Source organism: Rhipicephalus microplus, chromosome 5, assembly GCF_043290135.1.
Source record: "Rhipicephalus microplus isolate Deutch F79 chromosome 5, USDA_Rmic, whole genome shotgun sequence".
In the NCBI taxonomy this organism is placed as follows: domain Eukaryota; kingdom Metazoa; phylum Arthropoda; class Arachnida; order Ixodida; family Ixodidae; genus Rhipicephalus; species Rhipicephalus microplus.
Genome location: NC_134704.1, coordinates 50,161,750 through 50,288,103, shown reverse-complemented (window position 1 = coordinate 50,288,103; position 126,354 = coordinate 50,161,750). Strand labels below are relative to the sequence as shown.

The 126,354-nt window shown below is 45.6% G+C and overlaps 3 protein-coding genes across 4 annotated transcripts in view; 1 reads left to right on the top strand and 2 right to left on the bottom strand.

The window, feature by feature from the left end:
* Positions 1 to 7,663: 7,663 nt before the first annotated feature.
* LOC119174579 (uncharacterized) lies at positions 7,664 to 61,196 on the bottom strand. The gene is made up of 7 exons (XM_037425556.2): positions 60,241 to 61,196; positions 54,509 to 54,702; positions 52,456 to 52,679; positions 50,557 to 50,813; positions 49,150 to 49,446; positions 18,399 to 22,979; positions 7,664 to 10,654 (listed from the first exon to the last, which is right to left on the bottom strand). Exons 1-7 carry the CDS (start codon positions 60,325 to 60,327, stop codon positions 8,933 to 8,935), a joined length of 7,362 nt encoding a protein of 2,453 aa, XP_037281453.2. The 5' UTR covers positions 60,328 to 61,196; the 3' UTR covers positions 7,664 to 8,932.
* A 9,249-nt stretch (positions 61,197 to 70,445) lies between these two features.
* Positions 70,446 to 106,291, bottom strand: LOC119174580 (histone lysine demethylase PHF8). Of its 2 annotated transcripts, none has more exons than XM_037425557.2 (19): positions 106,073 to 106,291; positions 105,338 to 105,423; positions 104,532 to 104,590; positions 104,399 to 104,457; positions 101,748 to 101,908; positions 100,764 to 100,905; positions 99,706 to 99,904; positions 97,424 to 97,674; positions 87,807 to 87,913; positions 86,698 to 86,786; positions 86,272 to 86,358; positions 85,494 to 85,759; positions 83,653 to 83,969; positions 80,530 to 80,725; positions 79,912 to 80,222; positions 78,293 to 78,382; positions 76,157 to 76,269; positions 72,544 to 72,685; positions 70,446 to 70,633 (listed from the first exon to the last, which is right to left on the bottom strand). In XM_037425557.2, exons 1-19 carry the CDS (start codon positions 106,168 to 106,170, stop codon positions 70,554 to 70,556), a joined length of 2,853 nt encoding a protein of 950 aa, XP_037281454.2. In that variant the 5' UTR covers positions 106,171 to 106,291; the 3' UTR covers positions 70,446 to 70,553. The 2 variants fall into 2 exon arrangements, with proteins under 2 accessions (XP_037281454.2, XP_037281455.2); XM_037425558.2 differs by having other exon boundaries at positions 83,677 to 83,969.
* A 14,868-nt stretch (positions 106,292 to 121,159) lies between these two features.
* LOC119174581 (GRAM domain-containing protein 4) overlaps positions 121,160 to 126,354 on the top strand; it is a 121,604-nt gene continuing 116,409 nt past the window's right edge. The window contains exon 1 of the mRNA XM_037425561.2: positions 121,160 to 121,454. Within this exon, the coding sequence (XP_037281458.2) occupies positions 121,371 to 121,454 (84 nt within the window). The 5' untranslated portion in view covers positions 121,160 to 121,370. The remainder of the gene's footprint in view (positions 121,455 to 126,354) is intronic.

Below are 126,354 nucleotides of genomic sequence, written 5' to 3'. Positions count from 1 at the left end.
TGTTACCGAGTGTTTCAGAGATCTGGTTGCCAGCTTTCACGCACTAGCCGCAAGCGAAGAACGCCACGCTAAATGAATACCAAAAACTTGCCGTGTACGCACGCACCTACATGCTTGGACATGATGTACACGAATTTCCAACGTTGACTTGCCATGCGTAGCAGCTCTATATTCTGCAAAATTAACCCGATTGATGCGATACGAATACATTTTGAAGAAAGAAGGAACATTTATTTGTAAGTACCTCTATTTTCGGTAGCCTCACAGTTTTGCATATTCTTTTGACAGGGGCTTTTTCGCGAAGTACTTTAAAGCATCATGCTTGTCACTGACAGTGAATGCATAGTTCACCAACAGGGGCCTCAAAAACCAAACAGATATCAGCTCCATGAGCTTAGTTCTGTGAGTGTCATCCATCTCCTTGCACTTGAGCAGGTTTGAAGCACACAGTGCTAGCACAGCATACTTAACCAGGGTAGACAATGGATTTTTTTAGAGTCGGATTGTCCTTCAGAGCACGATCCGCAAGTGCCCTTAGCACGTCAACGGCAAACAGCAACTGGTCTGACGGCTAAAGTAGCGCACCTCGGTCCTGGCTGCGGGTGAACTGCAAGATAGGTTGATTGCTCACTGGCTTTGTGCAGACTACAGTGAAACTTCCACAACACATGTGCTGGTTTATGACGCGGGCAATATAGCCCCCAACATAAACAGTTGCAGAAACCTCAAGTGACGGCAAGTGCTGAGGCAAGACTGTTGCATTGAGCCGTTGCAAAACACATGCAGCTCTCTGTAGCTGAGGCAGCTGCTGCGTTAGCAAAGGAGAAGCTTCAGTGAGCAGTGTGCCTGTTGACATTTGGGCACATTCTCTCTGTGCAACGTTTGATGCCATGCTGGATGCGGCAAGTCCAGTTTTTAAAACCTTCTCCAGCCCTTGCAAAACAGAACGAACATTCAGCATGCCATTGCAGCCAGAGGACATCCGCAGTGTTCCAAACAGCGACTCGATGGGGTCACTATTAAACTTACGCGTGAGCACAAACAAGAACTTCTCCTCTGTGAGCAGGTACTTGATACAGGCAACTGTGGAATATGTGGTCAGGAGGAATGCTTCATACGTTTCTTTCGTCAAAAATTCCTTTTGACTTCGGCAGCTTTTTTCCAGTTCATCCAAGTACATGGGTAGCGTGACCTCGAGCCACTCCAGTCTTGCATCTTCAGCATCGTCAAACTGCTGAGTGTCAGGCCACTTTTTGTGGATGTGCTGGGTCGTATTGCTTGTATCATGCAGCACGAACCATCGATAGATGTTTTGCATGAAAATGATGGTCTGGCCTGCAGCTGCGAATGATACACTCGATGTATGCCCAGCTTAGTCTCTGAGATGCTCCAGGGCTGCAGTAACATCAGGCGAGAAGACCTGAATTGCCCTTGCGACATTCATTTTTTCTATGTTATTTGGATAGACATGTTTTCGGCTGAGGTAGCGGACAGGATTTACAACCAGGTTCTTCTGTAGGTCGTAGAGCTTCTTGATGTAGCAGGATGAGACCTCTCCTTTCGGACCAATGTCGTGGGACAGAAACTGCGAGCGCACGTTTTTTAAAACATGTCATGCATCAAAACTTAAAAAGAGGAGCCTGTCGTGGTCACAGGGATGTTCTATCCGGTACGTAAGAAGACCATCGCCCAAACGTGTCATGGCATTGACGTTCACTCTGTGGTTATCACTCACTAAGCGAACTACCCTGAAACCGCAGGCTTCTACTTTTTCAAGCACAAAAATCAACAACTTGTGATGCTGTGGGCCTGTTAAACCCTTGGTAAAATAGTAGGTCACTGGAATACGATACGACGTCGAGAGTCCTGTAATTAGGAAGCAGAGAAGAGAGTTTGCTAAGGTGAGGTCCCCACCATGTTGTTCCAAAGAGACATTGGCGTGCCCCACAAAGCAGTCCTGCTGTTTGTTGTATTGCAAACTTTTCCCTGATCTTCATTTCGTCGACTATGAGTGAACACACCCTTGACTGTAGTACAGTCAAGCTTTCGGCTTCTACTCTGAGGCGAACTTCGGCGAGTTTGCTGAAGCCCGTTTCTCCACTGGTGGTTCCCAAGTAGTTGCTCAGAGTCTTTCTGCAAGGAAGCCTCAAAAGCATTTCACCGCGGATGTGTTCGTACGCCCTTGTCGACAAATGCCTTAAATCTACACAACGTCAGGTTGTCTCCTCAGACCAGCTCGGCCTCTTCTTCTTGAAGTTCTCAATCTGATCAATCAAGAATAAAGCTGCAGGTTCCTTTTCTTTCGCCCTTTCCTTGATGAAAGAAATATCCGCAACCAGGGCGTCCTCGTGCAGCTTTTTCAATTCTATTTTTTACTTGTCGACGGTCTGTTGCAGTCGAAGCAGCTGGCTCCTCAACTCCTTTTCTTTTCTTCTCCACTTCGCTTTCTCAGCGACAAGCACACTTGAAGTTGACCTGTGGTCTACCTGGACGCCTTGATCACGCAAGTTGGCGTCCGTCGATGTGTACAACGCGCAACAATCCGACATATCCGCCACTGCTGAAGCAACGTTGACACTCGCGGAGTCGCTGCGCGCCATTGTAGCACTCACTCGTTTGTCGATACTTGCTGTATTTCTCGCGGGAGTTGATTTCGGCTGGAGATGGGGCGGGTATTCTTCAAAAACTGACGGCACAGCCCCTTTCTTTAGGCGTCGCCGCTTGCCTTCGATGAAGTCCTCTTCTTTGAAGTGGCGACTGCATACTTTGGTGTAGCATGAGGTGGTCTTCGGCGACCACTTGTCTTGTCGTATTGCGGCAAGCCAGTGCCCTCGAGCGTCTGTGTCAGCGGGTAGTTCATGAAAGGAAAGCCCTGCCGGTTTCTTTTTCTCATCCGATTTACACAGCGGAACACAGCAGTAGGCCATCGTAAAGCATTCTACGCATGTACTTGCCGAAAACTGTCCCACAAAACGAAGTTGCGCACCACTGAACGGGCTGCACGCAACACCCGGACAGAATGGCAACAGCGGCACTCTGTTTACCCAGCGCCCCTAGCGGGAGCGGAGAAAAGTGGCGTTCGACGGCCGCCCGATGGCGGCCGTCGAACGCCACTTTTGTATTGGTGGCAGAAAATTAGAGAGAAAGGACAAAAATAAATATTGGAAAAATAAAATATGGACAGTGTGCCGTAAATGGCAGAGAACTTAAGCTGAAAATTTACCTTTTTTTCCATTAAGATAGAATTTATCGAAGTAGAGGCATTAGGCCAACATAAAAAAAAAAAAGGTTTTTTTTTATTTTTTTTTTTTGTCGAGCCTGGTGGCATACTTGTCACCACCCCGTTATAAAGGGGACGCTCATAGCATCCATCCATCCATCCATCCATGGCGGTGTGCCCGGCACAGATTTTTATACAGGAGGCACTGCTCTTGGTCTGGGCCAGTCACGGAGGAAGGAAAAAGGTCCTCCGTGGGGCCAGTCAACCGTCGGCTTCTTCCCGCGCTGGCATGTCCGGGCACGCTACGCTGGTGCGCTGCGCGGGTCTACGTCACAACGCAGCGCCGTTTCCCATTGGGCGCGCGTGACATCCTCCTCTCCTACGAGCTGTCTTGCGCCCGACGATTCGCTCGTCGCGGCAGATGCTCTCAGGCCTTCACGAGGGATTGACGCGCTGCTATTCAGTCAGTTTTTTACGCGCACATTGTTGCTGATGCCTTATTTGGGGGGAGACAAGAGCCCCCCCCCACTCCCTTGTACCCCCCCCCCCCGCCCCCCCCCCAGACTCAAGGCCTCTTTCATACCTCCGGACATGCACTTACTGTGTACGAAAGCAGCATTGTTTCAGGCGACAAAAAAGAAATAATACCTACAGTTGTACAGCGCTAAGTCGCTACTTGTTCCCACCGCTTGTTGAGAAGACCTACCGCCACGCATGATTAAGCCTGCTGGAGCACCACGCGCTGTACAGTAAATAGAGGGGTACATTCCCCCACATACATTGTACCTCGGTAGTGGTGCTTTCCTGATTGTACATGCACCCTTTGTAGTCGTGAAGCTCGATGTTTTTGTCATGTACTTTATCCTTGGTTGGAAGTCAATAAACTTCTCTTTGTTGCTAAGCAGGCGGCTTCTCGTTCGTGCGTTCGACTTCGGCCCTTGTGCGGGAGTCGTCGCGCCCTAGGCAAGCGTACTTGCTCGGTATTGCGGAGTTCCCTACACGGCCTTCAAGCCCGTGAGTGTCGCATCCCTACACGGTTGCGCATAGCAGGAAAGCCTAGTGCAAACCTATCTCCACAATATATATATATATATATATATATATATATATATATATATATATATATATATAAATATATATATATATATATATATCTGATCCACCGTATTTTGCTTGAACTATTCCACTGTGCTTTCTCTCAATCGTAAAAACAGTGCAAGAACAACAGATGAACGAATATTAGCCTGAACAACCAACTTGTCTGACTTACTAACGTTATTAGATTTCTCTGCAACTGAAATGTAAAAACTACTGAGTTGAAAAGTACTCTTGTTTGTAAGCCACCATAATCGGATCTCAACGTTCAGGTGTTGAGCAGCTAAATATGCTGCACAAATACGCTGGCAACAATGTAATGGTTGATAGAGAGGTTTGCTTGAACAAATAAAGTAATGCAGAAAGAAGCATACCAAGCAGGATTTGGCAGCAAGCTGTCTTCTAAAGCGACACCTAACCAAATGCAACTTAAAGCAACCTTATTCGAAAGCACGTTTCTTCATTCTCTTGACCGTGTCTGGCAAGCTAACCTCACCAAACTTTTCCCAACGTGTTTTTCGTAAAAGCAACAAAACACAACACTTGCAGAGAGAGGCGACATGCTGCATAAATTGATCCAGCGAAAAAAATTACACAAATGAATTTTAGAGCTAAAAAATTTGAATGATTTAGATTCGCACGTCTGTTTGTCATTAGAGGATTGTGTCCTGAAAGTCTCAGGAGTTTGAGACAGTAGCTGTTCTGTGTTTGAGAAAGTCTCCTCGCCCAACTTCCCTAAACCGTCAAAAAAGTGTATTAGGTATCCTTTTTTTTTCTTTTTCAAACTCTTCTGCGCACCTTTCTCAGCGCCAGCCACGAAAAGCAGTTAAGCAAAAGCTTCTTAATTATATACTGTCACGGTACCATCAAAATTATATTTGAATTAAACGAAAGCTAAATTACCGTAAGTACAAAGAACACAACAAACAAACAACTACAAATTGCGTTTTCATTTCCTTGATGAACACGTAAATCGAGTGCCTATGCTTAGTGTAAGAGCAGTGTCAAAAGCTGCCACTTTCGTCATTCGCAACATTTATTACTCGAGTGTAGAGTTGCTGTAGCATATACAGCAACTCTACTCGAGTGCGGCTGTGTTCAGCCAAAACGTGGTGCAACCACCACCACAATCAAGCGGATGAAACCTTTTCTGGCCGCAGTAACGGCTGCACATTGATTACGCATCCAACTAAATTCCCTACAACAACAGAGAACACCTACAACTTGACAACAGCCGAAGAGTCTGCGGAGAGCGACGATATCGCGAGGCTGGCTTCTCTAGCACGACACCGAAACGTACGGGCCCACGAACCACCTGCAGGTGGTACCCGTTTCGACGCATCGTAAATACCGGGCCGCAAGTTTGCAGGATACGAACTTACCTCTGAATCCGCTCTGAGACCTATCAGAGTTATTGACGTCCACGGTATCGCTGTAAAAAAATCCCTTCACTTTATACCACGGGGCTGGTAGCTGTTCTGCGACTAGCTTCACTCGCGCGCACACAGCACCGAACAACTACCAGTTCTACCCGGCCGACACAGCTGCTTAAAATAAAAAAAAGGCGAAACACTATGGCAAATTATTCTGCTAAAATTTAGTAAATGCGAAGTTCATGTGTTGTATACAACAACAAAAATTTCACGAGTTATTTACTGAAAGCAAGTAACATTTATATTGTTTTTGCATTGTTTCAGGTTTTCAAGGACTTATGATATGGCGAGATGTTTAAACAAACCTTTCCTTCCTCCGTGAAACAAAGTTCATCGGAATTTTGGTCATTCACTAGCGCGCACAGCTTTCCCGTTTAGACGTGAAATTTCAATGAAATACGTAATACGTATGTTAAACATATATTTCATCGTTCATGTTTATTCATTTTACCGGTATTTATACTTTGCTTTACTTCACTCGACGATTATAAGCGGAGCGAAATGTAGGTAATTTAATTTTGTGCGCATTGGGCGCCAAGCCAAAGTAGCTTGGGAACACAAAATGTATACAAAATGTGTATGTAACTATGTTTTTTACAAACGTCCGAGACAGGCTTCCTTTAGGATATTTCTTGTGGCACATATTTAACTCGAATCGTAAGGAATGCCCCTTTGCTTTCCCTCACAGGTACGTTGATGTCTGCGGATGTTCAGAGTTGTTTCGGATAGTTTTAATTGGGCAGTGCATTCATTATTACCTTTTCAAAATTGCACATACATTGCTAATGTATACCGATTGCTGAACTGCAAGCTACGGCAATTATGACTTTCAGACTGATGTAATTTTACTCACTACGCAGAGGTTCATGCACAATCACCAGAACTAAGAAGTATTCCTATTGGTCGGATGACATCCTCATTGGAATGCTAAAGCCTAGCAGTTCCTATGTTTTCTTTTTCTTTTCTATCAACAAGAAATGAAAAGGTCAGGGCCTGCAAAAGCTTGTTTGTAAACACAAGACTGCTTGTGGAATAAGCAGCCTAGTTATCAGATAGGTGTATAACAGTTAACGCTAGTATCAATATTCTGGGACACCAGTGTCAGATGTGTTTAGACCAGCGTTAAGTGGGCGGAAATGCAAGATCATATGCTTGCACGTGCACACAGAAGATAGACTTAAAATTATTGCATTATCTCCATCATCCCCCCAACAATGTGCTATTTTTGATTGTAATAACATTATGTGGCTTTCACAAGCAGAACATAAACTGTATTGCCAAATCAAGAACATGAAAGTCCAGAGTCTTAGTAGGCCTGGGCAACCCACCGCGGCCGCGGTTTCGAGTCTTCTCGAATCCGCATGGTGGACGGCCCAGAGTTGTGCCGTCACGTTCGAGCCAAGCAGTGCGGCCTTCCAGTGCGAGCGGAGGCTGGCAGTGGAAAAGATGAATTTATCGGCACCAAGTTGTCTATTGGGCCCCGACACTCCCACACCATGCGACTAAGAGAGGCAACCTCACCACACGACATGCATCAGTTTGTAATCGTCTGTAGAGTACAGCTTGTGTCCTGTTTAGCCTACTGTGAAAGGGTGGGTATGTGCATCTCTGTAACTGGTAGTGTGTGGCGATATCGTGAAACCTGGTCATACGATCGCTATCATTCCACACTCAAAACGCACAGTGAGCGAGGCCTCGAACAACGCAAAAAGAGGCCACACGAGGTTTTGTTCGACTTACCCATTATGATTCGGGAAGTGTCACACACAGTCATTATTTGTAGTGATGCAACAAAGCAGAATGTGAACATTCCTATTAGTTTTACACAATGCAGGATACATGCAAAAGAAGCCTGTAACAGAACATGTACTTGCAAGAGATGTAGTACACATCCACGTGAATATAGAACTGTCACTAAGCCACAGAGCAAGATCAAATTTATTTGTGAAGAAGTTCCCAACTGTTACCGTGCAAACAAGTGAGTGTACAGCAGCCACACAGCAGGTGCCTGCATACAGCAGAACAGGTTAAAAAGTTTTATTGTATAGTGAAAGTATATTACAACTGAATTTTCAAAAGAAAAAAAAAAGAAAGAGCTTGTTTTCGAGCAGGGATATTTACAGGTGCAGACTATTGTCCATGTGCGAAAACAAAAGGTACGTCTTTATGTACAAGAGTCTTAAAATACAGAGGAGTGCCTTCTGGCCACACCAGTCTGCACTAACTGCAACATAACCTATTAAACTTTTATCAACGCACAGGGCAGGGCACAATTTTCAGCTTTCCCAGGATTGTTGAGTGCTACCCGCACGCGGACACGACTAGAACATGCCTGTTCACACAAGACAGCCGCATAACTTGATTTTTTTTGTGTATGTATTTGAAAGCCGCGCCCTCCTTCCACATCCACGCCGAAATGCCCCTAAAGAGCGCTAGTGCCAAGTCTTTTGCTCTAACAACTGGCCATGAACGGGAAATGAACTGGTCGACAGCCAAATGCTACAGCACGGCCAATTGTGCCGACGTTGGGATTGGAGGTGTTGAGTAAGGTCAAATAAGTTACAAGCACAGCATCTCATAAATTAGCTTTAGAAAAATCTCAGTAAAATATATGTCAAAGATGAAACATGACTGCACTTTCGCACTCTCTGACAAACACTTTGTACACTTTGCAGCCAGCCCGCAGCAAAAATAACGAACTTCAGATTTCACAATTCTCTTACACGTGAAAGAATGATGTATAAGGCTACGATCAACCAAACAACAAATAAACATCTCAAAACAACCCATAAAAACAACAATGCTTGATGAAAGGGGGAACGAAAAGAAAAAGAGGACACAATGAAGTTGGCACCTGTTCTGGTGCAATAAGCCCACCTAACAGAAGAAAAAGAAAAGGAACAAAACAATGGCTAGGGTTGATGACATGATGAACGCACATGCTTTCTGTTGCAATGCAAACAGGTCCAACAGAACATGCACACAAACACAGGCAGGCCTCAAATGGCAAGAAAGTTTTGGCGCTGCATGTTCCCCCAAAATCCAATGCCCATTGCACTCGAGTACAGTTATCACAGGCAGAGACGCAAAGCAACTCTTGAGCTTCTCAATGGGCCAGGCCACAGACAACGGTACGGAGGGCCACGTACATTCTTCCACCTCACACCAGAGATTCAGCCGTGGATCACCTCGTCCTGACTTTTTTCGTGGCTGAGCGCGTCTTACCACCGCTCGATGACGAACTTCGTGTGAGGCGCTTCCTGGGAGACGAGTCCTCGCAGCACGGGCAGCTACGCTTGACAGATGCCTCCCGAGAGCGTGTACGACAGTGGCTGGTACATGGCTTTGTATCCTCTTCTTCCGCACGGGGCTCCACAAGCTTCTCGTTGGCCAGGGCAGTGGTGGCACCTGTCCCGTCCGACTCCTCGCTCACGTCGCCCGCCTCCTCCTCCTCGTCTATGTTCGGAGAGCCATCCGCAAAGCTAAGCAGGCCCTCCTGGTCCTGTATGGACATTACGTTACGGGGTGCAACGAAAAAATCCAGAGTGTCCGTCCCATATTCGCCGAGCGACTCGACCGCTTTAATGTCTTCCAGCAGCGCTGCCTGGTCGGCCGCGTTCCAGGGCTCTTGCGAACCTTGGCACTCTTCATCATCATCCTTAATGTCATCGGTCATTCCCATGTGCTGCACCGTGGGCTGAATGTCGTCAATGTCGTCCTGTGCGTCACTGCCATGGTTGACTCCTGCCTCCTTTCCGAGCAGGCTCTCCAGGCCAGCTCCGGCTTCCAGTGCCTCGTTAACCTCATCATCGTCGCAGTCCATCGGCCCCGTAACGGGACCCTCATCCCTGTTAACCAGCGGCCCTCCCGTCGACGTCCAGGCGGACATCTTTGCCACTTCCAGGGACTCCAGAATGTCTGCCGGATCTAGGTTCTTTGAAAGCTCTGGCGAGCCATGGCTTTTGACCTGCTTGGAAACAAGACTTCTCGGAGCCTGTTGCTTCGCACTTTCCGTGACCACGTCTGACAGAGACAGCTCGAGTGGATTGTTCTCTTTTCTTGAGAAGAAGTCTCGTGGAGTTTGAGGAATAACGTTGAAAGATGCATTGTCGCAAATGAGTGAAGAGATGCCAGGATCCGAGGGTTCGTCCTTGATTCCATACAAAGCACTCTCCTCCAAATCAGAGGGAAGGCCAGGACTCTCGAAGGACAGCCTCTGGTCTTCGTCGGTGGTCTGAGCGCAAAACACCTTCTCAGGACTCAAGCTCTCATCGTCCTCGGCCACATCGAACAACATGCGTTTCAGAGGCTGGGGTGAATGCTTTGGTGTTTTGTAGGGCTGGGGAGTCAGCGCATCTCTTGACGGCTGCTTCGTCACCGCGACTCGCTGCTGTGGAGAGGGGGTATCCCTTGAGCCGTGTGACGGCACGTGCAACGACTTAAACACCATCTTGTGCACGTTCTTTTGATGGCGGCGCAGGTTGTAAGCGGAGAAGAACCCTCGGTTGCATCGGTCGCACGTGAACTTCGAAGGCGACTGAAGTCCATTCTCCTGGCAAGAGCCACCGGCAGAAGCTACCTTAGCCTTCATGGCGAGCTTTTTGGAAAGACTGGAGCCACTTTCGAAGATACTCTCTCCGACTGAGGATGGTGTCATGGCGTCCCTCGCATCGCCGTCGGAGTTCAACTGTTCAAGCAGCAGTGATGACTGACTAGACCACTGGTAAGGATCACAATCTGGCTCGGAGGGGACAGAGTCGGAAACATACAGGATGCTGTTTAACTCGTCTTCGTGCTGTAGACGCCGCAGAAGAGCGTTCTCTTCATAGAGGTCTTGCACGTCACAATCTGATGAGTCATCACTAGAGTAGTCCAGCTCATATTGTTGGCATTCTTTAATAATTGCCTGTGCAAATGAACAAAGGAAAAGATGTAAATGTAAAAGTAAGCATGCAAAGAGTTCCCAAATATAGCATCTATAATAAAACACAGATCCACTAGCATACAAATATAAATTCAACCTGCCTACAGGTAAATGCAGAACTGCAATTTCACTTCACAAATATTTGTCAAGATGCACATTTCTAAGCAGGCTGTACATACAATGTGGATATTTCCACACAGCGTCAAGTTTATCTGGGCATGTGCAATTGGTTCAGGACGTAGAGCCCCGTACATATGAGAACACCACAAGTAAGAATGGAACAGATGATCACCAATCGTGCCCGACTGGCAGTTTGTACAGAGAAAGCTCTTGAAGGACAAGACTGCATGATAAACCCCTCAGTTATATAACCTTACTCAAGGCAGTGCTTTTATTTCATTATCACCTATACCATAGCAATAGCATACATAACAGTCATCGCTTTTGTTACTCATTGTATCATCTTGATAAAAAAATTAGCAAAGCGTTCAGACTGTTCACCAAGCATTTCAACGATCATAAAATTGAGCATTAACGCGAGGAGTCTGCAACAAAAGTGAAACACTTCAGTTTGTATTTTTCATGAAACACGAATAAAGTATTTTTTTTTCCTTTGCACGCCATCCACAGAGAAATGTTTATTCATAATGCAAGGGTATGAAAAAATCCTAGTGACGCACACAACCTAATCTTCGGACGAGAAACAAACGTTATGCCTATCATTTCAGCAGTTCTTTTAAGACACAGCATTAAGGCAGATACAAAACATGCTGTTCTGCCGTGTTGCCAACGGAAGTATGGTAGCCCTGTTGGGGTAATTTCAAATCCGTGCACAGTGCTCTTAAGATGAAGCTACAGATCAAAATTTTAAGTCTTCCAGCTGATGCTTGTAACATCACAACATAACAGCCCACAACAAAACACTATCCCTGGGGGTGCTGCATACCGATAAGACAAACTCAGGGCAACATTGTTTCACAATTTTGGAGCATGCAATGTTGGGTGAGTTGTTACTTTTTTTTGAGTTCCCCATTTTGGCACTCACTTTTTTTTAAAATGATTTCACCACGTGCACATGTTTCTGGGAACACTACTGGTTAAACTAGCAGTACTTATTATCCCATTTGCCCATTTCGTCAAAAACTTTTCTTTTGATACTTAAAATGATTCTATGTATTGTGCCAGCAGCGAGTCGCGCTGCTGGCACAGCACACGAGGTATTGCATTGCACTGAAATTGAGAATCTTAGTTTTTTTTTGTGGGGGTTTGCAATAGATACGAAATTTCAAACATTTTTCTAATAGTGTTTGCTTTTTATTGCTTCACACAAAATTTTACTAATGGAACTTGTTTAAGACCGATATAGTTAACAAAATTAACGCCAAGTAGTGCTTTCAAATTTTAGATATGCTTCACCACATGACATTCTTGTATTGCAAAAGGGGCTTTTCAGGCTCTGCTTCAGTGTTAAATGTATTGACTAAAAAAAAGCACTGGTTCCAACATGGAGATGATAGATGTGGCAGTGGTGTGGGCTCAATGCTGTTTTGGAATTGAAATTCGGGCTGGAATTCCGAAAAGTAGGACATGAAAGATCGTTAGCGTCCAAAATTTCAGATGTTCTTATATATTGACGTCTACAAGGCAGATTTGCAACTTCAGACTCAAACGAAGCACACCCTCGACTGCAACATCAGTTGGGCACAGAAGTTGAAAGAGGAAGAGAGGCTGCTGAAGAAATAGCACCTTTACCTTTCACATGTAAAGTGTTGTAGGCAGCCCTCTGGTTACATCAAATCGTGTACATATATACAATTCAACCTCTGCATTGTCTCATTGATAAGACAACTATGAGACACCGACACGCCAGCGCTTCACCAACCAAGCTGAAAAAACACTTTCATGTTGCTGTTTCATAAAAGAATCCTCTTCAGCATATTTTTTTTGCAATGTCACTCCGAAGCATGAGAAAATTATGCAATTCGATTTGCACTCACTCTTCAACATTGGATTTCGCTTAGCACCCAAAATTTTGCTACTTTTGCTATGTAATTTCTGTACTTTTGCAATGTAATTTTCCATTTCTTGTTACTAGCATTGCCATTAACCCCTTATCACTGACTCCTGCTTAGGCTCTAACAGAGCCTGAAGCATTTGTATATGAACAAATCACACAAGTGAACCTTTACTGCTCTGTGTGATGACAGCAGAATAGAGAGTCAAACGTTAGCATATAATTCAGTTTTGGCTTGAGTTCCTGCATAAAAAGAACTGCAAGATGTTCAGCGACAAGTTGCCAACAGATACACAAGGTCTGCAAGTGTTCTTGAACACAGAAATTGAACACTTGTGGTAAAGCCTTTGAACAGTGGGTCATCCTCTTCAGCGCCTTCTAGTGGGTCGCCCTTTTCTTAAGAAGAAGAGCAGCTCGTGCAGAGAGTCGATCCCCGCATTGACTGTCGCTGTCGTGAATCATCCCTGAGTGTCCGTCAATAAACCGCTTAACAATTTGGTGGAGAGTGCTGTGCCCTTCCAACACCTTCGGTCAGCATTCGATGCCCTTGGAGCTTCGATCCCGTACCGTGCCTCCAACCATGTACCAAGACGCCGCCCAGCAAACGCTTCCTCCTACACCGACGCCATGTCCCGGTGTCCCCCGCATCCGCGACCCTCCTGTCTTCACCGGCGCGGATGGCACTGACGTCGAGGACTGGCTTGCCATGTACGAACGTGTGAGCGTCCCCAATCATTGGGATGAGGCAGCTAAACTCGGCAACCTGTTCTTCTACCTTGCGGGGGTGGCCGGAATGTGGTACAATAACCACGCATCTGATTTCCCGACTTGGTCCGCTTTTAAAACCGCTGTCGTCGACGTGTTCGGCCGCCCTGCCGTTCGTAAGCTGCAAGCTGAACAGCGTTTACGTGAACGAGCCCAGCAGACCGGTGAGTCCTTCACAAGTTATATCGAGGACATCCTTGACTTGTGCAAAAAGGTCGACCTGAACATGTCAGAGGCTGACAAAATCACGCATGTTCTAAAAGGCATCGCCGACGATGCCTTCACCATGCTCCTGGCAAAGAACCCCCGCACTGTGGCAGAAGTCATCATGTTATGCCAAAGTTACGACGAGCTGCGGCGGCAGCGCTTGATGACCCGTCGCCCGCCACCACGTGATGCTGATCTCTCAACCTTGTCAGCAGTTCCAGACCACGCAACCTTGCTCGCCGAAATCAAGTCGTTCGTGCGTGAGGAAGTTGCCCGCCAGGTCTCTCTACTGGCTTTTGCTTCCCCACAACAAGCTCAACAGCCATCAAGTACACTTCCACCTCCGCTCCGCCGAGCCATTCAGCAGGAAATCGCGGAGGTCGTCCCTGAATACCACCAGCCACCTCCTGCATCTGTGCCACTCAGCTACGCCCAAGTTGTTGCCAGGCCGCCCCCACCGATTTCTGTCACTGTCCCGCTAAATTACACCGAAACCGTCGCGAGGCCCCAGGCCTTTGGAGAACCTGTCTCGCCTACATACGCCGGCGTCACCCACGTGCCCCGAGTGCCGCCTACCATGCACTCATATGAGCAGCCGGCTCGCCAATCGCGTTCTGCGACATGGATGCGACCAGCAAACCAATGGCGCACTGCTGATAATCGCCCCATCTGCTTTGCTTGCGGTTGCGTCGGTCATGTGGCACGATATTGCAATCGTGTGCAGCAACCGCAGGTCGCCTCCAACTTTCCCAGCCAGTCAAGCCGCTCTTACGACCAACCGCCGCCTATGTCACCGTCGTCCCACCCCATTGCGTCTACCCGCCGTTCACCATCTCCACGACGTCGCTCACTGTCACCGATGCGGCCACGTCCACTCGAGGGCGACCAGGAAAACTAGTCGTCGCAGTCCACGAGGCAAGGGCTGCGACGCTGTCGAACTGCGGAAGCCCTCAGGAAAGCCCGTCGAACGTGATAGACGTGCTTGTGGATGGCGTTCGTGCATCTGCCCTTGTAGATACTGGAGCCGCCGTATCCGTGATGGACGAAAAACTTTGCCGATTACTGCGCAAAGTGACCACGCCGCTTTGCGGGCTCTCCCTCCGTACAGCCAGCGCCCAAAGCATTCACCCTACAGCGATGTGCACAGCCCGCCTTATGATTCAGGACGTGATGTATGCGGTCGAATTCATCATAATTTCTTCATGTTCTCATGACGTTATCCTAGGATGGGATTTTCTCTCCCGCCACGACGCCGTCATTCATTGCGCACCAGCAGAAATAGAACTCGCGCCATTCTCTTCTTTGACGCCGGCCGACAGTCCATCCGCTGCAAGCAAGTTACTCGTCAGAGACGACACTCAAGTGCCTGCAAACTCGTCTGTTGCGGTGTCGCTCTACTGCGCAAGCCTTTCTGACACCGCTGCACTCCTCTCGCCATCTCATCGAGTTTTCATAAGAAAAAGCTTGCTGGTTCCTTTCGCGGCCGTGCAACTCACTCACGGCAGCACCACTATTTTTGTTGTGAACTCATCTCCGTACAGCGTTACGTTGGTGCGAGGAGAATGTCTCGGCAGCGTGGAACCCATCGAAGACGCGCAAGTTATGGATGAACCCGATGACAAGCACTGCCCAAGTTCCTGTACGCTTGGTGCTGTTTCGACATCTGCTTCATCATCCGATGATATATTCGGTCCCTGCATACCCGACGACCTTACGCAGGGCCAGCGTTCCCAGCTTTTGGGCCTGTTGGAAGAATTCCGCTCTTCTTTCGATGTCGCTCAACCTTCTCTCGGCCGCACATCCACCGTTACGCATCGCATCGACACAGGCGCACAGCCACCGCTGCGGCAACGTCCATATCGCGTATCTCCCACAGAACGCCGTGTAATCAACGAGCAAGTCGACGACATGCTTCGCCGCGATGTTATTCGCCCCTCTAGCAGCCCCTGGGCATCTCCTGTCGTTCTCGTCACGAAGAAGGACGGTTCTGTGCGGTTCTGTGTGGACTACCGACGCCTCAACAAGATCACTCGTAAGGACGTGTATCCACTACCGCGGGTAGATGACGCGATTGACAGCCTGCAAGGAGCAGAATTCTTTTCATCCCTCGATTTGCGCTCAGGGTACTGGCAAGTACCTATGGCTGAGGACGCTCGACCAAAGACCGCTTTTGTCACCCCTGACAACTTGTACGAGTTTAACGTTATGCCGTTTGGGCTGTGCAATGCGCCCGCCACCTTTGAGCGCATGATGGATACAGTTCTGCGTGACCTGAAATGGCACACGTGCCTGTGCTACCTCGATGACGTCGTCGTTTTCGCTCCTGACTTCTCGATGCACCTTCAACGCCTTCGGCATGTTTTAACGCGTCTGAGAAACGCCAGTCTGCAACTGAACCTAAAGAAGTGCCAATTTGCAGCTCGGCAGCTGACAATACTCGGCTACGTCGTGTCCAAGGACGGAATTCTCCCTGATCCAACCAAGCTTCGGGCCGTGACCGAGTTCCCCAAGCCGACATCCGTGAAGGAACTGCGCAGTTTCGTAGGACTGTGTTCCTACTTTCGGCGCTTCATTCGAAACTTCGCGACTATCATATCGCCGCTGACGAAGCTTCTCGGAAGTAACGGGCCTCTCCATTCGTGGTCATCACAGTGCGACGACGCTTTCAGAACACTTCGTCGTTTGTTGACGTCGCCTCCCATACTCCGTCACTACGACCCTACGGCCCCTACAGAGGTACACACGGATGCCAGTGGTGTCGGCCTCGGCGCTGTCCTTGCGCAGTGCAAACCAGGCTTCCCGGAATATGTCGTGGCGTACGCGAGCCGTATGCTTACTAAAGCCGAGACTAATTACACAGTCACCGAGAAAGAATGTTTGGCAATCGTCTGGGCCCTTGCAAAGTTCCGACCTTATTTGTATGGTCGCCCATTTGATGTTGTCACCGACCACCACGCACTATGCTGGTTGTCGTCATTGAAAGATCCCTCAGGCCGTCTCGCCCGGTGGGCACTTCGCCTGCAAGACTATGACATCCGCGTGCTGTACCGCAATGGAAGGCAACATGCTGACGCCGACGCCCTGTCGCGCTCTCCCTTGCCTGACGACAATGCCAACAACTCAGTGTCTCACCTTGCCATTTCTTCGATTAGCATTCATGTCATTGCTACTGAACAGCGCAAGGATCAATGGATTGCCTCACTGATAGACTTGCTGACTGATCCATCCACTCCATCCACTCGCGCGTTGCGTCGTCAAGCCCACCATTTCACCGTTCGCGACGACCTCCTCCATCGACGCAATTACAATGGTGACGGCCGCCAGTGGCTACTAGTCATACCTCGCAGTCTGCGCTCTGACATATGCGAATTCTTTCATTCTGATCCGCAGTGTGCGCACTCCGGGGTATCGAAGACTTACCACCGCATTCGCCAACGGTACTTTTGGCGTGGCATGTACCGCTACGTGCAGAAATTCGTTCTCTCCTGCATAGAATGTCAGCGCCGCAAAACTTCAACGCACCTGTCGCCGGTAGGTCTGCAACCTCTACCTTGCCCTGCCAGGCCGTTTGGGCGCGTTGGCATCGATTTGTATGGGCCACTTCCACTAACGTCGGCTGGTAACCGCTGGGCCATTGTTGCTGTAGACCACCTCACGCGATACGCCGAAACAGCCGCTCTTCCCGCGGCTACAGCGAGTGATGTGGCTTCCTTTTTGCTCCAACGATTCATTCTGCGACACGGCCCACCCCAGGAACTGCTCAGTCACCGAGGCCGTGTCTTCCTGTCTGAAGTCGTTCAAGCCATTCTCAAAGAGTGCAACGTTGTTCACCGCAAAACTGCTGCTTACCACCCGCAGACGAATGGCCTCACAGAACGCTTCAACCGTACGCTGGGCGACATGCTCTCCAAATACGTCGCCGCCGATCACACACATTGGGATTCCATTTTACCCTTCGTCACCTACGCATATAATACCGCCCCTTAGAGCACTACTGGCTTTTCACCTTTCTTTTTATTATATGGAAGGCACCCGTCACACACCATCGACACGATACTTCCGTACAGGCCAGATCCGTTTGAGTGGGCACCTATTTCTGCTACAGCCAAGCTTGCTGAAGAATGTAGAGAACTTGCAAAGACCTTTACTGCGCATGATCAAGAGCGGCAAAAAAGCATTCGCGCTGACGCCAGTACTACTGCGCCCACATTCCTCCCTGGAGCGCTTGTCTGGCTCTCGATCCCTACTACTGCAACTGGCCTATCTTCAAAACTATTGCCTAAATACGAAGGCCCCTACCGTGTCGTCAAATGCACTTCTCCAGTCAACTACTTGATTGAACCCATCGAACAATCTTCGGACATGCGTCGTCGAGGACGCGACATTGTTAACGTGGAGCGCCTCAAGGCCTACCATGATCCGCTCATTGTAACCAGCTGTTAGGTCGCCAGGCGGCTCCCTTTTCGTACCCGGGGTAGTTGTGGTAAAGCCTTTGAACAGTGGGTCATCCTCTTCAGCGCCTTCTAGTGGGTCGCCCTTTTCTTAAGAAGAAGAGCAGCTCGTGCAGAGAGTCGATCCCCGCATTGACTGTCGCTGTCGTGAATCATCCCTGAGTGTCCGTCAATAAACCGCTTAACACACTATCTACTTTGAAAAAAAAAAAAAAAAAGGTGAAAGACTGAGAAAGGAGATATGCATAGCACACAAATGGCAAACTGGGAGGAAGTTGCTTTTGCTTACCTCAGCGTCTAGTTTATTCTTTTCTTCATCAGCAATGGAGAGGCTGTATCGAAGAGCATCCCACATGGCTGTGAGAGACTTCGACACAGACTGAGAAAGGGGCTGCTGTTTTGGCTGCGCAGCCAGCCGCGCCTTTTGGGCTATGGCAGCTTTCTTGCGACGATAATAAGCCTTGACAGACTCCTCGTCTTCTTTCGGCCTCTCATTCCGGCCCGTTGGCACGAGCTCAGCACTGTTCACAGGGACGTACGTGGCGCCACTGGGGCTTGGATCCACCAAGTCTTCCGGAAACGGCAAGTGTATCCCAGTGCGCTGGTTCACAACACCTGCAGCCACAGCAGTAGTAGCTTTGGCCACGGGAATGGCCACTGGCTGGCTTTTGCTCACAGCGACGGGAACTGCTGACTTCTGAATGTCTTCCTCAGCTGGGACAACTGGCACGTTTGCTTGGGTTGTCGCTACACAAGGAGTTGCCGAAGCTGCATTCTGAGCAGAGGCCGGGACAGTCTGAGCTGTTGATGCCACCTGCGGTGTCTGTGCAATGGAGACGATGACGTTTTGTTGTTGCTGGAGGGCCGAAGCTGCCACCTCAGCGGGTTTGCACATGTTTGGCGCGGGCTTCTGAAGCAGTCTCGCAAGAGGCACTGTCACTTGTCGAGTGACAATCTTCTGTGCAACGGGCACGGTGATCTGGCCAGCCACGGAACTAGGAGTGACGACGGCCATGGGCACACCCATCTGCATGGTTGGCATGGTGAGGTGGGTGACGCCGGACAGGTTGGTGATGGGTAGTGTCTTGCAGACCGATTGTGCAAGTACACGGGTGGCACCGGTGACAGATACCGTGGCTTGAGGACTGGTGTACATGATGGGCAGCTGCTGCTGTGAGGACACAGGGGCCAGCAACTTGGCCTTTGTGACCTTCACAGGAGGCATGTTGCAGGCCTTCCGGTACTCCATTGCGCCCGGCTTGCTGCGTATCGGCATCCAAGTTTTCTTGATCACTGTCGCACTCGGTGCTCCCCCTATTGAGGACACTGCGGCCGCCACGCTTGTTGCTGCTGCTGACACAATCACCGTGCTCGTGCCGTCGACAACTGAAACTGCTCCCGCGTTAGCATCCGATGTTGCTGCAGTGCCATTTGGCTGCTGCAGCTGAGCTTGTTGGGCAGCCTGCTGGATTTGCTGTTGCTTCACTTGCTGCTGCAACTGCACTTGCTGCTGAACTTGCTGCTGGACTTGTTGCTGTACCTGTTGTTGAACTTGCTGCGCCAAGTTCGATGCATCGGTGACAATCTTTGCTTGGCCAGGGTGGTTTTTCAGTATGATGACTGGCATACCTCCAGCAGACAGTGTGGATCCCTGCTGAAGGAGGTTGTTGACGGGAATCATGATCTTGCCCGCAATGACACGGCCCCCGACCAGCCCTCCCTGAAGAGGGAGAGTAAGGGCTGTGATGTTTGTAAGCCCCCCTTGACCTCCGAGCTGGTCTGCAGAGAGCACAGTGGTACCGCCAGCAGCATTCACCTGTGCTATGGCACCAGGAACGGTGTTGAGCCTTACCAACTGCTGTAATTGGTGCACAGCTTGCATGTTTTGAGCACCAACCATTGTCGGTACGATCTTAGCCGATACCACGTTAGGTGCCCCACTGCTCGCTACAGCTCCAGCCACCGTTGTCGAGAGTGTTGTTGAGCCACTGGTAGAGGCAGCCAGTAGTCCAGGCAGAGTGTTTATGGCGATTTTCTGGTTTCCAACGTTGAGTACCTTCTCTTGGCCGGACAGCATGGCAGCATTCAAGAGCTTCATTGGCAGCATGCACACACCGGATGAATCTGCCTTCATGCCTGCCTGCCCTACCTGCTGCTGAAGTGCTCTTGAGTAGACGGGTAGCCTGAGGACTGTGGCTTGCCCCTGCCTGAGTTGGCTGAGCACTTGGCTTGCGTCAGTGGAAACATTTGTGATCAGAGACGCACCAGAGGACGAGACGATATTAAGTGGCTGAGTCGTTTGTAGAGAGCAGTTGCTGCTGGACTGTGGTGATGAGGTTGTTGCGGTGGACGTTACGACTTGTGTCATATGCTGCGCAGTGATTACTTGAGGCATTGCCTGTGTCTGGGACGGCTTGGCACTTTCTGCTATTGCATTGGGAACAGACGTTCCCAATGAGGGTTCAGACAGCGACCGCGGCGATTCTAAAACTTGTGGTGAGGTCTCCTGCTGCAATGACATCATGTGGCTGGGCAGAGGAGATGGAGCAGAAACCACGGTGCGGGACACCGTCGGCAACGGCAGCTGGATTGTTGTTTCTACGGCCTGCTTAGGTAAATCAACAGCACTGCTTGACATCATAGCTGCAGGCATTACAATGCTCTGACTCGCAGACGTGGAAACCGGTATGACGGATTGAGTGCCGCCAGTCTTCGCCAAGAAAGGAACGTTAGAAGAAGCTGCCGCTGCTTTAGAAGCCTTCGCATAGTCCTTCAATGGACGAACCATAGTCGGCAATGGCCTCGAAGGGAGCATAAGAGAGTTCTTAGCAAGGCTGGAACCCGCAGCTGCAGAGGAGGTCGCGGGGGGTACTTTTGCCACAACCGTAATCGCAGCTCCGGAAACCGGCACCGGTAGTGCTTTACTGACTGTCACTGGCTGTGGCTTCGTAATAACTGCATGCGTTTGTGTTTTCGAGACTGGCACAGATGAAATTTTTGTGGGGGTCATGGTATGGGCTTTGGCCAACAGCGTTGCAGCACCTTTCACTGTTGGAATTGCCACAGGGACAACTTTGGGTGTAGGTAATGTTGTTGGTGCCTTGGAAACCGCTGTAGCTGGTATTTTAGATGCAATTATAGCTGCTGCTTTTGAGGCGACGGTCGGTGTTACAGCTTTGGGGATCGATACTGACTTGGCCGATGATGCATGAATCACCGACGCGCCCTTCACAGAACGCATTGACACCTTAACGGGGACACTTTTCTTGTTAGAAAACGTTGGCCTCTTTATCTGATATCGCATGAACTGCTTCAAGGGTGTGGTCTGAAGTCGGGCTTCAAATTCCGAGGCCACCCTCTGATATGCTGGGCCTTGCGGTAGGTTCAGCTTAGACAGGGGTGCCTTGGCTGTTGTGGCCCCATCTGTCCACAAATAAGCCCTCTTAGACTCGTCGTCAAGAGAAATGTTGGGCAGGGACATGACGGGCACGATTCGGAGGCCACTCTTCTTATTCACCAGGTGATTCGGCGCACTTCCAGAGAGTTTGTCGAAGCGCTCAAGCACGACACGCAGTGTCTGCAGGCACCCACCGCCGGTCGGAGCAGGCGTGGCTAGTCCTTCTTTTTTCTTGTGGGACCCTTTCTTCTGACTTTTTTTCTTGACTTTAGGCATCCCAACCTGAAGCGAATCGTGCATTTTCTCTTCTTGTAAAGGTGGCCCCAAAACGCTTGGATCCAAGTCTATAGGCTCTAAGCCAATTGTTTCCAGTGCAGTTGCGTCAAGCTCAGCAGAATCCAGCCCCGCATCTTCCAGGCCCGTTGCGTCAAGCCCTGTCGGACAAAGCTCTATTGGACCAAGCTCGGCAGAGTCTAACTCAGTCGTACCAAGCCTTGTCAGACCAAGCTCCGCCGTGCCAAGACCAGTCATGTCCAGGCCTGCTGAATCGGCGAGTTCCGTCAGACCAAACTCAGCGGAGGAGACTACGTTGACTTCCTTTTTCGGCTTCTTCGAGCATTTTTTCTTTTTTTTTCGAGATGACTTGCATTTCGCATTTGCTCTTCGTTTGTCCCTGCGCTTGACTGGCAACCCCACGCTGCCCAGGACTTTTTTAATGTGCAGCTGGGCTCTCCGCCGAGCTTCTTCATCACTCTCCTCTTCCTCAGAGGCCGAGTCAGTCTCACTGTCGGCAGTGCCACAGTACTCTTGGGGTGGTGTTCTGTGGCCATGTCCACCCGTTCTCCAGTTCCTCAGCGCTGCTCTTTGGCTCTTGAAACACTCTAGGTACCACTTCCAGTTGGAACAGAGGGTAACGCTCCTCGGACGCACGCACCCCAAAACAGTCACCAAGTCTTTGAGAAGGCTATAGGGAACTCCATTCATTTGCAGGTTGAGAACTGGATGCCAGAAGTCCATTTCGTATTCGGGCCTCCCATCTGCCATTGCGGGACTGGTCTTCTGCTCCACGGGTCGGTCCTTGCAGCGGCCGCCACAACGACAAGCCTGGCCGTCCATGTCCTCTACCACGTGGCAACCTGTGCCTTGTTCTTGAGACAAACTGGTACGGACACCGCTGTTATTGTTACTGCTGTTGACCAACTTGGCTTTCACTTGCTCGGTCAGCATGTCGAGATGCGCCAGCCGCTCCTCTGTAGGATCTAGGGCGAAGGCACTGAGGACACACTCACGCGCCACTTCGGGCCGGTCAGAGAACAAGGTTGCCAGCTTAACCAGAATGTCTGCTATGTGCACCTCTAACTCTCGAACGTCGGCCCAGCTCTCCCATTGCTTGGCTCTCTGAAGGTTGTTGATGTCACTTGTCAGCCCACGCACAAAGAAGTCCAGGTAGACTGGAGTCAGCCGTCTTCCGTACTGCATGTGCACAGAGAAATGAGAAATGCCATAGTCAAACAACCGTGACCACTCTTTTTTAACATCGACCGAAGTACACCGGCTATAGAACAAACTGAAAACTCTTTCAGGTGTAGTTCGGCAATAAAACATATGCTTACACAGAAAACTGGTACTGTGCAAAGAACATAATGTATATCATCGCCATCAAAATTACTACTACTACTACTACAATACACTCTGTTTGGGACCTACAGGGGGCACCCTGAAAGCCGCTCGCAGAACTGCTCATGGTACGGTAGGTACGCAATGTTGAGAGCCTTAGCAGGCAGCAGCGCCTCATTGCTTTGATAGCTATGGGGGCACAATCGCGTAAGACAAGTGCATTAGTTCATCGAGCAAGATTTAAAGATATCTTAGGGGACATTCTTTCGTGATACCACCAAGGGTAAATGGGAACACCTGCACAAAAGAGCACATTTTCCATTTTAGTGAGTGCCTTGTTGCCAGTCATCAGTAGTGAGGCTAAATGTGTGCATCAGGTGTACGTAATGAAGGGCACTTCATAACTATCGAAGTAAGGTGTCATTCTTTCACTTAGAACATTACTGGTGCGTGCCCACTACCCACGTAGTTGCAATATAATAAATGTCTTCAGAAATTATGATGGCTCCACGGCCACTCACTGTGGAAATCACGGCGAGTGGCTGGGCAGCGTGCTCGGTTGTTGCATCTTCATGCCATGGCAATTTTCAGCCACCGAGTCTCGAGAAGTGCTTTGCTTGAAATTGTCGCAGCATAATAATGGCTCATCATGATCATAGTCTTTACCTCGCCAATGGCGCAGCTCATGCTAATAGCTTGAGGCATGGGCGAGAAAGAGAGAGCACTAAGATTTTGGCCAAAGAGGATGCCGTAGCCCCGTTTCATCGTTCGCTTCACCTTGTAAAGGGGCGTTGATTACGGCATAGTCACTTCGGCCACCGTCAGGTCCCTCTCATTCACTACAACCTCTTGCGTTGTTTATGCTGCTTTCCAAAACAAGCACTGGAGTGCACAGCCGTCACTACAGCATTGGTAAAGCTTCGTTTTTCACTCTGCAGTTCTGCTACTCTACGCCCTGCACCATTCTTTCCTAACATGCAGATTCTTTATCAATCAAGAAAAAAGATTGCTGAATGAACCACTTCGAAAAAAAAAATTCAATTCATCACTTCCGGTGGTTCTTTCATTTGTGGCTACAGCCCTGGATTTTAGCCACAGGTTCTTTTGCGATGCCACATGCGATTTACTATGCGAGATGAAAAGAATGGAATGCAAAGGTTATCTGAATCAACCTTATTCTTTAACAAAATCAGTCTTTTTTTTGTGAATCAAGCTCATTCTCTATCTCAAAAAATGTTCTATTGCTAAAGATTTTGAAAGTATAAACAAATCCACTTATATAACAAGGCACCACCCATTTCATGGCCAATCCCCCACGGAGGGTTGCGCCAGTTTGAAAGAACACTATAGTCAAATAATTTGTGTCACTAAATGTATGACGTCTAAAACGAGAATATCATCAACAGCAGTGCCCTGCTTACCGAGAAATCAAGGTAAATGCATGAGAACACATGCTCTAAGATAGGACATTTGCAAAATGATCCTGATTACGAAAGAGGTACCATCTATATTAATCACTAGTAAATGCACTAGCTGCACTAAATAATCTTCAGTGCATCAAGAGACATAACAAAATGCTGCTTGTTCGTTTCCGTTTGATTCATGGAAAAGAGAACCGCCGCACGTTACTGTGGGGAATGGCGTGAGTAGATCAAAAGTTCAATTTTCGCCTCTTCAAACTGGACAGGTCGTGCCATCTAGCAGGGCCCAATTGAACCAAGTACAGGAACTCGTTCAATGGCCGTTGTTGCTACTGTGGCTCTTGTACTTTTGTTCTACTGGTACTAGTGTCGGCGGCCGCAAAGCAAAGCCAGGCAACATGTGCACGGCAATCGTGACGTGACACATTCAGCTTGAGGCAGGTAATTTGAAGTGCGCTAACCCGATGCGCACCACTAAAACGCGATTTTATTTCAAATAAGCACTTCCTTGGAACAAAGGTAACACTACAAGGTTTCTGGACCACTATTTCAACAATAGTTGTGCTTAGTGTCCCTTTAATAAGTCAACCGACCAACCGTCTTTGCTTGATCCTACCAAAGTGCACATGGCGCTGCTGGGCGGCTAGTTTTGTTTACGGTAATATGCTAAGTAGCTCAATTCACCCCTTAAGTGATATAAACCCAGAAAAGCACTAATTGACCTTGCATTGCATTCCACAAGACTGAGAAGGGTAGACGGGGAGTTAATTCTCATTAAGGTATATTAAAACGTTCAATCTGCCTTCAGCCGAATGAAAATGCCTTGCACACGTTTCCTTTCTCACTAGCTGTATGTCTGCAGGAACATCACACAAGATTATTGCACCTCCAGAGGTGGTGTCTCAGATCAATTCAATCATCCAGTGGTAGAACGAGAGACTGCAGAGCATAAAGATTCCTAAAATTAACTAGAGGGGACTCTGTCGCTGCGATCATAGCGACCATGGTAATGATGGGTAGTACACATATTTGCCTAGTCTTCGTATTTGCGGGCGGCGAATCTTACTTGCGGCTTCGTTTATTGCTGTGTTTTGGTTTTGTTTTGAAAGAAAGATTCAACCCTTTTGAACTTCGTGACCAGATTCGGAAAGGCGTCTAAAAAAAAAATAATAAGGTGGTGAAGCGCAATCGCTGAACATTCGCTAATGTTTGTTTCGTGAGAAAACAGCTCCAAGCCACACAAGGCGACTGTTCGCGCCAGCCGCCACGCGTCACTGCTGGCACTACCGCACTAACCATGCTGATGATAATGGTGATAAACGCTCGTAAGCACAACGCCACCTACCGCTCGATGGTTGTGCACCCCACATGCGACCTATGTGCCAAACACATGTGTGCCACGAGGCACAAACAACTTTACAGGGGGTGTTAACACACCCACAAACTCATCACGATCATATTGCGGCATAGCTCCCTTTCAGGCTCCGTTACAGACAGAAATGTATTGACTCAAAAAACACGCTGGTTCCAACATGGTGATTACAGATGCGGCAGAGATGGGCCTTCAATTAATGCTATTCGGGACATGACATCTAGACGAAAATCTGAAAAATATGATGCGAAAGATTTTTAGCACCGAAATTTTCAGATGTACTCCTATACGTTGAAGTCTATGAGACACATTTGGAACTTCGGACTCAAAGGAAGCACGCCCTTCTCTGCCAAGTATCAGTTGGGCTTCCACACAAGTTGAAAGAGGAAGAGAGGCTGACTAAATAGTAGCATCGTTGTCTTTCACATGTAAAGTGTTGTTGACAACACCTAGGTTGCGCCAAATTATGTACATAAAGTAAATTCAGTCTACGCTCTCCATCTTTTTTTTTTTTGCGATTTCACTTCGAAATATATTCTACAAATATTCGAGAAATACATTTGAACCCCTTTATAAGACACATGCACTGGGGAGCAATTCTTGTCTTTTTTTACGAGGCGTCTCTTACAAGCAGGGTACCACGTAAAGTCAACGTCTGATTTTCTCGGACGCCTGAAATTCCAGACATGCCCGATTTCCCAAACTCATCAGAGAGAATGTATTAGAAAGTGGACATGTCCATTTCGGCCTCCACTGATTTAGCTGGAACTCAGCGAGCAGCACGTCGCCCATTTCCAGTTGTTCTTCCACAACGTCACATTTGAGGCCACGTAGCTTTCACAACTGTCGACACAAATGAGACAGAAAGACCGGGTTTCACCGCAATAAGTGCTTCCCCATAGATCTGCTTCTGGATGCACATCTGGGAGGCCCCGCATGAACTCTGGTCATGTTAGCCCTTGAATTAAGTTTACCACAGCCGCCCACGTGATGCACATGGAAGTACGCATTCCCTGCATCGTTATTCAAACATCTCAACACGTTTATACACAAGTTCAGACTTGACAACTATTTTTATTAAGAGTCCTGTTACAGTACATTTTGTCCACACCCTTTCTTGTTACGCCGGGAATGTGCTGGCGGGTTTGGTGTGTAAACGTGGTCAAGAGCGCCACGATGTCGCGACTCACCATCTTTCTTGTGTAACTGAACACGCTCCGGCAGAGTGACATGTCCACAGACACCGCGAGAATCACGCCCCTGCAGTCAAACCTCACTCTGTTCGTTAGAGTATTGTTCTGTCAGCTGTGCGGTACAGTGTGCGGCTGCACGCGATCTTGAGTGTTCACGCTTCCCGACCATGAGCATCTACTAAGTCTCTACCTGTTTAGTGCTGCGTTTTTTGTCAAGCGAATTCGTGCAAACAGCCGTCTCACCCGGAATGGACAGTGTGTTCGACGAACTTCCGTTGCAACGTTGCCTTCGAAAATCTGCGCACTGCTGTCATTTTGATTCCAGCCGGGATAAACGTCAAGGGCTTTGCCAATAAAGGCTTCGAGCTGGGTGCGGAATTGACCGATCAGGAAATCATTCATGTTACGGAAGATTTCGACGACACCGAGTTCGTACAGACAGTGCCTACATAGCAAACGAGCTCAGAGTTGACGCGAGTACTGGTGACACCGTCATTGGTGCACAGCCACAGCGAGACATTGCTGAAATTAAGGCAGACATCATCGCGGGCAAGCGAAATGTTGTGCAAAAGAAAATATGAGACATAGTTGGGCCAACCGGTGGACTACTGAGGAAGCGCCGACCGCATCATACTTCTTTTTTTCCCCTTTTTAAAAAAAAATAAATGGCGCTTTTAAGCCACCTAAATGATGCATTTGCTGAAGTCCAACAAAAACCTTGTACCACTACAGGGACCCTTTCGGTCAGCGAAAAATACCTGTAAAAAAAAGGTGCATTTTCGGAAGCAATTTTTCGGACTGCCCGATTTACCTAACTGCCTGGTTTTCCGGACATTCTTGTGGTCCCTTGAGGGACCAGTAAATCAGATGCTGACTGTATGGGTTTTTTTATCACCACCCATTTTCAATGTTGGCACACTGTGTCTCTTATACCCAGTTGTCTCTTACATCAGTGCCTCTTATAAAGGGGTTCTTATAAACATGAACAAAAGTTACGGTATGTTACAAAGGTTACTTTAGTGTACAGTTAAGCCTGCTTATATTGAACTTCCATATAACGAATTCCTCAATATAACAAAGTTTTTCTATTTCCTGCCGTTACTCCAAAGAAGCACATGTATTTGCAACCTCCATGTAACAGAGTAACAGCAGTACACATCCTTGATATAACAAATTTTCCCCACGGACAATCTAGTAATTTGGCCCCAGATTTTGAGTAATTTTGGCACGAGCATGCACTTTCCGCGGGTGCCATGAGGCTTGTGGTTTGGGCGATTCGCAGACGAGAACGAGCGCTTGTTATTGGGCGCAGGTGTTATCTTTCTGGCAAAAAAAAAAAATTATGCTGATAGCTCGAATGAAACAGAAGTTATTCTCCCTCCAACTTGACAAATGTGGCATGATGATGATGATGAGTGGTTTCAATGGCGCAAGGGCTGATAGATGGCCAAAGAGCACCATTTCAATAGACTAGAGATATGAACAATCATATGATGTGTGGCTGTAAAGGGGCCTTAAAATTCTTCACGCTAACGCGGGTAAAAACATGGAAGTAATCAAATCATGACAATGGCATGAGACACCGTAATTACTCGAATCTAACGCGCACCTTTCTTCTGGTTAAGCGAGTTCATGAATCGCATGCGCGTTAAAATAGAGTGCGAAAAAAAAAAAAAAATGAATACGGTCCTTCTATTGCCATCGGCATTTCCAAAATGGCCGCCCCCTACGTGCTTCGGCATGGCGCGTCGGCCATTTCTGCCTGTGTGTAAAAGCGGCACCACGATGCCGCTTTTAAAAGAAAAGTCATCGTGTGTGCCGAAACAGACGGCAATAGGGCCGCATCGCGGTCGTTCGGAGTTCCCGAAACGTGCGTGCGGGACTGGCGGAAACAAAAGCAGAAGATTGTCGACGCAAAGGCGCAGTGGACCACAGCAGAGCCGGTTTCCGCAAATTGAAGAGCTGCTCGCCGAGTATGTGCTTGAACAGCGAGCGGCACAGCGGCCCGTGACGACAGAACTGCTTTAAGTGCGTGCTATGCAGTTAGCTTTAGAAAAAGGGCTAACGCGGAGCCAGTTCAAAGCGAGCAGGTGCTGGCTAACTAACTTTATGAAGAGGAAAGGCTTTTCCCTCCGAAAGCGAACGGGCATGGGCCAAAACTTGCCGGAGGAGTACGAAGAAAAGCTTCACAGTTTTCAGAGGTTCGTCCTAAACTTGTGGCACAACAATGGCTACCTGCTTGGGCATATCGGGAATGCCGATCAGACGCCTCTTTACTTCGACATGCCTGGCACCACAACCGCCGAGAAGAAGAGGGCGAAGCACATTCGCATGCCGACATCGGGCCACGGTAAAACAAGAGTGACGGCAATGCTCCGTTGCACGTCAGATAGGCACAAGCTTCCCCTGTAACTCATATTTAAACGGAAGACGCTGCCAAAAGGAGTCGTTTTCCCGAGTAGTGTGATTGTACGGGCCAATGAGAAAAATGGGTGCGCGTTGCAATCGATGTCTTACTTTTTTTTTTGTCGTGAAAACCGAGTGCACGTTACAATCGAGGGCGCGGTAGAATCGAGTAAATACGGTATGTGCAGTGAAAGTGGGCGGTGAAATGTCATGATAATAAAACCATGATGGAGATGTAGTCACCGCAGCCACGACCACGGTACAGAGGTCGTGCTACGGATCACCTTGAAATATAGGGTGAAAGCTGTGAACATATTTTAAAAACGCGAAAAGTGATTGCAGTTTAAAAAGCAGATCCCTACCGATGAGCGTCCCAGGGTGTAGTGGGAGCTGCTGTCGGTAGGACAGTAAAAAGTGCTTTTTTTCTTAGAACATCTAGCTCATTGCACTGGACGAGAATGTGGAGAACCGCAAGTGGTTCTCCACATCTCTCACACAATGGTGGATTGCCGGTAGACAGAAGATATGAATGTGTAGAGTGTGCATGTCCTGTTCTTGGCCTTGTAAGCGTTACTTTTGCGAGTCGTGATTTTGATAGTGGGGGCCAATGACCAAGTAGCTTCTTGATAACATCCTATTTATAATGTGTGTGTCTGTCCCACGTGCTCTGCCAATAGGCCCTGAGCTTATGTTTCAGAAAAGGTTTCCAGTCAATTGCAGGAATTACTATTGATCTACTGGCAGCTGTTTCTTTGGCGGTTGCAGCTAAGTGATCCGCCAAAACATTTTCTTGTATCTCACGGTTCCCTGGCACCCAGCAGACCATGACATGTGTATTGAGTACATACACTGTGCACAGAATTGAGTAAAGGGAGATAAGAATGGGGTTTTTTTGCTTTTTGAGTGTTTTAAGGGCTTTCACAACACTCATGGAATCTGTGTAGATTACTGTACTTTAATTTTAGTTGTTTGATAAGTTTAACAGCTACCAGTATAGCATAAGCCTCTACTGAAAAATGCTGGTTTTCGGGTGGAGAATACCGGCCTCTAAAAAAGATGGACCGACTGCTGTATAGGAGACAGAAAGGCGGGTTTTTGAGGCATCAGTATAGAATTCTGGGCACGAGTATTTTTGCTGCAGTTCTAGGAAACGTGTATTATTATGTCCATTTGGCGCATGCTTGGTCACTTGTATAAAAGACATATCGCAGTCTATCAGCCGCCACTGCCAAGGCAAGACATATACGGCGGGAGCAGCTAAACAGTGTTCAAGAAGCGGGACGCCCGTCTCTTCGGCTAGAGTCCTTACACGAAGTGTGTAGGGCTGTCTTATGGCAGGGCGGCTGTAAACAGGACAAAACTGGACAAATCATTGATGGTGGAGTGTACGGGGTGTTCTTTGTTGGCAATCACCCTGTGGAAGTAGATAAGATTGGTGGGATCATTGCAAATGGAAAGACCATTCGTTCGAGTCCACGCACAAGCTTTCCACAGGGCTTGTGCGAAAAGCAAAACGAATGCCTAAGTGATGAACAGGGTCGAGCATCTCTAAGGCCGTTGGTGTCGCAGACTGATATGTTATGGCCTCATAATCTAGGCGTGTCCGTATGAGGCTTCAATACAAATTGATCAGACACTTTTCGTCACTACCCAGGTAGAGCGTGATAAGACTTTTAGAATGTTCATCGCTTTTAAGCACTTGTTTTTTAGATACTTTATGTGCGATATAAAGGTTAGCTTGGTGTCCAAGATTAGGCCTAAAAATTTGTGTTCAGTGTTTATTGAAAGGCGTTGGCCATGTAGTTCAATGTGGGGTTCGGAATGAATGCCTCTCTTTCTAGAAAATAGGACGCACATGATTTTAAAATTGGCAGTTGAAAATGGGTTCCGGCTGAATCCGCAAAAAAGCCTGTTCAAGCTCAGCAGCACCTACCGCTCCAACATTGCCAGGTTACTAGACTTGAAGCCGAACTGGACATCACCTACATAAGTGCAGTAAAACATACTCCTAGGATAGGAAAGGCGCAATGAGTTCATTGTGATAATAAATGGAGTACAGTTCAGTACAGTGCCTACTCGAACACGGAACATCCAATTGAAGAGATAACTTTCAATTGTACTCGGCATTCTACCCCGTACACCTAAATCTGAGAGGTCCCGGAGTATACCAAAGCACCATGTTGTGTCATAAGCCTTTTCTATATCTAGAAACACAGAGAGAAAAAATTGTTTGTGGATAAAAGCGTCTCAGATTTGTGCTTCAATGCGTACCAGGTGGTCAATGGTGGACCTACCTTCTCGAAAACCGCACTGGTATGGGTCAAGTAGACTGTTTGTTTCAAGGCAGTGTATAAGTCGGCGATTTATCATCTTTTCAAAACGTTTAGAAAGGCAACTGGTTAATGCGATGGGTCTGTAACTCGTAACAGAGGACGGATCCTTGCCTCGTTTTAATATGGGAATGACGATGGCCCCTTTCCAAGAGCGACGGATGACGCCAGAAAACCATATGGCATTTTACAAGAAAAGTAATTTTTTGACTTTTTAGAGGTAGGTTTTTCAACATTTCATAGATTAAACGGTCAGATCCTGGGGCAGAATTGCTGCAGCAATTAAGAGATGCCTGTAGCTCAGCCAAGCAGAGTGGCTGATTATATGCCTCATATTTAGTACATTTTGTGTCTAGTTTACGTTTTTCTACTCTTGTCTTATAGCGTTAGAACTCAGGAGAGTAGTGTGAAGAGCTGGAAACCTGCTCGAAGTGTGCGCCCAGGCAGTTTGCCTGGTCTTCCAAGCTGTGGCTTTTTGCGTTTACTACAGGGAGCGGATATGCTTGGTTTCCTTCTACTCTTTTCAGCCTGCTCCATACTTTACCCGCTTGTGTATATGAGGTGATGCCCGATAAAAACGTATGCCAACTTTTTCTTCTAGCTTGTCGGCACGTCCTCCTGCCTTAGGACTTGATGTTCTTTAATTTAATAAGATTCTCAGCCGTCGGCGAGTCTCGGAGCAAGTTCCATGCCTTGTTTTGTTTCTTCGTGCATTACGGCACTTTTCGTTCCACCACGAAACACGTCGTTTGCACGAGAGTCCGTTCGTTTGTGGAATACAATTGGTTGCAGCGTCAACCAAAAAAAGTAGTGAACTAATCCACAGCAGCCTCTATGTTTAACGCACTGATCTCATTCCAGGTTAACAGAGTAACTTTTTGGTACTGTTCCCAATCAGCTTTTTGGGTGAGCCACTTGGGATCCTGTGGAGGTCTATCATTTGCAATTGTGGTGCTGAGAACTATAGGGAAATGATCACTTCCATATGGATTATTGATGACTTCCCATTTGAGGAGCGCAAAAAGCGATGGAGATGAGATGCTAAGGTCTATTGACGAGTATGTGTTGTTAGTGATATGTCAGTGTTTTGCAATTCAAGAGACATGCGCTGGAAGTGTTCAATTAAACGACCTCGTGCATCGCACCGCGAGTTTCCCCACAAACTGTTATGCGCATTGAAGCTCCAAGGAGAAGATATGGTTCTAGAAGTTCACCAATTAGAGTCTCGAATTTGTGTTTATTGAGTTGGTGATGTGGAGGTATGTAAATACAACAAACTGTCACTAGTTTGTTGAATATAACACATCGAACAGCCACTGCCTCAAGAGATGTTTGAAACAGTAAATGTGTACAGGCTGTTCCTTTATTAACTATAATGGCAACACCACAGGATGATGCGACCGCATAATCTGGGTCCTTTAGAAAAATAATTTAATGGCATAAGAAGTTGGTGTGCTTAGTATTTTAAGCGAGGTTCTTGCGCACAAAGCGCAGTTGTTGTATGTTTGTGTAGAAGTTCCTGGATATCGTCGAGGTTCCTTAACAGTCCTCCCGCGTTCCTTTGTAGTATTTGTGTCATTTTAATGTTGTGTGGTGCTGTGTGTACAAAGAGTGTTGCCTTAGGTTACAGGGCCTTTGGGGGGCCCTGTAATTCGGAGTTTTTCTTTTCTAATGGGCTCCAAAGAGTTGAGCCTCTCCTTCGGCATCTGAGTCGCCGGAAGAGTGGGACTTTCATCCATCGCCTCTTGTGAGGTGGTAAATGGTGCCTGCTCGGCAGGCCCATTGTGTGCCTGCCGAGCACAGAGTGTGCCACACTCTGTGTGACAATCACGGGTGCAGAAAGATGTGGCACGGCGCCCCGGCGCATCACATCGGCGTAGGAGGAATAAGAGGGGTAGTGAAGTGCGAAACGCTTACGTGCCTCTTGGTATGACAGATTGAACTTGACCTTGAGTTCTACTATTTGTTTTTCTTTTTTCCATATGGGGGTATGATCGTGAGTAGGAAGGGTAATCTCCTTCGCAGTTCGAACAATGAGTTGCTTCTGAGGTGCAGTCGTCGGATATGTGTTGCATGGGTGCACACTTGGCGCAAGTGGCGTGCCCTCTGCAGCTCTGCGATCCATGCCCGAAACGTTGACACTTGAAACATCGACAAGAATTGGGGATGTGGGGTCTTACATGCAAATTGCAATAGCCGGTTTCTACTGATCCTGGTAGGTCGCTTGTTCCAAAGGTGATTATCATGTGTTTTGTAGGGGTTTGTTTCTTGTCACGCCTGATCATTATTCTCTGTACCTTCACAATGTTTTCATCTTGCCATCCTTCTAACAGTTTGCTTTCGCTCAGATCAATAAGGTAATCATCAGAAATTACTCCATGGACAGTGTTCATAGACCTGTGTGGGCCCACTGAAACAGGAGTGTCCCCAAATGATACAATTCTGGATAGTTTGTCGTATTTTGTTTTGTCTCGAACCTCCAATAGGAGGTCGCCACTTCCCATATTTGTGATTTTGTACCCTAGGCCAATTTGTTCCTTCAGAGTTTTTGACACTAGGAACGTGAAATCGCTCGGACTTTCTTTTTTTCGTTCTGACTATGAATGACATTATTCTTTGGGAAGCTCTGCTTTGGTTTGGTTACGATGATTGCTTCTTTGGTGCGCCACCTCTTGAAGGAGCGATCAGGAAAGGGGGGAAAAGCATTTGCCATACGGAGAGTATTTATTTCGGCGGCAATGGTGGCCACCCACCACCAAGCCCAACAAGGGGACGCTGCAAGGTTAATTCACAAACACTTGGAGACGCAAGCCATGCATCATCACTATAACCTAATGTATTTACCCAAGGTTGGATACCTACACAAGGTTAACCCTCGCCGCCAGGAAAGTTGGAAGTAAATGGAAGGAAGATGACAGGACAGATAAAAAGCGTGAGAAAAAGACAAAAATGAGGAAAGAGAGATAGGAAAATGCGACAGCAGATTTCCCCTGGGTGGGTCAGCCCAGTGGTGCCGTCTACGTGAAGCCGGGGCCAAAGGGGTGTGTTGCCTCTGCCAGGGGGCCTTAAAGGTCCAATCACCCGGCATCCGCTCAACCCCCAAGATCCCCCTTTCCCCGCACACGGCAAAGCCACACACGGCTAGGCGTGAGAGGGAGTCACCCCCCCTCCCCCCCCCCCCCCCGTTAGCTCGGGTCCGTGTTGTCGCTACACACCAAACGCCTGCGAAAGCAGACGGCCCTGCGGGAGACAAATGTGCCAAAATTGCTGTTCTGAAAAAAAAAAAAAAAAACGAAGAAAAACGTTAAAAAAACACCTTTATTGAAAAAAAAATACTAATAACATCTTATAAAAATGCACCAGGGGCATAGTCTGGGTGCATCCCATCCTTATACTTCTTCTTAACCGGCTTTCTCAGACTATGGGACGCTTCTATCAATTTATTTGAGGTTGCACTCTGACGACAGCCCTTCTCCCTAGCCCTCAAGGATGTGCTGCTGAATATCGTGATGTCCACCTGCTCGAGAATCTCAGAAAATGCATTGACATTGCCCGTGTTGAAGCACAGCACAACTTCTGCAACAGCAGCTTGAACAACAAAAAGAGAAGCGTGGTGCTCGTCCAATACCAAACTCCAAATCACGGATTGGAGGCTTTCGTGTGAATTCCGAGTCTTGCCTTGCTGGCACCTTGCCTTGCTGCTGCACCACTCGACTCTGAAAAGCGCTCAATTTTACGCGCTGTTGCCGACACCGACAAAAGACCCTCAAGTGCCGTGGTGGTCTCGCGGGCGCGCGCATTGCGAACTTCACTGGCATCGATCACATCAGCGTCTACCCGCACACGGCTGGAGTCAACATCACAAGCACTGTGCAGGGAAGCACGTGCATACGCACACTTCACCGTTGCCAATAGCATCAGTGCGGTCATAATCCACAGAGCGTCCACCATCCGGGGAAGCCGTCTCGCGCACTCCTCCTTGATAACATCTTCAGTACACAGGCGGCCAGCATCCATGCCGTGCACGCACGAGGAACCGTCTTCGGTTACGACAGTATCATCAAAAAACGTCGGCATTTGCTCCCGTGACACAGTAGCAGCACCATTGGGCTTTCAGTCTCTGGCTTTCTTCCATGAATGGCCAAAATGATGCTGCGATCGGAACTTTTAGGGGCGAAGCTCCTTAAGACCTCACGATGTCCGCAGTCTCCCGTCTGTCCGTAACACCATGTAATCTTCAACTTATAAGCAACAGAGGGCGTTGGTGGTAACCCTTTTGCATGTAACCTTCAACTTATAAGCAACAGAGGGCACGTGGTTAATTGTAGAAGTGATGGCGCTGCTGTCAACGCTATATATGTATAACCACGTTTCATACCACACAATCTCTTCTCTCATACGGACGAAGACGAACGCAGGAAAGCGCAACGTGCCGAGTATCAGCATCGTCGGCGTCGACGGGAAGCTACCGCGGAGACAAAAGAGAAGGAAGCGGATGCAAAGCGGCGACGGCGACAACAAAGTTCTACACCACAGACTAGAGCTAAGGAAGCAAAGGCTAAGCGGGAAAAACGCCAAGCTGACGCGCGGTTGAGACAACTTGAAGCGGATGCAAGGCGGCAATACCGACAAGAAAATTCTACACCAGAGACGATAGCTAATGAAGCTGTGATTATAAAGTCAATACGTAACCCGGAACTCGGAACCTCATATCAGCTATAAAGAAGAATCACCGCTATATCAAAATCGGTCTCAGCACTATCTCTTTGAATAAAAGAAATATATAAGTACCACAATCACAATCAGTCTCAGTACTATCTCAACCTTAATCACAATAATCACCTCCGAAAGCTTCGCCCCATAATTGTCTTCAAGCAGCTTGAAATGCAGTGATTTTTTTTTTTTTTTTTGCACCGCTGGGCATAGCAAGATGCACAAGCACGTTAGGGATACGAGTCACACGACACCTTTGCAAGGGTGACACCCTTTCAAAATGGCGGCAGACACCGCCAGCGAGTTTTCCTGGCCAATCGTGAAGCGCCATTTTGGTCACGTGCGTCAAGCAACCAATATAATCAAGCGCTGCGCGTGATTTTTACGTCGCTTTTCTTGCTTTTGCGAGGGGCACATAGTTGTCTACTGGAAAAAAAAAAGCTAGAAACGCGACCTTTTCAACAAGACTAAAACGGTGCTGGTAGAGCGCGTAATTCGCGTGCCATCAGCGGTTGAAGTGCGCCTAGTTTACACTCAATTTAGAGGTCCACTTGCACGAAGTTGCTCTATTTATGGGTTATACCTTGAGAAATAAGTGGAATTTTGAAGCCATACTTTTTTGATAGGTGCGGAGGGGCATCGGGAACGCGAAAATGACGAGAGAAAAAATGCAATTATTGGACCGGTTTCCGACTTTCAAGTGCTGCGTCCCCCCTTAAGGGGGGACATGGGTCTGCGAGATATCCCATTCTATTTTTTAACCAAATATGACGAGAGATGGCATACTTACTTAGTTTGTTTTCCCGATTCTAAAAATGTAGTTATTTATTCTGCATCCTCATTAGTTCATTACATAATCAAGATAAACAACCTCTATTGTTCTTACGACAATAAAAAATAACCACCAGTCAAAAGTTTACAAATGTCATAGGGATTAGCAGTAGAAAGCAGAAGACATACAACATAGGAAGCAGATTTTTGAATGGATCATTATTTCTTACATTACAGTACAATAAACTTCATAGCTCTGAATGTGGCCATGGTGTGGTCACACACGACTAAATTTAAAAAATTGCATTAAGAAAAATTAAAATCTTCTTCCTATGTTGTGTGCTCCATACATACAGCTTCATGCTGCAAAAAATAAATATTCTGCTATCTGTAATGGTTTCAGATATATTGCAGGAATTCTCATGCAGGGTGTAAAAATAGCCATTTTGAGAAAACCAAGAAAGCAAAGAAATTTATCATTTTTAACTGTAAACATGTATGTACTTAAAATTACATTGTCAATTATATATATATTCAGATACTAGAAAGGCTAAGGAGCGCAACGCTGCAAGCTGATCGAAAATTGAACAAGTACTTCTCAAATTACAGCACAATACAGTACATTGCATGGAACCAAGAACAAGAAAAATTTATATTAAAAAAAAATTGGAGCTACAGATTAAGGGGAGATGCAACTCGAAAAACTATTTTCTTTAATAAGTGTCTGAATTTACCACAAATTGGCATGCTAATAGAGTTTTTTCTCCTCTTTTCGAATATGTCATTTATTTTCATGTAGATTGCTTGGTTTTCTTTCCGCAGGTCAGATACTGCAAAATTATGGCCATTGTTATGCAACAATTCTGACCTATAAAAATTTGAGATAAAGCATGCAGATATAGCTGACTATGATCCTTTGGAACTGTAGAGTGCAAAAAACTATATAAATTTTGTGTGTAAAAAGGTGAAATACAATAATAAAATAGAAAAATTTACTATGGCTCTAGTTGCCAAGGGCTTTCAATGTTATGTAATTTTTGAAAAACATAAGCAGCACTGACAATCTGAATAGATACTTGCACTCTATGGGCCTTCATCATGCTATGTGCAAAATTTCATAGAGGTATGACAATTCTAAGTATACGAACTAGCGTGTATAAGAAGCACAGATCACACAAAACTGCAAAAGGAGAAAAACGCATTTGAAAGTTTGAAACCTTTTTTTTTATCACAGAGTTGTTAGAAATGCATAATCTTTGGCCATAATGTTCAACAGAACTTTGAAAAGCACTGCAAGTTACTAGAACTGTCCTGCAGCATAGGTTGCGCCCTCACGGTCCTTGCGAGCACTCCCTTCTAGCCATGCCCTTTTCACTCCACGACGACGGTGGGCCCTTGCTTCTGCTGTAAGACGCTCGGACATTCTCTTGATGCGCCTCGCATCGCGGGAATCACTGAAAGTAACTAAATCTCTAGATGGCAGTATGTTGAGCTCTTCCAGGATGTGCTCGAAAGTAGCATGACCCTTGGTGAACCACAGGATTGCCATAGCTGCGGCAGTCTCAACAACCGTTCGGGAGACAAACTTAGTCTTGGGGCAAAGAAGCCAAATTTTGCTGTTCAGGAATTCCGATGAGTTCTAGGTTTTCCCTTTGATGCATCGAGCAAGGAGCTTCTCATCCGTTAGCCGCTTATAAATGGGCAAAACAGCCAATCCCTGTGCTTTTGTCAGGAGAGGTGTGTGGCGTGGTGCAGGTTCACCAAGTGCTTCAGCGCATTGATGTTTGCACCACGACTCTGTTGCTGCAGGGCAAAACTTGTGGCTGCCAGCATTGTCAGTAGAGCATGAGTGGAAGTACGAGGCCCATACTGCAGTGTACATATCCCGTACACTCACCCTGTTGCTTGTTATGGCAATCTGATAGTATGTTTGGAGCTTCTGAATGGCTGGCTCTTTCATTTTCTGCCCTCGTGGTAATGGCACATGCAGCTTCCGTAGCGCAGTGCCAAGTCTCTTGGCCACATGATTAGTGCAGTCTTCTTTTTCTATATTGACAGCACCATAGACTTTTGACTCTGCAACTGCACTATATGCTTTGCTGTCACCGTCACTCAAGAATGTCATGAAATGCAGTGGGGTGTCATAAGTCAATGTTCTCTGCCAAATGCGCAGTGCAGCCTCCGTTTCCATGGCATGGGAGGAACAGTCTGCATTTTTTTCACAGACTGGGCCATGGAATGCCTGCCACACTTCCTCGTCTGGGCCCATATCCTTGTGCTACTGCATGTCAGGCAGTAATTTAAGTCTAAGGAGAGGCCAGTATCTAAGGAGATAACTGCGCCAATCCCCTTGTGGCTTTTGTGGCCCCTCTTCTGCCAAGTGCCGTCGAACATAACAGCCACATCAGTTTCGCCTGCTACTTCTTTCGTCAACTCTCTTGATCGGCGCAAGTTTTCACTCACAGCTGCCATAACAGCGGTGTGCACCTTCTTTGCTATCGAAAAAAATCCTCGGTGGTGCATTGGCTTTGGGAGTCCAATAATGGAGCGAAATCACGACAATTGCTCATGCCCAATGCCGACAGCGCGTGCAGCCACCACCGCCTTTACATTTGCAGCAAAACTATCTCGGGAGCTCCCACTTTCGTACCGTTGGCTCACTCGGCTGCTGCCGTCCGCCGTAACACGCAGTGACGTATAGGAGCACGAAAGAACAGTAGCTGAGCATTCACTGTTTTCGCAATGAAGTTCGAGGAGCGACGAAAGTCCCTTGCGATTTTCTGCCGGCTCCCGAACGGCAAGTTTTTGAATACCGCAAGCAGGGCATGCCACACCTGCCACAAGTGCCGTCAGTAAGAGGGTGTCGCACAAAACTGTCGTTGTACAAACCTCATCGCGCTGTCTTTTTCGAAGAAGCCGAGCTTCTTTTCCGAAGCAGTGACGAAAGAAAGCGCAGCGTCAATTCCTTCATCGCAGCCACTGTCGCTCGCGCACTAGTCGATGCCGCCGTCAGGCCTAGCACACGTAGCCGCGTTCTCGTTCGTCGCCGTCGTTCGGGGCGCTTTACGCCGCCTTCCCTTGAACTTGTGCTCCGTTCGAAACTTCTGCGGTCTCACGTTGCACTTTTTCGGGCTTGTCATCGCGGAAATATGTGTAGACGCGCAGAAAAGCAGACGGACCAAATGCCGATGGCCGCCACCAACACAGCTGGCAATGACTCGGTAGCCAATGGCGATGCGGCCTAGGATGCCGCGTGTTTCAAGCCGCTCAAACCACGTGATAAAAAGGCCTCGTTTTTTATTTATTTTTTTGCCCACGTACGAAACTGGCGGTCGCCGGAGCTGTAAGAAGAAGGCCGGACGCAACTTTCCCAACCGATCGCGATGGCGGGCGGCACTGCGACAAGGAGCAGCGCACAGTCAAAGATGGCCAACATCGGCGCAAATTCACGAAATTTTGAGCCACCACGATGCCTTTATACACATTTTTTTTTTTGCATTTTGCGGTTCGAATTTAGTTTTGAAATTTTCACACATGAAAGAAGAAGGTTTGAAGATTACAATGCAATAAAAATCAGAAATACGAGAAATTTCGCTAAAAACGCGATTTTTCGACTCGCATCTCCCCTTAAGGAGGCAGACTGGTCTTTGGAACTAAAAAGTGAAAAAAAAAAAAAAACTCATTTTTTAATATCGACATATTTGGTTTCTGCAAGTATTTTTCTATCTCTATGGAAATTTTCACACACCAGGAAGTGGTAATTTTTTTTGTAATTTAATTCTAATTGTCCAGATTCTTAAGGCTGTTAACATGCAGAACCTACAAAAAAACCTATAATCTATAAAATGGGGTACGGACTTTGAGGCTTCTTTATAATTGGCCCCCACCTGTGTTAGAAGCTCTGCTACAAATTTATGAGCCCCTTTATGAGGATTGTAAAACATGTGCACCTTGATTGTTGCTTTTTGAGGAAGCTGTGTTTTTTCAATTTTTTCCATTCTTCTCAAAAAAGTAAATTTACGACTGTTCAATTTTGAGGCCTCAATATCTCTGCAGCTAGGGCAGGTACAACAATACAATAATTCTTTTTGCAATGGAAACCTGTATGTGTGTAAAATACAAGTATGGGAGCAGAATTTAGAGCACAAGCCCCTTTAATTAATTACTCATCAAAATTGTAATACAATTCCAACTGCTTCTGAAAGTGGATAGTTCATTTCGCTGTAAAATAAGCAAGAAAGGCCTAAAAACAACAACGAAAAAAAATTGCAGACTTTCACTCTATAGTCATTAGTCTATGTTGGCATATCTTAAATATCACTTTCAATGAAGCACTTTTTTTTCTATGGCAGCCTTAAAACAATAGGGGGTGAATTTAAGTTATCTCATGAACAAGATGAGTTACAGAAAAACTAATAAAATATTTGAAATCAGCAGGAAAAACTGCATAACCCTGTGCAGTTTGACTAAGATCACTGAAGAAATAAACAAAAAATGTCCAAGACCAGTCTGCCCCCTTAAGGGGGGATGCTACACCTTCCAAAAACTCTTATTTTTGTGAGTACCTCAGTCAAATTTGGAGAGCCTATGTAGATTTTACTGCTGATTTCAAAAATCTAATTCTTTTTTTGCTGTGACAATTAGTTTTAAAGATATAATGAACTGCGACTTTTTCAATTAAGGCCTAATTAGCTAATTAACTGTAACTTGGATATTGATGTGCAACCTATAGAACCAATTCGGTATGTTCACAGTGTGCAATAAAGTATAAATCATTGTTCTGGGCTATTTCGAAGCAAAGTTGTGGGATGTTGAATATGACATGAAAAATTTCCCCATTTACACTTGAAACAAAAGATCCATTTGGAGAATTTTCTCCAAAAATTATTACAATAAAACTTACTTTACGACACATCCCCTGCATTTATCTTCGAAACAAAAAAGAAATCGTAATGATAACCCAGATAGAACAAGAGATATTGCTCCGGCATAATGGGAAGCACATGAAAATTGTCGTTTTGAGAAACCGAGAAAAAACGTGGGCACACATTTTTATTGCAGAAGATGCAACAAGACAACCTCAAAACGCACCAGAAGCATAGTCTGAATGCATTCTGTGCTCATGCCTCCTCTTCACTAGCTTCCGGAGTTCCAATGAGGCTGTTCTTTTCTTGTTGGAGACAATGCTGCGACGGTGGTCTTTTTCTCTCGCTTTCCCGGCACCAGTACTTGTCGCATTCATGTCCATTTCACCTAAGATTGCCGTTGCAGAATTCAAATTGCCCGTGTTGAAGCGCAGCACTGCTTCTGCAACAGCTGCTTCAACAGCGAACAGGGACGCATGGTGCTCCTTTGGGGCCAAACTCCAGATTACCGAATGTAGGCTCTCGTTGGAGTTCTGCGTTTTGCCGCGTTCGCACCTCTGAAGCAGGGCTCTTTCCGAAAGCCGGGTATAAACCGGTAGTAATGCCTCTGCCACGTCTTTCGGTAGATTGTAGGCATGCCTGGGGTCGGGCTCACCCTTTGCTTTTGCGGCATTGTGCCGACACCATGAACTTTCACCAGCTGGGCACAGACTGTGGTCCGAGCATTCATCAGTGGAGGTGACGTGGCGGTATGTGGCCATCACAGCCTTTTGCATCTTGCCCACGTCACCTTCATGCGATTTCAGAGCCCGGCCATAATATGTGCTCAGCCTGGTGATCAGCTCACCTGTGAGCCTGCCTTTCCCACCAAGGCCTCTTTTCCCATCGCACTTTTGTTTCTGCACCAGGTTTCTCAATGCGGTGCCCATCCGTTTCTGTACATGATTAATACAGTCTTCCTTCTGCACGTCAATGTAACCATACACCTTGGCGTCTTGTATGGCGCAAAATGTCCTAGAGTCTCCATCAGACAGCATAGTTGTGTAGCGCAGGCCATGGCGTTCAAGCGACCTCTGAAATAGAATTAGAGCCGCCTCCACTTCCATTTGCCCCGCTTTGCTGTTCGTATTTTTTTGGCATTTGTGGTTAGCCTTCCATTCTTGATAGCCCTCACTACTAGGCTTTGGGCCCACCTCGCAGCCTAGGCAAAAGTTGGAAAGAACGACGTAGTCCAACACGTAGCCACTAAATAATTCGATAACTGTGCCCACGCCGATGTGGGAAGAATGGCCTCGCGTCTTCCACGTGCCGTCGTAGCTAACGGCAATATTGCCCCGGTGGCCGAAGCACAAGTCATCATAAATTGTTCTAACCTTTTCCGCACATTCGCTCATAGCGAACTCAGCCGCTCGCGTTGCAGCGGGTGCCAGCGTGTTTTTCAAATGCCGCTGAAACGTCTTGTGGTGCATACCGCGGTGTGAGATGCCATTGTTGCGAAAATAACGTTCATTTTCGTTTGGCCGTTGCCGGTAGCCACCATCGCCCTCGAAGCGAGAAGATTTACTTCAAACGAATTGCACGTTTTCGTGCCGTTCGCGCGGGGCGAAGTCCATTCATTCGCGATCTCGCCGCACCTTTCACACTGCACTAGCACTTTCACGGCAAGTCCGTAGTCCCGATCCCCTCTGACGATCGTAGCCGGTCCGTGGCAGGCTTTGCAACACATGGCACCCATTATCGCGTTTAGGATATCTAGATGCATAAGCAGATAAGGAGCAGCGTGGTCCGAGTCCTGTGCGGTTGCCTCGCTACAACTCGCGGTGAAAAAGTCAATTTTCCGTGCAGTTGCTGGCGCCGATGAAAGCCGGTCGAGTGTCTCCTTCTCCCGGGCATGATTTTCTTCAACTTCGGCGTTTGTCACCACCTTGGCGTCGATTCGTAGTCGTCCGGAGTTCGCTTCACCGTCATCGTCGTCGGAGGCAACGCGCTCGGTCGCACCATCGCTGAACGGCCGCGGAGCGTCGACACATCGTTCGTCGGAGTCAACCAAGGGCTCTGATGACTTCGTAGACTTTCTCCCACGACCTTTGCGTTTCCTGCGACCAAATGCGTGCACGGTCCGATACTTTTTGCGTTTCCAGGCATGGCGATACGATCAGAAGCCTCAGAGTGCTCTGCCGATTTCGAGGCGTCACAGCGGTAACCCTTTCAAAATGGCGTCGAATCGCGTATGCAGGCGCAAGCCGCGAGCTTCCAGCCAACCGGAAAGCGCCATTTCAGTCACGTGCGCCGTTTAGCCAATGGCAGTGAGCGCGGCTCTTTGTCTTTGAGGCCCCGTTTTTCGAGCCGGGGAAACGCTCAATGTTGCTTACTGAATAAAAAAAAACAGCTGAAAACGCGTTCTTTCAAACAAGACCAAAATGGCGCCGATCGAGCGCGTAGTTCCCGCGTATCGTAGAGCCGAAACCTGCGCTATTCGCCCTCAATTTAAAGGGCAGGACGCCCGTTTTCGGTTTTTTAAAGTTGAATAACGATAAAAGTTGATGGTATTCGGCTATGAAATTTTGTAAATAGGTGCGCAATCATGTCGGGAACGCGAAAAGAAGGTCCGCGAAAACTCGATTTTTTGGCTGATTTTCGGTCCCGAAGTGCCGCGCCCCCCCCCTTAAAAAGAGGCGCAACATTGTTTTTTGTGCACATGTAGCTACATTGTGCAAAAATAATTGCAGCTCTAGCTGTCCTAGGTCCACTTTTACAGAACAAGCAAGCAAGAAAAGTGTTTCGGGAAAGTCTATCTGTGTTTCAAGAAAAATACTGCTAAAAATTTCTTTTGCCATTTCGAGACAAAAAAGTCGAAGCACACACACATTTAGTGAGTTAATATCCCTGGCATGTAATCGGACTGATTGTTTGCATGAGCGTGTCGTTTCTCCAAGTCCTGCTGCAAGTTGTCACTGTGCTCGTCTGCCCACAAGGCCGGTTATCTGTTAGGCGATTGTACTCACGCTGATGTGCGACGAATTTGCCGAATGACACGCCGATGTTTTCCTTCTTGTCCAGAATGAGTTACACGTAAATGTCGTGAACCGAATTTGTGCACTCGCTCATAATTTCGAGGCTACATGAGTGCCAATTATGTTAGTTTTCTTTTCACGTAAGACTGCCGCATTTTCGAGTGGAGACTGCGACATCGTTGCGAACACGTCGTTAAAAGAAGTCTACCTGTTGCCAGTAGCCTCCATTGTGCGGCAGCAAGCACGTTCACCGCGAACAGAATCATTTGCTGTCGTTCATCGACGCGCGGCGTACTCCACTCTGACGACCCGTCACGCAGTTCACGCACAAGCGAGGTCGTTTGGTCAGGCGTGGGGGACCGCAGCATCAGCGCGTTTAGCGATAAGACTGCGCTTCCATTCCCGTCGTTGCAAAGATTGGTCTTTCTAGTACCTTTACTTCTGCTTTTCACTTGCCGTCGTCTAGCTGATGAAGCTGCAAAACACGGCCGCTTTCAGTGCTGTTGTCAGCAACTGACAGGCTTGTACGTGAGCTACCGTATTTACTCGATTCTACCGCGCCCTCGATTGTAACGCGCGCCCGATTTCCACCGCAAAAAAAAAAAAAAAAAAACGTAAGACATCGATTGCAACGCGCACCCATTTTTCTCATTGGCCCCCACGATCACACCACTAGAAAAAATGACTCCTTTCGGGAGAATCTTCTTCCAATTAAATATGAGGTACGGGCGAAGCTTGTGCCCATCTGACGTGTAACAGAGCATTGCCGTCACTGTAGTTTTACCGTGGACCGATGTCAGCACGCGAACTTGCTTCGCCCCCTTCTTGATGGTTGTGGTGCCAGGCATGTCGAAGTAAAGAGGCGTCTGATCGGCATTCCCGATTTGCCCAAGCAGGTAGCCGTTGTTGCGCCGCAAGTTTAGGACGAACCTCTGAAAACTGTGAAGCTTTTCATCGTACTCCTCCGCAAAACTTTTCGCATATGCATGTTCCCCTTTAAAGGGAAAAGCCTTTCCTCTTCATAAAGTTAGTTAGCCAGCACCTGCTCGCTTTAAACTGGCTCCGCATTAGACCTTTTTCTAAGACTAATTGTATAGCCCGCACTTGGAGCAGTTCTGTCGTCACGAGCCGCTGTGCCGCTCGCTGCTCAAGAACATACTCGCCGAGCAGCTCTTTAATTTGCGCAAACCGACCCTGCTGTGGTCCACTGAAGCCTTTGCGTGAAGATTTGCTGTCGACAATCTTCTGCTTTTGTTTCCGCCGGTCCCGCACGCACGTTTCGGGAACTCCGAACGACCGCGATGCGGCCCGATTTTCGTCCGTTTCTGCACACGCGATGACTTTTCTTTTAAAAGCGGCATCGTGGTGCACTCGAGTTTTTGGAGTCGGCCCTTCCATGCCGTTGATGCTAATGCACTACTAGATGACGAACTTCTCAGCACATGTACAGAGTGCCGCACATGGGAAACACATAGGCAGAAATGGCCTACGCGCCATGCCGACGCACGTAGGGGGCAGCCATTTTGGATTTGCCGATGGCAATAGATTGACCGTAATTTTTTTGTTTGTACTCGATTCTAACGTGCATGCGATTAACGAACTCGCTATTCGAGTAATTACGAGTAATTACGGTAGGCCTACACAGATTCGAGTAATTACGGTAGGCCTACACCGGTGACTCGGCGACCGCAATTGACCACCGCGAGTTCGCCATCCTCGTTATACATTATTCAATGTTCGTTATACATTGTCCATATACATTGGTTTAATGGAACAAAATTGCACTTACAACAAAGAGCCCCGCTGATCGGTTACAGCGAACGGAGTAAGCGGTCTGCCGTCTTCCCAGGAAACCAATTTCGACCACCGATCAGGCATCGGCGAGGTGCCCATACATTCTTATTGTTAAACGCCGACCCTGCCTCCCCGCCCCTCTAGTTGCCGCTCTCTCCGTCTGCTTTTGTTACGCACCCCTCCGTCCTTTGTCCCCCCCCCCCCCACTACTCTGAGCATTCCGCATCGCCAGACGAGGCTCGTGTTTTCACACTGCCACCGATCTTTCGAAGATTGGGCGGCCATCTACCCTGTTTTTGATCGCTGGTACTGCCGACGTCGCTGGCCTGGAGTGACCAAACCATTTGCCAAATCGTTGCCCACCGACTGTATCCGATAGTCTGCGTCTAGTGCACGCGCATACGCTACCCCACCGACTCTGCTAATTTGCGATTCGTTTCATGTTCAGGACTTGTTCTGGCTCACTTCGCACTCAACTCAGCATGCCTTCCGCGCACGTGCGGAAGCGCAAAAACAGCTGTTAATTTGCGCAGAACGAATTGCGAAATATCGAAGTTAGTGAGGCCACGCAAACCCGCCGGCGCAACTAAACGATTTTTGACCACGGCCGCCGATTTTTTGAACACCGCCGCGCGCACCGATTCAGGCGGCCATGCACTCTTTCCAAGTTTTTCTACGTGCGAGTTCCGCAGACCTTTCAAGCAAGCTACCCAACCTGCCTCCTTCCCATGTGTTTTGGTTTTCAAGGTCGCCCTCCCGCCGCATCCTCCCCTTTCTTTATAGCAGCTCCTTGCCCTTCTCTCGCAAGTCTGCTCTCCCCTCTTGATCACAACCCCTTCGCCCGTCTCCACTGCTTCGCGACGCCCGCCACGCTGGCTTGAATTAGTTTTGTTTTCTGACTGGAAACGGGCCCACAGCTGTTCCACCTGTTCTGGCATGTGTGTCGCGTGTGCGAGTCTTGCTCGCTCTGGGTGTGCGTGTGTGGTCATGGTGGCCGACGGGAGGACTAGCACGCTTTTTCCTGCCGCTCAACAAAACATCGAAAGTGTGACCACTTGGCTTAAGCGTAATCCGCGCGTTAGGTGCCACGTTGCGGAGCGCTTGCTGATAGCCGTTGACCACCTGGCAGCCAACTTGCCGCTTCGGGCGTCCCAAATGCAGCTGTGGAGATAGTGAACATTTCGTGGGCGGTGGTGACGGCTACATGCGCGCAAAACTGTTTTCGCGAGGCCGACTTCGTTGACGTCGGGCCCGAAGCCGAGCCTGAAGCTTCCGAACAGGACCACTGCGGCAGCGATTTGTGACAGCACGTCGTCGGCTCCGACCTGGGAAAGTGGGTGGGACATTTGCTGCGATGGTTTAATTACGGCTGATGGCGATGCCGACACTGCAGAACCGTGCATGGATTAGGGCATTGCGAATGAAGTGCGTGGCGAGTGCGATTTGGAGGAATCGGATTGCGAGAGCGACGAAACTTTGGAGTCAGTGCCTCATGCAGCTTATGCTATGAGCCTCGGCGAACGAGCGCCCCTTAAATGAACTCGAGACCACCTTATCGCTTGTGCTATTCGAAACACGTGCATCACGGACTTTTTGGGGCAAAAAAAAGTTTGTGTTTTCACGCACAACTTTTTTTAAAAGCTGTGTTTATTTTACTACGAACTTCAAGATGCAGCGAACGGGTGCCGCATCACGCTCAGGTTTGTTATGAGCGGGCTTGACTGTATTTGCACTCACATTCATCTCACGGGGGTGTTACAAATTGATTTTGCACTAGAAATAATGACGCGAGAAACTATAAACTTCTCAGATAAGCGCAGAGGTAGGTACTGATTCCGAAAATGTCAGCTTCAAAAACTCGATTTTTTTGCAATTTTCGGACTTCTAAGACCCGTGTCCCCCCCCCCCCCCCCTAATTGAGCCCATTTTTTGTGCCTTTTCTCTACAAATATTCTATAGCTTTTCTTGGCGATATAAATTGCTGTTGGGGCTGAAACATTGATCTAAGATGCAAACAACTTGGACAAAATATGGGCAATTCCTGTACTTTACAGGAATACTACAATAGTTTTTTTTCTTACGATATTTCAAATTTCTAAGACCAGTGTTCCCCCCAAAAGAAGAGGGGACGAGCGAGAGCCACTCACATGCTCCCACAGGACATCGCAGAAGAGGTAGAACTGCGCACTGTTCCCTGCATACGGCAACAGCAGGCGCAGCGCAGCCTCCGCCACCTCCGGCAACGTGTAGTCCTGTATCATTTGCAGCCGGCACCAGAGCCCCATGAGTTCACGGGTGCAGCAGAACGGCGAGTTCAACAGCATGTCCCGAACCAGAAACACGTGGGCGAGGGCTTCGGCCACGTCGGCACGCTCGGGATCGTTGGGCCGCTGTGTCAGACCCCTCACCAGCTGTACCCCTTCGTGACAAGAAAACCTCAACGTCTGCGGAGGAGAACGGGAAATGGACGAGTAAGACCGCTGAGAAGACGCAAAACGAACATAATGGGAAAAAACAGTCGCGCGATCATCATTTCAGCGTAACACAGGTTAGTACGGTTCAACTTAAATGCGTCGAGAATTACGCATTAAACATAAACAGCGTGATGCAAGATTGCTTCGGCCGTGTGTCCAGCCCTGTCTTATAAAAAACTCACGGGTCCCTTAACCCCTTCAGGTGCTTTGTGTACATTTGTACACATCAACTTTGCAGGCACGTCACACACTGCACGTTTTCTTTTTTTAAGTGGCTTGAAATGCTGTGTGCATATTTGTGGAGATCTACCCAGTGGACAAGTAACACTCGTTTAGCTTCATTGACCTGCGTATGCATATTTGTGGAGATCTACCCAGTAGACAAGTAACACTCGTTTAGCTTCATTGACCTGCGTATTGCTCAAAAGGATCACTTTGCTAAAGACACTATTACATTTGATAATCATACGATGTGCCACGTTTCAGGATCTGATTCAAGAAGGTTTTCCTTTTTTATTTTCTTTGATAAAAATGAGTGCATGCAAGAAACATACTGCTAGTGTGTTCCGAGCCTAATATTTGTTTCTTTTTATACAAAGATTGAAGCCTACTGATTACAAGATACTAATTAGTATTGTAATTACACAATAATTAACACTAATAAGTGAAAATCGAGCAAAGCACCACATTCTTTCATTTTACTTTCAGGAATGTACCACTGAGCTACTTGGAATCATGCCATGAGAAATTGATGCATTTCGAGAGAGTGCACACAACTTGCCCCTAAAGTAAGATTGCAAGAATAAGATGACTTGAATGCAAAACACATCTTTTTCCTTTCCGAACGCTTTCTGCACTAAATGTGGTTTTGCACTGCTTCCAGAATCGGAACATTGCAAGCTCGCATAATTTCGCACTGCCCCAGTCATCAGTCCACCTCTGAACAAGCGACAATGTCATATGCAATGTCACCATACGGCGCCACGTTATATGTCACAATGAGATCACTAATTTTGGCGACCGTTGGCAACATGCGACGATGTGCAATATGGTGGGCTGCAGCTGCAGCGTCACCCTCACCTCGGCGCAAAACTCCTGGTACCTCCGCTGCCGGTAGAGGACGCAGAGCAGATGTTCGAGAAAGCCCTGCCCACCGAGGCCCACCCTCACCACTTCTAGGCCCGCATCGCGCCGCTCTTCATTGCGCTCCTCCTGCTCCTGCCGTGCAAATGTGGACAGCTGTTCGCGGCAGATTCGCTCCACTACGGCATCCTGCCGCCAGAACCGCAAGCACTCCAGACGGCACAGCAGGTCATCCGCGTCGCATGCTTTCAGACCTGATAAATGAAGGAGATATCCGACCTATATTTCCTTATCTGAATAAATTTCCAAGATATTCAGTATGGCATGAAAAATCAATTCGTCAAAAATTTCTGCAATTTCATTCAATACCCTGCAAAAATTTATATGGGCATATATTGAAACAATCAACAGTCTCAACTAAACAGTTGGTGTAATTTTAGCTCTTCATATTATAAAGTTTACTGCCACCCCCAATATTAATATGGTGGTTGGAAACACCACTAAAGATTATTATAATTTACCACCATTATTGCGTGTATGATCTAATAGCTTTCTAGTGCAAAAGAATAATCAAAATCAAACATTTGGGCAACTGCCAGGCACACAAGATCACAGAGCCGATTTAAAGAGCATAATATCAAAAATGGGAACTCATCGGAAGACATTACCGTATTTACTCGCGTAATGAATGCACACGCATAATCGACGCACCTCCAACTTCAGTCGCCAAATTTGGATTCTTCCCCCCCTCCCCCCGTCGCGTATTAAACGCACCACCTACATTCATCCGTGGCAGTCCCTTTCAACGACACATCGCGCCTCTTCGCCCATTAGATCTCTTCATTTTTATTTCTTAAGCCGATCCCCCCGGGGCACTTCGGGTCGCTCCCTCCCCCTTCCCCCTTTTGCGCAATCCTGTGCGCCGCATTGTTTTTCTATTCGTGCATAGCACGTTCCCAGTTTTTTTAAAATTATCTGTGCACTACAGCGGAGTTCGTGCACGGTGTGAGTATTGAGACACCGCAGCTGATAAGCACACAGCGAGCAAAGGTCACGTAGCTGCCCGCGCCAGCTGACGGTCACTTCCCGAAATACGAAACTTTAGGACCCAACAACATGCACACAATTTTCCATAAACTACTTTACCAAGGCAGTTTATGCCTGTGGTTTTTTCAGATCATTCCATGGTCCAGTTATTTTTTTGGATGGTTCCGAAGAAGTCAATTCTCAGTTCGACCCCCCACTTCGAAGGTTTACCAGGAGCCGCTGCACCAAACATCGCCTTTATCCGACCTTAAAGGCATTGATGATACCTTAGTTAAGGGGCTGCGATCTTGCTGCAGTGTTGAGTGGTTGGCAAAAACTCGATACTTGCCCTTTTTCAAGTGGCTAACGATGTGGTGCGCAGAACTCTCTACAAGAAGACAAACGTTTCGACTGGACTTCTCCAGTTCTGCATCCCATGCGCGGATCTGTTCAGAAAAATGGTCCTGCATCATTAAAGCTTTCTTGGTGAACGCGAATCGAATCGGGAGGCTCTTTGTGTTCTTTAAGCAGCGTGGCGACCTGATCTTGTTGATAAGAAAGGGCCGCAAGCTTGCAATAACTATCCATGTTCTCCGCGAGCAAAATGACGACGCGCACTTTACTCATCTTACCCTCATGACAGCTCTTGAGATGTCCCTTTTGCGAGGCCTCAAAATCCTGTTGGTACTTTTTTAACTATCCTTTAAGACGTCTAGTTCAACCTCCTGTCAATGTAAGATGAAAGGCAAAAAGAAACTTGAAGGAAGAGGAGCATGCGTATCAGCATAGACCTTTGCATTTTTTTATCTGGCACCTGCCTCTTACTTCTGTGGGAGCGGCAGTTGATCAGCATTAGTAAAAAACAACTACCTTCGGGCAGCGGTAGTGAAGGGGTGTACTCCAGGAGCCTCCGCATGAGCGGGTCGCCGACTTGACTACACCCCGTCTTTTCCAGGAGCTCACAGACGGTCAGAAACGGCGCCGAGATCTTTGAAAGCTGCAACTTGCATTTGGAGATGGTAAGGAGCAGCTCGGTTCTCAATGCCACTGAAGTCCTTAGGAAGAAAGGTCCGTTTAGGTAACGCAACGTCTCTCTGAAAAAGAAAAAAAAGGTAATGTTTCAAGCTCTCACGTAACAAGCAGAAAGAAGCATTAAACACTGTATTTACACAACGGACATGATCGCGAACGAATCAATTGCATGATGTGTGATGCAATTCAGATTTCCACGAAGCCAGTATTCACAGACTGGGGAAAATTCAGAAGAATTTCGGCATTTCTCCGTGAGGACAGCAACTGATTTGGGCCTCCGTCATTTCCTGAATTTCTCCGCGCACACCGATGGACCGCGAGAATGGGTGGCGCATGGTGGCGTAGTATGTAATTTATGGATTTGGTCAGTCGGGTGAATATTGCTAAACAAGCATCACGAAGACCAGAAAGGCACACAAAAATTTCAGAGCCTTTCCCCTGCCACCAGGAAATTTAAAGGAAAGTGCAGATTGTTATGTCCTCACCTGACCCAACGTGGTCAGTGGTGGACTTGGCCTCTCTAAACCCGCAATGGTATGGGTCGAACAGATTACTTGTCTCAAGGAAGTTTATCAGTCGCCTGTTTATCATCTTTTCAAAAACCTTGCAAAGCTAAATAGTTAACGCTATTGGCCTTTAGCTGGAACCTGACGATGGTCCTCGCCCTTTTTTAGAATTGGGATAATGGTAGCTTTTTTTTTTGTTTTTTCTATCCCTCCCAATGTTTTCTTTTCCCCACGCTGGGAATCTACGTGTTTAGCAGTGCAACACTTTAGTTCCTGCAGGCAAGAACAACACTCACGAGTTAATGCCCAGGCAAAAATGAAACATTGAAATGCGTAATAAAAAGTCACCTCTATAAAAGGTCAGAATTGCTATTTCTGAAATGGCTGATAACCGGTAATTGTTGGAAAACGTCCTACACATATACGCACGTGACTCGCACAACTATAAGGGCCACACTTATAAAAATGCGCCGGCAACCAGTTTCTCGCGTAAATGCTGCCACCGCCACTACCAAAATATGCAACTGATAACAAGCTTTGCTTGAAAAAGCACAGCACCTGGCCAATTAGTTCTTAAGTTGTGGTGATTAATCAGTCAAAACAATATGACAAGCACACCACAGTGTCACCAGTGCGGATTAACCTTGACCATCTGAGGTTCATAGATGTGTGCCCCAATATAAGTACATGGGCTGCTTCTTGATTTTGTACCCTTTGAAATGCAGCCATGCTGCACTCACATTGTGACCACAGTGCAGCCAAGTTTGCACCTGCAGTCATGCAACATTTTCGTTACTCATAGCATCGCTCGTCGCTGCCGCGTGCATTTTCGCGCTCATGAGGTTTGCTCTTAAAAGTCTGGAAACAAGAGAGTGAGCCAAAACAAATGCTTTTCAAGAAAAGTAGCTATAACAGACCAGTTGCTTTGAGACTAAAGGCCCCTTCACAACTGTTACTAGCACCCTTCATGCAAAAAAATTAGTAGCAAATGGCCACTCATATGAAAAAGTGGCTATTTTGGCTCAGTCTCTCAATGCTAAATTTTTCAGTAAAGCAACTGCAGTCATACACACCAAAACTAATCTGACACGTAAGAACTAGGCCCAATTTATTTTGCAGTGCTATAGCAATGCAACCAGACGTGAATTCCGCATAGCAATAGGTATAAGTCTGTCACCTTGAGCCACTTTTCGGTCGCAAGTCACAAACAGTCGCACGGCCTGTGCTAGTCAGAAGTATGTATATAATGCAAATTATATATATATATATATATATATATATATATATATATATCCCTACAGTTTGTCCTCAACCAAAGTGGATGGACCATGAAAAGAAGAAACTTACACTAGCGATCAAAACAACACAATTCAGGAATCACTCACACTGACAAGACCCGAGCAGCATCCTGGAAGGGCAGAGTCCGGTGCCATGCGCTCAGCGACATCCAACAGGATGCCAACGACGCGGCTCGTCGGTTGGGGTTCGCCAATACCAGGCCGTCTCGGTCCTCGACATTTATAAAAAACTGTTGAAGAGCAGCGAGTTGCGGTCCACATTCCGGCTGCTCCCACTGCCTCTGTTTTGAAAAAGAGGTTAAAATGGCCCAATAAGCTCAAATGGAAGGAGAAAAACACTAGTGTGGGCTTGTTCATACTTCTTGACTGAGTTACTGGCTATAGAGCTCGTTCTTTTATCATACTGTAACAAACCATGTCTTAAATAAGGTAGGCTAGATTAAGGGGAAAATGATCAGCTCTAGCACTATCAGAAAAATAAGGGCGAGCAAAGCTTTGTATGCCTTATGCCGTTTCACAGTATATAAAATGCACTTTTGCAGCTGCCTCGGCTGCTGACTTGAAGGACATGGATTCGACATGAACCATGGTGGTCGCATTTCAACTGAGGCAAAAAGCTATAAGTTCATCTACTATGCAATATCAGTTTTGTGTTAAAGAACACCAGATTAGGCTGAAATTTCTGAGCCTCTTCAGACCCTCCAGCTCATCTTATAATTATTTCATGGTTTTGGCACCCCAAACCACAACTATTATCTTTACTAAAACGGCTACCTTAGGGCTGTGTCATTTACTGCGATATCGTAACTAGAGACCGGATTTCAGGCAAACCTGATTTGGTCCTTGTGCTCCTATCACTTAGTGAGCATGAGTTGGAAATATAAAAGGGCTTTTCTAGTGTTTTTACAGGGCCTATAAACAGCTGTTTTGGTGCTAGTGCCTACAAATGCTATTCTTTTTTAACCAGCACCCATACGAACACTGTTCAGCCTAAAGTTTAAAGAATTGTTGGGGTTTCAGCATCCCAAAACCACAATATGATTACAAGGAATGCCATCATGGAGGGTGCCAGAAATTTCGATCAACTGGGATTTTTTAACATGAACCTAAAATCCAGTACACAAACCTCAAGCATTTTCACCTGCATCGAAAATGAGCCAAAAGTTTAGCTTCCAGATGCAATTTCGAGACCCTTAATGTTACCGGGAAACACTGTTCGGAAATCTATGGCGTTAAACCTAGTCCAGAAGTTCAACCAACTGCCGGATAACAGCCGCTAAGCAGTAAAGACGGACGTACCAGCGAGCATACATTGCTGCGCTGAAATTGTGAAAGCGACTGGTGAAGGCTAAATTGAGGACGTTCGCCAGGAACAAGTTAGGAAAAAAGGAAGAAAGCAACATGTGACTTGCCCGAGGCTTTTGGTTCAGTGAAACTAGATGCCAAAATCTGGTTAACCTTTCGGCCTACCCTTTTCTCTCTATTTCTATTAAAGTGTTCTAAGCTGCCACGGGAGAAATTGGCTTTATGCAATTCAACCCAGCCTACAGGTGGCATTCAGCTCTCTTCTGGTCCTTTAGCAGTTATCTGCTCTTTCTCTGCCCTTCTCGGCCATGCCGAAACAGTCCTGTAGGAGTGTGTCATTCAACAGTGGCCACCTCACAAGCCACGCTACAAAATACATGGAGATGTCACATTCTGTGAGCCATGCTGTGGAGACAATTGAACAGTTATGTTGAACTGCCGGCACATTTGGGTAATCATAAATAACAAAATTTGTTCATTTTCCTACTGCAGATAAAAGTTGTGCACGTTCTCATTGTAGGTTATTTGTATTTGTGTAAAAATATATTGTGCATATGTTCACAATGTTGGGTGCCCATCAATTGTGCCTAGAAGGCACTTTCTTACTGCCGAAAAATATGGCATCTTAACCATAGTAGCCTGTGTCAAATTAGTTAATACTTTTTCTTTACACTAACAGCTAAAACATGACTGCACCACTTTTGCACAAGTTCAACTTACATCTGACACATTCAGATTGAATGTACTTCATGATGCTCTGCCAGTTTTGGATATGAATGACAAAAATGTGCAATGTCATGTAACGTATAACATGAATGTATACATGCAGATCGCAGCTTTCGGATTTCGACATGCAAGTCACTGCCTGGCTCATGCGTCGAATTGGCCTCAAAATGCAACCGCATACAGTCAGTCAAAATTTCAATTAAAATGAAACTACACCCGTTTTTGAATTAAGAGTGTGGAAGTTTGAATTGAAATTCGAAGGTACGAAAGCGAGCACCGAAACCATTCGGCTCTAACACGCTAGCGGGGCACTGCATAGCCTTATATAAAATAGTACAGTAGGGGAAAGCAACAGGAAAGAAGGGTGAGGAGTAGGGGAAGAAGTAGAGCGAATGAGTATACAGAGAAAAATTAAAAAAGAGCGAGAGGAAAAAAGAAGAAAAAAAGAAGAGATGAAAGAACGACACTTGAAAATTTCAAACGCTAAAGAGCGAAATACAGCATAAACAATGCAGAGAACAACAGAACTGTAAACATCTTGAGATGTTCAAAATAACCTTTCACATTAAGCCTGTAAAAATAAATGTGGCAGCAGATTTAAAAAGACAATGTGGTCTGGTTCACTTTCCGACAGTGTATAGATGTTGCTCCGGAGTTCACATCAAGTATGTGGTGGCTCTTTTTAACACCATTAACTGACACTTGGTGGCAACCCAAGAATAAAAAGACCGGGTCTACCTGTAGGTTGCATTCACAGGCTTTAACATCCCAAATCAACGGAGCCTAGATGTCTGCATTGCAATGACATCACACAGTATTCATTCAGCCTCTGCCAAAATGTGACCGCCACAGCTCAGATTACACTAGCATCTTTTGGGGTCAGTAATTACTGTGCACATCATGGGCACAGTTACAACTGTGCCACCCTGGTACCTTCGGTTCCACCTATAGTCAGCAGCAGCAACAGCCTGAGACTAGCAATTTAGATACCTCTGCCCAACTTGACAATTTCTATGAATGCACCAGCCAATTAAGTTTGCCCACTCACATAATGTCAAGAAATACTGATTGTTTGAAGTGATTAAGTTTACTGTAAAAATCTATCTTTGTGTCGCCACTTGTACGAAACATAACGATAGCGCAGATCATGCTGTGTGGCAAACATCAAATGCAGCAAACATCAAATGCAGCATTAAATTGAAAATGCTGCGAATTCCGTCATCATTTTTTGTTTGTTTTATTTTTGTTCTTACGGAATACATCTCTTGGCTGCAACACACTGCTTGTCCTGTGCTTTCTGTTCTTTTGTAGTTTTTCAAACATTGCATCAATCACACGCCTCTATTCCAACTAGCACAACTCTCTATTATATTGCACTGCCGAAGTACCTACTTGCATGTGGCTTCTGAATCCGTGCCGGACATCTCGAATGCTCGTCAAATTTTCGTACCATTCACTACTACTTCACAGCAAGACACACAGGTGTTTCCTATGATATAGGTGAGTTGTGTATCCTGGATCATGATAACACCCAAATCCAGCCAAGTAACAACAAGAAACGAAGTGCACCGTGCTTTCGTGGGTGACGCTGGTACTAAATTCTTAGGTTTCCAACAGTGTAGTGCCATTTGAAGAAGGCATGTTTGCTTGCAAGGAGGCTGTCAGACTGAAATGCAGCATCACACAATGCTCGAAACAGACCACTGCCTTAAGTACCAAGCTTGAGCGCGAGTTCTGAATCCGCGTGGAACATTGCGACACACAAACGGGTTGTCTAAAATACGCTGTCACATGCTCCCTCACATACAAGTAAGTTGTGTATCTTGAGTCATGATATCACGTAAATTCAGCTAAGAGCAACAAAAATAAAACATTAAACTGACTTGTATTTTGGCACCCTCTTACTATGTCACAGGAGAATTTTTACGCTATCAAAAATGTTGCTGGTGTGTTTTTCACAGAGTAAAACAATAACCAATACTTTTCAAATCACAAGACACAATAAAGCTGCACCAGCACTGTACGGGACAAACTGAGCAAATCTCCTTTTCATTTTTGTGAAAAAAAAATTTCAGCAAATGCCACCAAGCTGAGGAGGGTTTAGAAAGACTTGGCAATCGCACGTAAGGTTGTTGTTGGGCGTTTAATTAGAAAATGGCCAACAAAAACTTTGTGTCCGTTTCATGGCCGACCTCCCGAAGTGTGTTTAGCCAAAACTTTGAGGCCCAACCAACTGTTACCAACCACCACGCCTGTTGAGGCAGTACGCGTAATAATAATAGTCAATCAACAACGTGACGCCGAGGTTTGCTGACGAAAGCCCAGCTTAATGTTTTTATTCACAATTGAAACAATAATTGTTGCCCAATAAATAACAAAATGCAAGGCGTAACACACTACGGGTGTACCCTGCAACTGTGGCGGAGAACACGTAATAAAGAAAAAAAGAACAGGTATGGCCACAATGTGGCGAAAAGAAAATCAACTGAGCGCGATCAAGAACTTCATAGGATGCTACAAATACGTTTGGCGCGGCGATGCTCGCGGCAAGCAGGGGATCATCACAGAGAAGTCCGCAATTATCGAGAATGGTTAGAAGAATAAAAAAAAAAAATATGTCGGCCCGCGTCTTTACGATCGCGACCTTTTCAGAAGCCATCGCTTGCTTCCCCAGCGCGCACGCCGCCAGGCAGACATTTCAGAGACGATCAGAAAAACGCGAGCCTTAAAATACGGAACAAAGCTGACACTGCCTTATTTACTGAAGCAACGAATTGTTCGATCCAACCATCGACAACGTTTGAACGCTTCACCGCGCGGGGAGACCCGTAATTCAGCACCGTCCATTAAAATTTCTGCATGATGGCGATCGCGAAAAACGGAAAGAAAAATACCGCGCGAAAGCTCGACAGCAACGCCAACAAATTACGGGATGACGGGTACCAGAACGCGGCCTCGAAAACTGCAAAATCGGAGCCACAGATTTAGTGCTGCGTTTAATAATTTATGGTATGGGGTCATAAAACAGGCTTTTGCCGCGCCGACTCTGAGCATAGGCGCTCGCCATGAGGTAAACAGAAGAGAAAAAACACACAGGATAGAGAGTAAAATAGACGTTGCCAGCGAATTAATAAAAGCGCAAGGTTATTTGGAAGCACAAGGAAGCAGTAGACGTCCGTTTACTAGTTACTAAGCGCCTATATCGAAGTACGCGGTACTTGTTTCGGCGCCACACGACATTAGCAACATAGCTACCTGGAATACGACTGTCCTACGAACGCGGACACCATTTTATGAAAATCGCACTCTAGGCGGAATCGAGCATTTCGAGTGGGCCGTGGGGTAACATTTTGGCGGCGGGTGTACGCGACAAAGAAAGCGCGGTTCGCAAAATTAAAAAGTAAATGAAGACTTTGCTGTCAAGGAACATGTCGGCTCGGCTCTCGGGCCAAATCGTCACGCCCAGCTATAGTCGCCTTTTCAAGCAAATTTTGACAATACTGCAGGGTTGCAGCCGTGGCATCGTCGGCAGTGGCTGCTCGTGTTTCGAACAATCAAACACAGCGTGAACGAACGTTTGCGATAGAAAGCAGGCGATGCGACCGAACCAGTCGAGGCCGCGTCCAATACCCCTCACAACAGCGCCTGCTGATGATTAAGCCTACTGTTTCAATAACAAATAAATAACTATTTAAACTACACGGGACCATCAAAACTTGCGGCGCGCACGAACGCCCTACCCGGTTTATGGTGCGCCGCAGCCGCGAGAGCCAAAACAGTAAACATACCTCCGGCAGGAGCTCCTTTGCATCCATCGCGATTTCTTCGCATCGCTCCCGTCTTTCCCTCGTCGGAGCGGCAGACTCCGCCGCCATATTGAGATCCAGGCTTGTCACGAAGCGTCTATCATCTCATTGGCCAGCCGGCGAGATGAAGGGTTCCCATTGGACCCAGATTGTACGATGGCGCATTCTCATTGGATCAAAAAAAAGTATCATATCCGGAATGCATAGTATTCAGCAGAGAAAAAACGGCGAGGTGACCTACGAGACACTCACTGAATACTTCCAAATTACCTCGCAAGGCGATTCCGCGTACAGCAGAGCACGCTGCATGCGCGCACTAGGCATTCTCGGGCTTCCGCGCCAACGGGGGAGCACCACTGAGCGGCTGCAGGCTGTCACGAAACAATTTAAAACATACTGCTCAAAACGCGACCCCATCCCACGTCCTGCACCTCTGAAGTTCACGGCACCACAGCCCCCTAACGGTCAAACATTTGATGATGACTGCACTGCACTCGGGATGACGGAACACAAACAAGAAATGCGAAATGTCTTCTTTAGCTTTCTCGGCGCGAGTGGCGCCCTGATGCTAAACCTAGCCAACTAACGCTGCGATTACGTCGTCAGAGACCTCTGGGTGCTTCCTGCGACCGTGGGAAAAAAACGAGTTCGCTTCCTCTGCGGGGATCTGTAGTGCGTGAGACGCACGGCGCACATATGAGAATATTTTGTCGTTTCTGACCAAATATCTCGAACGTTTTCAGTTACCTCTAGCGTGTGATCCGTGGTGGATAGGCGATAAGTGTCGGGTTTGGGTTTTGCCGTGTGGCTGCGCTACCAGTGTGCGGCGGAGGTTGTGGGGGCCGGGGTGCGCGCGCGCGAAGTTTCAAAATGGGCTACTGGGGAAGCGGGAGAGAAGCGCGCACAGAGCGAGCGCTCCCGGGCATCCCAGCTGAAGACCGGCTGTGCAGCATCCCTCGGAGGGGATCCGATCCTCCCATTTGCGCGACCACAGCACCGGAGAGGAGCGGCGCAAAGGGGGGGTTCCGGAGGGGGGGGGGGGCGGACGAGCGGCCCGCTGCCGCGATGATCGTGCGTTGGCTCTGACGCGTCCAGCCACCGCTGGGAGGCGATAAGCGCAGAGTGCGCGCGAAAAGCGCGCGCGCGCTCAGCAGACCTGCGTGTTGTGGCGTTGCTAGCGTAGCCCAGCGCCGGCCTCTCTTGTCAGGGGTCTCCCTTCAAGAGCGGCGGTGCCGGTAGTAGCGGTTCCGCGCTCGCCCCAAACGTGACGGCGGCTTGCCTCCCTCCGGAGGGGTCGGTGCGCCCCCGAGCTACGCACGGCGGCTTGTGCGTGCGCAACAGATCGCCGCCAAGCTTGGCTCCCTACCGGCGCGCTTTCGCCGGCGCCCACGTGTTTGGGTGTCGCGTGCTAGCAGCTGACTCGCGTGTCGTCGCCCCCTCTTCCTCCTCACCGCGACACGGCGCGCGCTTGTCCGTTTTGTCGCGGCGCGCGCCGTTTTGACGCTGCCCACTCCTCCTCTTTCAGCGACGCTTTCCTTCCTCGTTGCCAGCGCTTCCTTGTTTCGAGTGGCCACGCCGTTTTCGCAGCCAATTTGCGCCGCGATCGCCTACTCGCACCGATGGCACGGCTTTCCTGGTTGACGGTAATTATAGCGCGAGAACAGAACGACGACAAAGGGTCGAGGAGACGAGCGCTCGTCTCCTTCTTGTCCCTTTGACGTCGTTCTGTTCTCGCGCTACAACTACCGTAATGTCATACCAACTACCTCAAACCGCCACACTTCCAAGTTTCCTGGTTGCATGCGCACAAGAACATGCACACTCGCTGTAGTTCTAGAAGACCACGATAGGTGGCGCTATGCTCTGCGACCTTTAAACCTTTGCGAGAGAACGACTCAACGGCAACACACGCTACTTCCCGCAGCTAACGCACGAGTCTTGAACGGCGAACGCAGTTCCTCGAACGCCCTTAGTTGGTTGATCGCAAGCACTTCATAACGTAATCATGTCACCAGCAAATGTGCCAGGTCATTCACAACCCATTAACCATTGTGATGGCAATACTAAACTTCTTATTTTTAAATTAAAATCTTGATGTTGAACAATTCTAAAACAAACTTTTGCTAATGAAGAAAAAATAACTAATGCCTATAGTAAGTCAAAGTAGCAAAGTGAAGTTTATTAACTGCTCGTGGAAAAAGCCTATAGCTTCTAATTGTCAATAAATAGCAAAATATCGACATTTAGAAAGTAGCGTTATTACGATGAACAGGTTTTTGGACCAACAACACACGCCACATTTAACACCATTTTCAATGCAAATGTTGCCCCACCCCCCCAGGAATGTCATACGGTGCCTGGAAAAAAAAAGAAATTACCACGTCAATGTTGCTATTTGAAACAATCCTAAAACTAGCCCGCATATGGGCGTGCACCTTTCAGAGTGCTCACGAGGAGAAATTAGCATGGTCTAAAGTGCTACCGCTCCAAAATGGTATAGGAATGCACTCAAACCTCATGATGACTAAGTTGCATCTTTCACGAAAATAAGTTCGTTATATCCAGAGGTTCGTTATAAACGTGTATGTCTAACACTGCATCTATTGCAAGACTTTTATTTTGCTTCGTTATAACAAATATTTCGTTATATCCGAGTTGGATATATCTAGGTTTGAGTGTAGTTAAGCAAAGACAAGCTGTGTTTGTTCGAAACGGTGAAGGCATTAACAGCAGCCCTTAGCTGTGCCTCATCCAACTAATTTCAACAGAAAATTAAAAGAAACCTTACTTACGGCACACTACCTTGGAGATGATGAGCGTTACTTCCACTGAATGAACGTTCCAGGATTTCATAGTGTATGAAACATGACCAGGCATCGGCATAACCTAACCACCTACATAAGAACACACTTTACAAGGTGTGTGATAAAATAATTTCAGTTTTGAAATCTAGTGTTTACATTAGAATGAACAATATTTCAGCATCACACGAAACAGCACACTTGCTCTCACAAACATAGAGGTATGCATGAAAGTGATTGCACCCGAGTACGTCCCCAGCTAAGTTACCTAAATTGAAGTGATCCTTTAGCACATTAGTTCTCATGTTCCTAAATTATACATATGAAATGTACTGCCCTTCTTTATTTTTGAGCACAATTGTACAGCTTGTTCAAACTTCATACACATGAAGCCTGCCTCATGTTTCACCTGAAAAATGAGTAACGCACATCGACCACGTATGAAAGACAATACATATACAGTACATGCAAAAAGTTAGCGTGCGATTCGCTGCTTATGCAACAACAAAAAGAACTAAAAGCTTCGATAAATGCATTCTAACACTGAAACTCAAATGCACTACACCTACACACTTGACAATCACAGAGTTGGCTAGCAAAGCAACAGCTGTGACCTAGTCAAGTACAGCGAAATCTCAAGTAATCTTCACAAACATTTAGAATAAGCAGACAGCTGGAGGAAGGACGTTAAAAGTTTTATTAGCATGAAAGGGCTTAGCTAATCAATGCTACACCCTCCCCATTTTTCGATGAATGTGGATGATCTCCACTTTTTATTAGGGTTCTATATTGTCATGCCAGAAACCATACATCAAAGCACTTCTAGCACAAGCATCAATATACTATTTGTAACACGTCCCAGTTTCCCAAAGAGCAATTTCATCACTAAAACGTACAATATTTTGACTTAATATACTATATAAATGTTGTGTTAGAGGCCTTGCAGAAAGATTCAGAGACTTACTCAGAAATGCCTCTTTTAAATACTTGTGTGCCAGACTAGCAGTCGGCAAGGTCTTACAGAAAAACATATCTTAAAATATCCCTTTCGTAATTTTAGAGGTAGTTTTTAAAAAGACAAACTGTGCGTAGCTTGCTAGTGTTGTTATTAACAGCTGTCACTCATCAATTCACTGGCAAATTGTGGTGACAATGGAGGTGAGGTGAGTTAAATGCAAGTTCTTAAACACACACCTATGAGACGATTCCGTGTGGTTTTAAGAATGTCATCTTGTGCAAGGCAACCTTTTTTTCTTTTTTTTCCTTCATTTTAGGGCAATTTTGACTACCTTCAACGAGATCACAAAGCCCTATCAATTAGGCCGTAGGTCCTTTCCATTGCCACACGAAAAGTTGTCTAAGCCACAAGCAATCTTTCTTCGCATGCTTGCATGCTTCAGACGGGAACATACCCAAGCCTCGTAACCTATAGCGATTACTCATACATTTCAGAACTTCGTCCGGACTGCCACAATCGCAGTGATTTTAACCACATGCTCTGGAGGTGCCCCTCTTTACAAGTAAAAATTAAGAATTTTCCGAAAATGCCCTTCATTTAATGCTCCTGAGTCCGGTCCTCATACAACTCAAGGCGATCCAGAAGGCTCACGATGCTGCGGTGAGGCTAGGCCTCCCCGTCCCTACAAGGGAGCAACCCGCGATCCTACCCTATAAAACGGGGGTGGAATCCTTTAGGATCCCAATAAAGTTTTTCATCCATCCATCCGTCCCTTTACTGTAGTGTCATATGTGGATAAGGCTCTTGTGACAAAGTAGTAAGCAATAAACAAACCAAAATATGTACATCTATAACAGCGGAGTTATTCCTGTTCTGTCACAATTTCCAGAAAAATTTACACATTATGCACTCCAAGTAGCTAAGCAAGTGTAAATCTCCCACCAACAAATCAGAAAAAAGAGCAAGAAAAATTATGAACAGTCTCCCAAAGAGAACCCCAATGGAATCCGAAGCAGCAGCGATGCGCACGTCATTGCCCCAGTTGAAACGGATGTCGACGCGTGTGCTTGAAGAATGGTTTGAAGCAAAACTCTGTGTAGTGCTTACTCAAGTAAATGCTTGTTTGAAATGCAAAGACGTGAGAGGCGGGTTGGGTTTCATGTGAATTCCATTGCAGATAAACGAGTCGAAAGTGTTTCTACACGACGTGCGGTCAAGTATTGCGGGCAGTGGAAAGAGTGAAGCGAGAGAAAAGTCTGTTGCGAGCAGGTGGAGGAGCCGGCAGCTGTGGGCACTGCAGCGAGCATGTTGCGGGTAAAGGAGAGAGTGATGTCAGTGCGCACCTGCGAAAGGAGCGCGACATCAACGTTAGCTGCGGCTTGACCTACTAGGCACTGCTCTAACACCAGCAGGGAGGGGAATTCGTTGTGGTGCGTTTGTACGGATGCATATACATACGACATTACACACGAGTCAAAGAGCTGCTTCGCATCTGAAAAAAAGGACGCCCCCATCGAAAAGTCACCACTTCACCCTACATAATGGACAGATTGGTAGCCTTGAAGACAAGTAGTATGACCCTTGTATTCACAAACGATCCTCGACTCGACTTTCAAGCTTCACTTGACAGAGTTGAGCACTGCACCGCTGCTCGGCTGACATTGATGCTGCGCTGTTCGAGAATCACACCACATTATCGTTGATATGCAGTGACTTGCCGTGCCTAGAGAGGGCGCTTACATCGGCTTTCTCAAGTGAAGGTGAAGCACTGAGTGAAGAGACGTACTAGAATACGGGGGTAAGACTGAGAAGACCTCCTCTTTCTTTTCCTGCAACGCGAAACCAGCGCTTGTTACCAAATGACTAAAGAACAAGCCCTGGCCTCCTCTGAACTGCATAGAGTCGGTGAGATGAAGCAATGAATTATAGACAATAGAACTAACACTTCAAGTCATGCAAAGAACAGTTAAGACTCACGTAAACACACTCATTTTTGTCATAATCACTGCTTGTGAAAATTTTTATCATATGCAGCGCTTGCAGTACAGCCAAAGACTTATTTCTGTTTTGGAGTCTGTGCTGGGGAGGGTAGAGCACATACCTCAAGCATATTGCGCAAATCTGTAAGTTATAAATGATCTTACCAGTAACATCTAACTAGTTAATGGAAATTGTGCAATCCATTGAGAATAGGAAGATCTATCACACCGCAGTGATCGGACTTCCCATACTATTCACAGCAAATTTACCTATGTAGAAGTAAAAAAGATATAAAGAAGCTCTCGGCATACTTGAACAAAGTGCTAAATGACATGCTAAGATGAGCTTGCTTAACTATAACCACAGCGTGTTATAGGTAAACAAAATGAGGATAACATATGCTGTATGATTAGAAGTTATTATGGACAACACCAAGTGATAAGTAACATCGTGGCAGGAACAATGTTAGCTGCTTTGGAAGTGCACACCATATTGCATGAATCAACAGCATACTGCATACGAGAAAACCTATTTGCAATCATTCCACATGATAACTATTGGACCAACAAATATTTAATAATTCTAGTGGTTTCCTTTTTCAGATATAAAAGTAAGAAAACTTAGGCCCGTGCCCCCACAGAGTCTAAGGTCATGCAGCGACAACAGGCACAGCGGGGAAAAAGCAATTTTGTAAGCAGAATGCAAAAAGCAAATGCAAACTAAATGTTCCTCTACAGATTCGAAAAGGAAATATAGCACCCAACTTTGTTGACAAACTACGGGCATTCGTTATAAAATGTGCTCTTGTAGCGAGAGACTGTGAGACAGCGAAAAAGCAAAGGTGTAAATTCAGCCATTTTAATTATTAACTTTTTGTTTTGATTTAAATGAATGCAGTCAAATGTGTCTAGTACTCTGGCCTACTGAGACTTACCCCTTGTCCTGTCTTAAAAAAAGGTACACAGACTTGATGCTGTCGATTACAAACGGCTACAACAGCAGTCGCACAAAAGTACAGTAAAGTGGTGTTTATTGTTAAAACACGCTATGTACAGCAAACTATGTACAGGCTCAGCGTTAAAAAGCATCAACACAGCATTGCACAAGATGTACTTGCAACCCTTTACTCCCTGCGATTCCTGTATAGCTTCAAACTACCACAATATGTACAAATGATGAAACAAGACCTGTCCAAAGGGTCTGCAACCTAGCATATTAACGTGTGCAGAAGCCACACACCAAGAGATGGAAAAATGTAAGTATCAAACCATTAAATCATGCAAAAGCTTTGCCTTCATGTGCAGCTTCATAGAGAAACATTTCGTCATTGTAAAGCACCAGAGGAAAGTCACATTTGAATTTCTGGATAGCCGCACTGTCCTTGAAATGCAAACAGCCACCGATTCAATGGCGGCTGAGCACGCAATATCATCATGAAGCTTTGCTTTGTTCAAACAACGATGCTCAGTTGTTGCTATAGAAATGTGTAAGCTGTGGTATGCACAGATTTGTGCAATCTATTCACGCATATTTTTCCCACCCAATTATAGAAAGTTTTGTTTAGTTTGAGGTGAACTTTGAGGACACACATATGGTGTGTACAATAACAATGGGACAGCCACAAAAAAATGTGATTATTCTCATGATGCAATTAAATATCGGGTCAATTATGTGATTTAAAGCACGTACGAATATGTAGAAAAAAAGTACACGTACACTTAGGGGAAAAAATATATAAAACGTGCAAACGCTTTCAGGCCCTTTGCAGTTGTTCGGCCTGATATCCAAAAACAGATTGGCAGCACGAAATGACAGAACAGATCTTCAGAAACCACGAGACTTCTCTTCAGCTATTACAAAAACAAATTCAACATTTTTTTTCAGAACTTTCAGAACAGCTTGAAGGCTCACAGCAGAAGAATAAAAGGTTCCACATATGCACCCACGAAAGTACAAGTGGAAATGTAAAAAATGCCACAAATATTCAAACAACATATTGCAAGAAGGACACTGTCACGCTTACGATAAACGCTGTTATGAAACGCAATAAAAAAAAATAGGCCAGTTCTGTCCAAATGTGGAACTTTGAAAGTAAAAGCAATACTTAGTATAGCCCTTAAGCTGCTCACAATAGGTTTTACCAATACGTTGATGTGACGCATTACGACACAGGTGTGACAACAGCTGCTTTGCAGACTAAAAAGCAGCATGACAAATACACAACATGCATGTAACAGTGTTAGCATGGAAAAAAACGCTGCTGCCAGAATTATGGGTGTAGTACCTCTATGATGCACTAGATGAGCCAGACCGACAGAAAGCCATTCACATTGGTGAAATGACTGGGCATAACTTATGCGGCTATCACTTGAACACTCCACTATGGCACCGTGACACTGTGTTTTCTTGACAGCATCCCATAAAATAATAAGAAGCTGATGGCAATATTCGAGGCTCGATTTTTGCCTACGTGAAACTTTTATAAAACACCTGCGATGAAATAATTGACATACCTTAACAGAAGACAACATTGCGACAGTGGTATGATGGAGCAATTTTTGGTCGTGTGAACACAATTTTGTAAAAATTTCTCTAGGGTGTTTTAATATCTGTACTGTTTAAGCTGTGTACACCCAAACTGCTTAGACCACAGCTTCAATGGTATGAATGTTCACAGCTATTTATCAAGAATGTTAATGCGTTGGCCGCAAAAATAATATTTCTGCGCTGGCTTCAGCAAAGCTGAGTGTGATGATGTGTCTGCTAATACACAATGTTGCATAAATTGGTAATCAAACATAACCCTGTTAAGCAGTGTTGCACGTGTTGCCGATGTGACAGCACGACAATAAGCACTTAGTGTCCATATAACAAAGCAAAATCTATTGAGACGGTCGTACGTTATTATACTTAGTCATGCAATTTCAGAGTTTCGTTAATGACTAAGCTGGTGATCAGTCTGCATCAAAAGAGAAGTCCAAGATGGCAAGACAATAGGAAGGCATTTTGTAGTTGGATTTTCATTATTACGGATTACCGACTAACACAAAGACGCTAATGATTGTGATCAGCCCAAACAAGAGAGGTGTGAGAAAGAAAGGGCGAATATTAGCAGGAGCTGCGTCTTGTCCCAGTTCCAAGCATTGCACTCAAAACACCAAATAAAAAAAAGGTTTGAAATAAACAGAAGGCATTCTTGGCAAAGCCACTGGTACCATTATTTTGTACCTTTTTCTTTTATTCCCTTCCCATGAAATATTCCAAGCAATGAAATGACTCTATAATACAGCTAGACTCGCCAAGAAAGCAATAGTACTTCCAATGATTAGTGGCAGCAAAAAGGTGGCACCGCCACCATGTGTGGGAATGCTCAAATAGGGTTATTCAGAGTTGGCACATAATGCCAACTCTTAATAATTCTTATGCCATTAGTTGGTGATACAGTTGCCAAATCGCTCAATTTGGAGAAAGAATAAGAATGCCATCACAAATTGTACACCACTTGGAGACGAACGTTTCAAATTTCTCCACCCAGTTATAGGTCGACATACGCAATGGCAAAATGCGTTGCCAGAGGACGAATACTCGCAACGAAAAACCTTAATTTCAAGGAAACTTTATTTTTGCAGCCGCGACTGCGATTTCAATTAAGCCTCGTTCGAAACGAGTGATGTTTTTCGTCTGTGTTCCCAAAAAATGCCTCAGTGCCCATAATTAAAACAATTCAAAATAATACTGTAGTTGTCAAATTCTACGAAAAAAGGGAAGGTAATAGCAAGAAAATTTTTTCCAATCACGCTGCACTATAAAGCAGTTACAATCTCCAGAATACACGGAACATGACTGCAACCACTCTCTCCACTGCTACACGCAATCAAACAAAACACTTCGCATTCCAATACGTCAAGTGTGCGTACCTTTTGTCCCAAAAAACGCATACAGGACAACCACCGCTGATTAAAAACATGGTGCATGCAAAGCCGACGCATCACCTTTATCACGGCACTCGAAAGCGTGCCACGCGACATTACCTGACCTCTCGCGAGTCACTTTGAACAGGTCACGCTTCTCATTTTGAATGGGCCTCTCGTGATGAAAACTCTAAAAAATTTGACGAAACGGTGACATTTTAGAGAAATATATATATATATATATATATATATGATATACATATATCTGTATATGTGTTTAATATACGCACATTATGTATACGTTTATGAATATAATATAGCGCATCTATGTAAATACTCTATGAACTGCATAATGTGCCTTATGAAATGCATGTGCTTTACACCATGAAGCCCAGAGGGCTATGCACCGCGAAGTAAAATACAGATTAGAGGAGGTGTAGGGAAGAGTGAGAGGTGATCGCGTCCGACATAGGGGCATGAGGAGACAATGAGGTAATGGTTGAAACGAGCAATATGTACAAATGAGAACAGTTCTGAATTGAAAAAAAAAAAAAAAGCGTGAAGCTGCTCACATCTGCTGTAGATGACACGCGCAAGAAATATGGACACGCAAGCACACACACACACGCGACGCCTGTCTCCTTCTCAGTAGATCATCTTGTGGATCTTGAGGATCTTGCCCAGACGCTGCTTTGCAGTGGCGAAGCCCTTCTTCGGCTTCTTCACTGATGTCCGGAAAACAGCCGGATGATTCCAAGAGGAGGGGGGGATGGCATTGAAGAAAAGAAGCAAGACACCACTAATTATAAGTGTCGCACTGCATAATATTACTCTGATATGTCTCAGTATGACACCAAGTCTGGTCGATTCAACATCATTAAAGGAACCCTGAAACGGTCTTCTGAAGTTTTGTCAGCCTTTAGGCCAAAGCCTCGTCAAACCATTCGCACCACAAATTTAGTGACACTCCGCGTACCAAGGCCACTACAAACCATTATATCATACCCTCCTTTCAGCTCTGCCTGACCTCCTCAACTCATGACGCACGATGGCATCGCTGGCGGTCACAGAGCTCTCATGAGCACGCTCGACGATTTGCACTTTTACCAGTCTAAACCTCCGAGATGGCACGCCGACAGGTTGCGTGCAGTGTCGAAGGCCATAACATAGTGCGCCTTTGACATAGTGCGCCTTGCAGCACGCACACCATCTGGCTACAGATAAAATATCACAGAATGGTTCCTTTCTGCTCTGACAGGTGCAGTCACCCTACCAGCCGATCTTACTTCCACGCATTCTACAGTCTATGACAGCCAATCAGATCAGCAGCTGGTGACGTGCTCTGGCCTCGTCAAGTGGCCAAAGCACGTTGCTCTGTGAATGGGTGGTTGAAAATGCGTTCGGCCGAGTCACAACGATCTGCACCGATCTGCAGCAATTCGCAGCTATAGAGCATTGTAATAAATTACACAGTTTATGCAGAGAGCTCGAATCAGTCTCTAATAACCCTTGGGACTTGGCCTACCGCCCCAATGTGTTTATACAAAATTGCTAAAATTGTTTCAGGGTCCCTTTAAACAGTTTTAAGTTGATCAATTTATTATGTACTAGTACGAGCCTAGTGACAGTGCATTTGTACTTAAGCAAATGTTCATTTTGTTATAAAACATTTTTTTTTACAATATATTTTTTTCTTTCAGACTTCTGACAGTATAAACTTGCCGGAAGGCCAAGCACAGTTTCATTGTTGGTAAGCAACTTTACAGCTATGGTAAAGGGTGGTTAAAAGGGACATATAAAAAAAAAGCTTTATTGTGTTAGTAATTTACCCTCTCATGACACCAAAAACACTATGGTTGCTGTGAAAATATGCTTCCTAAGCGTGACAATGCGCAAAAATACAATGCAGGTATTCAATCTTCAAGTTCCCCCACCAGTTGTGACGCAAGAGAATTTGATGACGTCTATTAAGTTGTAATCCCACTCAATAATCAGCAAATGTGAAGTTCATTGTCTTCTAAGAGAGCCAGAGATTTAACATACTAAATTTCAGAAAATTTCGTCAAGCCAGTGTGGTGAAAATACAAAAAAACAACACTTTAAAACCCGTAACGTCATTAAATTTTGGTCCGGAAATTTAAAAAGGACCCTTTGACATTGATTTCCCCGTCTATTCATAAACTAACAGGGGGGAAATTAACAACACTAGAGTTTTCATGATATAATTTATCAGCCAAAACTACTTTATTGCTTCATGTAGTGTCTCTTTAATGGACATCTTACTCAGCGGCAGATTGCTACATTCACTCAGCCACGATCATGAACTTTGCTGCCCAGCTGGGCAATCTCTTTAACCATTTCTCTCCCAAAAACGAGCTGAGTTCGCTCAGACGTTTTATTTCGTTCTTACCAAAGATTAGCAGGCGTCGCCCCCTCACTGAAACCACTCCGATTCATCTTGCCGAGTTCTACTTCACTAGGACAGATGGTGCAATAATAGGTTTAAAAGCGCACTCAAAGCATGCGTTTCAGTACAGAAATGCACACTCTCATTTGCAATGCGTCGTTTTCGGCCCAAAAAACACGGCAGGAAAAGGAATAATGAACAGGGAATTTTCAATGTTGGCAAACTCACGCCTAAAGGCATCCGGAGGCAGGGAGGGCTTTTTGCTGGCTGCTGAGGACGTGGACGGCCCCGGTTCAAACTCCTCAATGTCCTTTTCCTTAGATTTGGATGGCACTTGCGACTTCTTGCGATGGTAGGATCGCTTGGGAGGCTGCATTGCATCCCACATGAATGGGTATTTATTGAAGGCGTATCATCAAGTGGGCCACAGATCCGCAGCCATGAGGACTGCTAGAGAAAATGTTAAATTACTCTTTCAGCCCAAAGTTCTATTCACACGATGAACGCGGTCGCAGACGAATCAGTCACGTGACATGTTATCCAATTCGGATCCCTCCACAGCCAGCATTCGCTCGACTGGGGAGAACCGCCGCTGTAGGCGAGGATTTTGTCATCGCTTCCCGAGGAGCCCAGTAGCGATTTGGGCTTCTGTCGTTTCATGAATTGGGCCGCACCGACTGAAGCAGAGAGGCAGGAATAACTGACATGTGGCGACGTATAGTACGTGATCTGCAGGCTCGAATCGCGATTTGGTTCGTCGTGTGAAAAGAGCTTAACGTACGAACTCTGTCGACCCTTGGTAAACACATTTTGCCTCTAAGTACCTTACTGCCACTTGCACAATTTTTGTAAAAAGACAATAATAATGTAGGTGTGTCCACAATTTTTTAAGAAGCATACAAACAAACATAACTTGCAGCGAAATTTTTGACAAAAGGCGCAGCAATGTTTCTACATTTGTGTCTGTTGGCGTACCATGCGTGCAAGCTATTTGACGGCTGAAGAAACGCAGGAGCCATTGATGAATTTAGATTGTGAAGGAAATTAATGGCTTTGCCACTAATTTTTTTCAAGGCACAAATTCATCACCACAAATAAGTTAGTGTGGCGCTGCCACTACTTTTCTTGTTAAACATAGAGCCAATAATAACTAGTCACTCTGCCATCCTAAATTGGTGGTTAATTATTTTGTTAATTAGTCAATTGTAATCTGCTTGCAGTCAATTTACTTGTGATGAACACATCTTTTTATCTGAAGAGATAATCGTCAATAAAAATGCTCCCATTTTTTGCACAAAACTTCCGCATAACACGCAAAAAAAAAAAAGAAAGCATGCTGCACTGGAGACTCTTACTGCAAAATCAAATTTCTGGTGGTATAATATGACCCTCGCTGGCGATTACACGCGTTGACTTTTTCACAGCAGCGATGCCATCCTCATCTCATTCGTCCTCAGAGTGTCCAGTCGGTTACAACCTCAGAACAAATACCCGCTCCACCCCAAGTACGGCAGCGCGCCTGTCATTCACCTGCGCAACAAAGCAAGAATCGGCAATTTCCATTTTAACCATAACCGCTTTTTTGATGATAATGCAAATACTACACATATTATGAAATACAAGTGCGTCGTTTTTTGTAAAAATGTTCCATTTGGCTGAGCAGTGAAGTGGGAAATTTGGATTAAATTTGCCAAGTAACATTTTTCGACCTAAAACTATCAAAATGACTACGTGCCTGTACGGCCAAGTCATATGCCTGAAATACGTGAAAGGTCCTGACGTAACGAAAATAAGCGATTGCAATCAGAGGGACATTTATGAAAATTCTGCCTGGGTGGGACGATGACCGCTATGTGGGGAGCTTGCATTTATTCTTGGGCTGCAACCGACTATAGTTTACACATGCAAGCAGAGCTCACCCACTGCTGAAGCAGCACTTCTGTAGTGTGAGTGCCCACAGTCTCGAGCAGCCGCGCTGTGCTTACCGTATAAACCGGAATATTGGTCTAATCTTTTTTATCAAAAGACAATGAAAAGTCGACTCTTATCTTATATACCGGTCATTGGCAGAAAAAAAATCGGTAGTCTTGCAGCAATGGGCAGCTGAAGTCAAAAGCCTCCATTGCCATCATGAGCATCTGTATCAGCACTGTTGGGCAAGACTAAGCAAGGCCTATAGTGTACTAGCAACGCCATTTTGCCTCGGTTACTTGCTGTCAGTATGCTGCTTTCTTTTTTTCTGTTTCCTTCAGAAATGAGTGGTACTCGATAGCAGTTTACGATAGCCTTTAAGCAAAATGTTATCGAGTGTGCCGAAGCGCGCGGCAACCTGGCAGCACAACGAGAACTCGGTGCATTGGAGAAAAGCGTCCGATACTGAAGGAGCCAAAAGCAGCGCATCACATCCTACAGCAACCAAAAAAAAAACAATGTTTCATTCACGGACTGCAATGCACCCAGAACTGGAAACGCTAATCACCGAATTCATTCGGAAGCTACGTGCAAGGTCGCTACCCGTAACTGTGGAGTGCATCCCCGCGAAAGCTCTCGAGATAGTCTGCAACTCTGAGCTCACGAGGGTGCAATTCAAGGAAGCACCATCGTGGGTGCACAGATTTATGAAGCGGCGGCTCTGTGGTGAGGCAGCGTGCTTTCGTCTTTTAGCGAATGCTGCATCAATATCGCATTGAATGGATGGGAGGACGATGCACTCTGGGGTGTTACTAGTGAAAAACAGACATCATCGGACTCAAGTTCGGACAAATCTGAGTGGCAGTACTTTGTGGCCTTCTGGCATTTAACTACATAAGATTAGTGTCCAAATAAAAAGAAATGTCACCACAATGCAGCCCCATGATACCTTGCAATTTTTAAAAATTTGTTTTTCAGAGATTCAAAGTTTGGGGGGTCGACCTATATTTGGGTCCGACCTATACTTCGGTTTTCACGGTATGCCAAGCAGCTAATCACAAGAAGATGCTTGCTGTACCACGCAACCTGGCTATGCCTTTGTTTCGGAGCATCTGCTTTGTGATTAAGTCACGTACACTTACTGTGAACAATTTATACCCTTAAACCTCGATACAACAAAACCGGATACGTATAACGAAATATCAGTTATAACAAAGTAAATTAAGAATAGTCTTGCAATAGATATAGTGTTATGAATATACCTTCATAATAATTTTCAGATATAACAAGCTTATTTTTGTGTAAGATGCACCTTGATTATTATGAGGTTCGAGTGTAAAGGATTTTGCAGTTGATAACATGGAGCCGCTGCTACGCTGACTTGGTCCCATGTGACACATTACAACTTGTTCGCAACCAAAATAATGCAACATTGCTTTTTTTTTTTTTTTTTTTTTCACAGAATGGTAGGCAACATCTTTTACTTCAATCAGAGATGTTTTGAAAAAAAAAAATTCAAAATGGCCTCTTTGGGAAAACAATTTTGAAATTTCGGAGTTTATGGTAAACCAGATGCATTTTAGCACAATTTTGAAATAAAACAGAGTGCAGGAAACCACTGGCATTATTTTAAAAGGAAATGAAACTATAAAGAGCGTCACAAGTTTTAACTTAATGGGATGAGTGCCGGTGTTGCGAAGATGTCCGAATAAACAGGGATGTCTGATTTTTCAGTGTCTGAATAAACAGTCGGCCACTGTACACAATGGGACATGACTTGTAGCTTTCCTCCAACACCTACGTTGTCTGTATGAAAGTGTTCATACAAAGAAAGCATTTTCGAGTTAGCATGGCAGCAACAAATGAAGGTAAGGCTATTAGTGAGAAAAAAAGGAACAAAGAAAATGGGCAATGCAAGTTGAATACTTACAGGCTTATTGGCGAGCTTAGATGCCGTGTCTTCGATGGTTCGCTTGACAGACTTTTTCTGCGTTCCCTCTCTTGTGGGGCGTGGGGGTTTTGGGCAGTTGGGAGCGAGTTTGGCTACAGGAAAAAAAAGAGGTGACAAGAAATTGCATGCATAATATTTTCATTGTTATCAATTAATGGTACAACTGATATGTTCCTTCCTACATTTCACAGTGGCAGTTAAAAGGGCCCCTGAACCCCCTCTGATAAGTTCTGATAATTCCAAGTAAACACGCATCAAAAATGTCATCACGAGTAAAGATCCCAAACATGGTAGTGCTACAAGCCCCGGGTGTCCTATGAACTTTGAGAAAGAATCCCTCCTCTTCTTTGTGCCTTATGGCAATCGATCCTTTGAGCGTTTCTCTCAACTTTAACATGTCTGCTTGTCACCCAGAATACTTATTTGGCTGCTTGCAGGTATGCACACTTACCGCTCTTCCCCCTTGCACGGCGAGGAAAAACACTCGGCTAGGGAAACAGATAAGCCGACGCAGGAAGCATAGTAAAAGAAAGAGCGAAACGCGCGAGGGCCTATTTTGTATCTGCTATTACGGCACTGTTTAAAAAAATTTCGACCGCTACATGTTCATTGTATACCTGTGCACAACTGCGACATCACAACTAAACTTTGACCTTTGGGTGCTTTGGGGGCCCTTTGAGCTACAAAGTGTAGTCAGAGATATACATACTGTATTTGCTCGCATAACCCTAGCACTTTTTTTTTTTTTTTGGCGAAAAACCGATGCAAAGTTGGGGGGTGCCAGAATTACGTGGGGAAAACTTTTCACGAAAACGTACAGAGCGAAAAAGAAAACGAAGTAACCACAAATCGTGATTCTCACACCAGCAACTAACAACTAGATTTGATAAGCACAAATTAAAACTTACCTCAACAATAAAAGCACAGGTTCAACACAAGGCAAGATTTATTTGAGACACAAAAAGTGCAAGCAAATACTCGAGAGTAAGAATTCTATACGCAAGGCTTGTGAGAGTTGCGGGCATAGCGGTAGCGTTCGTCACTCAACAGGAGTCCTCAAGAGGTAAGTGTAGAATGTCAGTATTGGGCTGATGACTATTTAACACAATCGTCCACAGTTTCCTTCCGAAAAAATAAAGTTTACCATCAATCCCAGTTTTAGGCACACGGCAGGCCCAACGTGTCATGGTGGCTTTCAGCTGCCGTCACCAGTAGAGAACACAAAACTCGTAGACTCTGAAGGGCATACTGGCGGCCCTGTTGCCGTTGTTTGGTGCATGATCTATCACTTTTAATTTGAAAGCAGCCGTGTAGCTTCAGTATCGCTCCATAATGTGACGAGATTACCGACACAACATACAAAACACGCCGCAACGCGTACTTGCCACTTTGGCTTGGCTTGGATTGGATTGAATCTCCGTGCAATAATAGCGCGCTTGATGCTTAAGAGATGACGCCAGATGACGTGCACTATCATCATCAGAGGCTGGAACGAGCAGACGACATTATTGCGGCAGTTTTCGGGGGTGCGATAATTACTAGAGGAGAAAAGAAATCCTATTTTTGTTGGGTGATGTGGGGGGTGCGAGAATTATGCGAGTGCGAAGATTATGCAAGCAAATACGGTGTACTGTATTGTAGGATGAAACAATGTAATCACTATTGGCGCTCGCACTTCCTCTTATTTTGACTACGGCGCCTCGAGTCTCCGCAATGCGGATACCGCGAGTTCCTATAAATGAAGGTGGCTTTGTGAGATGGGGTTGCAAATCATATCCAGTGGATAGTTTATTGTTATGTAACGGTTTACACACATGTGCAGATTCCATCCGGCACCCGGTAGCACGGCAACATAGAGAAGTATACTTACAAGCTAAAGCCCCTATTTACTCGGGTAATTCGCACACGTGTAAATGCAGTCTTGGGCAGAACGGTGCAGTAACGACACGGCACACCAAACTTTGAGAATAAAACTGGGGCGGCAATCGTCATTGCCTTATTTCATGTTGCCGTGTTACTAGCAGTTTGGCAGGTTACTAAACTTTTCATCACTACATTGGCACAATTAGAAGAATAATGGTACGACAAAGCTCTTAAAAAGTATGCAATTCAAACCTTTGGGATTCCAGGCCTCATCTCGCTTGGATCGCCCTCGAGGTTTGAACACGCGAAGTTCGTCATCCGAGGCTTCCAGTCCAGGGTATACTGGAATACATTAAGGGTGCCAATATGAGACAATTCTCAGCAGGTGAATGCCACTCTTAGTTTTTTTTTTTTCATACGCAACTCTTGTTAATACATAGGCAGCACACCTGAACCTGGTAAAATGTTCCAAAAGCCGAATAAATTCGCAACTGCTAAATGTCGATTCCGACTCAACACACACGACTCAACACACACGACTCAACACACACGAAGTGACAGACATTCTGCCACCTATGCAGGTGGCTTCCTCAGTATACACTGGCAAAAAAAAAAAAAAAAACAAGCAGAGGTAGGTATACTGAGGATGTCATTAGCACAGGTGGCGAAACATTCATGTCATACTTTATAAAGAGAAAAACAATTTCTTTCGAATCGGTAAATTACTCTTTCACAAAATCAAAATCACCACGCTTGATGCAGAAAGACACTTGGCAAGTGAAAAAAAATGAACAGGAAGAAAATGAAAGTGATAATACCACCTCAAAATTTACACAGTGATCTCCATAATCTCATATATTAGGACACCTCTTACGGCCTGCATAGTTCGAAAACGGTAGAAATGAAGTACACTATCATCTGAGGAAGCGAGAGACTTGATATACCAAGTGTTTTATGAGTGAACGTTACTAAAACATCTAAATACAAATTGAAATCTGTGTCACGTGTGTAGATTTCAGTGTGAAATTTAAATATGAAACTTTGGTCTAGATTTTTTTCCAATATGTAGTATTAATTAACCTCTTATAATGTAACATTATTAAAGTTTTGAGAGTAAAGTTGATCAATATAAACAAACAATACTCAGTACACTGTCGCCCTACCCTTTCGGCACTGCTCTGCCCTCCTGCAGAAATTTGTTTTTCAGTGTTTTTTTTTTTGCATGTTACGTAAAAACTATGTGCTTGCAATACAGCAGGATGCTCAGCAGGTTGTGTAAACAATTCGTTGAACATTATCTCTTCAAATTAAAGCTTGCACCTGTTCCAAGCAATCTACAAGCAAATAACTAATAAACAAAATAGTTAGTTAATTCAATAAGGAGCCAATACTACACACTTTCATTTGAGTTCAAATTCATCAAAAACTCCTAGACTTCTTCGTTCACTAAATCACATGCCTTGGCATGCTCCCTTGTTATGGCTGCACTGTTGAGAAACTGACAACTGCGAACCAATCTGGCTGTACTAACATTTTATGTGTCAAAAATTTTCCAGCAAGTTATATTTGTTTATATGGTCCATAGATGATAAGACATAAACACCTGTTGCTAGACATTATTCGCAAATTATGGAGAGTGGTTCAGAGGCGCTAAACCAGTGTACATGGGATTGGCAGTGCTTGAGTGTGTGTGGTTGTACGAGTTATCTCAGGATTGGCAGAGAAAGGGTTAATAATTGTCAAGTCAGAGGTAAACTTTATGAACACACCAGATCAGTGTCTCTTACAAAAGGGTTCGACTGTAGTAATGGCAAGAGATTTATCACTGATGGCAACAGGACTGATGTCAGCAGTACTGACAAGCCACTCACCATAGTCGTCATCCGCATGACACTCCTTGAGGAGAGATTCCTCAAGATCTTCTTCCTCACCGGATCGCATCCGGGAGGCAGCAGAGCTGAAGGGCGTAGGCCGCTTGTGCGTGGGCGTCGGATTGATCCTACTACGCGCTCCGGCCAACCCTAGCGCCAGGCCTGTGCTTAACGGACCTCCCTCGAGGAGCTCCTGCGCCGTGGGGCCCATCGGTCCACCCCCATCGCACGGACCGAAGGTGAACGCACTCTTCGACATAGACAGCATGCCCTGGATAGCATCTCGTGTCGACGGCGATGCTCGACCGCCCCTACGAATGCGAACAATAAGCAAATCCTTAAATTCAAACTAGGCTCTACTTTAGGGGAAACGTGAATTTCTCAGCCTGTAAGCCCTCAATAGAGCATCAGTTTTCTGAAAAGGCTGCATACAAACACTTGTGCGACCGGCGCATCTTCTATGGCTCTATTTATGTACACCCACAATTTTGCACACTCGCAGGCTGCTGGTTTCTTCACAAACTATGCTGCCATCACGAAAGTCCAACTAGTAGAAGCTTTGCTTAAGTATAGTGAAGCGGCACAGATTACACAGTGAGTATACAAGAAAGCACTGACCCCAACTCTTCTTCAAGGCTGACTCTTGTGCTGTCAGTGTCCAGGGCAATGCTGGACGCCAGCAGAAGGTCGTCGATGGTTCCATTCTTCGGCACGTCGGCAGTGTCCTCTCCGGTCGCCGACTTGGGAACCACGGCTGCACCGGCAGCCTTGTTGTTCACTGCAGGCTTCTTTTCCACTTTGGACTTGCCATTGACTGCACAGAGCGAGATCAAGCTCATCAAAAGAGAGCCCTGGAAACACGCCTTTTACAAATTAAGTGATCGGTACTGGTATACCCATAAAAGAGAAGCATTTCAATGTCAGAAAAGTAACAGTGGGTTAGAGTCAAGCATGAACAGAAGGAAACAATTGTGCAGCGCTGCTAATTACTTGAAATTGTGACGTACAGTAGTGATATGAGTGAGTGCTCTGAGCACATGCTCATGTCACGCCTACAAAAATTTTAGAGTACAAGCCATCAGAGAACGACTTTCAAACTTGTGTGAGAGTCTTTCAGTAGGTCTATTGAGACATGCTGCTAAGACACTCATTTGGGAGCTCCGCTCATGTGCAATTGTTCTTGTCATCGTTATGACACATGTTTAGAGCTCATAGATTTAAATGCAATATCAAAACATTTAATATGATGACTGATACGTGCAATTGCGCAAGATAACCACGTCAAGTTGATACAGATCTGGCCACTATAGGTAGTGTAGGCTCTAAGGTAAGTGCATGAATTGAATTAATGCCTACATGACACAAACTTGAAGAAAGTGGAAACAAAAAGCTATACGCATTACCTAGCCCTAAATCCCTCCGTTTCAATCGATGAACACCGTACATGTAAGAGCATGCTCTTATTGCAGCCACCATGCAACAATACAAGAGACACTCTGATGCATTCATTTTCCCTAAAGACAAGCTGTCAGATATGCCGTAGCAAGTGCATCATACATCCATCATACAGCTCTATTTTCTTTTTCACAACACAAAGTCGGCTGGCCGCGTATGGCCAAGATATAATGCCACAAGTATGGCTATGAAGCCCCTATAACCGTTATTGCAATAAGAATCGCCGAACAGATCAGACGAGCACCTGTTAGTCCCCTTCCCATTTCATATTGTTACACGACATCGGCAACGAGAGAGCATCAGGTAGATGACGAAGACGATGAATGCGATCGCGCTCATGTTGTTGTTGCTGTTGTTCTTCCATCTTGGCTGCAGCTGCCTCTGACTTTCCCTGTATATTTTTTAAATATATTTATTTCATTCATTCTCTCACCCCCATCACATTTGGTGGAGGTGCGGGGTACAACACGATATAACGGAGTGGCCAATGTTTGGACTTTTCCATCATAGAAAACCAGGGAACCGCTCCTGCCGAGGCGACTACAACAACAACTATTGTCCTTCCGCAGGTAAAAGATCCTGGCACGTTCTGTGGCACTGATGTTGTCGACATTGAAGAATGGTTGCCAGAAGGTACAAGTAAGAATTACCGCTGGGATCAAACTCTTATGTTGGCCAACATCCTGTTCTACTTGAAAGGAACAGCGAAAGTGCGGTTCGAGAACCACGAAGAAGAAATTGGAAGCTGGGATGCATGCAAGGAAAAGATGCGCGCCCTTTTCGGCAAGTCTGCAAGTAGAAAGGCAGCGGCCAAGAAGGAGTTGGCATCTCGTGCGCAAATGTCAGCAGAGTCCTACGTGACTTACATACAGGACGTGCTCGCCCTTTGCCGAAAAGCAGACAATGGCATGGAAGAAACCGAGAAAGTAGCACGCATATTGAAAGGCATTGCAGATGATGCGTTCAACCTTCTCATATGCAAGGACTGCAACACGGTCGATGCCATCATCAAGGAGTGCCAGCGTTTTGAGGCCACAAAAAGTTGACGTATCGCCTACCATTTCACTCGACTGGCAAACAACAGCAACAACAACACGAGCGCGATCGCATTCATCATCTTCGTCGTCTACCTGATTCTCTCTCGTTGCTGATGTCGTCTAAACATAACACATTTTCTCATGTTCTTATATATTCTCACGTTCAGTTTCATTTCAACGGCACTGTAATGCAACAGAGTCAGAGTGAAGAGAAGATGCTTTAGTGTATTCACAGTTACTTTTCAGAAGAATGTATCAGTTTTACAGATCATCCTGTACTGAACGCCGCCGACTAGGAGAATATCCCGAGAGGGGGAGAAAACTTGGTGCTTGCTTGCGTTTTTGAAACTTTTGAACAATGGTAGTGTCAGTAAGGCTCAACCACAGGCACAGTATTTGTCTGCGCATTAAGAAAAATGCACACCCACAAGTGGGGTTCTCTTATTCAAGAGTACGTACATTCTCATACTAGTACGACGCACACAATTTTCACTGAGCACACAGGAATGCTCCTTGAAGTGAAGAAGAAGTTTGTCAAAGATATGTGATTGCAAAACGTCTCACCCGATGTCTCTTCAAGACATTTGTTCGTCCGCGGTGTGTTTCCTCAAGCCGTTCCCGCAGGTCCCCAATAAAGTTCTCTCAAGAACTATACTCGGCGACAACTTTTCTTGACAGCACTGTGGAACCTACAGTACCAAAGCACATGCCTGCTACCGTGACAAAAATAGTACTAATGTATACTGATAATTTTGTCATTTGCATAGGGAAAATAAGTGCTGCTTCATGTATCATGAGAATCAAACAGTTGGAGAAAGTTGTGCGTAAAATACAGTTATTGTTCTCTTTGCAAGAATGCCTTCATCTTCCCATTTCTTAGACGACACACTTGTATTACAGAGAAAGCATGGCATCTATGATGTAGTGGGTCAGCTTGCGTTTGCAAACACACTGTTTAGATCTCAAAGTAAAATATACTCTTATTACCAATCTAAAATGCACACTGAGCTATCGAAATGTTTCTCCTAATCACATTTTCGTGAGTATGGTTTTTCAAACACATTAACGATGAGAGCAAGCAAGACCTAAATCAGCCGCAAGCTGCCATATTACTTGCAATGCAACACAATTGTGGGGAAGCCCCGCCTCCATAGCCTTCGCTCCAATGTCAAGATAAGTTGTCGCCAAATACAGAGGGGACCCGCGAGGCACACAACTGAGAAACACCGTAAAAAAAGAATTAACTAACATGAAAGCCGAAGCTTGAGAGAACCTTGCTTGGTGTCCGGGGACTCCATGACGGAGGAAGACGTGGTGCCAGCTGCGGCTGCTGCTGCCGCCGCCGCAAAGTTGCCCATGGAGGCGTTGTTGCTAAACGTGGAGATGGGCGGCAGGGCAGGCGTGGCGGGAACGGCCACGGCCCGCTGGTACGAGCGACGCGGCTGCGGCGGTGGATTCTCGTCTACCACCAGGCCGTCATCGTCCGAGTCATTGAAGTCGTACACCGACTCCTTGTGCAACGGTGTCACAGGTGGCGGTGCCGGGGCAGGTTTCTCCTGTTTCACACTGAGAGGGGAGGGGGCGGGACAATTCAAAACAAGGCTACAGTTGACCTGGAAGAACGGAAAAGCACATAGCCGTTCATCCATGTTGGGCACCAGTTTCTCAGGTAATGTCAATCGTGGTGATGGCGATGCAAGTCATGGTGATGTGTGATGATAGTGCTACGAGGCGGCAGTGCTACACGACAGCAATGCGTGATGGTAGGGCTATATGTGAACAGATAGTGATTCACAAGTTAAAAATTTAGATAGCCAATACAATAAAACCTCATTATAACGAATCGGGATATAACAAACTAATGGATATAACGAAGCAATTGTGATTGCCCTTGAAATTCCCCTTGAATTGTGATGCCCTTGAGACTCCCATGTATTGCCGAAATTTCCTCACAATCGATATAACGAACCATTTTTTGTCCACAATGAAAAGTTACTGATCATTTTGGTATACGTCAATTCAATATTTTATTCCACGTGGTGGTTTACGTCTTATCACGGCTGCGGTAATGCGAAACTCAGGCCTTGCGCTCCCCAGGAGCCGCCTGCCAACACGCGTGTGGGAGCGAGTCTCCCTGCCTCCCCTTTCCTCAGGAAATAATGGACTCCCCCACGCAGAACTCTCGCGTCAGCTGGCCTCCCTTCTCCTGTAGAACTCGTTGACCCGCCCGCGCATCTGACCTCCTTCTCCCCTTCTGCTCCGCGCTGGGACAGCAGAAATTGTGGCTTTCTTGCTTGTCGTTAGCTGTAGAAGAGCAACACTACCTCTATAGGTTTCATCTGTTTCTACCGCTAGACACGAGATAGACATTGGCAGCGACAAATGTAAGCGCAAAAATATAACAATTGAGCGGAAGTCGGCAATGTTGAAAACTCTTGAATCTGGTATCAAGAAAAAAAAATGGCCAAAGATTTTGGTGCTGTCGCTGCTGGCGACCAGGCCCAGACATCACGGGACACTCTCCTTGACCCCAGCAATGTGCCTGACTGCCGAAGAGTCACATGTGGAAATAGTGCCCGCGGTGACGGTTGTGCATTACGACAGTGACAAATGTGTCAATAACCCGGAGCCTAATGTTGGTGAACCCGACGTATTGACGCCTGTGCAAATGCTGGATGCGACAGACCTGCTGTGCCACTTTCTTCGTGCTTACGATGTTGCCGAGGATGGACTTGAAATAGCTGCTGCAGCTGAAAAAGCAGTCATTTGCGTGAGGAAGAGTCAACAAAAGTTATAAAGGACTATTTTTCTTTGAAGTGATCTGCCAGCTGGTGTGCTGAATTTGGCTAAAATAAAGTACATTGATCTTCATTATTTGCTATTTTTCCGCCTTTCGACGGCTATTTTTCTCTGCGCAGCGGGCTACTGTGACATTCGTTAGTCAGTACATTCTTTCTTGCTGGCTAATTGCCGGTAGAAATGAATATTGGCTATAAAAACTAATAGTTATAACGAAGTAATTACGACTCCCCCTTCAACTTCATTATAACGAGGTTTGACTGTAATTGCTTTTTTCTTTTACGCTCTTACCTTTGTGCCTTTTTCGCGGCTGTTGCTGCCCTGGCCTTGAGGCCGCCGGTGCCTTTGCCCTTTGCCTTGCCTTTGGCCTTGACGGGCAGCTTAACCTTGATATTTATGCCCTGTGGGGCAGCCCCACCGGTGTCTCGTATGGGTGGCGTCACATTTTCCTGCACGTTGGCAACGGCAGCAGCAGCCACCGCCTTGGCCCCCTTTGCGGCTCCCTGTTTGCCCTTCTTGGTCTCTTTCTCGGCCTTGACCTTGCCACTCAGTTTCTTCTGCACATGAAAAAAAGAGTCGGAAAGAATAGTGGGCCCATCGAAGTGAAAGCCACGAGTGACAAGAGGCACAAAATAGTATTCCCAAATTGAAGGGAAGAAGGTACATTTAAGGGCTCAATTTCTTTGTTAGACACAATATTAATGAGATCTAAGACAATCTTATTAAGATCTAAGACAAGTGATGCCTTCCCATCGTCACCTTAAGAGGAGCACAAAGCAAATCCAGCATTCGATAGAGACTGCAGGACCCCTACTCTCTTCTAGCAGTTCAAGTTGGCTAACTTCGCCATACGCATTCTGCCAGATACGTTTGCAAGTGAATACTTAAGGCTGAAGCTCAGGAAGTCGTACTTCCAAATCAAAAGCAGTCTCTGCAAACTGGTTCGAAGACTCACCATTTCACTGAATCCCAAGTGATGGCGTGACAATCGCAGGCAAAGCTAGTGCTTTCCATGGGAACGTGCACACTTACATCCTTCCTTAATTTTCGTTTTTTAGACTTCACTTACCTCTGCTGCTCTGACTTCCTTGGCCATATCTTTCAGAAGCTTGGGTACATTGATCCCACTTGGAATTACATCCAATTTACAATTGGGCTGGAAGAAAAAGAATCAAACATTTGCATCCCTTCGATGTTAATCAAGAAACCTCCAGGAAGTTGGTTCCATCGACAGCATCTTTACTTACAGTGAAAACAAATTCATAGGTGCATATAACAACATAACACAATTGCTCAAGTAATGTCTCTCTCTTCCTCGGTCCCTATTCATTCGTTCACGCTATAAAAAAAGATGCAGTTGAGTCGACTAGTCCACCTGGCTGCTTGTATTTCAATTGATTCTATGAAGCACCAGTGAGTTAATAGAGAAAAAAAAAAAAAAAACGTAAGTCTAAACCAAAGTTTAGGAGAATTTCCGGCAGAGCATGCCTCTCACCTCTTGAGTCCAGTTTTTGAGTGCGGTCATCAAGGCCTTTGCTCCAACAATCAGAAAGCTCGGAGGTTTGAACTCAGATGCTGTTGCACCTGAAACAATTTTACGCAACGTAACATGTCTTGCCGAGGTGCCTGGACAGTTGAAAATTCGACTTGTGGTATTGTGTTGAATTGGGCTACGCATTTCTAAAATTGAATGATAATAATTGTTGGGGTATAATGTCTCAAAAGCACAATATGATAATGAGCGATGCCCTGGGACGGTTCCAGAAATTTCGACCACCTGGGGTTCTTTAATGAGCACCTAAATTGAAGTAACTTGGCCCCAAGCATTTTTCCCATCTTCAGAGATGCGGCCACCACAGCCGAAATTTGATCCTGCGACCTTACAGTCAGCAGTAGTCGATTGAACTTGAAAGAAAAACAGTTCTAGCAACAAAACAAAGACAGATGGCCAACAAAAATGGTGAAGATATAGTTGGACTGTTTACATCATTCCCCATTGATAAAGTTGAGTGCAGAAATCAGGCATTTATTATTGATTTATGCACTTGTAATTACCAAACGGGAAAAATACATACGATGTAAACAGCAAATGCAACAAGTTCAAGTCTGTACATGTCTGCAACTGACCTTTACGCATTACACCTCCATTGAAATGTTCCACGTGCAATTCCAATGAGTATTGGGAAACTACTTAAACTCCAACCAAAAAGTATGTGAAGATGCGTAAACCCGACGTTTCGGAACCAGCTTTGTTCCTTCATCAGAGGAGACAGGGGCTACGTTGCAGCAACGTCTTCAAAGCACTCGCAGGGCGGTTAATGAACCCTCCTCCCTCTCTCTCTCTCTCCCATTTTGCCGCAAAGCGTAGTCCGTGTGTATACACTAGGGCCAATGAGTATGCATGACTTCTGTATAATTTTAGGGAGTATATTTGTACTTTATAAAAGTTCTATAAAATTTCTACAATAATCCTACGGACAACACATGGATACTATTGGAGTGCATACGGAACATTTTAATAAGGTAACCCACACAATTCACTGCATCATATCGCTTAACCAGACGACGTCGACAAAGAGCAAATGGAGATGAGGAGCTACTCACTTCTAAGCTGTTCGATGACGTACGATGCGGCAAACCAGTGGGTCGTCTCAAACGAGGGGAACTTGTACTTGTGCGGGGCATCAATTCTCTTCTCTAATTCATACACTCTGAAAGATAGAGAAGAAAAATGAAGGGAGACCACTGTGAGTTTTACACAGTTACAAAAAAATTCAACAGATCCCATGCGGTGTGTAATTCTGTTCAGTGCAAGGCAGTTGGTAAGAAGTTGTATATACCTGCATTTTTTTTTTGTACATGAAGCAGAGTGTCTCAAGCTGGATTGACCTGCATTTATAAATGCAGTAACTGTGTGCACATTGTGGGTTTACCAAGAACGTCAACTACACTGCTATTCAAAGGGCACCTTTGAGGTAATATCGGCAATCACGTTAGATCATGGACGTCAGTTTTATCGAAACGAAGTGCACTTTACGGAGCAAGGTAAGCATAAAACGTAACATTTATTAAGGTTCATAGGTGTGGGCAGAAGTCTACATCAGGTTGGGGGGAGAAGGCTCATTGCTGTGCCACCCCCTTCTATGTCAAAGCATAGAGCAGATATCGCCCCCCCCCCCCCCTCATGGGCACACCTGGTGCTCTTTTTCATTGTAAACTCCAAGAACGCACAAAACATACGTAGAATAAGCGTAGAATATGCACAGCGGCCAATTTCAGTCCCTGATTTTATTAAACCGTTTCTTCCTGCTAACTGTGCAATTCTTTACACACAACAAGATGCACAACAAGATCAAGATGCTTGAGGAACACAAAGTGGGATGTCAAGGGCCAATTTCGTTTAAGGGGAGATGCTACTCCAAGACACTTTTTCTTAAATATTCACCCTAGAACAATGAAACGTGAGCTGTTTATGGAACTTTTCATGGTGATTAGAGTATATAATTAGTTTTCTCGCAAGTTGCACACTTTTAGCTCTGCAACATGACAAAGTGAAAAACTTAGCCTTTTGGCCCCCCCCTCTTTTCATTCCTGAACTTCCGTATTTTTTACCCCTCATAGTTCATAATGTTTGAAATAAAGTGTAGAATGCAAATAACTAATTAAAAAGCACATATAAAATATGTAATACACGTGAGAAATAATAGACGTAAAAAGTCCACATTCTCACCTACCCTAGAAAAGGTTTACATACAATTTTTTAATTATACAATAAAATATTGGAATTTAAAGCAGATAATTGCATTTGTCATACTTTGGAAAAAATTTGAGAAAAATTTCATGCAGATCCGAGCTCTAGAAGTGCACAAAAAAGGAGGGGCACATTGGAAAAAATGGCAAAATTTGTGTTTTGAGAAAAACGAGTTTTAGAGTTAAAATTGAGTTTTTATTTATGAAAGATATGATTATTGCTGATTAAATTTGCACAACAAAAGGAACAATCCTTCTTGTAGTGGCCACTGCGACTAAAATACGCCAGCACCATGAGTTTGTCCCTCTCGTCTTCTTCGAGGCGACTCCTCACAGACATTGCGCTCACAGACAGGGCCATGAAACGCTTGCCAATCTTCCGCTCCATCTGGCAGAGCCTTGTGCCAACTCCAAGCTAGGAAGAAGTTCGACAGGACTGCGAAATCCAAACTAAGTCCAGTGTCATGCCATTTTGTGGCTATGTTTGTACTGCATACCGTCGTACATAATGGCAATGTCCTCCCTGCTAAGTTCTCTCACTGCGAGCTCTTTTGACCTCGCAAGATTGGCGCTGACGTCATCCATTGCCGCATTACGAACTTTCTGGCTGATGGGTGTGAATAACTTTTGACGCATGGCTTTTGCAAGCCAACAAACTAACTGCTGCAAATCTGACCAGCTGCTCGTAGCCTATTCCTACAGAGCACACCGCACAACGGCTTTCACTTTCGAGCAATTCCTTTTTTCATTCATAACGGAGATAATTACATGAGAAAAGCATAGTTCAGCTGTGCTGTTCGACAAGACATGGACCCCGCAAATAGGTTTCACAGCACATACAGACGTGCAGCGGCCAATGGCGGTCCCCGATCCGTAGCACGTGATAAGCCAGTCGCAGCGCTCGAAAAACGTGCAGAAGCATGTTTCTTTTTATTATTTCTTGCGCTGCATCAGCGAGAGAAACTGTTGCTATTTGAAGAGTGAGGCTAGACTCTTCGACTTATGCGATCAACAATGGTCAGCGGCGGTGCATTATCGGCGGCAGGGTGCTCGAAGACTGCACACTTTGGACCTTTTAACAGGAACCTTGTGCTCTTTAGATACAATTTTAAAGCATTTCCAGTTAAGTCTCAATCTGTATTTTTTTTTCATAACAGTAGAGGTACTAATCTTATCAAAACAGGCGAAAATAAAAAATCGGTAATTTTGAAAAAAAAACTTGCGTTTTTCGACCCGCATCTCCCTTTAAAGGGGCCCTGCAACACTTTTTGAGCATGGTCAGAAAATGCTGCTGATCAGTAGTAGAGGTTCCAGACAACACGCAAGCCTGGAATTCACAATAAATGATCAAAGTCAGCTATAAATTGCTTTCTTTTCTCTCGGCAAATCACGCAATATGCACAAAAATCACACGTAGCAAGCCCATCTATCAGCCATTGGCTGATTTGAACATGGCGCGCTCACTCGTTACAGAAATCGCAGCAGGAGACCGCTACTTGTCCACGCGTGCACACCTGATCACACTGAAAAAGCCGGGCATTCGAAGAAAAAAAAAGAGAAAAAGTGCTCAAGGTCACATGGAGCGCGCGACGTTTCTCTGTGGCCCTGCCATCCCTCCCTGCTTAGCTTCCAGCGCTTATGTCGGGACCAGAGAAGAGAGAATGCGATTGCAGCGTGTGAAAAATCTTTGTAACTCTGCTCGTACTGGAGGGGCTCTTAAAATTTTTGCGCCGTTGAATTTGTGAGGCAATAGGCTCTTCCATTTAGTTCATTCCATGGTTACATGAAAAAGTGTTTCAGGGCCCCTTTAAGTTCGGCGCTTAGTAGTCATGCCATCAAAAATTACACGGAAAACATGGCCACTAATTGTGCAGCCGCAAAGGAATTGGCAACCTGTGGTGGGAGCGCTAACCCATTGCGTGCAGGGTGGCCAAAAAAGAAAATGAAGCTTACAAAAGATCAAGCGAAAAAATTTATGAGCCATTCCACCTTGTGAAGATGGTTGACCAGGCAAGTTGTGTAGTGCGCTGGTTTATTTATTTTCATTACTTTACTTGGGCACTTACGATTCTTGAATTCAGCATATATACACCTTTTAGGAATTCCACCTGGCTTTGTGAGCGCCGTAAGTGCGACATACAGGTTATTTATGTATTTCATATTGATTTATTTATGCATTTGTTCAATAGCTGACTAATTAATTATTTATACTTTCCTGTTTATTTATTTACTTATTTACTCCTTCGGTGATTGCCTTTAGGGGACCAGTCAAGAGTAGTGGGGTATGCCCAGCTTACGTGGCACATTCCTGCAAGAATATTCTGTTTAGTAGATAATTTTTGACTAGGTAACACCCACACCCCACAGGCACAAGAATCGCATCAAGCCGTTAACCTTTTGAGGGTTCTCGCCGTGTATGTACGGCATTGCCTGCATGTTTAAAACGCATGCCTTTTTCGATACAATTTCTCTTGCTTGGCATGTGCTACCAACCTGCACGGTGCCTTTCGCTTGTGCATTCGAACTCATCTGCGTAGCACGGCTGGTTTTGGCTTTGTCCTTCGGTGCTTATCCCTTCACGCACTCACAAGGCTAATGGTTGCATGGTTTCTAATTTCGAAAAGGGTGACCACTTGTGATTTTCTAATTGTTTCTGAGAGTGCGATTACATCCGTTTTCATGCAGTGCTAAATTACACAAACACTGCCGCCGCCCTCGTTGCGTTTCCTGTTTTGGAGACTGTGAAAAAACTAACTTCATCTCGTTGGTTATTAGACAAAGGGTGACCGTATTTACTCGCATAGTGGTCCTTGAAAAAAGAAAAAAACATTTAAAAGAATTTATCTATTCATTTTATTTCGGTGGGACAGCAAGTGCCTTTGACGATCGATACAATGTTAAATAAAGCCATTATATCACAAAATAACAACACAATAAAAACCAAAGCATAGTTTCGCAACGACACTAAACGATTGCGAGCAGCGCGAACGCGGACAACGTCAATCAAAATTTAAAAGTAGTGCTTTTTGCGGCAGAGCATCATCTGTTGAATGCAGGAGAAATCTCAACATAAGCACAGCAGCACGAGAACAAAGCAGAAAACAAAGTGCATGGCCTCTGAGATGGGGGTCGCGCATCGTAGAAACACGCCACGTGCCTGCCGTTTTGGAGGCCATGCAAAGTGTTACCGAGCCCATCGTGCCAACAGCGCATCGCCCGAAATGTTTGTGCGCCGCCATCCGAAGCTGTGTTTATGTTGTCGGGTTTGTCGTAGTGAACTTAGTTGGTGGCAGGAAAGGGGGGGGGGGGGCAGTTGCGCACACACCTGCTGCACAAGGCGTGTTAGGCCTGTATGCTCGCTACACAGCTGATTTTAGTATTAAAGTTTGTTAAAGTTTGGAGCATGGGAACCGAGCGGCTCGACGGCACTTTGCCGTCGATCTGTGTGCATTCATTACGGGAGAAAACAAGAGCTTCAGGCTGCAAAAAGATTCTTCACGCATTTCACAGGCCAAAAAAGACAAAACCATCATGGGACACTTTCACTGTTATAACTCCCGTGACTTTTTTTTTTCTTGCATAATAAACACTCCCCCCCAAATTGGCGTCATACTTTCGTGAAAGAAAGGTGGGTTCATTATGCGGGTAAATACGGTATTATAGCTTTTTCATTCGTTTCGCCTTCCGGATAGGTGCACAACCACAGTTTTCTTCCGTGCGCTCACTCGAACAGTTCCCTTACACAACAGAAGTGTGTGCCAGTTGCTGTGGTGCTAGGGAGTCGAGCGGCGATTCTTCTGATCTGGACTATTTACCTAGTGCCGAATCAGAATTTGATTCACTGTATGTCAGCTTATTCGACAAGGATTTATCAATTAAACGTTCAGACTCAGATGATGATGAAAGAGCGACATCTCAAAAGAGTGTGCAGCGAGACGATCTGGATCAAATCAAAGGTGACTAGGTATTCCTTAGCACTTAGTGTTAAAGCAAGAACCTTTTTTACAAGAAACGTGCCCTGATGTGCTTATTTTTAAATGTCTCTCAGCTTTGTTTGATACAATGCATAATTTTCTGTATAACCGGACGAGTGTTTATGGGGAGGGAGAGGGGGGGATTTTGCTTGATGTTACTGTGAATAAACCACACGAATGTTGCAACAAAAATAATTTTTTTGTCACTTTACAGTCCCTGCAAAATAATTTGAGACAATTTTTTTCTTAAAGGGTACTGATACCTTTTTTTCGGAGGAGAGTTTACTCTGCCATACAAATCTCCTGTATACATAGATGGTTCTGAGCTAGTGTGACGCTCAGCAAATGCTGATAAGATACTTTAATTTTATATTAAAGTGAATTTTCTCGTGGCGCACCGATTGACATTGTCACTAACTTGACGTAAGGCTACAGCACTAATCCTGGTGACTTCACGCAGAAGTCAGGCTAGTTGTGATGACATCAAGTACCAGAACACAAAAAACGGCAGCTTGCGCATTGCCTTCTCGATCGTCTACTCGCGCCGTGCGGTCATGCGGTCCCTGTTATCTAGCGTACCTGTGAAGCGAGCTAGCAGAGCCTAGAATAGTGTATGTGCCCGCAACTTAACGATATACGCTTATCAGAGGGCAAAGGAACCGTGCGATCTCAAATTTGTCGTCATGGCACCAATATTTTGCCCTGTGAAGTCTTGCACCAGTGACAATAAGTGCAAGTTCCATCGATTCCCGTCCGATCTGGCACAGAGGCCAGCATTGATTGACTTCGTGCACCGCGGCCGAGGCGGAGACTGGACGCCGAAGTGAAATTTACTGTACCACTGCACTTTACTCAGGATGTGTACACGCGCAACGTGCAGTTGCTGACCGACTTTGGATTTTCGACGAAGAACTTGCATCTTAAAGTGATGCCATTCCAATGTTGTGCCCCCATGCCGCAACTGTTGCCACATGTGCAGCGCGCAAGGCGCGGATGAGGATACTGATTCACTGCATTGAAAACAGTAAAATGGTAGAATATTTCTGACAGAAAAAAATTTTTTGGTCACATGGCTGCCTTCTGAACTTGCCGAAATGTTGTTTGGGTGTTATTTGTAGAAGAATTTATTTTAAAAGCACCGCTCCTTTTTATTTTAAAAGCACGGCTCCTCCTTTCGGTACCAAATTTCATCTACATGTTAAGTAAAGATTCTTGTGTAAGGTTTTTGAAGGTCAGTTACATTATTGCAATTTTACTGGCACAGACGCCTCCAAGAATTTAGCCAAAGTGTATTGTGTTTGCATTTTTTCTATTGCAGTAATGCACTTTGTATGAATATATGAGCAGTAAATACTTACTCCACAAAAGGTATATTTTGAGGAAAAAATATTTCTAGACCTCTCAAGCTGCCAAACTTTACGAAAAAAATCACAAAATTGGCAAAATTGTTATTTTTGTCCAAATTCACTGAATTTACACGATGTGATGGTCCAATTAAAACTCACCTTTATACCTAAATCAAAAGAAAATAAACAGTTCTTTTTATATGGCAAATCTTATCATCACAATTTTTGTTTTAAGGAAAAAAAAAAAAATTTTTTAACTTTTCCATCGACGCCAATGAGAAATTGCCAGGCGGCAGATGTCGTATGACCAAATGAGAAAATAGGCGCCAATGGGAAAGTTCAAAAATTATTTTCTTCCTTAAAACAAAAAATGTAATAATAAGAACTGTCATATAAAAACAACTGCTTATTTGGTTTTGATTTAGGTATAAAAGTGATTTTTAATTGGACCACCACATGGCAGAAATTGCGTCTCAATATGGAGAAAAGTGACAATTTCACGAAATTTGTTATTTTTTCACGTCAATTTTAGTAGCTTGAGAGGTATACAAATGTTTTTTCCTTAAAATATACCTTTTGTGGAATAAGAATTTACTACTCAGACATTCATACAAAGTGCAGTATTGCATTAGAAAAAACGCAAACATAATATATTTTGGCTAAATTTTTGGAAGTGTCTGTGCCAGTTAAAACTTCACTAATGTTACTAGGCATCAGACACCTTGCACGACAACCTTTAATTAACATGTAGACCAAATTTGGTACATAAATGAGGAGCAGTACTTTCACAATAAATTTTTCCACAAACAACACCAGAATGACATTCCAGGAAGTTCAGAAGGCAGCCATGTGACCAAAAAAATTTTCTCTCAGAAATATTCTAGCAGTTCACTGCTTTCAATGAAGTAAATCAGCAGAATTTTTTTCGAATACATTTGGGATGGTCACCAAAATGGCTGGGGCGTTTGACATGGAATAACCCGTGTGCAGATACTACCCGCATGGTGGCACAGCTCATACCATGTCGGGATGTAAGGGTATAGTAGGAACCGAAACTAGCTTTTAAAAGCATGGTGTAATTAATTCTCCCGAGCACACTTATGCTTACCGGTACACTTCCCATGCTCTCGGGGGCTTGGCCTATCATTTGACGCAAATAAACGATAAGTGAAAAATTTCGTGCTAGTACCCCTTTAGGTAGCACCACCAGAAAAATTTATTTCAGCCAAAAAAAAAAAAGAATTTTTGTATTGTATTTGGCAAAAAAAAAAAAAACAACTCGGACAGTTTAGGCTCCTGAATAACATTTCTTTCAGCTGAGCTGCCACACGTCTCCACTAAATGCCATTTGACCTGACGATGTCAATAACTGCAACTATTGAAGTGTGCAATTTCAGAGTAAAAATACTATGAGGAGCTTTTTTTCGAAATGGGCCAGATGCAAAACCGTAACTAGCTCCAATAAGGCTACAGGCACATACATACTCTGAACTTTCCAGTAAAAACATCACTAATAAATTAATGATAATAAGTAGTAGTTTATTTTTACTCTTTTAGAAAACGGTGAAGTGTGTAGCTGCAAACACAGCCTTATTTAGCTAGTTCCGGTTTGGGATTTGTCCCTTTTCAAGAAAAAGCTCCTCGTATATAAACATACATTTTCACAGCTATAAGCTACTTTCAGTAATAGTGAAATGTAACAGGAAGCTATCATATTCCGTTAGCTTGAGTTTGTTTTTGTCTTTTACAACATTTCAACCGACCACGATTTCGGCCATTGCACGTTGAATCCGAAGCCTCGAATTCGACATGGCGCCTGTCATGTCGTGATCGTTAAAATTCCCAAGTGAATTTCTTAGCGGTGAAACACGTAAATGACAGCTTTTTTGTTAAATGCCACGTATAAAATATTTTGGGCAAAATGGATGCTACTTTAAAAGTCTTATGTGTACGGCACTGAGCAAGCTTTGGCGTGGAGAGGACACACTTCTCAGTAAATGATGTTCTAGCGAAGCCATAAGGTGGGAAACGACATTTACGTGAATGCCATTTTCTTACTATGTGGCACTGCACAAATGGCATTAAATTTTGAAGCATTAGGAAATTAGGATGTCGATACCATTTTCTGTGCCAGTGAGGCAAGAGTATAACTGTTCACGGAGTTATGATGTTCATATTCCTTATTAATCTTAGGGTCACACTCGCATCAACCAAGTCGCCCAGTTCGCAAGCTGCCGTTTTGACTTCCATCTGGGTAGCCAAGGCCACTTTTTTTAAAACTTAGATGTAAACGCTATTCACGATGATGGCAATTATTTGTTGAGCAGGTAATTGCTTATTACGAATGGCCGAGTTATTACATACAGCATCTCTGGAAAAAAAAATCTGCGGACATTGAACTAGTTGTGCAAGACTGCAGAATTAGAGGAGCTGACCAGCACCTAGCTGGTGCATTTTCGGCTCCAGATAAGCAAACCAACAGTTACCTAGAATTTATTGGTTATTGATTATTTATGAATGAACTCTCAAATGGATATCGATGTTCCATTATACAGTAATGGTGTTGCTCCTTGTGATAGACCAAGCTCCTCCAAGCATTTTCCAGAATTTATTGCTTAGTGATCGATTAGCTATCGACTGGCCATTACAAAGTTCATTTTGCGCTAGGCTAAGCTCTATCAAGCATTTTCTAGAAATGATTGATAACTGATCGGTTACCAATCAGCTATTGATTAGTTACCTATTAGCTATCACATTGTATCTATTGCTAGACTAAGCTTAACTAGTCTCAATCAAGTTCAGCTTGAATTGGCCAGGCTCAACTAATCTCAACTTAGGCTATCAGGCCATGTTTTCGCAAACACTGCATGGTCCCATGGCGAGCTGATGATCAGACAACATAATGAAACGTACTGTAGCTGAAGGTCGATGTTGAAGCTGTGCAGACAGCTTGCCCCAAAGACCGTGAAGTCGGTGTGTAGACCTGAACAAGTGTCAATCAAGTTTAGCTTGAATTAGCCAGGCTTAACTGATCTCGACTTAGGCTACCTAGGCTATGCCAGGCCATGTACTTGCAAACACCGCATGGGTCAATGACAAGCTTAAACAGCTCCGCTGTTGATATATGATCAGACAACATGACGATACGCACTGTAGCTGAAGGCCGATGTTGAAGCTGTGCAGAAAGTTTCCCCCAAAGACCATGGAGTCGACGGATGTGTAGACCGCGTGTATCCAACCAGTCGGGATGAAGAGCGTCTGCCCGGCAGTGAGAGTGAGCCGGTAGCAGGCGTCCGCCTGGTCCCCGAAGAAAGTCTCACTCTGATTGGCCGAGGCCATGAAGTGCTCGTAGAGACTCAGGTTGGTTTGGGTGGGCCGTATGAGGTAGAATATCTTCTCCCCCTGTACAAAAATCATCATCATCAGCTTGAATACGCCCAATGCATGCAAAGGCCTTTCCCACGTTACACCAATGAACCCGATCCTGCGCTTGCTTTGGCAACGTGATCACCGCAACCTTCTTAATCTCCCCTACCCACCTAGCTCTATGTCTCACCTCTTGCGCACTTGCCTTCTCTTGAAATCCAGTTTGTTACTCTTAATGACCAGCGGTTATCCTGTCATCGCACCACATACACTGCCCATGCCTATTTATGAGGTTGCCAGGTATGGCTAGTTTGTGCCAGTTTGGCTACTTATTTTAGGCCCGTGGCGGCAGAAAAAAATGCCTCAGCTACTAGGCTACTTTTTGGCTTGATCGTTATTCCCTCAATTTCAGCTTAGTTATCAACACCTGTCTATTCCACGACTCACTTTGTTCTTTTCCTGTCCCTTAAGATTACACCTATGCTTTTTTCTTTCTGTGGCCCACTGCGTCATCCCAAGTCGAGTTTAAGCCTTCAATGTGAACATCAAGGTTTCAGCTCTGTAGGTTTGTACCGGTGAGATACAGCTGTTGTCTATGTATGGATGAGAGCATTATCGAATAGGCAATAACACCAAACAACAAGCTTTCATTCCATAACAGCTAGATCTGCTTCAAACCTACAACATTAGGTATAAAAAATGAATACTTAAGAACTATAGTTACCTAAACAAATTATCAAGTACTTATGAAAGTTCACTAGCATAAACAAACCGTGTTTTTTTTTACACCCGAAGCACTGCACCCCTGAATTACTGAGTCTTCACAGAGTCACCCGAAATTTTATGTGCTTAATAAATTTGACGTAACTTTATTATAAGTGTACTCAATGATAATGCAGGAGCAGGAGGCTCAACACAAACAGACATTTATTTATCGGATGACTGAGGTGATGTCACAGCCGCGATGCCTGTTTCTTTGTCTTTTGCGGATGCATAGTGCACTGTTCTCCAGAGTAGCAAAGCCAACCATTACAACCTAATCAACATCAGAGACAACGTATGTTCATTATGATACAATGGCACCCCTTCAGCAATCTACTGTAATCTCATGCCATGCAAGCCTATACGGTGCTAGGACAGCAAATCTTTGACCTCGTTGCTCAATCGAACCTTCTGCAGCTGTTGGCTGCATTTCTATTTCTCACACATCCTGTCCTCCGTAATCCCTCAGCACTCATCAAAACTGTTGAATATGAAGCACATTCAGGAGAACCCCTTGGAACAAACAGTGGTATGGTGAATTACCGGCTATAGCGAACAGTATACGTAGTTTCATTGGTCACACTTCATTTCAGAAACATTAATTATTGCTGCAACGAAACCAAAAATAGGAGAGCTGCCGTAATATCGGCTATAGCAGAGAAATATATGATTTGCACGAGGCACATAGCCCAAGAGGTCGCATAGAAAGTAAAGCAAATGTTGACAATTCAACACAATACCCCTTATTATTGCTTTAAAGAGTAGCAGAAATTTTGATAAATATAACTAATATGTGGGGGTTTATGTCTCAAAACCAAGATACGACTACAAAAGACGTCGTAGTAGAGGGCCCTGAAAGTTTTGACCACCTGGTGTTCTTTAACGTGCACTGACATCGCACAATACACAAGCCTCAGCCATTTCGCCTCCATCTAGAGCGACCCCCGCGGCTGGGACTGAACTTGCGATCTTCGGGTCAGCAGTTGAGCACCCTAGCCACTGATCCACCAAGGCAAACAGAAATATTGCCCCTTCAGCGCATTTGACTGCTTGCGCCAACGTATGAACGAAAGCGTGAAATGCCCCAAGGAGACCGGTATCACGTTGTTTGTACTGATTTTCAAAACCTACAACAATGCAACTTTGTCTCTCGGATTTCTCGCTCAAGCCAGATTGCAGATTTGTTACAGTTGACAGGTATCTTTACAGTTACAATAAATATGGCATATAACGAACTAATTTATGTTCCCAACGCTTTGTTATGACGAGGTTCGACAGTACGACTAAACAGTGGCGGACACTCACTCGGAGAATGTGATACCACACAGAGGAGCCGCCAAAGTCGATGTGGAAGTCGGTGAAGCTGTTCTCGGTGCTCATGAGACAGTACTTCATGACGGCGGGACGCTGGTACACGCCGATGTTGGGCACGTGTGATGGCCAGCAGTTCTCCACCCAACTGATGCGCTGAACCAGAGACGGCGGCTTCACAAAGTCAGACAGCCTGCAAACAAGTAGATGTACGTGTGAGGAGTTCTCGTTCTGAAACACACGCTAAACCAAACACACGTTCTCAAACCCAAAACACACGTTAAGGAAACTGCATTCCCCCCATGCTCCCTTTATTCTAATAGTGAGCGAGCTACACACTGTAAAATGATCCCTACATTCGCTTGCGGCAATGTTTTCAGTGTAGTTTACTACAGAAATCGTATGTGATAACAAATATATTGTTTGCAATGCGTGCGCTTTGGCAAATGAGCATAAGTGCACCACTGCGACTTCACCAGTCAGCATGAAGATTTTGTTTATGTTTGTTTATCTTGCTAATGCTCCTCTTCTGCAGTACCTTTGCCTTTTACACGCTTCTTCAAAAAGGCATGCTTGCTGCCTGCTTTTATGTACAATGTGTTTTTGTGTCTGTACAATGTAGCCCATATTTCACACAGCACTGATCCACTGTAAGCAGTGTGAAAATGAATTACACTCCATGTGAAGAAAAGCACACATGAGAACTGTGGCTGTGGCAGGGTCTGCAAAGAGAACTCTTGAACCCACTCCAGCGTGCCGCACCAGTTTTCCTGCCACTTGCAATATGAGTTAGCAACCAGACTGCCCCCCCCCCCCCCCCCCCCCACCACCACCAAGAGAAAACCCTGCCAACACTTATGGCAAGAACATTGATGGTATAATTTGTCGACTGCATGTTGTTTAGACAATATTTTAATTACTATAACACATAACGACACCATCCAATCATGGTTAACGCTTCTAAGTACTTGGGCAGCATCCCAAGAGCTCTACAACAAATACGCAAATAATAACCACAAACAAACACTGAGCAGGAGGGAGCGGTCTCTGACCTGGTGTCTGAAAACTCGAGGCTGATGACGTTGAACACCTTGGAGCGATCGTAGCTGTTGAAGTAGTCGACCCACTCCGACATGGTCATTTTGAGATCCTCCTGCTTCCGGACGTCGATGACATCCAGCATGAAATCCGGCCCTGCGACAGTGCACAAACAGAGTATGTTGACATTGGCTAGCTATCATATAAGTCCACTCATAGCAGCTACCACTGCTTCATAAAATTGGTAGGCACGTAAACCTTTAAGTGGAAAAAAGTCGATACTGCGTTTGAGTCGCACATCATTCTGACCCACGATATCGCTTCCCCCTAGTATTACAGGGCATTGCCAGATAACACGTAACTTTTGTTTTGTCACTTCCAGCCAGTCAAGCGACTACCACGTACAGACTTCTGGCATCTCTGTTTTTCAACGTCCAGAAACAGTCTTCTCCCTTCTAATCGATACTTAACGAACTTCCGGTCTACACGGTTAGGGAACAGACAGCTAAGCTAAAGAAGTCCATTTGTGAGAAGCTGAATTCTACGAGAAACTATCATTGCTATAAGCATGCGCAAAGCCATTAGAGGGCATAAAGTTTCATCCCAGTGCCTCCCCCTACACTCCCTCCCAGCCACTTATGGTTGAGTTCAAAACAAAAACAAGCTTTGCAATGGGGGAAGGTGGGGGAAGACTATTAAGAGTAAAGATGGGAAGAAAACACTTCTTGTAATGTGACATCAGGGATCTTTGACGTTATTCTCGAAAACTTGCAGGCAGTAACCCTGCACTTGACACAATATCACGATAGGTCCAACTAAATAATACACGTGGTGCCTACTTGGCTACCACCTTTGATAACGACTCCTCCCCTCCCACATGCACACGTCCACGATTATCGTCGTTATACCCCGTCACAAAAGAGTGCGTAGAAAAAGGCTAAGGCATACATTGCTATAGAAACGTCTGGTTTTAAGAAAGCAGCGAGTAATTCACTAACCAATGAAATCCATGACATCACTGACAGTGAGGTCCTCCGGTGGCATAACAAGCCCAAGGCCATCCTTCTTGGTGACCAACACTGGGTTCGTGAACCCACTGTGCAGCAGGTATTGCAGGTTGAACTGGTCCCCATTCAGCCGAGTCACTATGCTCTCCGCACTGAAAATGTTTGCAGCAACGCGTTGTACAACATCCAAAACTAGTATAAGAGCCAATCGTAAAAGAAAATGAGCAACCTGAATGAAAACTCATAATGGAAAATGTGAAAGTTGAACAGAGACTAAAAAAGAAAGAACACAGGAAAGCGCTCTGTCCTGTGCTCTTTCTCAGAGTTGAATCAAGTTACGCGCATTTAACCTGGAAGCCAAAATTAAGAAGGTTAACACATTCTTTCACTTATTTATTATTTATTTACTGCACCCTCAAGGACAGAGAGCACTACAGAGGGAAGTAGTAAATGGAAATAATTGGGTAGTAATAATGTACAACAAGAAAGTAACACCACAGAATAATAAAACAACACACTAGTAACACCTATACTATGTAGTTATGTAATGTCTCACACAAAGGACAGCAAGTATAAAATATGAATAAATGAGTTAGCATATCCAGCACCTCCACCACTTATAGGACGACGGCAGTTACGACAGTAGCCAGGTTTTTAATGCAGTTGCACGAGACAAGCAGCGCAGTCCACGTGCCTAACGATGATGATTATTACAGTGGTTTTGAGTACAGAGATGAAGACAATGAAGCAAACTGTCAGCGCTCACAGTATTAAATTCCGTATCTACGATGTTAGCTAATTTGTGCTGAAGAACTAGGAAGCAAAACGAGAAACATAACATGTTAAAATTTTTTAGTTATACAATGTTAGCTACAGCCTTCTTAACCAATTGTGCTAATTATTAAAAGAGGCATATACAGTTTTGAGCAAACCAAATGTGAACCTTTCCCCTAAAATTCGTTACACATAAATTGGGTATCGCTTTACTGAACAATAACTACGAGTTGTTTATTGAGACAAAAACACTTGCAACAAAAAGCATTCACTGTCATTAGCATTCATCAAACTAAAGAAAAATTTGGAGAATGCCTGAGCATTCCTTTCAAGAGTAGAATCAATAGCGCAATTTAGACCTCGTTTGCATCACCTTAGCATTCATATGCGAGGTTTCTCTTCTCGATGAAAACCTCAACTATGACACAAGAAAAGTAACGCCTGCGAGCGTAACATTGGCACCAGTTAAACTCTCAAACAATACGCGCCTACTGCAAGTACAGTTGGGAAGTGCCTCCTAACCATTGTAAATCAACTAAGTACCCACTATGCATGTTGTTGATGCTGTTGCTGATTATTACTTTTGATCATCTCTGAGCACTTTGCAATGTATGGGCCTTTAAACCTACTATTGACTGCACACTTTTCACATGGTCTGAAGCCCGGTGCGATTCTACACTTCTGTCCTGCAACATTACATGCGTTAACGTAACTCTTGCCACCACACAATGCTCGTATAGGGCTTTTTGTTTAAACAGTTTCATGCACTGCCAATGGCTCTATGAGAAAACATCTGACTGCCACGCAGAGGTCGTGGGTTCAATTCCAGCTCGGAGCCATCATTTTCACTATATGCATCTACCACGATTTTTCACTCACAGCCAATGACATCTACCCCCGGTTTCTGAGACAAGGCCTCCATAATGCTATATTGGGATCAGTGCCCACAATGCTGTAGCTGCTTTCCTGCAACAAGTAATGAGTACTCTTTAACATGGTATTCCATAAGAAATCACTGTCAAAAACTCACTACTCCGATTTCGAGTCATACATGCATATGTAATTAGTATCCCTTCAAGTTGAACTCGGTACACAGCTTATGAAGAAGCACTGGATAGGAGGAAATTATACTGCAGCTGTGTACTGTCAACAGCAAAAGTTTTCCAGATGTGCAGCGCGTGGCGGAGCAGCGGAAAACTGCATTGCTGCGCTGCCTACTATTGTGCCGCAGCTACTGTACCGGCTTCGGTGATTAGCGCTGGTGCGTTTAGACAACACACTGCTGCTGGATCTAATCTCGGAAGCTGTGGCCGATAACCTCAACACCATGGTGTAGGTCACAGTAGGCATCGCAGCAATGCAGTTTTCCGCTGCTGCGCCACGCGCTGCACATCTCGCAAGCTTTTGCTGTTGACAGTACTGCATGCAAAATTACTTGCTTAACAGATTTTTTTTTATTCAAGCTGTTAATAAGTACTCTCGAAAAACCGTATGCAATGGCTGCACTGAAAAGCATAGCAAGAATAATAATTTTTAAACTACAGCACCACACTTGCAGCATCACCAGTGATTACAAAGGATTAATTAGAAACTGCTCAAACATTTACTGGAATACAGATGAGTAGGTGTTAGGACAGCTAATCAACAGTGATTGCTGTCGGAACACCTAAACAAGCAATTATTTTTTTTTATTCTTTCTTTGCTTTATCCAAAGATTGCGAGCTTGCTTAAACAGTTTCATGTACCGCCAATGGCTCAGTGAGAGACCACAGGACTGCCCCGCAGAGGTACTGGGCCCGATTCCAGTTCGGAGCCAAGCGTTTAACAATCAACCGTTTGTGCAATAAGACAGGGAGAGGGACACTCACCTTTCAAAATGCCTCGACTTCAGTTCCTTTATGAACACATAAGTACCTGTCTGCACAGGCTGTAATCATAGAATGAGCGTGTTATCGTAAAGGTAACGCCACAATAAATGATGTCCGAACGTGAATGCATTACCTTGTCGCTTGCATTGGGGTCTGAGTAGTCGTGCCGATGCCAGTTAGTTCTCTGCTTCCCTGAAAATGTCCCATCGCCGTGGAAGTGTTAGCAGGAGTTTCACAAATAAAATGTGGAGAAATTAGCACTTGGAAGCAATATCTATTTAGCGCAGAAAGCAGCACTTGGCCTATTTCACGCGCATTTCCTTAACCTAGAGGGCAACGAAGTAAGGCTGACTGAAACAAAACTTATGAAGACGGCCGAACGATTTTCTGGATTTTGTTCACTCATGATGTTATTACACCTCAATAACATGAATACTTCCTTCACCTTTGCTCAAAGAAGCGGTACGTCACAACTGTAGACGCGATTCTCACAAGATCGAAATGCTGAAGATTTATTAACAGTACCAGAGAATGTAAGCATTAAGCACACTGCACCCTTACAACAACTGCGCATGAAATAATGCGTTAGTTACTGGTTAAATTGGCACAAGAAAAGCAAAATATAGTTTACCGCAGCTTTACACTGTTAGTCACGTCGATATCCTGCGGTCAAACTAAACTTTCGAACACGGCTCGGCAATACTACATTTAGACGCGTCATTCCTGACAAAAATAAGCTCGGAGAAGTTCAAAACGCGGGTTCGAGCAGGTGCTTACAGAAGAGTTCGCATGAGAGTGTGCAATGCATGGGTTACGCAAGCGCTCAACTGGTGAGACAGTACTCAGGCACCTCTAATTAGAACGCGTAATACTTGCAAATTGTGCTAAACCAAAGTCAGCCGCGACCTCAGAGCGTGTGTAAGAAGCAGCATCACTCACAGATTGACGGCCCAAAGGTCAACTGGCACTGAGGGCAGTGGTACTTGATGATGTCGCATGCGTCATGCTCCTTGACATCTATGCAACTGAAAACGGAGAAAAAAAACGCGACTAGTATGAGAAAAAGTGTCCTCGCGACTTCGACAAGCGAGCGCGCCAGTTTGACAGCTTTTCGCGGGCGCCAGCACGCTCTCAAAAGAACGTGGTCGATACGACAGGTGCAACAGCGCCGACAAATCTTTTCCGTCTTCATTTCTCGTCAACAGTCGCGCTCGAAAAGAAGTGAACGGCTTTCAACGCAGTCAGCGCGTGCGTTCTCATTAAAAACGCAAGCTCAAGAGACAGCTGTAAGTGCGATCGACGGCGCGTGTAGCGTTACCCGTTATGAAAAAAAATAAATAAAAATTGTTGCGTTCGGGAAACGGGAGTCTAACCAGCTGATGGGGAGACAAGTCGGCACGCGACGCACTGAGCGACGCAAGCACGAACGAAAGAAGCCGCGATCCACGCTGAAGTGGGTCGCAAAACCATCCACCATCCCTATAACGCCTGCTTCGAGGGCGGGCGACTCGGCGGGCAAGCTGTTAGCAATGTATCAACGAATGTCATGCAGGCGAGATCGGAAACCAAAACGAGCCCACCGCGACGCGCTCTTGGCACAGGCGCGTTCGCGGGCAAAATTATTGGCGCCAACGAGCGATAAACGAGCGCAGCGATCGGGCCGAGTCTACTCACTTTCCGTGAAACCAATCCTTGCAAACATCGCACTGTATCATAAATAAATTCGGGTCGTACGGCTGGCCACAAACACAATACACATCTACGGACGCCATTTTAGGTCCAACGGCAACCCAAAACAACACACATGGTTGGAAACCGCCATTTACGTAGCATTGAGCGAAATCGGATCACGCATGATAAAAAAAGATAAACAAACACAATGGGCGTAGGGCCCATTCTGCAGCCGTGTTATTGTCCTCGCGCGCGAGGCCTTTGCTCGCGTTTTTTTTTTATCATCAGCTCCTGTTGTAAACTCGATCTGTGCCTGCTGCGGCGTCATATTTTTGTGAGTTCGCGAATCAGCCATCAGAATGCGCCACGTATGCAACCGCCTTGAGAAGAAGCGCAAAATTTAAACAGCTAAGAAAGCGGCAACGGTCATGAATAGTTCTTTTTTTTTTTTTGTGAGGATTCGGTCCTCGTAAACTGGTAATTGTAGTTTCATACATGCCCGCCATGTGCCGATAAAAACCACAAAGCCAGTGTTGCTTAAAACAGCAAGTATACGCGGTGAAATACCATAGTAACAGTAAACGACTACGGATTATGCTGCTTACACGTCTCTGACAATCTCGCAATCTCGGAGGACGGCAGCATTTGAAGAACAAAAGAAGGACAATGTAGAATAACAAAATGCGACTACCTTTGGGAACGCGTTACGCCGGCGGCATTTGAAACTTCTTCCTTGATGTGGAACCCAGTCTTTCTAGCTCTCACATACGGCGATGATGATCTGCTCGCGAAATCGTCTAGGAGACGGCTCTGTGTACGTTTCTGGCTTGATGCCCAACTAGAAAAAGAAGAAGATAAAAAAAGAAAAGCTGCCCGACAAGAACAATTGATTCATTAGCCATGAGGCAAATGCGTGCTCATAGAGGTGAAGTTCGCGTCCTCGAAACGACATACGAGTCGATTCTTCCTCGTACGGAGCGCGTGGGCAGCCACACATGAAGCGTATTCCTTGTCTCCGAGAAAGGAAAAAGATGGGAAAATAATAGAACAAATTTCGATTACGCAAGATGTCCTGTTTACACCGTTTTGTTTATCGCTATAGCAAATACAGGTGAGAGTTTCCCCCTGTATCTGCTTGTAGACGAGGGAGATTGCCACTGAATTCGATTAGGAGCGATCGCTTTATACACTAGATTCGGTATGCAAATAAAAAGAAGCCGTGAGTTTTGATTATATAGCCTAAGCCTCGCTGATTGCGTAAGAAAATCCTGGAAAAGTCAAATTACCTTGTCGCCGTGCCGAAGATCGATTGATTGATATGTGGGGTTTAACGTCCCAAAACCAGTGATTATGAGAGACGCCGTAGTGGAGGGCTCCGGAAATTTCAACCACCTGGCGTTCTTTAACGTGCACCCAAATCTGAGCACACGGGCCTACAACATTTCCGCCTCCATCGAAAATGCAGCCGCCGCAGCCGGGATTCGAACCCGCGACCTGCGGGTCAGCAGCCGAATACCTTAGCCACTAGACCACCGCGGCGGGGCGTGCCAACGATCAAGTTCACGGAGAAGTGCTTATGATAATCAGAATAATATTGATGACAACTAAAGCAATGGCCATTGCCAATGATTAAGAGAGGAAGGCAAGAAGTAGGATAACTGAATATACTTTTCGATAAATTAGAAGACGACGACAAAGCATACAAATTGTGCCGTGGAACAGCGTACGTTGTTCCGTTCTCTGTTTTAAATAAAATTAAAATAACACTGTAACACTCGCACACTGGAATAAAGTAAATAAAACAATATCATTTGCATATTAACCGGCGGAAGTCACAAATGAAGCTTTCTGTACTCGGCCTGTGCCCCAGTCTGAACCAGGGACTTTCAAGGACAGGCCTAGGTAGTGACGACGTGTCGTTGTCCAAAAACTAGCCCTTATTGGACGAGTATACAACCGACGAGCAAAGCTCCTTAGAAAAGGGACGCACACGGCTATGTACCTGATCTCGCTGCTATAGCCTTCACGAAGGCGGTAGGGTAAGCACCGGGTGGGGAGAGCGCAAGGAGGCTTTAAAAAAAAATGCTAAAAAGGTGCCACTTCACTGCAATACTCTTTTAAAAAAAAAGTCCGCAAATGTGCCACTTCATGAGCCCTCGTCACTTAATTTCCGAAAGAACCGCCAATTTTAAGCAGTGCAACTGATTCGAATTCATTCTCACTAAATGTTTTTTTTTTTTGGGGGGGGGGGGGTCAACAGTATTTTGCGCATGTTCGTACACGCTTTTTGTTAGTGCACCTATTTTGAACATATCCAGTGTGGCGAGCCGGGTTGGGGGGGGGGGGGGGGAGGTCAACACTAACAGCGAAAAAGCCCTCTCTACACCAGAGCATGGCACTGACTATGGGGATATGATCTATATCGCAGTTGGTTCATATATCACGGTTAATATAGACATAATTAATATATCATGGTTAATTAGACGCTGAAACAACAGAATCTCACAGGAAGTCACTTTTTTTTTCCTCTCAGTGACTTCTCGTCATGATGAGGGAAAATTCTAGACGCCTAAAACGGCACAAGAAGAACGAATGAGCACAGGGAAAGAGCGTCTTCTGAACCTGCAGTTTCGGTGTGGTTGGTTCATCCGTGTATCTCAGTCCACACGGGGGAGCGCCCCGTGGTTTCGCTATAAGGGGTAAGTTCTTCGTACCGCACCGCACACTTTTAGAAAAGAAATAGTAGTTGGGGTAGTAATGGTTTGTCACATATGTTACAACCCCGGTAGTAAGCGCAGTCAGTAACGGTGAGGGTTGTAACAGTTACTACCTTTGCCCTTACTACCAGCATGTAGTAACTGTTACTACCCAAGCCGTTACCACCCATAGGTAGTAACTTTCAAAGGTTTCAAAAAGAGTGGTAACCGATGCTACCTTGTTCATTCGTTTTGGCATATTTATCCACTGTTAATGTTCGTAAATGTCTCATAACTTCGCGCAATGAAGCGTGGCCTGCCATGAACTCGAACAACACATAGACCAAATAGGTTCACTATTTTTTAAGTATATTTTTTTCCTTTATCACCGGTTTTGCACTAGGTACACACATCAATATAAGTCACTGTAAACAATAACATACACAACAGAAGCGATGACAAAACAGTCGCGGAACTATTAGTGGTTACAGTGCTGAAATTCCTTCAGTTTCACCAGGAGTTCAATCCTGGAGAGCCATCCCGGAACAAAATCTTGTTGTTTGAGTATATCAATGTACTGAGCAATGTTTTCGCGGAAAAGCACGCGCGCCGGACGCCTGTCAGGGTCACCGTAGTAACCGGCCATTCTTACCCGCCATAGACAATGGAGGCCAAGCAGCATTATAAGATCAAAAGGCAGTCCCTCCTCTTTGTCTACTGTTAAAAACCTGATACCCAGCGAATGTAAGGGAAGTTACTTTTTTAGGGGTCTCTGTAAAACATCCCACTCGGAAGTAAACCCCTTTCCAACAATGCAAAAAACGTGATCTATTGTCTCCGGCATTCGGCAGATCAAACAGTTCGAACCCCATGGCATATAAACTCCTTAATCTTCTAGAAAAGGCTTAACCGGTAGCGTTCTGGAGCGTAATTTAAAGAAAAAGCTTTTTGCACTAGGCTGAATTTGCATTTTCTTAACACGCTTAAGAACACCATTGCCTTCTCCCCCGCTATTAATGAACCTATTTATAGGAACTGGAAAAATCATGTCGCATATGTCTTTATGCAATTTCTTTCGCCCAACCGAAAAAAGGTATTCATTGGAAAACCGAACTGACAAGAACCGGACACTGTCCGCAACTTCCTTAAAGAAACCTCGCGTAGCTCCGGGCATGCTTGCGGTGCTATAGCCACAAAGTTAGGCAGAACACGACAAAGGCGTAACTGGCATACCGTTCTCAAGAAGGGGTGCTGAACATCTCGAAAGAAAATAAAACGATTAACTAGTTGTCGCACGAACAGATGCGACAGGCTTAGTCGCCCCTGTTTTACTCTTCGGAACAGATTCGTCCTACTACATTTTTCTCAAGTAGACCCCCATATAAACACAGCAAATATCCTATGCAGCTTTTGCACATGCACCCGTGAGCAACACAAAACCTGCATCATATACCATAATTTGCTCATTAAAAATATGTTGCATACAGTGGCTCTGGCAAACATTGAGAGACAGTTGCCGTTCCACTGCGCTGTCCTTTCGCGCGTTTCTTTCATTTGTTCAGTCCAGTAGTCATTAGTGTCTTTGTAGTGCTGGAAAGGCACGCCTAGATATTTTACTGGAGTATTAAACCAGTGAACGTTAGCATAGGTATCTGGGGTTGATGTCCAGTCTCCGTGCCACAACCCCAGACACTTCCCCCAATTAACCCGACTTCCTGTAATTTCTCCACAATTTTCAACAACGGCAACTGTCTCTTGTACACTTTCCTTGGTGGTGAAACACACTGCTACATCATCAGCGTATGCCAAATCCTTTACCTCGGCGTCAAGCAGTCTTAAACCACGGATGGTCTCGTTTTCTATTATGGCCAAGCATAAGCTCTCTATGTACAATGCAAACAACAGTGGACTTGCCGGACAGCCCTGGCGTACAGAACGTTCCAGCCTAATGGGAGACCCCGGGATCTTGTTAATAATTAGTCGTGTAGTAGAGTTCTTAAACGCCAAAACTATTCCCCCTGTAATCACCGATCCGACATTGACATTTTCAAGTATGGAGAATAGCACATCTTGCGGGACGCAGTCAAAAGCCTTTTCTAAGATACTTCTTTTCTAAGAAAAGAAGTATCTGGAATCTTCACTTTGACGGGCTAGTGTAGATTGTCGCTATCGGTGATGACACGTGCATGGGCTGTGCTGTATTCTTGACGTGACATTATCCAGGTTTTATCGGTCTACTCTTGTATAGACAGCGTGTGTGATCGCAAATAAAACATTAGTTGCAAGTTAGCGCTGTGTGTGTGTGCATCTCTCCTTTGTGTGTGTCCTTGTCGTGGTGCGCTATACCAGTGAAAATGATGAATCTCAACCAACTAGCCCGGCAACGTGCCTTAGCCTTTTCTTAATCAAGCTGGAGGATCGCAACATGAGAATTAAAAGCATCGCAACTCTCAAGGACACATCGCATTGTGTGTGTGTGTGTGTGTGTGTGTGTGTGTGTGTGTGTGTGTGTGTGTGTGCGTGCGTGTGCGTGTGCGTGTGCGTGTGCGTGTGCATGTGCGTGTGTGCGTGTGCATGTGTGTGTGTGTGTGTGTGTGTGTGTGTGTGTGTGTGTGTGTGTGTGTGTGTGTGTGTGTGTGTGTGTGTGTGTGTGTGTGTTCATCCACATTGAGCGCCCCTTGATGCCACACGTTTGGTGCTCCCCAACTATTCCGGTGATTACGGACTGCAACCTGCCTGTTAATACTTTCATGAGTATTTGTAGTCAGTGTTGGTTAGCGAAATGGGCCTATATGACGAAACTAGTTTTAATTTTGCTTTGTCATCCGTCTTAGGTATTAGAATAGTGCGCGTCTCGGCAAATGAAGGTAGTAATGCTTTGATTGCGTAGGCTTCCTTGAAGACAGCTTGTAACACTGGTGAAACTTCTGTTTTAAAAGCTTTATACCACGTCGCGCCGAGACCGTCAGGCCCCGGTGACGTCCCAGCGGCGAGATTATCTATTGCATATTCAATTTCAGGAACGGTTATAGGTCTCTCTAACGCTTCTTTCGTTTCGAGGGATAATTGCGGCCTCCGGCTCAAAAACGTGTCCTTGAACTTCGTAACATCTACTAATGCGGCTGCGAAGAGACCCTTGTAATACCGAAAGAAAGTTTCAGCGATAGTGCTGTTAGTATTTAGCAGAATTCCATTTTCCTCTATTTCGTCGATGTGATTACGACGCGCTCGTGATTTCTCAATTCCAAGCGCGCGCTTGGTTGGAGTCTCCCCCATAGCCCACGCCTGTGCTCTCGCTCGAATAAGGGCTCCTCTGTAGCGTTCCTGCTCTAGTATACCTCAATTTGTCGTTTCACCGTTCGAATATCTTCCTTATATGCACCGGGCTCCTTGCTTTCTAATGCTATCGATTCTTTAAGCATTGTTCTGAGTTCTTTTTCTTTCATTCTTTCTTGATGTATTAAAGTACTAGATCTCGATATGGCTTTCATTTTAACACTTTGCTTCAAAAGCTCCCATTCTTCGCCAACATTACAGGCTCCGATCACTTTAATGTTCTTAATTCCCTCAATCACAAAATTATTAAAAAAATGTCATCCCGAAGTAGTTTAGCGTTAAACTTCCATAAATCGTATCTAAATTTGTTTTCTTTTTGTATAAGTCCCACGTTACATTGAACAAGGCAATGGTCAGAGAAAGAGACAGGTAAGATTGTGTAACTATTGCTTTTAGCTAGCGTCTCCCCTGCCATGTATATCATATCAAGACGTGCGTGACTGGTTCCCTGATGAAAATGCGTAAATCGAATTCGCGACCTCCTTCGAGGCACTCCGCAACACCATCCAGGTCAGATTCATTGAGCAAGTCATCGAGCATTTCAACACTTCTGTCTCGCACATGGCAGTTATTAATTCTATAGCCTTCACGCTCAATACACAATTGAAACCCCCCAATAAAATAAGCTGCTTCGGTGTCCGTAAATGTTGCTTAATTAACGAAAAGAAAGTTTCTCGGTCTGCCTCCACGTTCGACGCATAGACACAAATGACGCGCCATTCATTTTCGCTAGTACTAAAACCACAAGTCACTGTTACCAGAGTCACAAGAAAAGTGACTTTCAACAATCAATCCCGGACTCTTTTTAACAAAAAGCACACAGCCGGCCAAAGTTCCTTTTGCGTGACTAACTATGGCATAATATTTAGACGTAAACCGCAGCATCATGCTCCGGGTCTCCTCCTCACCTTCCACTTTTGTCTCCTGCACGGCTAACACGTAAATATCTTGGTCAATTAACAAGCGATACTCTTGAGCCTGCTTTTTCCAGGAGGCCGAACCTCGGACATTTAAGGTGGCAAAGCTCAGTGCCCAGTGACTAGCCATCGTTACTCACTAAAAAAGGAGGGGGTAGGCCCGGAGCTAGCATGGTGCTTACCGTGTACGTCTATAGCTCCCTGCTAGACGTATCCGGAGCCATCCGGTGGTCCGGCATCAGTTAGCTGCTGGTTCCTTGGAGTGCCAACCAGTCGGTCCACAGGTAGATTGGACCTCGCTCTGAGGCCCGAGCGCCGCGCCGGTGTTTCCTTCGCTGGTGGTCCCTCAACTTTGCTCTCGTGAGCAGTGCCCGCAGATTGCTCCAGCGAACGCTTGACTGCCGAGCTCGTGTTGATTCCGCGGGTCATTCCGTGCGCTCGCATGTCGCGTCTTGTCGCCGCTTGCGTCGACATGTCCACCAGTTGGCTTTGTGCGTCTTCAGTGGAATTCTCTTGGCTGGTGTAGCCGTTTCTTTCTCCTCTGGTTCCGACGCTGTATCGTAATCTTCAGGCGAAACCGGTCCGCGTTCAACCAGAGAACTATAGACGCGTCTCATGCCTTCTTAGCCGCGTCTTCCGCCTCAGCGGCGTCCATTGTCTGCTCTTCGATCACATCGCACGCTGCAGTGCTCGTAACTGCTGCGTATGACCGGACGCACTGAGCGTCTCGATGTCCAAATCACCGACAAATTGAACAACGTGGCAACCTGCAATCTTGCCGTGCATGAAACTCCCTTTGCACCGCAAGCATCGATTGCATAGGCTTGCCCGGCGCCACAACTCGGGCCAATATTCTGCAACGCGCACTTGGTGCGGAAGGTCCTCCACTGCAATGCCTAGTTCACACTGAAACATCCGCTTTCTACAGCGACCAGAATTCCCCTGCCGCCGAAACGCAGCGTGGTTCGCACTGGACGCGCCCCGCGCCGCCGAATATGCCATCTACTACGGGGCGAACGCTGGTTGGATGCGCTGTCACCCAGTTGTTGTCGCGGCTTGCAAACGCTACTACGCTATCCGGTGGTGTATATTTCGACGATTCTCGTACGCAAGAAGCAAGAAAAGACAGTACTGCTTACTTTGTTGGCAAGTGGCTGTCTTGTAATGCACGAAGAGCAGAAAAACCACCGACGCCAGCAGCGTTGGTGGGTTTGTTTTGCTCTGCAAGACCGCAACAAGCTCGGTCACGCCAACAGCAAGCTGGTCACCTCTTTCCCGAAATACGGACGTGTAGTAGGCATAGAGTAGGTTAAACTCCCGTTGGTTTCAACGTTCAGTTACATGCACTGCGGCATAACAAGTGAGTAGGGCTTGGCGGCCATTTTTCAAAATTCCTTGACTAGCGCTCCTATTGGTCCGCAGTGACCGATTCGGCGGCAGACGCCGCAAAAATCGGTCCGAGAGCGATCGGCGCGAAGAGGTCCCTTTCGGCGGAACTCGCCGCCGCCGAACCTGATTCGGAGCACTTTCGGCGGACGGAATGCTCAGTGTGAACGCGGCCTAACTCCACTCTTCAAACTTGAGTAGCACGGTTCTCGTCGTCGACGCTTTGTCGCTGACGCCGTCGACTCTCCAGCGCTCTCGATTCACTTCGACAACATTGCCGAAGGCCGCGGACGCCGTCCGCACATCCTCATCGGCGTCTCCGTAAAGCAGCAAATAAAGCCGCAGTTTTATCTGCCGGTCTTGGGATCAACGATGCTACCAGTGTACTTCACCTGAAGTTCCTTGAAGGCCAGCAGTTTCTTCGTCGCGTCTTCTCCGTTCAGTATAACAGCCCAGACGTGATTAATCTGGTACGCTCCGAGTGCTATGACGTCCGTTAGCACTCCAGTGGGGCCCAACGCGTCTCTGAAGTCTTCAACCCTGCAGGGTCTTGCTCGACCGTATCCATGCAAAAACACAGTATTTAAGGCAACGCGTTCTGTTGGCAGATGAGGCAGAATCACTTGGTACTCTTCAGTTGACCTGTTACCGCGGCCCTCAAGGGCCGCTGAAGCCACTCCGACGGAGCCCTGCATCCTGCGTCTATTCACTACCGTGGCCGAAAGCAGAATCCACAATTTTTAAGTATACATATTATATAAGTACACGTGGGGTATATATAGCCCCTACTTTGTAGCGGCATGTCTGGCACAAGGGAGCACTTCTGTTTCAGGATGAATTATAACAAATGTGAATCTAAAGCACTATATTATACTACCTATTTACGTGTGTTTGTGGACGTAGCAGAAGACTTTTAATCAGCTTTACTTATGAAAAAATATATGTCATATTTATTCATCATAAAAGGCCCCCAAAAAGGCTATATGTAGAGTGGCCGAAACAACGTACCGAACTTCTTTTCAGTGCATTTGAATGCCTCACACGGCTAATATATCAGCGTTTAAAATTAGGATAATAATTGTTTTTGGGTTTGACGCGCCAAAGCAACAATAATATTTGGAGACACACCGCAGGGGATTAATTGTGACAATCCTCGGGGCTTATTGTGACCGTCTTGTTAATATTTGCTGTAATTAAGTTTGTTGTAATTGGATATTACAACACTTGTAGCACTTGCTTATGGTTCGTTAACTTGTGCTTCTCCGTTTCGACACTATAAGAATGACGCTTACATATCTCGGTTGCGTAATTTAAAACAAAATGTATTTTCTTGATCGGATATCTTCCGCGTCATTTTCCCGCTTAATGATAATGCATCGAGACGATACCTCTCATAAATTATAAGAATCGGAATCATGCACTATTTTGAATTAGATAGTCATTAGCCGTGTAGCAAAAAAGGTAGTAACGGAGCAAGAAAGGTAGTAACGGCTGCAGTTACTACCTCTTTCATTTCAGTTACTAACTGTTTACTAACGTAGGTAGTAAACAGACCGCAAAAAGTTAGTAACGGTCGAGGCTAGTAACTGTTTACTAACGTAGGTAGTAAACAAGTAGCAAAAGGGTAGTGATGGTCGAAGAAAAGTAGTAAGCGGTGCAGTTACTACCCATTTGCTTGCAGTTGCTACCTTTTTACTAACTTTTTTTAAGAGTGTATATGTAGAAGTTGGATGGTCACACATGACACACAACTTTGAAACAGCCTTTGGGTGGTGCGTCAAGTTGACATGCTTCGAACTCCAAAGGAAAGCGCTCGAATGCGCACGAGGGCGACATCTTTGGAGACTTTCGGTGGCACGAAATCGCTACGTGGCGAATGTTACGTTGCTTCCACGGTATAGGAACCAGTGGGGAAGGAGAACGCACATCATCGGAGAGTTGGAAACAGGACATTCTCGCGGAAGCTGTAGCAGGGGCAAGCTTTCGTCCTGGTCTTCGTGCGCCCTCTCGGAGTTAGAGCGCGAAGTGCACGCCCTGTAATCGGGTACCGAAAGTATCTTTTTAACGGTTAAATTCACAGGAGTGTACTACGCTGGCTAGCCAGAGGGTGGCGCAGCGGGCCAGTGCCCTCCCCCCTCCTCTCCGCCAATTTTTTTTTCGTTATGGCATACAGACGCATACAGTTAAATATTACCATTTCGAGGAAGTGCCCGGCCACTACCCCCGAAAAAAAAAAAATCTGCCTATGCCCTTGCTAGAGCGCGCTCGGGCTCCTTAACTTAACGCACCCATCAGCGGCATAGCCAAGGGGAGGGGTGTGGGGTTCAACCACCGCCCCTCCTCCCCGATATTTTTTTCAGTTTTGTTTGTATTTACATGCACGCACGCATACAAACAGACACACAAAGATATCTAAAGTATGGTTGATCCCCCCCCCCCCCCGTCTTCCTCCCCGAAAATAAAAATCTGGCTGTGCCCCTGGCACCCTTTACTTCCAACTGTAATCAGACACTGTTATTGCTTGTTCATTAACCGGCTGTATTCAGTGGCGTAGCCAGGGGATGGCACACCAGGCCAGTGCCCCCCCCCCCTTTTTTTTGTCACAACGTATACATAACGCAAAATGACCATTTGTCAACCCAGCCCCCACTGCTGATCCACAGGAAAAGAATATCTGCATACACGCATGCATTCGTATTTAGAACAAAATTATCCGGACTACTGTTGAGAGTGACGGGGATCGACCCATGCATAATATATATATATATATATATATATATATATATATATATATATATATATATATATATATATATATATATATATATATATATATATATATATATATATATATATACCTTAGGGCTTCAGAGTGATGTAAGGAAGGGTCAACATAACTTATAAGGTGTACAGCCGCGGACACCACGGTAATTAAAAATGCTTCACAGTGGAGTCACGATAATATTGTTACTATAATGTAAGTTCCAAGGTGTTAAAATTATTTTTTTGCATTTATCAATTACACACATTTTATTTCAGTTTTTTACAATCTAATAAAATAGTCACCCAAAAAGGGGAATAATGAGTTTTGAATTAATTTAGGGTACTTTATCTGAGCTGCGAAAGATACATAACGAAGGACGAGAAAGTTAGCTGATTATTTATTAATCAAGTGGTAGTAATAACAATGATGGCTAGCTATTATTTAGAGCACTTACGCAATAGATCAAATCAATGTGCTATATTTTGATTGATTGCTTTTTGGGGTTTTACGTACCAAAACCACCATATGATTATGAGAGATGCCGTAGTGGAGGGCTCCGGGAATTTCGACCACCTGGGGTTCTTTAACGTACACCCAAATCTGAACACACAGGCCTACAACATTTCCGCCTCCATCGGAAATACAGCCGCCGCCGCCGCCGCCGGGATTTGATCCCGCGACCTGCGGGTCAGCAGCCGAGTACCTTAGCCACTAGACCACCGCGGCGGGCAATATGCTATATTTTATAACACAAAATGACAGAAAAGGCTTTTCGCAGATAACTGCGTTGTGTAAACGACGGTAACTTTAGGCATGATGGGGAATGACACTGAACGTTAGGAAAACTGTAGCCATGCCGATAGTTATAGCACGAAAACAGAACGACGACAAAGAGACAAGAAGGACACGACGTCGTTCTGTTCTCGCGCTATAACTATCGTCATGTCGTACCAACTAACCCAAACTGCCACACTACTATGTAACCATAAGTTTTACAAAAGAAAAAAAAAAGCCTTTTAATTTCCCATGCAAATTTGGAAATTCGGAAATCACCAAAGGTAATCATGTAAAATACTTGGCAGTAACATTAACATCCAACCTACGCTGGGAACCACGGACTCGCTTGCTGGATTCCGTGCCGACTGGTTGTGCCCTCGCGATCTCCGGCGTCAGCGTAGCTCTGGCCGACTGGGCTCGCCTTACGTCATCTCCTGACGCCGACGACCTTCGACGACAGTGTAGCTCTGACCGACTGGACTTGCTCTACGCCATCTACTGACGCCGACAAGAGCTCTCGCAAGTGGTGCCTTGTCCTCGGACTCCTGTGACCGTGTTTCCATCTTTCCTATCTCTCCTATCCCCTCGATATGTCGTCGCTCTCTGGCATACTTTCTCTCTCTCTCTACACCTTTATTCCTGTCCTTTTAATCCCTCCTCACCCCCATCCCTTGCGAGCTACTGTTGAGGCGTCGCTCGCTGAAGCAGACAGTTATGGGGCTCACTTCTCTATTCCTTTCTCACTTAGAACCACTTAGAGAGGGAACCACACATAGCAGCTATTTGTTCAAAAGCGCAAACAAAACTGTTGTTTGTAAAGAAAAGGAACGTGCCTCCTGAGGTTAAACCACGAACGACCTCCTCTATAGAAAAGGTCGTGGGTTAAACTAACCACGTATATGGCCACGATTAGACCAGCTTTATAGAATATGCTGACATAATTATCAGTCCCCACTACAAATTTCTCAGAAAATTTGGGGCGTTAAACTCAATCAATCAATTCGTGATTAATTTATTATACATCGCAGTTTAAAGTGCGTATTCGTTCTTCGCCTTGTACTCTGCGCTGTGCAATTCAAATCGTTCTGTTTCAAGGTCATATTCTGTGGTTATTTGCGCAAGAAAATTAACCACTCCATGGATACGGTCAGACCACCAAGCAAGTGGATATGTGAAAGTCGCTGTGGGCTTACATGTGCGCTGCTCGATGTGCACGCCTTTTCTCCAGAAGCAACAAAGAGAAGTTTATAAACACTGAATGAAGTAAATATTACATCTTGAAGTGTTACAGGACGCGTTGCGTTTATACGCATCGCATGTCTTAACTTCGTGTGACATTGCGTAAGTCGTCTGTCGTGCTTTTCGCGGGCACAAGACACGAAGCGTCTCAAAACACAAAGTGACTCGAAGCGTTATACATTACTCGCCTTGCATTCCACTCGCGAAGACTCTACTTTTTTTAAGCGTGACATTGTGCCATATTTTTCATTCCTCTAGCCTAAATTTTTCGCTCAAAGTGTTGTACACAATGCGTGTCATAATACTTGCTGACGCTGTCACTGTTACTCGACTGGTGCCGTTTATCTGAAGCAGCAACTGTGGTCGCAAAACACCACCGCTCTTGTCTCTTTGTTCCCAGTTTTCCAGCAACGAGTCCATGCAGCAAAAACGGCGGATGCCAAAATGACGTGAGCATCCCTGTCCGGATAACGCATTCCTCAGCGCATTCTTGGGCACTGTATACCCTTCCTCGAATAAATAACTCGGGAATGCGTAATAAACGAGTATAGGCTGCTTCAAATATCACGTTTTCTAAAAACGCAAGCGCATTTTTGGGCTACCACGCGCTAAGCCAGATGTAGGTAAGTTTAATGCAGAGCTCGTGAATATAGTTTAATATTTTAGACCACCATTCGTTCGAGCCAGTGGCAACCACATCCAACAAGGTACCGTATTTAAACGCGGAGTGTTCGTACTGAACTGTCAAAACAAGTGAATGCCCCGAAATCGAAACTATAGGGTTACCGTCATCTTCAATTTTCTCTGTTTCAAATGTGAACATTTCTTTTTTTGTTTTCTGTGAAACGGCACAATCCCACGCGTGCGAGTTGAGCAGAAAGATATATCGTAGTTGCTTACCAAATATTTTTGAACGCAGTGACATGACTTATTCGTTCGACTTAGACCTCATCTGAAACGCCATGACGTGGAACTTACTTGAAAAAAAAAAAAACAAGAGAAAGATTACATAAAGAGATACGTATAGTAACTGGAGCACAGCCCGGAATAGTGAAGTTTTGTGTAGGTTTGAGGCTGGGAAAAAGAAATATTGAACAGAAATGTATCATCGCGGAGAGCGTTTCTAACAAGAGACGTATCCAAGACAACCACAGCTGTTCCACGCAAGTTTCTTTGCCTTTCCTTACATAAATATTTTTGACTGCTCTTTCAATCAAGGCAACACCACCAAGCCTCCCGTTTGTACCAATTAGTAATTATTAGGTAAAAATGACCACTCACAAAAATGGCATGTGTGCAAAGAAAAAAAGGGAGGGGGGAGCAGGCTTCTGCAGTGTTCGACGGTACGATGCTACGAGAGCAAGAACCGTTAACGAAAGTACATCTGTAGCCCTCAAAGAAGCGAGCAGAGAGTAACGGTGAATGTCGGCTGTCACTTGGATTTCCGAACCTCAGCCATCGATCAAACGCGCGTAATAGGCACAAAAGGGCGACGCGACCGCTTCCATCGCACTCCGCGCGCAAAGACTCGGAAGATGCACTCCGCCGAGGCCCTTACAACCAGTCTACACGACGAGCCTTGTCCGCTCCGCCGCGGACAAAAGGAGGATGACTATAAATGCGCAAAACCCATGAAAAAAATAAAGAAAACGAGAACTTCATCCATTCGGCCATCCCTCTGCTCCGACGCGGCGCCAGTCGACCTTGGAAGATGAGGGGGAAGACACCATTGAGATGGGTGGAGCGGAAAGGAGTCCAAGCGCAAAGAGGGCTTGCGCTTTGTGGTGACGTCACCGAGCCGGCAAGGAGAGAGAGAAAAAAGAGGGAGATTAGTGAACCGGCGTTCCTCCTCGCTCCGAGCTGCTCGGCGCAAGCTTGCAGCGGCCGGTAACGTGCTCTTTGACGAAGAAGAAAAGAAATAACGTTGATTTTTCCGGGACCCGGCCGATTTGACGACGACGTACACGAACCGAAATGTGCCTGCCTCCTTGATCGACGGCAGCCACGAGAGTTGGTTCGTTTGTGCGCGTGCAAGGCGCTGCGCGCACTCTCGCTGACCGTGGGAGCAGAAACGGAACGTCCGAGCTTTGCGGCTGGATACGTCGGCGAAATCGGCCGCTCGCGCTAGCAGACGACGGACGGAAAAGAGAGCAGACGACGCGCCAACAAGTGTTGCTCGTCTTCAAATGTCGGCGTCCCAGCCTCCGTCAAAGCGTTTTGGATCCAGGATGCCTCTACTTTCGCCCAGACTGTTCCGCAGAGCGGACAAGGTACGTGGGGCGTGCTTATCTCCGCTAACTGTAATTATCTCCGCATTATATCGCCCGCGAGAAAGATTCTCTCCTATTCGTTCTTTCCGGTGACTACACCGCGACCGGCAATCAAAAGAAAACCATTGTCTGCACGAAGGAACCACTCTGATTTCTCCGGGTGAGAAAACGTCCGAGCATTGTCTGTTTTCTTTCCTTTTTGTCTTCGCCGCTTAACTTTCGTTCGCCGACTGGCCTTGGAGGCAATTTTCGGTCGATCTCGCGTAGCGGCTGTCAGTGTTCCGCATGCGGGACACTGTGACGTCACGAAGTAATTGCACGCGCGAGGCTCTTCAAAAGCAAATTTGCAGAGGGATAAAAGGGGGTCGCCTTGGTTCGCGCTTCCTAAACAAACGTCATTCGGTGAATTCACGTCGCACACTTTTCACATGCGCTATCCTCTCATACTTCATGCATGCTCATCGTAAAAAGCGTAGGTATGATTCCTCAACTTACGCATACATATCGCTATTCACAGCTCCTCGTGTCTCATATTTTCGTACAGCGAAGAAGCAATCAAGAAATTCAAACACCTCTTCCCGTTGGCAGTGAGGAAAAGAGTGTCTTCTACAACTTCACTTGCAGCCAACTGTTTAATACTGTCATTGCATTGTCTTATTCACTTGTTTAGCTAATCGGTAGTAGCAAAGCAGTATGATTAGAATGACTGTGATTGGACGCGTGCGCACCAACACATCGCGTTATGGAAGTGCCTTTTACCAGTGAGAATTAACCACTTTTTTATGACCAAACGATACCACCGCTGTCCTTAATGCTTGTAATTTTAAGGAAGTATATAAGTTTTGTCAGCGAGTGAAAGAGATGTGGGAATGCGAAGAAGACGAGTTTCATATACGGGGAAATGAAACGTTCTTAAATTTTAATAACTGCTAAACTTCAAACTCTCTACGGCAAGAAAGTTGGAACGAAATTGCCTGTTCGGAGAAATATTCCTCACCACTTATACCGAATGAAGTCATCAACCATACGGAGTCACTAGCGTTTTATAGCTAGAAGAAAACGGACGAAAATGAAAACCTGCAGCCAAGCGACTAGCACGAAGAGCTTTGGTATGTTTCTGTACTTCGAAGAATATAAGACATGAAGCCGCGAAACCGTTCACTCTGTCCAGGCGATCCGTAAAACGTATCTTCACTTGGCGTTGACAACAGAACACCGTCTTCATTGGAGCACGTTATAGATCAGGTAATAAATAATCCGCAGTTTCATATTCAAAGTGCCGTTTTAAAACGCAAAAACCCGACAGTTTTAATTGTTGGTTGCAATCTATAGAGCAGAATAATTGCGTCTCAACGAGACTCCACTACCAAGGAGGAAAGAAGTGTAAGTTTACGGGTTCGTTTTCTCTGCTAGACACGACTATAATGAAAACTAACGGACAATGATGCCAAGAGAAGTACATGGGATGTTATTAGGAGTAATTGAAATGCAAACGTGCAGAAATAAAAGTAAACGAATAGATAGCTTTCCTCTGCCAAGATCTTGCCAGTAAAAAGCCATCTTTTCACCCACTTTTCTTTCTTCACGTTTCAATTACAATTACTTCTAATAACATCCATTGTACTTTTCTTGGCATCATTGTCAGTTAGTTTTCATTAATACTGCGAGAGAAATAATTTTAAGCAAATGCTGTGGTTTCGAATCTCGGCGCACGAGTTGTCTTTATTTTTTTTTCTCAAACTTTCTTTCCTTTTTCCTTTATATACAAAGTTAATGACCTTCGAAACTTCGAAAAAGTTTTCGATACCCAGTTTTTTTTTTCCTCGATCAAACTCTTCTTAGACGTTCGCCAAGGACGACAACATAAATTCTATCGTGTTCTAAGGCGTGAAGTTTTCTTGCCGTGCGTTCATATATACTCGAAACAAGGAAATAAATGTTTTGTCATCCAACAGACGTGACTTGCAATTACAAGTGTTGCCGCACTTCCAGCAGTCGATAATGTCGTGTCGTGCTGTAATTTGCTAGAATTACGACTCTTTGTTAGGTCACAGACAGTTCCCTTTGTTCCATGGTGGGTGACAAAGGGGGCAGCACTGCTAGAGAATATAACCATGCCTATATTAAGTATTTGATTAGCTAGTTAATAATAAATAAATACCTCTTATACCCCTGGAAAGCCATATGGAGATGAAAGCATACGCTACAATACAATACGTACTATATTGTATGTACACACGTATTGAAAAATTTCTACAGAGCCGAGAAAAATTCCAAATGACGAAACTATAATGTTAGAAAAAAAGAGTGAAAAAGAAATAAGCGGATAACTGAACATAAACGAAAACAAGTTCGATAGCTTAACAGTAAGTGTAGCATAGAAATTTTCGTAACACAGCCAGAATGTAATATGATTTTGCCATTAGACATTATATTTTTGAAAAAAAATTTAAGCGCGGTACAGCGCTATGAGTGGCAAACGTAATCGTATTAAGAAGCACCCATGCACTAGATTATCACAAAAAGAAAGGAAACTAAGCAGAGTGTTTAGAAAGAAATGTTTGGTAATCTAAATGCAAAAAGTGTTATGATCTCCGCGAAGCAATGTTATCCGGAAGGACGTTCCAGAGACGGATGGCACGAAGTAATGATGAAAAGTTAAATGATTGCATCACACCATATAGGCGGGCGTAGCTGAGAGCGTTGTGCAATTTTCGCGATCTGTGGACTTTCGGCGTTTCAAGCATAGCAGTGATATAACTAGTGATAATTCGTCAAAGTGACAGATGTGTTGTGAAAAAAAAAAGTGCTTCAAGCATCGATCGTAGCGCTGATAAATAACGACAATTCGTGAGAGCAACCGATGTTATGAAACAATGATAGCAATGCAATATTATGGCGAGCACTCAACAACTTTAATGAAAATTCGGCATTGATATTCATCATATTAGAGTGGACAATGTAGTTGTGAGCAATGAAACGGCATGCCGTATTCTGAATGATTTTTTAATACTATACACGTAGACAGACTTCTAGTGTGTGTGTGTGTGTGTGTGTGTGTGTGTGTGTGTGTGTGTGTGTGTGTATGTGTGTGTGTGTGTGCCTGCGTGCGTGTGTGTGTGTGTGTGTGCGTGTGTGTGTGTGCGTGCGTGTGTGTATGTGCGCGCGCGCGTGTGTGTGTGTGCCTGTGTGTGTGCCTGTGTGCCTGTGTGTGCGTGTGCCTGTGTGTGTGCCTGTGTGTGTGCGTGCGTGTGCGCGTGTGTGTGTGTGTGCCTGTGTGTGTGTGTGCCTGTGTGCCTGTGTGTGTGTGTGTGTGCGCGTGTGCCTGTGTGTGTGCCTGTGTGTGTGCGTGCGTGCGTGTGTGTGTGTGCCTGTGTGTGTGCCTGTGTGCCTGTGTGTGCGTGTGCCTGTGTGTGTGCCTGTGTGTGTGCGTGCGTGTGCGCGTGTGTGTGTGTGTGCCTGTGTGTGTGTGCCTGTGTGCCTGTGTGTGTGCCTGTGTGTGTGTGTGTGTGTGTGCGCGTGTGCCTGTGTGTGTGCGTGCGTGCGTGTGTGTGTGTGCGCGTGCGTGCGTGCGTGCGTGTGTGTGTGTGTGTGTGTGTGTGTGTGTGTGTGTGTGTGTGTGTGTGTGTGTGTGTGTGTGTGTGTGTGAAAGGGAGCACAAAAGCTTCCCCTAAAGCTTTTACTTGATTGATTTGATTTGTGGGGTTTAACGTCCCAAAACCACTATTTGATTATGAGAGACGCCGTAGTGGAGGGCTCCGGAAATTTTGACCACCTGGGGTTCTTTAACGTGCACCCAAATCTGAGTACACGGGCCTACAACATTTCCGCCTCCACCGGAAGCTTTTACTTGAGGGACCAGGGCTCTCCCCTGCCGTGTCTGTGCGTGTTGTGGAGGCCCGGAGGACGTGTAATATATGTAGCATTGTGGCTGTATGGGGCTGTTCGTCCTGCATCAGGGATGATTCGCAGCGCAGATAACCGTGGACAGGAGGACAAGGCACGGGACGGCTTGCAAGCGTTCGCATGTCGTCTCGGGTCGTCCACTGTGTTCTTGTTAGTTGCGCTGTGAATCGTCGCTGAGCTGGCAATGAGCGCAAGCTCGGCCACTATTATATGCAGAGCGCGGTGCGAATGCAGCCCAAGTCAGTATTTTGTTTTACGTGCCAAAAACCACAATATCATTGCAATAGACACCTTATAGTAGGTTTTAGGAAATTTTGGTCACCTGGTGTTCTTAAACATGCACCTATATAAATCCGAGAATCCGGTACTCCGGCACTTGGCCTCCATCTAAATGCGGCCTCCGCCGCCGGGATTCGATCCCGCTACCTTCGAACCACCTCGGCGACAACCCCACAAAGTGGAGGTAAAGATAGCCGTGAACAGTGTACGTGAAAAAACACCATGTGGTCGAAATGATTTCAGGAGATCTCCATTACGGCGTCTCTCATAATCATATCGTGGGGTTATTTGGCACGTAAAATTCCAGTCCTCCTCCTCCTCCTCCTCCTCCTCCTCCTCCTCCTCCTCCTCCTCCTCCTCCTTCTTCTTCTTCTTCTTCTTCTTCTTACTATTATTAATATTATTATCATTATTTTTTTATTCAAATACATCATGTGTTGAACTTTACGCCTACGCAGCCAGTGATTGTTTTGTGGTGCTCAGAGCTTGGAAAGAAAAGTTCCACATATCTTGAGAGCGAGCCCGTGAAGTGGTGAAGACCGGGCAAGGCGTTGACGTCCCGATATGGGAGACCTGAGCCCGGGCCATTAATCTGCCGGACAATTAATAAATTTCTCCATCCATTCATTGAGAGTGAGCAAGAAACTTTTTCTAGGGTCTTGAAGAAGCAACGCGGACAACATTAAGGCACCATCGCTCCAAGCAGGTCCTTCGC

Excerpts from the sequence above, each read along its gene's own strand:
- LOC119174579 (XM_037425556.2), bottom strand. The coding sequence starts at position 60,327 with ATGGCGGCGGAGTCTGCCGCTCCGACGAGGGAAAGACGGGAGCGATGC. Across the intron at positions 52,680-54,508 it reads GCTGCTCGGGTCTTGTCAGT|AGAGACGTTGCGTTACCTAA; the intron begins GTGAGTGATTCC and ends TTTCTTTTTCAG. Across the intron at positions 22,980-49,149 it reads GCGATGTCCTGTGGGAGCAT|TACGGAAGACGGCTGACTCC; the intron begins GTGAGTGGCTCT and ends GTGCACATGCAG.
- LOC119174580 (XM_037425557.2), bottom strand. The coding sequence starts at position 106,170 with ATGGCGTCCGTAGATGTGTATTGTGTTTGTGGCCAGCCGTACGACCCG. Across the intron at positions 101,909-104,398 it reads AAGTCGAGGCATTTTGAAAG|TGCGGAGAGCATAGTGACTC; the intron begins GTGAGTGTCCCT and ends AAACATTTTCAG. Across the intron at positions 99,905-100,763 it reads CTCGAGTTTTCAGACACCAG|GCTGTCTGACTTTGTGAAGC; the intron begins GTCAGAGACCGC and ends ACTTGTTTGCAG.